Source organism: Rhinoderma darwinii, chromosome 12 (assembly GCF_050947455.1).
Source record: "Rhinoderma darwinii isolate aRhiDar2 chromosome 12, aRhiDar2.hap1, whole genome shotgun sequence".
NCBI classification, from domain to species: domain Eukaryota; kingdom Metazoa; phylum Chordata; class Amphibia; order Anura; family Rhinodermatidae; genus Rhinoderma; species Rhinoderma darwinii.
Window position 1 is genome coordinate 16,564,229 of NC_134698.1, and position 144,179 is coordinate 16,708,407.

Below are 144,179 nucleotides of genomic sequence, written 5' to 3' on the forward strand. Positions count from 1 at the left end.
GCATAAGATGAGTAGCAAGAAGCTTCGGAGTCATGTTTTGAAGGTGACCTGGGGTGACCGCTTTTAACCTTAATCTGCTCCAACATTTCGCTCCACCAACCACAAAAACAAGAATATACTGGTGCGACGATTTCCTCGTATTACCCACCTCATGAGATACACTGGGGGCACTGGGAAGATCAGACACAGTTGTAGAGTGGGATACCTGCACTTTGTGTCTCTCCTTCTAGAAAATCCACGGCAAATCCACGCAAAGTGGATGACATTTTAACAAATCAAATGCAGAAAAGTTCAAAAAGTTTCGAAATCGGCAATATGTCAATGTATGATGTGGAGCAGTTGCCCATTTGTTGCAGAGTTGTCTTATTGAGTTCAATGGTGTAGTAAAAATATAAAACAAACTCCAAATGTTGCGTTTTTTTGAGGCGAAATAGCGGCATTTCCACAGCAAAAAATCGCAACCAGAAAAAAAACAACTTTTTTCACTTTAAAATATTCAACAAATACCATACTCACCGTACCTGGCACTCCCATAGCCTCAAATCAATGCTGCCCCGCTGGTCTTGTGAAGCCGGCCTCCTAGAATTACAATTTGACCCATGTGAAAGCTGCAACGAATCACAGGCTGCAGCGTCATATAGGACGAGACCAGATAAACAGAGGCCACTTGAGGGTGCGGAACGCGTCACTACAGGAGCACCAGAAGAGCTGAGTATGGGATTTTTTTTATCCCTTCTTCTATCGCCTGAAACGGTAAATCCAGACGATTTGGTAACGACAATCGGCTGGAATTCTCTGCGGAATCTAGGTCTGATTTGCTGCGGAGTTTTTTTGCAGCAGACCCGACCGGTGTAAACTTTCCTCTAGGCTATGTTCACACATAGCAGAATTGCTGCAGATTTTCGGGCGCAAAATCCGCAGCGGAATACAATAGTAGCAAATTGAATGAGATTTTAACAAATCTCATCCACACGTTGTTGAAAATTTCTGCGCGGAAATGGACCTGCGGTGCAGATTTTTAAAACCACAGGATGTCCGTTTCTGATGCGGATTGGCTGCAGATTTTCCCCATTGAGTTCAATATCCCAATTGTTGCGAATTTTGCTGCGGATTACCTGCAGATCTGCAGCAAAATCCGCAGGTGCTACAAGGTCATCCCATACAAAACCCTGTATCTTCTTGTGTCACCCTTTACTATTAGCTGGTCATTTATAGGAGTGTAATATATATACATTATATGCAGAGTTTTATTCCGCAGCATGTCAATTGTATTCGCGTAAGCGCTGCTTATTTGTTGCGGCTTTTTCCCATTGAATACAATGGGAAGGTAAATCCTGCAACAAATAGCAGTTGTTGCGTTTATTGCGGCGGAATCGCAGCGATTCCGCCACAAAAAACGCAACTCGGAAAAAAAATAATCTTATACTTACCCAAAAGTCTGTGTTCCTCCCTCCAGCATGGCCTCCTGGGATGACTTTTCATCAGGCTGAAGCGGTCTCCTGGGATAAAACGTCATCCCGGGAGGCCAGCCTGATAGCAGGCCAGCTGAGCGCTCAGCAGTTTTCCGCAGCGGACATTCCGGGTGAAAAACTGCACCACAATTTGGTACGGTTTTTCATCTGAAATTCCCTGCGGCCACTTGGCGGATACCAGATACCGCAGCCCGGTACCAAATGGTATTGGTCCGTGGCCCGGTGGTTGGGGATCACTGCTGTAGACCATCTAAAGAACCACGTATACATGCCTTATAGGACCTCGGGTCTTCATTGGATATCACTCATAGCTGTGCAGATGGAGGGGCAGAGCGCCAGGTTGTAGTAGTAGCAACAGCCTCTTCCAACCGGACTTCAGCGCCAACACCACATCCTTGTCCTCATCCTGGTCTTCCTCTCCGCAGCAACATCAAAAGTGGGCCGACTGGAGGCCAGCAGCAGCTAGTAGGGGGAACTAAGCACAAGTACATCGTGTTCCCCAAGCACTGGCTCAAAATAGATAGCGGTGCCTGGGAAAATACCGGGGGCACTGGCTTGGCTGGCATGTCCTAGAGCCTGGCAGCCACTGGAGGTAGGAGAAAACAGAGTAAGTTTTTAAATGGTACTGACTTCTGGCCCAGGCCTCACATCCGGAGGGCCTATCCAAATCCACAGTCCCAAAACCGCACGAAGATACGCCTGATTTCTGCAGCAAATCCACTACATGTGAATGTACTCCTAGGCCTCATTCACACGAGCGTGACCCATTTGTGTGGGCAAAAAACAGGCCGTATTTCACACGTGTCTATGCGGATGGAGTCCGTGTCACACGTGTTTTTCTCGTCCGTGTTTCTCCTCTGCAAAGACGTCCTGTTTATTTTTCTCAACATTTCTTTCGCAACTGATGCGTGAAATACGGACAGCAGACAGAGGTCGTCCGTGTATGGTCTGTTGTTTTCACGCACCCCTTGACTTCAGTGGGCGATGAGGTCTGAGAAAACGGACCAGAATAGGACATGCAGTGAGTTTTACGCAACGGTCACAGGCTCCGTGACAAAACACGGATTTGTGAATAGCCCCTTTGCATTGCATTGGTCGGTGTGCGGTCTGTTATTTAAAGGGACAGCACACGGACGTTAAGTTGAGACAGACCACGTGTTGTCCTCTTGTGTAAAGTATTGTCATATTGTATTGTGCATACAAATATATTGTCACCTGCTCCCTCTTCCCTACTGCGCTGCCTGTGTGTCACAGCAGTTCTTCTAGTTCTGGCATTCTATTCATGAAGATCAGGAGAGGTCCATCCCAGATTGAGGAGCGCTGCCGTGCTGGGAACTGTGGGAGGATATAGATAAAGTGAATAAAAATGTGAGGACGTTATAAAATGCTGCATCTGTAACTGTATACAACATCTTGAATGATCAAAAAAAAAATAGTTAGTTACTTTCATCCTGACTGTGGTAAAACGCAACCGACAATGACGCAGAAAATGGCGCATCTAGTGAATTGCGCTAGGTTGTACCCAGCAGAATTTAGTGCAAATCAGTCACACATAGTGCATCTCCAAAGCCACGCTTACCTTTCTATGACAAATGGAAACAACCTTTTTGTAATAGGTTCTCATCCATACAGAATAAGTCATTAAAAAAAATATATATATATATTTGTATTGTATGTGTCATTATCTTATATGCCTCTGCTGCCCTCTTGTGGACAAACATAATAAACTCCTGTAAAACCACTGACGGGTGAAGTGAATAACACCGATTATGATGTGACCATGGCGTCTGACAAGTGGGGGATATATTGTGGAGCAAGTGAACAGTCAGTTCTTGAAGTTCATGTCTTAAGCCCCTTTTAAACTGGCCAATTTTTGGGCAAGTGATCGTTTATTGAACGCTCGTTGCCTATGATTGCCCTTTGTAAACGGGGCAGCGATCAGCAGATGAACGAGCAAACGCTCGATCATCTGATGGTCGTATCGTTTTAAAAAACTGAAATAATATCGTTGTCGGCAGCACATCCTGTGTAAACAGGTAGACGCGGTGCCCACGCGATGATAATGTATGGGGACGAGCGATTGAAGTAACGACCACTCGTCCCCATCCATAGCTCCGTGTGACTGGAGAAAACGAGAACCGATCATCGAGCTGTCTCGTTGATCGGTGCTCGTTGCACCGGCCAAAATGGTCTTGTGGGGTGTTCCCGCTATGCAGTAGTTAGTGCCGACCAAAAGCGATCCAAGGAAGAACAACCGGCGATCCAGCGACAGGACCGATCCCTCAGAAGTGTTACGGTAGCACAAATTTCCTTCCCAGTTCTGAAACCTCTGACGATCAGCGGTTATGGCTGGGGGTAGTTGTGGCCAACCATACACTTCCCCTGATATAGCTGGGCCGTGTCACATCGGAGAGTGATGGATTCTCATTGGCTCTCTGCTCAGAATCATAGACGGGGGGCCCAGAGCAGGATCAACACCAACCTATTATCCTACAACCCCTGAGGTAGTTACCGATTGCCCCATATTAGGGGGGAAAAAAATCCTTCCCAATGCCAAATATCACAATCAGAATAAATCCCCAGATCAATGACCGATCTCCATCAATCTGATCCCCATTACTTGTAATATTATTACATCCAGACCTGTTTTGAACTATTTCAATGTATGAACCATCACAACATCCTGCGGAAGAGAGTTTCTTAGTGTCACTGCTCTTACAGTAAAGAATCCCGATGGTGAATCCTTCTTGCCTCTAGACCTAGTTCATGCCTCGTTGTCATGGTTACAGGCCTAGGTATGACTAGAACAAGTCCTGACTTTCAGAGGAAGTTGTGGTTGATGGACTGATGTTCCCAGCTTCATCTTCCCGCTGATCATAGAGATCAGAGTAGGACAGAGGATCGACATTACAGCGCGGCAGAAAATAAGGTAAACCGCCACTTGTTGACCGCTCACATCATTTCCAGGCAGTAGAAGAGAGGAACGAGAGAATGCTAGCATTAGGTTAGGATACTCAATTATTATGGGGACACTGTGGCAATCTCTGGACTATCTGCACCCATAGTTTTATATCAGGATTTTGAGTCTGATTTTGCAGCACGTCATCCATACAGTAAAGCGAGATCTGCAGGTTTCCACAGAACAATCAGTATGGCGGAGAACGAAATCTGAGCTGATTTTTCCTGCAACGCGTGAATGGATTTTGGAAAAACTGTTCACGATGCATTTTCTGTGCATCGAAAATTGGAAAATCTGCAGCATGTGAACTTGGCCTTATGGGGGCACTGAGGTTATTGTTGTTACAGGGGTACTGTGGTTATCATGGTTATGGGAGCACTGTGGCGGTCACTGCTTTACAGACACTTTAGCTGGTTTGGTTCTGGAGGTACCACGGTGTGTGTTATTTGGACACTGTATGGCTTCTATTTGTGCGGAGCGGATGGCTCTGTTATGGGGGCACTGTAGTGTGTATTACGGAGTACTGTGGCTGGCTGACATTTGGGGCACTATGGTGTGGGTTATGGGGGCACTGTGGTGTAGGTTATGGAGCACTGTGGGTTATGGGCACTATGGACTGGCTGCTTATGGGGGCACTGTGGTGTAGGTTATGGAGCACTGTGGGTTTTGGGTGCTATGGACTGGCCGGTTATGGGGGCACTGTGTGTGGGCTAGCTGCTTATGGGGGCTCCATGGTGTAAATCATGGGGTGCACTGTGGTGTAGCTTGTGGGGGCACTGTGGCTGCTGTTATGAACGCACAAGGCAAGTATTGAAGAGGGTGGTGTGATTGTATTTCTGGCAGGTGATTATGTAAAAAAAAAAAAAACATTCATCCCTGGAAAATTTCTTAAAACGTACACACCTCAATATTAAACCGGTAAATCCTGAAATACTAATGTCATAATGTCCATCTCCTCTCCCACCAGCATAAACGTGCCCGAGATAAAGATGTCTGCCACCAACGCCGCGCATCGAGTCACGTGATTCTTCCGTTCACTTCCGGCGTCCTTCCGTATTGTAAGGCGTTGCATGGCAACCCTTGACAGTGGCGGTACTTCAATTCCGTGTTCTTCGAAGAAACGCTATGAAGCGGGTAAACAATCTCAAGGAGGCTCTGTACGCCCTGTGCCGGGTTTTATCTGCCTCCGGTTCATGTTGGGACCCTGAAACGTTCCGGAAGTCTAAGTTTAATCGGCCAGAGGCGGTAAGAGAGCTGCTTCTGTTAGCCAATCAGCTGACTTCTTTCATTTTGCAACGTGTAGTGGAAAAATGAGACGTGTAACCTGATTGGCTGCTGTATGTGTCTGCTGCAATAGTGTGTGTGTGTGTGTGTGTGTGTACACACTTTTGGCTGGTATATACCAGTTTTTTGGTTTTTTTTTTAATACAGGGATACGATCTATGTTTTGTTCTGGGCTGTCCTCTTTCTTCACTTGTTAGAGAGCTTTATATACTTTCCTATGATCGCCAAAAATTCAGAGAATTTGATAATTCAACACTTATCAGGTCCCGTTCACGCCGGATTAAAATAATTTGACGGTATATACTATTAATAGGGCATGCTTTTTTTTCCGTAAGGCTATGTTCACACTGAGTTTTTTTTTATGCGGAAACCGCGCCACAAAACTCGTCAAAAATGGCCCTAAAATGCCTCCCATTGATTTCAATGGGAGGCGGGGGCGGTTTCCTCCCGCGAGCGGTAAAACCGCCTCGCGGGAGAAAGAAGGGACATGCCCTATCTTCAGACGTTTACGCCTCTGACCTCCCATTGACTTCAATGGGAGGCAGAAAAAGCGTATTTTGCGGCGGTCAATGGCCGCGGGTGAAAAGCGCAGCGAAAATCGACGTACAGCGAGCGGAAAATCTGCCTCAAAATTTTGAGGCAGAATTTCCGCCTGCAAAAAAACTCAGTGTGAACATAGCCTTTCTCCCATAGACTTCATTGGAGAGGCCTGAAGAAGATCCCAGCCTGGAATTGAAACGTAATATTAATAATGTTACTTATATTGATCGTCTTAATGTCCTGGAAGTTTGTTGTCCGCAGCGCCCACATCCGGGTTCTTGTTCCAGCGGTCGTCCGTCCGGATTAGGAGATACATTGTCCACAATCTAGTTTTTCCAAGGAACGTGTTAAGATTTGGTGTTGTCAGAGAAGACGTGGAACGTTGTGATTTTGTCATTAGATTTGTGAATTCTAATCCACGTTTCTGCCTCCAATTTAATATGATTGATGTCCCTGTGTTTTCTCCTCAGACATCAGAGTTCTGGGATCTGCTGTACGGCTTACTGAGACAAATCTTTCCTGTCGGCCATGATTCATCACCTTCAACACCTGAAAAGAGAAACATGGGTACGACGCCACCCTAAACCTTCCTGATTTATGGATCCTTAAAGTGTAACTAGAAGTTTGGATTGGTGGGGGTCCGAGCACTGAGACCCCCACTACCAACAGGCTATTCTAGATTAGGCTAACCTGATTCTGACGTGTATTATGTCTTTCCCCGGAGTGCCTCCTTTGAAGAGCAAAAGCTGTAGTGCCGATCAGAATAGAGCATAAAGATTCCTCTGCGCATGCGCCAATTAGGATAAGGTGCATGTGCAGTACAACCTGCGAGTGTGCCGATTAGGATGTAGGGATGTGCTCTGTCATGTGACCGGCCCCGCTAGACTCTATGTAGTCAATGTACTACCGCTTGTACATAGCGGGGCCGGTCACATGACAAAGAGTCGTATCTTCATCAAAGAACGCTGTGCAACTAGACTTCCGGTCCCCCGGCAGCGCTATGAAAATCTGAGAATCCGTGCGACGGGGGACTGGAATGTATATTTGCGAGTGTATCACATACTTCAGGGACTACACTGCTAATAATTTTTGGTACATACAGTGACGTACGTCATCCATAGATTTCTGTGCAGTATATTTTTTTTTTTGCGGGATCCCTCAGGATAGAAAGTATAGTCTACTACGTTTTGCCATCCTCCAAGAAAAAGATAAACCGATGTATACCTGCCCGACCGATGGAAAAATGACGCTTTTTTTTTGCCTATGCCAGGCTAATTGGGCCCTTTGGACACATTTAGCGTGTATCCTGGGGGTTTTCCAGATATACACGCTAAATGTAGGGTGAAAACGTAGTGTACACACATCCTTACCTAAACACAATTAATGCTAGAAGTCCAATGGCTTTTACCTTCATCCTTACGGTCAGTGATATGGTTTTAATCCTATGACTTGCTCCATAAGTTGTAGCTACGGTCTTTTCAGGTCTACATTTCATGCGGTTGTTAGGGTATGTTCACACTCGGAGCGGTTTTTGTAGCTGAAAATGTTTTTTGGAGCCGTTTGTGGAGCTGTTTTCCTATTGACATGAAAAACATCTCCAAAAACGGCTCAAGAAGTGACACGCTCCTTCTTTTTACGGCCCGTTTTTTAAATCGACGACGTAAAAAAAAAACATGCCCCGTTTTAATGGCTGCAGTTTGCTGCTCCTTACGATATCTAAATGTGATGGGTTCTTACATAAGAAAAATCCTGTAACTCCTTTTTATTTTACAGCTGATCGTGTTCGATATGTGAAAAGTGTTCTTCAGATTCAAGGTTACGGCAGGTTGGAGTTTTACCGTCTCCCCGATGTCGGAGAAGAGGGGAGCAGAGAAGTACTTTTAGCCTTTTCTTGGCTCTTGCACAAAGTGAAGATTCTTGAAATTCTGTTGGCAAAGAAAAGAGTTAAAGTGGGAGACCACATTACAATTTGCTCGGTGTGTATTTAATATTAAGGGGGTTCACGGCAGAAGTTTGTTATGGGCAGTATTATGCCATTTGATTGGTTTTCTGACACCATTAAATTGGTGTGTGTGCGCGTATGTATGTTATTTAAAATTTCCGACCAGATTTTCCATACGTAAAATCTGCAGCATTTGGCAACATACATATTTATTTTTTTTCGTATTTGTTGGGCTATTTAAAGTGAGGGCCATTAACCCCATCCCGACTTCTCCTGTACTTAGAGCAGCCCCTTCAAGTACTCCGAGATCGGAGGAAACTCCTATCCTGGACGTTTAACCTTTTTTGGATAGCCGCGATCCTGTTTCCCGGTGACCCATTTGGAGACTAGGGGAACCCTCTGAAGTCAGCCCTAGAAAGGACCCCAGGGCTGTCTATTCAGTATGCCTGCTGTCATCGTTTAATATAAGATCTATTTTATTGCCCATTACACATATTATGTATTCATACAACCGAAGTAACCTGAAGAATTGATTTCACAGATTTAAGCGTAAAATGTGAACAGTATAAAAAAAAAAAAAATATCGTCCTGCATAGGAATTTTTTATTTATTTCTCCCGCATAAAACATGGCACGTCAATGAAAAAGCTAATGACTGCAGTGGTGCACGAAGGGATGGTATCCAGTTGCCCGGAAACCCTTCCCTCGTGATCAGGGCTCGAATTCCCTTACATACTTTTGGACGAGGATACAACTGACGGCACTGGCGTCGCAAGGGAACCATCCTTTCCCTTCTCCGCCATTCGGCACTTTTTTGTAATGCAGGTAGCGTGATGACATAATTGCACTACCTGCATCGTTCCGCTGGGGCAGGCCCGGTCGGAAGAGACCATGCATGCATTGCTGGAGGAGAGAACTGCGTGAGAACGGGGGCACTGTGTGTGGAAATATCTGCCGGGGGAGCACTGTGTGTGGCACTGTCTGCTGGGGGGCACTGTGTGTGGCACTGTCTGCCAGGGGGCACGGTGTGTGGCACGATCTACGCTGGTTTTTATGCTACCAGACCAGTAGTGGTCAGCACATATCCACTAGCCCAGCCTTTTTATTTATTAGAGCTTGTAATATAAAGGGCTAGGCTAGTGATTACTCGTAGTCTTTTAAAAACAAGAGGCTAGCGGGATTGTGGCGAAAATAACTTGGTTTGAAAAATTATGCTTTTGAAATCTGCTCTCTAAAAATCCTGCCCTTCTCCCTGGGCTGCCGAGAGGCAAAACATACAGATTTAGCTGGTCATTAAGGCCCTACCAGATGTTCAGCTTTAAGGGGTTAAACCGGCATGTGCACAAAACACTAATCTGTATATTACAGACCAAAGCATTCTGATCACTACGGAGTTAAAAATATCTTCTGCCATTTCACATGACATATCAGAAAATGCAGTCGTCCCCCCCCCCCCCCGAATTCCCAAATTCAATAGATTATATTTCCACTGTCTCTCTTACTGCTTGTCATTATACGATTACTCGTTTTTTTTTACATACAAGCGCATGACATGCAAATTTTTGGGAAAAGTGTAGCGCTCCTCTTAAGGTCTCATGCACACATCTGTTGCCCGTCGTACGGCCGCTAATGGCGGATCCGTAAACAACGCACCACACACACGGATCTCTTCTGCATACAGTGCGTTGTTTCAACGGACCAAATGAATGGAATGGCCAAGACTTTTCCGTCAAAATCGTACAGGGGTAGGACCTATTCTATTTTGGTTGGAACGGCCACACGGTTCTGTTAAAATAACGGATGTGGGCACGGCCCCATAGAAATGAATGTGTCGGTGTGCTGTCCGTTAAAAGAAACGGATAGCGCCCTGAAGAAAATGACTGAAGTGGGCATGGGAACTTATTGCCCATATTCTCTCTTTGGGAATAGATTTGACATCAGGACATATCCAGCATATTTCTGGGGGTCAGACCTGCAGATGGGCTTTACAGGTTCCCCCTCATCCAGTGCATTATCTCATAGCCTCAAATCAAAAAAACCTGCATGTGTGAATCCAGCCGACCACGGACAGGCCGTTGATTTTAATGGTCATCCTGTAGGGGTTTATTGAAGACGAGCCGGCCTCTTTTTCCGAGGATAACTGCTGGGACATTTTGGATAGATGGGGATTGTCCAATCGCTTTAAGCTGTAAAAAAAATAAAAAACGTACTGCAAGAGACAGTCTAGCGAAATCAAGAACGGAATTTCAAAAATTCTTCGACCTCCTCTAGATCTGAGAGGTGTAATTCATTAGAGGATAGTACGCGGTGGGGTGAGAATAAAATTTGTCTTTACCGTCTGCCAAAATGTTTGGTCTTCCACTGGACCTAAGCCACGAGGAACTGAACTTGTTGGACAGGTATGGTTTGTGTGTTTTTTTTGTTTTTTTTTTTATATTTTATTTTTATTTTATTGTTTGTTTGTTTTTGCCTTTTTTGTTTTGCATTCTGTAGCTGTCAGAAGTTTTTTTAGTAATACCTGTTAAATATTCACATGTAATTCAGAGAATTGGTCTGTGAGTTTATCAGAAATTCTGTTTGGCAGATGCCGTCGCCGCCGCAGTATTTGAAAAAAACAAAAAACCCCTTTCTTTTTGTGACAACTGACTCCCTATTGATCTTCATTATGAACCATTTCTATAGAAACCACTAAAGGTTCATGCCTGCTCACGCTGTGCGGAGAACGTGGGTGCATGAAAGGTTGTTTTCTCCAGATTTTCACGGGTACAGGGGCAGCTTCACCAAACGTACATGCTGTACATAAAGGATCTGACATAATTATACCGCTCCAATTCTATTTTTACGTCTAGCTGTTCTACGCCGCCGGCTCACATTATTCATGTACGAAGTCCCGCTTTATATAAATGACTCCATGCGGCTTTAAGTGCATATGTATGCCAGCGAGTACAGCTGGAAAATGTTAATCGGAGAGAAACTTCCAGACTGGAAGAAAAAGTCCTCTGCGTGGTGTTCACACATCTCCAAGAATTTCGCTCTTAGGCTTTATTCAGACGAACGGGAAAAACGTCCGTGCAACGCGCGTGATTTGCACGCGCGTTGAACCGACCTATATTAGTCTATGGGGCCGTGCAGACATGTCCGTGAATTTTACTCGGCGTGAGTCCGCTGAAAAAATGTCACGACATGTCCGTTCTTTGGGCGTTTTGCGCGAATCACGCACCCATTGAAGTCAATGGGTGCGTGAAAACAACGTATGTCACACGGAAGCACTTCCGTGCGAACTGCGTGATTCGCGCAACAGCTGTGAAAAGGATGAATGAAAACAGAAAAGCACCACGTGCTTTTCTGTTTACAAACATTCAAACGGAGTGTCATTATGATGGCGGCTGCGCGAAAATCACGCAGCCGCGCATCATATACTGCAGCCACACGGAGCTGTTAAGTGGCTTTTGCCACGCTCGTGTGAACCCAGCCTTACCGGTTGGGGGGGAGGAACAGATTTGTCATCGCTCTACTGGTTTAAGGGATTGTTCACATGGACGTGTTTTCATGCCCATTCCATAACCACTAGAGTCTATAGGAGATCTGTAATAATGCGTCCCGCACGGGTGCACCTTGGACGTGAAAAACTGTTTTTCACGTCCTAGGTCGGCTACGTTCGTCTGAATGCTGACTGGGATTTCTACGTTTTTTTTCATTTTTTTTTCTTTGTGTTCCCGGATTAATCTCCCATAGCAACCACTAACTGGTTGTAGATGGTATTCCGACACGAGATCCAAAATCGTAAGACGGAAGCTTGGTCTTACAAATCTAAGATTAGGGCAGGAAGAGTTCAATCAGCACAGGAATACTGATACGGGTCAGGCCAAGCAGCGATCAGAAAGCAAAAATTGGGAAAACGGTACAGGTCAATCCAGATGAAGCAAATACAAAAATACGTGAAATTTCACAAAAATACTTGAATACTGGCTGTCAAAGATGGACTATGTTGTATTGGGACATGCTGTAGTCTTTATTGGTACCATTTTGGGATACATTCGATTTTGATCACTTTTATTCCATGTTTTGGGAGGCAAAGTGATAAAAAAACAAAAAAAAAACAATTCCTGCATAGTGTTAGGCTATACCAAATCTATATAGTTTTATATGTTTTACTACTTTTACATCAAAAAAATAATTAAATCATGTTTCTGGGTCACCATATTCTGAGAGGCATCATTTTTTTTTGCTTTTCCGGAGATATGAGAAGGCTAGGTTTTTGCAGAACGATATGTTTTTATTGGTACTATTTTGGGGTACTTGTGACTTTTTGATCACTTTTTATTCTATTTTTTGGGAGGCAAGGTGACCAATAAACATCAATTCTGGCATAGTGTTTTTTTTTTTTAATACTGCGATCACCATGTGTTTTTATAAACGACATGTTAACTTTATTCTGCGGGTCAGTACGATTCCAGCGATACCAAATTTATATAATGTTTTTGTTTTTACAACTTTTTGCACAATAAAATGACTTCTTTTTTAAATGTTTTTGTCTCGCCATGTTCTGGGAACCATAACTTTTAGTGTATGTTCACACGAGGTCGTCCGTTACGGCTGAAATTACGGGGATGTTTCAGCCTGAAAACATCCCCGTAATTTCAGCCGTAACGGCGTGTGCAGGCGCTTGAACGCTGCGTCCATTATGGACGTAATTGGCGCTGCTATTCATTGGAGTCACTTCTTTGACGCGGGCGTCTATTTACGCGCCGTCTTTTGACAGCGGCGCGTAAATTACGCCTCGTGTGAACAGACAAACGTCTGCCCATTGCTTTCAATGGGCAGATGTTTGTCAGCGCTATTGAGGCGCTATTTTCGGACGTAATTCGGGGCAAAAACGCCCGAATTCCGTCCGTAAATAGGCCGTGTGAACATACCCTTAAGTTTTTTTTTAGTTGACGGAGCTGTATGAGAGCTTGTTTTTTGTGAGACGAGCTGTAGTTTTTATTAATACCATTTTTTGATACAAACGACTTTTTGATCACTTTTATGCAAATTTTTGGACGGCAAGGTGACAAAAAAAACAGCAATTCTGAAATTGGTGGTTTATTTATTTTTAGTTTTTTTTATATGGCGTTCACAGTACAGCATAAAAAACAACATAATATTTTTTATAGTTCGGGCTGTTACGGACGCAGCGATACCAATGCTTGAAACGTTTTTATTTTTTTTAATTGCATTATTCGCATTAGTGCAATGCATTAGAACGATCAGTCTTACACTGACAGCAAGCCTATTAGGTCCCGTCCCCAGAATGGCCTAATAGGCTTTTGTACTAAGCAGACCAGGAGGCCATTGTTAGGCCTCTGGTTGCTCTAGCAGCCATCGGCACCCTCCGCGACCACATTGCTACAAACCACTTAGATACCACGATCGCCTTTGACCGCAATATCAAAGGGGATAATGGCAGGGATTGAAGCTAGCTCTGTTCCCTGCCATTACAGCAGGGTGTCAGCTGTAATATACAGCACACACCCCCGGCTGATGGCACAGGCTCGGCTTCTGAACCTGCTCAATCATCGTGTCGTAACTGTACAACATGTTGCAGGAACGCCTCACTGCTCATGACGTACAGTTACGAAAAATATCGGGAAGGGGTTAAAAGACTTGTATTGCTTTGGTCTGCAGCTATAGCGGGATAGTTAAAATAAATCTTAACTATAAGAAGTTAGTGTAGCCCAGGACTGACTGCTAAAGGGTAACTAAACGTTCACCAAACTTCTGTCGTGTCATAGTGACGTGTCAGAAGTTTGGATTGGTGGGGGTCCGAGCACCCAGACCCCCACCAATCGCTAAAACGAAGCGGCAGACGAGATTGTGTGAGCGCTCAGCCGCTTCGTTTCTGTTCAACTTTTTCCGAAAACCCGATGTGGTGCGGAGTAGCGGAGTATTTTCTATTGAGCTTGTACACCGTTAAATCGATTTTCCGGAAAAAGCTGAACAAAAACGAAGCGCCTGGGCACTCGCACGATCGCTTCTGCCGCTTTGTTTTAGCAATTGGTGGGGGTCTCCATGCTCAGACCCCCACCATTCAAAACTTGTGACATGTCACTATGACATGTCAGGAGTTTGAACATTCAGTTACCCTTTTTACATTATCCTCATTACTGCAAGCTTTCCGTTAATTACTATGTTGAAAACCTTTCGTTCCATGTATACTAAAATGTCAAGTATTCTCTAAGGATGAAGTCACCTAATTAAATGCCAAGGTGATGATTACGTTGGTGGCATAACGTTCATTACATGAAACCAGCGCTTCCCATATGAATTTGTACCTGAAATTATGAAACCAAAGCCGTTTCTTCGGGCTTTCCGCGGGTACTTGCCGTATATGAAGGGCATGTACTATACGAGTTGTTCTTCTTATGCCTGGCACATACAGTATATGCTTTAGCTAATGACTACTTTATTCAGTGGGTTTTACATATTTTCATGAACCGGGTCCAGGATTAATACCCTTTAAAACTCCTAATTTAACAAAAGGTTAACTTCAGAAAGTCAAATTCACGTTCTTGACTGTTAAAGCCCCAATTGGACCAAATTTCTGCCCCATGTTTACTACATTACTCCATCCTTAGAGTATGCGATTCCATACTGCGCGATCACAAGGAAAAAACGAATACCTTATGGTATACTTTTTTAACATGGGAGCCTATGGGTGACGGATGCCGCTGTTTAGCATCCGGCACAGATATACGTTGGGAAGCTCCAGTGATGTAACTGTCCATATTTGGACAGATGTCGCTAAAGCTTCCTGAACGTGGGCACAGGAAGCACTGCTGTCCTCAGCAAGCGCTCTGCTTGGGGATTCCGACCCTGGGGATGCTTCTAAAATCACTGCATATATGGACAGAGACGTCCGGAGCTTCCCCAGGGCCCGTGTCCCCGGGCTAAGGAAACATCAGGTAGCGCTCTGCCCGGGGACTGACCCTTGGGAGCTCCTGATGTCACTATCCCTATATGGGCAGTGGTGTCAGGAGTTTCCACAGGGCCGGAGTCCTCGGGGGCTTTGCGAGGGGGTCGGAGCCGTTCGGACAATGCATCCCACTGTATGCGTATACAGTGGGATACATTGCAGCCTTCCCTCAGAGGTATACATTGAGAAAAACGTGATTATTTTGGTGCAGAAACCCATTTTAATATGCTCGCACTGAGTTTTTTGCAGGCAGAAAATTCTGCCTCAAAGTTCCGTCTGGAATTTTGAGGCAGATTTTGATCTGCCTACACGCCGTTTTTCACGGCGGCCATTGAGCGCCGTGGGCAAAAATGCCGGGAAAAACTATTTCTCTGCCTCCCATTGATGTCAATGGGAGGTCAGAGATGTAAACGCCCGAAGATAGGGCATGTCGCTTCTTTTTCCCACGAGCCGGTTTTACAGCTCACGTGAAGAAAAACGCCTCCGCCTCCTATTGAAATCATTGGGAGGCATTTTCGGCAGTTGTTTGGCGGGTTTTCCGATACGGTTTCCGCGTCAAAAAATTGTCAAAAAAAACTCTGTGTGAACAGGGCCTAAACCTCATTCTGCCACTCTGTGTTGCGGCTGAAGCAGATCAATTCCAATCCTCTGCCTCCCGGCCACTTACACTGTTTCCATAGCTCCCGACCATGTAAATCAGTAACTCGCTGAGCTACGCTGTTTCCATAAGTCCCATAGAACTGAATGGTAGTTATGGAAACAGCGTAGCTCGCATGCTGCGCTGCTTCCGTAACGGCCATTCACTACTATGGGAGTTACGCTGTGTTCATAACTCCCGACCATGTAATCCGTAAGTGGCCGGGAGGCAGAGGGAGCAGAAAAAGCTAGAACGGGGTTTAGGGGGCCCCATTCTAGAGATAGTTGCGGGTCCCACCTATCTGACACTTATGACCTCCTGTGGATATGTCCTAAATGTGTCTGATGGGAAAACCCCTTTAAGTTCTGGTACATCCTATGAGAGTGATCGCATTTCCCCTGATATTTGCTTAATATTGTGGTTGGCCACTCTGATTATGCCGTACGCCCTAACATTAAAAGCGATATCACTTACTCATAAGGCTGGGTCCACGCAGCGTAAAAATGACTCCTTGGAACTTGTCTAAAATAAACCGGCATATGTTACGCGCCCATTTCATTGCAGATTTTAGTGCGAATATAACTGAAAATCGAAGGCACTTCCACAACAGACCGGACGTGCTTCAGATTCAAAAATGCCCAGAATCTGCCTGAGGTTTGTTATGCTGCGAGTTAATGCTTGTTAAACCTCATTCACTTCCATTGTATCGTACTTTGTTATGGAATTCCCCAGTCAATTGTGTGAACACGGCCTTAAGGTTTCTTCATAACGTGCGCCCTCCGCCCAATCCATAACTTTCGCTTCAGGATGGGGGGGGGGGGTATAAACAATCGCAGCACAGTAACCACTATTACATGTACAGCCTCATCTCTCACAATTCATGAAAACCTTTTATGAGTAAATTCTATAATATATTTAAAGGGAATTTTCCCTTTTCACCCCTCACTGGCCGCTGCTGTCAAAAGTTCATTGGCGTTATCCCCTCTCCTAAACTAATCCTCCGACTGAATAACGCTCTGCAAACATTTCACGCTTTTTATAGTACTAATCCGGCAGCCTCGTTCATTCCTCTTCTTATGCCCGCCCACCGCCGAAAACTGGCCCGCCCTGAATGCACAAATTTAGTCAGAGATGGCGTCTATCATGCGCCCATCATGTAGGGTCCCGTACCCTTCCCTGCTTTGTCCGGGCCTCAAATCTAGCTACTGTGCATGCACCACTATGGTTTCCTGTTGTGCGTGCACGCGCACCAGAACCGGACATCGATGCGCAGAATTTTGCGTGTGCTGGGGGGTGGAGCTGTCAATCAAAAGTAAGAAGGCGGGGTTAACTCGGAAAAGGCTTGAGGAACATAGATATGACTCTTTTATGCTCATTCGCATACGGCACAGGAACACTAAAAGTACAGAGCCGATTTTCAAGATCATTATAGGCTACATAAAAATTATTTTTCACCCACTGCCACCAGATCTTGCTGGTTTAATAGGTGACATGCCTATTTTTTTTTTTTTAGAACTGTGCAATGTTCCATTCCTCTCTTATTCCTACTGTAAAACTGGGGTGCCACCATTCCTCTTGTCAAAAGAGCATGTCCCTACACAGTCTGATGCAGTCGAATGAGTGCCTACAGTGTCACTCTGTAGGGACACACCCTGTTGACAAAGGGAATGGTAGCACCCAGTTTTCAATTAATTCATACATTTCCAGGAGGAATAACAGAGGAACGGCACAACTCAAGAGTTTATGCTCCAGTTTTTGTTTTTTACTTCTGGTGTGATATAGTTGTTTACAGAATTAAAAGAGCGTTTTAAAATGATAAAATGTACCCTTTTATGTATCCTAGTGTCCTCCTGATGTATCAATCCAAAAATGTAAAGCTGCGATTTCATCCACTAAACAAGATGTAGATATCCGATTCCTTCAGTGGATGAATGGCAAGCTAGAATTTTGCTGGAGAGCTTTACATGCCGCTCATCTGGAGAAATGCGCTGTTTTATATAAGGTACTGAAAGATTTGTTTGCTTGTTCTCGCATTTTTAAGGTTTTGTACACCACTGCAATTTCTTTATAGCGCCAATGCATCTAAAATAAATAAAAATTAAGCAACTTCGCCGATAGTTTTGATTAAAAATATCGGATCGTTTTATGTCTACATAGTCCCTTCCTTCTGTCCCACGTCTTGTAATCTAACAAATGTATATTAGACCGTTTGTAAAGTTACTTCATTTCTTATCCTAAAAAAAAAAATCATGCTTTCGAAGGTGTACATATCCCTTAAAGCAGTCAACCCCTAGCGATGGATATATCCGTCACAAGCTGGTGTGTGTTCCCGCATCGTGACGTATATCTCCATCACTCGGATCTTGTGGGTGCTTCCACAGCACCCACGAGATCCGCGGCAGGAGCACGGCTGTTGTACACAGCCAGGCTCCTGCCGGTTCTGGACAGTTCTCCAATTGTCAGTTTAACCCCTTAGATGACGCTGTCAATAGCGACCGCGGCATCTAAGGTGTCTGACAGAGGTGGGGCACGCAGAAGGACTCCCTATGTCATGCACCGCCTCCTCAAATTTTGCACCAGGCATAACACGGTATGTATTTTGCCCTTTGCGCTCCTTCAAACAGCAAACCGTACTCTCATTGGAATCCAAACTAGAGACTGACTGAGTTGCTGGTGAAATTCCCTGCAGTTCTTCAGATTGTTAGGTTGGCCATGCACATTCGGCTATTTCTCCTAACTCCACCATAAACATGCGGCTCAACTAGCGTCTACGTTTATTTCAATAAGCCACTGTGAAACCTCTCTAGCAGCAGGTTATCTCCTGCCCTCATATACATTATAAAGTCCGCCGATCCTACGAAATGGGCTTATATCTAATGTGTATGACTAGCTAGGAACTGCTACAGGGAGCTCTTCCAATAACTCTGGTAGAAAATCGCTAGTAGGCTCCGTTCGCATGGGGCGGATACGCTGTGTAAAAGCACGCAGTGTATCTGCCCCGTGCGCCGCAGAGAATTCCGGCCGAAAAACCACTGGTGCAGTTTTTCGCTCGGAATGTCCACTGTGGAAAACTGCAGCACTTACCTGTCCAGCTGGCAGGCCGGCCTCCTGGGATGACGTTTCATCTCAGAAGACTGCTGCAACCTGTGATTGGCTGCAGCGGTCACATGGGATGAAACGTCCTCCCAGGAGGAGGAAGGAGCACAGACTTATGGATATTTTTTTTTTCCAGAGTTGCGTTTTTGCGGCCGAATTGCTGCAAACCCGCCGCAAAAAAATGTTAACAACTGCTATTTGTTGCGGGTTTTACCTCCCCATTGAATTCAATGGGGGAAACCCGCAACAAATAAGCAGCGTTGACCTCAGGTCAATTTCTGAGCGGGTTTTCCGCTCCATATTTGCGCAGCGTGTGGATGAGCTTTGTTTTATCTCATCCACTTTGCTGCTACTGTATGTGCTGCGGAGTTTCTGCAACAAATTCCGTTGCGGAAAAACTGCAGTATTTACGCAACGTGTGAACTGACCTGTAATGCTGGTCCCTACTCTTTAAAGCCTCTCCAATGTGGGGTCTTTTACCCATTTTAGTTAGACTGAAAACAGCTGTTCATGCTTAGAAATGGAGAAGTGCTTTGAAGCGGCATATAATCCGCGGGCGCACCGGAGCAGCTGTAAATACCGGCTTGCGGCATCTGGGGAGAGTCAAAACTCTTGTGTAAAAGGCTTTCTGGTATGTAGGACTTCAAATTGTTCTAGCTTTGATGTCCTGGAGAGCCCATTAATCATTTTGACTCTCTATTGTTCAGATGAGTTCAAAGAATGGAAATTGTGTGCGGAAGTTACTTTACGTGCCGCATTAAATCAGATCAAAAGCTTGTAAAATTGTGCAATAACCTCTGAACCTCTTGGTCTAAGAATACGCTGAGTCTATGGAATAGTCTGCCAGGTATAGATTGCTCATTATAGCTCGCATTTTAATCCAACTTTACCATGAATACATAAGCGCCTGCCGGACTGAATTTAGGTGCGTGTCTATGTTTTGGATTTTATGACCAGAACTCCTTTTTGTACTGTTATACTCCTAGATACATTCATATACTCAAGGTCGCCACATTGATAAAACTGCCGGTCATTTGTCTGTCATGGAAATGGAGCTTGTTCGACAACCTGAAAGCTGTGATAAGGTAAAAAAAAAATCAAACCAATCAAAAAATAGTTGTACTAACCATGTGATAACGGCCTGTAGATAAAAATCCGGCAGGGATTATCGGAAACAAAAGCGCAGCTGCAGCACGCCTCTCTATTGTTTTCTGGGAAAACGGGCACCCCCAATGGAAGCCATTAAAGACATTGGGTTCCGTTGGCCGCCGGTGGTGTCAGTGGTGCAACAGAACCGTATCGTCCGGCATTCCCTTGTTCTGCTCCTCTGCTTTCTTACACATGCCCCAGGTCTCGGCCGATACAGTTTGATGCAGTGGGCAAACTAGCCTGACGGATCTTAAGAGCAGAACTAAAACTTTCTGAATGACCGTCCTCTGGCCAGGGGAGGTGGAGGTCTGACTGGTTTGACCCCACCCCCAGCAATCTCTAAAAGACGCCATGACCTCTCCTGTTGGCTCGGCTTTCCCCAGAGGCTGCATGTTCGTCCCATTACAGTCAATGCTGAGTCTGGAAAAAGCCGTAAGAAGATAATGTGGCGCTTTCTCAAGACCGTTGCCACTTTAATCTAGCCATCGGTGGCGGTCATGGCAATCGAGCTTGTGCCCTCCAGCTGCATGCCAGCAATGTCTCTCCTGAGATGACCCCTTTAATTAGAATTAAAACGTTAAATCGGTTTTATTTTTGCGTTCCTGAAAAAAAACAACGCTTTTAGGACCGTTAATTTTGGTGGCATGGACTATAGGGATGTAAAAAAAAAAAAGTGTGTATGGAGGTGGTAAACAAGTTAATAACTATAGCATTGAACACCATCTGACCGTTTTCATATAGAATTTTTCCAAATTAAAAGTTTGCTTTAATTATTTTATACAAATTCCAAGTTACAGATTGTTTATAGTCCAGAACTGCATTCGCAGTTGTTGGCCTCAGAGCTGAAATCACCCAGCATTCCTTGCTGGCTTAATTTCTGGTGATTTGGACTGCATTTCGGTATTGTGATGTAGAAAAAACGAACTGTTACACTGCATTATAGGAGGTCAGTCATGCTGTTAGGAGTGTCTGACAACAAGCTTGTCAACGGTAAATGTTACTCTGGACTGTGGTACAGACTGTAACTTCGAATTGTGTAAGATAAGTCTTACAATGTCCAAGACAAAGGGAACCTGTCACCAGTATTTCATCTATTGAACTCTACTCACCCCTCACTGGCCGCTGCAGTCAAAAGCTCATTGGCGTTATCCCCTCTCCTAAACTCCTCCTCCGACTGTAAATAACGATCTGCAAACATTTTGCACCTTTTATGCTAATAATCCGACAGTCTCGTTAGTTTTTCTTCTTGTGCCCGCCCACCGCCAAAAACTGGCCTGCCCTGAATGGCAAAATCTCATCTGAGATAGCACGCATGAGCCCGACTTGTATGTTCCGATACCCTTCCCTGCTTCGTCCGGGCCTCAAATTTAGTTACTGTACATGCGCCGCTATGGTGTCCCGTGGTGCGCCCGCACAGGAACAGGACATCGATGTGCAAGCGCGGGATTTCATGTGGGGGAAGGCGAGGAGCTGTCAAGCAAAAGTAAGGAGTTGGGGTTAACTAGGAAACACTTGGGGAATGAAGATATGACTTTTTTCTAACGAAGATATAACTTATGCTCATTAGCATACGGTGCGGGAACACTAAAAAACGGAATGCTAAAGTTACAGGGCCGACTTAGAAGATTATAGGAAACATATAAATAATAATTTCACCCACTACCACCAGGTATTGCTGGTTTAATAGGTGGCATGCTGGTGACAGGTACTCAAACACATTAGATGAAAGTCTCTTCGAAGCTGCTGTTTTCGGCAGGTTTGGACGACTATCTAATGGGTGTCCCAACCCTCCCCGGACAACAGATGTTGGGGGGGCAAGAAGGATCGGGCGTAGAAACACTTTCATGCTTGCAGGGCTGTCGAGTCGGAAAACCAAACTTCTGTCTCCTTTATTTTTCCAAACTCTGACTCCCTCATAAATGGCTATATCGTATGGTATAGTAAGTAATACATTTACTGTAGTAAAACGGTAACATCTTGTTATTCCTCACATCAAATATATTTATTGGAATACAATTTCTCAAAAAAAAACATTTTAGATAATTCCAGAGTAGCATTTAATACATGAATACAATATTTATAATATTTTTATTTTTAAGCCTGAATTGGTACACTTCTCCCGACTCCTACGCCGCAGCCCTACATGTTCGGCCAATTCTGCCTGTGTATGGGGGAGTTAGTAGGATTAGCTGCCGGCGGAACGAGCGTTCGCCTGACCGCTATCGTAAATGTACGGGCAGCTTACTTTATGTAGCTTATAACTATATATAAACTGTAAATTGCAGTTTAAAGGAAACCTGTCGGTGACTCTCCGAGGGCACCATAAAGTAGTGACGGACAGTTATTTCAGCCGTCTGTCACTTACAGTATGTCTGTAGAGAATTTACATTTAGAATGCTGAAGCGCTCGCATCGCGCTGGCAGGAAGGAGTTCGGCGTATTTATAAGCTACCGCTCCCCCTGCCCAGCCACCAATGAGTGGCAGCTTTCTCCTTGCTACTGTGCATCGGGAGAAAGCTGTCAATCATTGGCAGCTGGGCTGGGAGAGAACGGCAGATCGTGAATTTGCTGAACTCCTTTCTCGCGGCGCCGGGTGAGCGCTGCAGCGTTCTGGATGTAAGTTCTCTAAAATCAGAAAGGGCAGCAAAAAGTCACTGATTGGTTCCCTTTGACGGCAGACTGACCCTTTAAAAGTTACCATCATTTACAATACAGTAAGACTAAGTACCAAGGCCCAACTATCCACCATCCTACAGCGGTTGCCGCCCCCCTCTAATTTATGCTACACCTCCCACATTAATCACTGGAGGATTTGAGGGATACAATGGAGGTAAAGCTTATTTTTACACAAAATATTCACCCATCAGACGTTTGACGATTTTTAATATATATATTTTTTAATGGATATTGGATTGGTAGGACCTTGTGTGTGTGTTATGCTTATCGCCAATCTTATCGGAGCGCAGAACCCCAAGGTTATGGAGTACAAACAAGAGGGGAAATTGTGTTGAGTGAAGGAATCTTAATATTATCATTAATAAATCATGTTTTGAAGCAATAGATTGATCTTCGATATAAATGATCTTCTTTCTCCAGTTACTGCAAGCTATGGAGTCGGAGATGTCCTACTTAGACGCCTACATGGAGTGGAAACATGTGGAATCTGTGTACTGGCAATGGATGGTGAGGAATCAATATGGCGGTTCTATGGGGCGCTACTTTTCTATAGGAATTCACATCCATATACAAGAAACTTCCAGTCTGTTATTTCAGAAGAGTTATTGGTCGGATTGTGGTGCTATGGGCCGTTCGCAGCCTTTGCTAGGGCAGATGTTTTTTTCGGGTGTTCGTGGTGGTGTTGCGGCTATTAAAATAGACATGTAATCAAAATCCATTATAGGTCTTTCCCCTTCTTTTCCACATAGGTGTTTTATGGGGTCATCCTTATCAAATGTCCCCTTTGGCACCTTGAGAATTCCCAAAGGTGCCAGATGTGGGTCCCTATGGGCATCAATTTGTTTTGTATCTTTTTCTAATATTACAATGAAAAAACGATGTCGCAATGTTCTTCCACAATATTTTTCCGTCGATTTTGGTGTGAGGGCTTATTTTTTGCGGGACGGGCTGTAATTTGCTACTGGTTTAGGGTACATACAGACTTTTAGGAACGCGGTGGTACAAATAATGTTTATTATGAGGAGGTTTTTTTTTTTTTTATTATGATGAGTTTCCCCTAGAGCAGTGGTGGTCCCCAACCTTTTTTGCACCGAGGACCAGTTTGATGTAAGAATTTTTTTTCCAGGGGGCGTAGTGGGGGGGGGGGGTGTTTAGAGTCAGCTCACACATTGCGTAAATTCGGCGTATACCTGTAGTATGCTGCGGAAAATCCGCAGCATAATACAGTAGCAGCAAAGTGGATAAGATAAAACAAGTCTCATCCACACGCTGCGTAAATACTGAGCGGAAAAAATGCTCAGAAATGGACCTGCGGTGCGGAATTTTATTCCACAGCGTGTCCATTGTATTTGCGTAAACGCTGCTTATTTGTTGCAGGTCTTCCCCATTGAATTTAATGGGGAGGTAAAATCCACAACAAATCGCATCAGGGGCGTAGCTAAAGGCTTATGGGCCCTGGTGCAAGAATTCAGTTTGGGGGGCCCCCTTACCCCTCCCCAACACCACCAGACCCCTGCCTGCGCCCTTGCCCAGCTGCCTCCACGGTATAATGCCCACCATAGTTTCCCCCACACAGTATTATGCTCCCATAGCTGCCCCCTCACAGTATAATGCCCATAGTATAATGTTCCCCATAGCTGCCCCCTCACCGTATAATGCTCCCCATAGCTGCCCCTTAGTATAATGCTCCCCATAGCTGCCCCCACAGTATAATGCTCCCCATAGCTGCCCCCACAGTATAAGGCTTTCCATACAGTATAAGGCCCCCCTTAGCTACCCGATACAGTAAAATGCTCCCATAGCTGCCACCATATCAGCCCCCTTCCCATACCTAGTATAATGCCCCCCCCCCATATGTGCCTGGTAAAAAAATAACATTACTTACCTATCCCCGTTCAATGACGGGTGGAGGATCCTTCTCCTCCAGTCTGTGCTAAGAGTGACTCGGCGCAGACAGGCGCGATGACGTCACAACATCGCGCCTGCCTGCGCGGAGCCGCTCACGGTAGAGTGAATGCTGGGGCAAGGAGCCGTCACTCTTGCTCCAGCATTCAATTCAACTGTATCTGCATCCTAAGTCCTCATGCACACGACCGTATTTTTCATCAGTAATTACGGACCGTAATTACTGACCCATTAATTTCTATTGGCCACGGACACCTTTCAATTCTAGAACGTGTCTCATTCTTGTCATTAATTACTGCAAGGACTCTCCCATAGAAGTCTATGAGAGCTTCCGTAAATACGGACGGCTACGGATGTGCGTCCGTACACCGTCCGTATTTATGGAAGCGTTGCTATGCAACATGCTGATAACATCATTTGCATCCACCCTTTTTAAGGATCCGTATTTACGGACAGTATTTTGGGATAGATAAAAATACGGTCGTGTGCATGAGGCCTAAGGGTATGTTCACGCGGCCTATTTCCAGACATTTTTCGGGCTGTAAACACCCCGAAATATGGCTGAAAATAGGGGGGCTGAACTCCTCCAAACATCTGCTCATTGATTTCAATGGGGAAAATGGCGTTCCATTCCCACGGGGCGTTTTTTTACGCGGCCGTTTTTAAAAACGGGGCGTAAAAAGTGCCCCGTAAAAAATAAGTGCATGTCACTTCTTGAGCCGCTTTTGGAGCCGTTTTTCATTGGGTCAATGGAAAAACAGCTCCAAAAACGGCCCTAAAAAACGCATCAAAAAAATGCTTGATGCATAAAAAATGGCTGTAAATCAGAGTGTGTTTTCCCTTGAAAACAGCTCCGTATTTTACAGCCGTTTTTTGTTTTCCATGTGAACATAGCCTTAGGAGGCAGATACAGTTGAAACTGGGACCAGCGGCGGTCACACGGGATGAAACCTCATCCCAGAAGGCTGGCCTGGATGACTTTAGAGGGCCGGCCTCCTGGGATGAGGTTTCATCCCATTTGATCACCGCTGCAGCCAATCACAGGCTGCAGTGGTCTCATGGGATGAAACCTCATCCCAGGAGGCCTGCTCAACAGTTTTCCGCAGCAGACATTCCGGGTGAAAAACTGCACCACAGTTAGGTGCGGTTTTTCGCCCGAAGTTCCTTGAGTCCACCGGGGCAGATACCGCGGCCTGGTACCAAATGATCCGCGGCCCGGTATTGTTCTGCTGCCTGGTGGTTGGGGGTTTCACTGCCCTAGAGGAGTTGAATGTTCGGTCGTTGGATCGCTTGCACAATATAGTGCAATACTAATGTATTACAGTATATTGTGTATTTTACCAGCTCCTATTTTAGTCTTCAGTAGGCCCCCAGACTGCGATGACAACCATCGGCACCGCGCGGTTTCGTTGCGGGGAGCCGACCGGTTGTCAGAGGGTGGGTACCCTTCCCTCTTTCTAACGGATTAGATGCCGCTGTCACTAATGACCACAGAATATAAGTTGTTAAACGGGTGGTATCAGAGTTCTTCTCGATCTTGCCCATTGCAGTGAAGTGTCGGCTGTAAAATACAGCCGACACCTTGTGGGTGTCGAGCGGGCTCAGTCCATGAGCCTGCTCCATACTTCCCTATGCCGACTAGAACGTAACCCTACGTCACGTGTCGGAAAGGGGTTAAGGGTTATTCTCATCTTATATATGTATGACATCTATAGGATATGCCTTAAATGTCTAAAATATAAATAACATTTTAAGGCACTGTCCACACACGTGTCATTGATTCCATTCATAACAAAGCCATGATGGATCCATCTCCCATTGACTTCTAATGTGGTGCACTAGATTTCTGTTAATGTTCCAGTATTTTTGATGGCACACACAGAAATGTCTTATGCCAAAGTTTATATTTTTCATTAGTTAAGTTCTTTTGTTTAAAGCGAAGTACATGTTCTATCTGTATTAACATGACGTGGACCGTTTTACTTTTGATCACTTTTTAGGACACGGTCCTGGAGTCTGCATGTGAAGATGAACATGGCTTCTCGATTCCAAATCGGAACAAAATCTGCACGTTTGTCACAACTAGTTTTCAGCCACAAAACATTCCTACTAATATACAGGTGTTAAGAAAGTGTTTACATGATACGCAAGATCAGCTCCACAAACTGGCTGTACTCAGGAACTTCTCATCACAAGAACAGGTATGAGATTATTGCATATGGGGAGTTGAAAACTTAAAAAAAAAGTTGGCATGTTTAAAGAAGACCACCAGTGGAAATACAACTTTCCATGTCTGCATTCCCTACCTGACTCTATACCACACTTTTTATGTATACTGTATTTAATATTTCAACTGCTGCCTTGTCTGTGCTTTAAAAAAAACAAACCTCCATCTTGATTCTTGGATTTTTCCAGCTTTCTCTTCCTCTCTGCTTTGCTATCAATCCCATGATGCTTCAGCACAGCATCACATGACCAGCTAAAGACCATACCATGCTGGGGGACACTGATTATAAATCTCTATATTCCCCTAAATAAGCTGAGAAACCATAAGTATACAGACTGGGAGGCTGCAATATATTCTTCTACATTATACCTGCGTGACAGGAACCTGTCTAAGTATCAGTGGTAGCTGATGATAGAAGTTTCTGCCCCCCTGTGTAATACTAATGTGGTAGAGGAACTGCTGAAGCCTGTGATGGGTGACACATAGATCTCCATAGACTCAAGTAGAGAAAGTAGTCACCGAGCTGGATCCACTGCTGCTAAGCAACCATCCCAGTCTGATATATAGAGATAGAAGCAGCAAGAAGTATAACAGGTGAGAGACTGGCACATGGAAAACTATAAGGGCATGCCCCCACGTGGCGGATTTCCTCCGCAACTGTCCGCATCAATGCCGCACCTAATCCGGGTTGCGGATTACGGCTGCGGATCTGCCCAAAATGTGCAGTAAATTGATGCGGACTAGCTGCTGCGTACTGCGGTCAAAGTGCTTCCCTTCTCTCTATCAGTGCAGGATAGAGAGAAGGGACAGCACTTTCCCTAGTGAAAGTAAACGAATTTCATACTTACCGGCCGTTGTCTTGGTGACGCGTCCCTCTTTCGGCATCCAGCCCGACCTCCCTGGATGAAGCGGCAGTCCATGTGACCGCTGCAGCCTGTGATTGGCTGCAGCCGTCACTTAGACTGAAACGTCATCCTGGGAAGATGGACTGGAGACAGAAGTAGGGAGTTCTCGGTAAGTATGAACTTCTATTTTTTTGACAGGTTGCTGTATATTGGAATCGGTAGTCACTATCCAGGGGGCAGAAACAGTTACTGCCGATCGCTTAACTCTTTCAGCACCCTGGACAGTGACTATTTACTGACGTCTCCTAGCAACGCTCCTGTAATTCCCGGAGCCCCATTGACTTCCTCAGTCTGGCTGTAGACCTAGAAATACATAGGTCCAGCCAGAATGAAGAAATGTCATGGCAAAAAAGCAAGACGGATCCGCAGCACACATAACATGTGCATGACAGCTGCGGACTTCATTGCGGAATTTAGAATCTCCATTGAAGTCAATGGAGAAATTCCGCCATGAGTCCGCAACCAGTCCGCCACTGCTCCGCAACAGACAGAGCATGCTGCGGACACCAAATTCCGCTCCGCAGCCTATGCTCCGCAGCGGAATTTTACGCCTCGTCTAAACGAACACTTCTAAATAGAAGTGGAAGTCAATGGAGAAACGGCTCCGCTGTGGATTAACGCTGCGGAGTGTCCGCAGCGGAATTCAAGTGAAATTCCGCCACGTGTGAACTCAGCCTAAGGCTGGATTCACACGAGCACATTACGTCCGTAATGGACGGAACGTATTTCGGCTTCAAGTCCCGGACCGAACACAGTGCAGGGAGCCGGGCTCCTAGCATCATAGTTATGTACGACGCTAGGAGTCCCTGCCTCGCTGCGGGACAACTGTCCCGTACGGTAATCATGTTTTCAGTACGGGACAGTAGTTCCACGGAGAGGCAGGGACTCCTAGCATCGTACATACCTATGATGCTAGGAGCCCGGCTCCCTGCAGTGTGTTCGGTCCGGGACTTGCGGCCGAAATACATTCCGTCCATTACGGACGTAACCTGCTCGTGTGAACCCAGCCTAATGGTACACATGGGAAAGTTTAGTTTTGGCCAGAGTGTCCTTTTTTAATATCCATCCTTTCGGGAAACTATTTTTCTTTTTTTCTGGAACTAGCATTTTTGTTGGGAGAATGAGTTTACAATAAAACATGTAAAATAGTCAACAGGTGGAAACCGCGTAAAAAAAACGGCTGAAAATGCCTCCCATTGATTTTAATGGGAGGTGGAGGTGTTTTTTTTCCCGCGAGCGGAAAAACCGTCTTGCGGGAAAAAGACGCGATATGCCCTATCTTCAGGCGTCAACGTCTCTGACCTCCCGTTGACATCAATGAAAGGCAGAGAAAGCGTATCTTGCTGCATTTTTGCTCATCGGCGCTCAATGGCCGAGGGCAAAATTTACCCCACGCGAAAAACGGCGTGCAGGTAGAGCAAAATCTGCATCAAAATTCCAACACCTGTGGAAATAAGAAAAAGCTAATTATTTTGAAATCTGGGTAATCTCAATGCAATAACATTTTGGTATTTCCGAACAAGAAGCGTGTACTCTAGTTATTTGTATTGCGGTTCATACCCGTGGGACAATTCTAGTTAATATTCGGTTGCTGGAGGTCAAAGCAGATTTGCACCTGTAGTGTTCAGAAATAAACTGCTAAAAATCTCCTTTTATAATTCATTGCCGAAGTCCTTTTTACTCTCCAGAAAGCAATCTAATTTAAAGGAAATGAACCAACTTACTCCTGTATTCCACAGATACATTTCCGACATTGACCTTTTGAGTGTTGCGTAAAGAAATGGTAAAATAAATAAAAAATAGTAACCAGTAACCACACAAGGTTGCGCATAACGCTTGCGGAAATATAACCTGTATAATGTGTTCATAAGGTAGTCAGACCCTTGTACTTTTTCCACATTTCATTACGTTCCAGCCTTTTCATTCATCCACACAATACCCCAGAACATCAAAACTATATCAGATTTGTCTAAATTTGTGCAAATTAATTAAAAAAATAAAATGAAATCTTTACATTAGTATTAAGCCCCTTGGCTATGACATTCAGAGTTTTGATTGGGTGCATCCTCTTTCCGTTGATCATCCTTGAGAAGTTTCTACAAAAGTCCACTTGAGGTCAGTTAAATTGACTGGATATGCACACCCCTGTCTATTTTGTATACGTGGACCAGTAGTGTACCGCGTTATCAAAAAAAGCTCACGCGTTTTTATAAGAAATTGCAGCGGTTTTGTGATACGGCTTGTAGCTGTGCGGTTACTATAGACGGCAATGTCCACGTGTTTGACTTGTTCATCAAACCATATGAAGCCCTGTGTTAGCAGGCCGTGGGTGCCAAGCGGAAAACCAGACTCGCTCACTTAGGGTTGTCACGATACCAGACTTTGGACCTCGATACCGATACTTCGTGTGGTATTGCGATACTCGATACCAAAACGATACTTTGCCAACAATAATAATAATAAAAAAAAAAAAAGTTCTTCCATTTTCTGATGTGAGGCGTGTGTGTGCGCGCGCAGTCGGCATGAGCTGTAATGAGCGGCGGTACCGACACTGAAGACAGAACTTGGGGGTGTTTTACAGTGCGCCCGCCATGTTCTGTCTTCTGTGCCGGCCATCATTAATGCAGCGCCGGCCACATCACCTCAATGGCTGTATTACACAGCCGTAGCCCCGCTCTAACAACACTCATGTGTTTCTATACTTAGCTGCGCGGCTGCACAGTTTGGTATCGAAATACATGAATTAACGGTATTGAACCGTTTGAGGGTGCACGGTATCGAAACCGTACGAAGTTTCGATGCATCGTGCAACCCTACGCTCACATTGAGTTTAACACAATCTACCCAGTGATTATTATTGTTGGTTCTTATCGCAGACATGACATTTGCGTGAATTTGTCTCGGAAGTTGTGTAAAATACCGGCCCATGTAAATCTACTTTAAGGTCCCACAATTGACTGTGCATGTAACAGCAAAAACAAAGTCTTGAAGTCGAAGGAATTGTCTGTAGCCCTCTGAGACAAGATGGTGTCGAGTCCCAGGTCTGGGAAAAGGTAGAAAAAAAATTGCTAAGACATCTACCAGTATGAAACACAAAAAGTTGTAAATCACATCCTAGCAAAATGAAAAATGTGCGGGTGCACGTACGCTGTGACTGCAAACAATACATGTAAAAAGAAAAAAACAAAGACACTGCAAAAGCTAAGACTACCTAATGCACTGTATATAGATGAATTTGCATTACTGCTACATTTACTTACAAATGTGGGGTTCTTACCGTACATTCTGATAAAATTGTGTGAGCCCACCTGCCACAACAATGCAGATGTTGCTTCGGCCTGTATATGGACCTATAGACTGCAACGCAACAGTGATAACCACTAAGCCACCCAGCTGCCCTCTTCTCAGATTATTTGACCTATTACCCAGACATACTGATCAGTAGGGGCCCACTTGCTATAACAGTGGAGATGATAAAATAAAAAAAGTAATTTCAAATCCTGCGCTAGGATTTAAAAAAAAAAAAAATACACTCAAGCACACTTTTTTTTTTTTTTTTACAGTAAATATAAAGCGTTAAATATAACCCCCAATTTATTTATATCTTCACAACATTAACAAGCTGTGCAATAGATTTATAACCTCATTTATGATTTATTTAGGGCGTAAGAAAAAATTGCTGTTTTCCGCCAAATTTTTAAATTTGTAAATTAAAGGCTAATGTTTACGGACCAGAAAATTACAATGTATCCTACAAAACACAATGCCACGTACAGCTATGTTGACCAAAATGTTATGACCACCGATGAATGCAAAATCTAAAAAATTGTTCATGTCCTCCAGGCCTAAAATGGTCCTCAAGGGATTAAGCTGGCCATACGCATGAAAGGACTATCCACTGACAAATATTTTTCCTGACTCCACCATAAACTACACCTGCGGCACGTAGAAATTCAACATGCCTTTTCCTTCGGGGGAAAGTTTCGAGATCCCTATACACGTAAGCTGGTCGGGCCGGTCCTGCCTAAATCGTCAGGTATGGACGGTTTTTATCTTGTCCATACGGCCAGCTTTAGAATCACTGGCCCATCCTGCCAATATTAAATTTGGAATTTTAAAAAATACCATAGGTCAGTGCAGAAAAAGTTATTTATATACAAAGAGCTGACATTTCTTGATTTTTTTCAGTGGAAAATGTTCTCTGAACTAAAATGTAAAATTGTACAAACACGCGCCTGCAGCCTGCAGTGTAGTCGATTTGCATTCAGAAACTGTAATTGACATTTTGTTTATCAAGCAAATGATCTTTATTACTTTATCGTTTCCAGTTGTACTATTTATAATGCTGGCGTTGTATGCCGGTTTCTAAATGTTGGATTTTTCATGCCATAAAACCCGTAGTGAGACGATAAAAATCTAAGTTTTCCTCTTTTTTTTAAATTTTAGAATTACTTTTAATTTGCTATTCTATATTGTCTGGGTATTTTACTTGACAGATTAAAGAAATCGAAACAGAATTGAATGAAAAGGAGTTGAAGAAAATAAAGCAAGAGGTAAAAAAGGAAATGGAGCATGGTAAGCCTCGGGGTAGGGAAGCCAAAGATCTACACGGCTCATATCGACTCCGCTTTCAAGAACACAAGCCTCAAAAGAAGTCTGTAAATAAGGATTGTCCTGTGAATGACGTTCATGTCACTGAGGTGACTAAAAGTTTACAAACTGCCATACGTAAAATGGAAGCAGAATATGACAAACTACAAGACCGGTGCAGGAAAAGGTTGGATGACATTACTGAAGAACTTGATGGGATTATTTGTATTCATCCGGCAAAGAGTTAATTCTTTATTTTATAATAAATCATGGCATAGACGATAATTGCTATTCATTCACTGTACCCCTTTTATGTTTGAATGCTTGTGTTTTTATATATATATATATAGAAATTGAACCTTTTCTTCTCGGGAGGGAGTGCCCCTTTGTTTTTTGGAGGAGGTTTTACATGGAACAGGATTTCACCATATTTTTTGTATATGCCATTAATATATTTATATAAGTTAATCATGTCCCCCCTTAGTCGTCTTTTTCAAGGCTAAATAGGTTTAGTTCTTTTAATCTTTCCTCATAACTTAGATTCTCCATGCCCCGTATTAGCTTCGTTCCTCTTCTTTGTATTTTTTCCAACACCAGGGCATCCTTTCTATGAACTGGAGCCCAGAACTGAACTGCATATTCTAGATGAGGCTTCACTAATGCTTTGTAAAGTGGTAATATTACATCCCTGTCCCGCGATTCCATGCCTCTTTTAATACACGACAATATCCTGTTGGCCTTTGAAGCAGCTGATTGACATTGTGCCGTTATTTAGTTTATGATTTACAAGTACACCCAGATCCTTCTCAACAAGTGACTCCCCCAGTGTAGCTCCCCCTAGGACATATGATGCATGCAGGTTGTTGGTACCCAGATGCATAACTTTACATTTATCTACATTAAACTTCATCTGTCAAGTGGACGCCCAAACACTGTTTGTTTAAATCCGCTTGCAATTCATGAACATCTTCCATAGACTGAACATTACTACATAGCTTGGTGTCATCTGCAAAAATAGAAATAGTGCTATTAATCCCATCCTCTATATCATTAATAAATAAGTTGAATAATAGTGGTCCCAGCACTGAACCCTGGGGTACATTACTCATAACCGGCGACCATTCAGAGTAGGAATCATTGACCACAACTCTCTGGATACGGTTCTTGAGACAATCTTCAGTCCAATTGCCAACTTTATTTTCTAAACCTATAGTCCTTAATTTAACCATTAGACGTCTATGAGGGACAGTGTCAAATGCCTTTTCGAAGTCCAAAAACACTATATACATAGTATTGGTGCTCATCTTACATATCCTGTTGAAAATTGGTTAACTCAACCTACAGGGAAGATTAAAGGGGTTGTCTCATGAAGACAACATCTATCAATATATGTCCTATGAGAGCATAAAGACTTCATAGATGAGCTACTGCTCTGGCAGATTCAAGCTGTTCATGTATTTATATGGATGACCATTAATCTGAATGATTGCCTTGTAATACTACATTTTCCCTGTAGTAGCCACAGCTTCCCCCGACTGTTTCGTGGGAATGTCTGTAGTGCGTTGGCTCCCATTTGAAAGCGATTGCTGAGGAGAAAAATTGGTGGTATAATAATCGATGGCATCTTCTAGGAATATAAGTGGGGATACAATCACTGTGACCCCCACCGATCACTAGGATGAAGAGGAAGCAGCACTAGCAAAGTACCACTCCACTTTGCTTTTTATAGGCAGCCACATGGTCCACATGACCATTTTGGCTCCTTGAGAAAACCGAGTAGAACCGGCAGAAAAAAAAGTTTTCCGTCTTCCCTGGTTTCCATTTCAAGACAGACTCATTCCTACTTTTGGTTTCAAAACAAAAACAGAAGGGGGGACAGATTACTACAATGTTAGTGGGAACTTTGCTGCATTTGGCTATGAAAAAACAAACTTGCATTTTTGAGCCCTCGAAACTGCTGACCGTGCTATATGCAGGGAGGGGAGTTCAGCAGAACGATACCTATGCTGTCGGTCATGCAAGTTGCATGACCGAAAGATCTAAGTTTGATATCCCCTTAGGGTAGGCCATTATTATTAGATCGGTGGGGGTCGGCTCTTGCCCCCCCCCCCCCCACGATCAGCTGTGTGAAGGGGCCGCGGCGCTCGTACGAGCGCCACAGTCTCTTCATTGTTTACGTGGATTTCTTTTTAGTTCGTACCTGCACTTTCACAGCCGTTACGCATGTAACCGCGTGTACAAGTGCAGACGATTAAGAAATCCTGTATGAAGAGGTTGTGCCGATCCCTCAAGCGCTCCCACCGATCTAATAAGATGGCCTAACCTAATAAAAGGCCTTCAATTTTAAAACCCGGGTAACAACATAGAGGTAGCCGCTTCATGTTCAGTGCCTTCACTTCACTGAGCGCTAGCCCCTCTGGTCTAAATGACGGCTCTAGCGTCTAATCAGGACACCGCATTCAGAGCAGAGAGTGGCACTTGCAAACGCAGCATCAGGGATCATAAGAACTTAGATTTCGCGATCCTAACAGGCTTCGTTACGCTGCCTTCCTCATCCCGTATATAACACTGTCAGCACTTTAGAGGGCTGAAAGCTGCTGACCTTCAAATTTAGAACTGATGAATTAGTCCTGGTTGCTGTATAATTCTTAAAGTTACAGAACCAGTTTCTTTCTCTAGGTGGGACACTTTGTGTTTACTTGCCATATGACCTCTGTTGACCTGAATGAGTCCGTCTATCAAATTAATATGAAAAGCATTACCCCGAAGTGGGAGCGGCCGGCTAATTTCTTTTTCCCTTATTGAATTACAATGAGCATTGGTGCTACATACCGGAAATAGAGCACAATGAGCATTTTTCAGATTTATACATTTTGAGTATTCCAGATTTTTCCATACCATAGGGAAAAATTTTGCCGACAATAGGCCGATTTCCAAAAACGGTCTCCGGTGGGAATAGCATTTTATAGGTAGCTTTATGAATTGCTGCTGTTCATATATTATTTACAATGGAGGGTTTTGATCTTACAAAAGTAGTAAAGACCAAACTAAAAGAGACTGTACAGCACCCCCGCATTGCATAAATATTCAGCTTTGAAATTAGCATATATACATAATTAATGAGTATCTGCAACATATATGCTATGTGTTTGTTTTATGCAGAACGTGCTTTCGCCTATGGTACGTTTTAATTTATTTCTGCCTTCTAGTAACTTGTTTTACTGTTTGATTTTTTATTTTTTTATTTATAATTACATTGCTAAATTTTTTTAAATTCAGTACGCGCACACTTTCTTACTCTATATTATAGTAAAATTCAGTTTTCGATTAAACTGGCCAAACATATTAAGATTTCCTGCTAAGAAATGAGCAGACAGCAATCCTCTGGAGTAATGATCTAAGACAGTGACCTAAACAGATCCGTGTCCCCCCCGCGCCACCACTGAATAAAGGAACGATAACCTTATTTTATATCAAATACAATTTTATATTTCATCATATAATGTTTCAAGAACTTATTGTCATGCACACTAGTCTATCTAGAGCGTGATTATTCAAAGAGTTATGATTGTCAAGTTGTTTTCCTGCAGAAAAGCTTATAGGTGTGTTTTTTCAGACCGCCACCATTAGGGTAAGTTCACACAGGGCGGATAAGCTGCGTAAAAATATACAGCGTATCCATCCTGGAAGCCGCAGCGAATCTCTTTCCGAAAATCCACACCAAATTGCGAAAATACTTGTAGGATAAAAAAAAAGTTCATACTTGCCCTGCTCTCCGTTGTCATAGTGACGCGATCCTCTGTTGTGAGAACAGCCCGGCCTCCTGGAATGACGCTGCAGTCCAGGTTACCGTTGCAGTCAAGTATTGGCTACTGCAGTCACATGGAATGCAACCTCATCCCAGGAGGCTGGGCTGTTCTCAGAACAGAGGACCGCGTCGCTATGACCACAGCCAGGGGTAAGTATGGTTAAAAAAAAAAAAAATTCTTATTTCCTGATTTGCGATTTTTGCAGCAGAAGGAATTTCCGCTTTTCTGCCGCAAAAATCACAGCAATTGTCTATATATTGCAGGTTTTTCCACCCCATTGAATTCAATGGCGGAAAATCCGCAACAGAAGAGCAGCAATTCCACAGCATAAATTGCCATGATTCGGATTAAAAAAACCATACCGCAGGTCAATTTATGAACCGTTTCTCAGCAGTTTTTTTTTCCCCCTGTGTGTGGGTGAGATTTGTTCAAACCTCACCCGCTCTGCTGCTACTGTACTACGCTGTGGATTTTCTTCAAGGAAAATGGGTACGGAAAATCCAGTCTTTGTGTGTCCCTACCAATACACATAAATGGAGCCCCAAGTTGCTGTTCTCGGCCAAAGAGTTTGTATTCATGCACAAGCCACTCAATAGAAAAGAACAAGACCATTGGAAACAGATGAGCGTTCCCATCTAAGGCTGGGTTCACACGAGCATGTTCGGTCCGTAAAGGACGGAACGTATTTCGGCCGTAAGTCCCGGACCGAACACACTGCAGGGAGCCGGGCTCCTAGCATCATAATTATGTACGATGCTAGGAGTCCCTGCCTCTCCGTGGAACTACTGTCCCGTACTGAAAACATTACAGTACGGGACAGTTGTCCTGCAGCGAGGCAGGGACTCCTAGCGTCGTACATAACTATGATGCTAGGAGCCCGGCTCCCTGCACTGAGTTCGGTCCGGGACTTACGGCTGAAATACGTTCCGTCCTTTACGGACCGAACATGCTCGTGTGAATCCAGCCTTAAGGTAATCACGCCGGCACAGCTGTTAAATAGCCTGTTTATAGCCGTGAGTTTTTGCGGGTAAAATGTCCCTTTACCTACAAAAACGTGCAGCTTATAAGGGGGGTATTAATTAATGAACATACGATTTTGCAGGTAAAGGGTCATTTTACCCGCAACAACGCGTGCCCTTTAACAGGCTATTTGACAGCTGTACCGAAAATGTTGCCGATGCAGTTGTTGGACGCATCGCGACCGGGTCAGTGCCGCTCCATGTGGCCTTACCCGAAATGTTTCTATTCGTTGGATGACCTGAGGTTAATTATAATTTTATCTTCAATCACAACAATACCAAGGAAATCATGATGTTGAATTTTGACAACTTCTTTGTTATTTGGCAAAGTAGACTGGTTAAACCAGAAGTCTTTTGAAATTGTTTTGTATTCTTTTCCAGGCCGATGGGTGCTGACAACTATTAGGTACCCAGGAATTTTCTTCAATCAATGTATAAAATGTATCCTAGAAATTCACATACTTTTACCAAGCTGTTCCAGGCTCTCAGGAAGATGATGGTAACTCAACAAACCATACATTACAACAGTGGTGCGCAGAAGCGTATTCCTGAAGGTACTAACACGTCAAACCCGGAAGCAGCAAAAGACCATACGTGAGTCCATTCCTGCCAGCTAAGAACAGGGTTCAGAGGTTCATTGGACACCGTTTCAGAAAATTATACAGTAGATGGGAGTGATGTTATTCCTGGAACACATTAGGTTTTCACTTTATGGTCACGGTCTACCCACCTAATGGCTACTCCAAGCAGGATAACATGCCATATTACAAAATATAGTCATGTTAAAGAAAGGACACCCCATCTAAAGTATTTTTACTACATGTGGCCATATCTATATTTAATCTTCGTTCAGTATATAAAGGTGAAAATTCACCAATATATCATTTACTTCATCGGAAAAAATAAGGACATTATTGCCCCCTTTGGTTCGAGATCTAGTATCCAAAACTTCTTGCCATCTTTTCTCTTCTCCACATCCCTTTTCCCTTATTTAAGCCCTTTTGGCAGAGGCAACCTCCAGCAGGCATTTGTTTTAACTGTTTATCCATGTCGGATATCGACTTGGAGAGATTTTTTGGGAATTCTCTTAGCTGTGCGATGTTTGAGTGGTTTCTTGCTTTCAAAGCCATTTGAAATCCTTTACAGCATCTTGATGGGATTCAGATCCAGGGTTTGACTTGGCCAGAAACCCCTTCCCGACATTTGACAAACACTTGCGTCATAGCCGGGAAAGGTCAGTATGTAGCCGGCCCGTGGGCTAGAGGCAGGGCTTAATAGAAGCCAGTGAAAGATAGAATACACTGCAATACATAAGTATCGCAGCGTATGGTACCAGCCAGCGATTGCTTGTTCAAATCACCTAGGGGGGCTGAAAATAAAGTTAAAAAAAGTTCATGGTTTTTATTACATTTTTTTACCAATTTTATGTGTTTTTTTTAACAAATAGTTTTATCCCAAAGGGAGGTTTTCCCTAGGTAACATAGTATCATAGTTTGTAAGGCTGACAAAAGGACATAAATCCATGCAGTTCAGCCTTTTGATCTGCAATGTTGATCCAGAAGAAGGCAAAAGCCCTCATGTGGCAAAAGCCAATTTTCCTCATCTTGGGGAAAAATTATTTCTCGACTCCAAATCTGGCAATCAGAATAAATCCCTTGGTCAATAACCCTTCTACGATAACCTAGTACCCGTCAATTGTAATATCATTACACTCAAGAAAGACATCCAGGTCCCTTTTTAAACTCTTTCACTGAATTCATCATCACAACATCCTGTGTCAGAGAGTTCCATATTGTCACTGCTCTAACAGTAAAGAATCCCCTTCTATGTTGGTGTAAAAACCTTTTCTCTAGACGTAGTTGATGCCCCTTGGTATAGTTGCAGTCCTGGGTATAAATGGATGATGAGCGAGATCTCTGTATTGACCATTTGCATTGCAAAGGGTAAAATCCAAGTTGAAAGTCTGCGACATGTGAACTAAGCTTAAAAGCGGCTCTGCGCTTCTTCTAGGGTTAGACAGGTGAAATTTTTTCGGCGAGGTAACTTTATCCTTCTGCATTTCACCCAACTTTTTATTTTCCTCTGTAAACATATTTAGTAAGTTGGCTTTTTCCTCATAACTTTTTAAAAGGCCCACATTTCTTTTTTTTTTACTACTTTTTTTTATAGAATTTAAGAAACATTTTTAGGGTCGGTTTTACTCTCTTTGGCAATGAGTCTCCTTGGCACCAGCTTTGCTGATCTTATCTGTCTTTTACATCATTTTATTTTTTTCCTTTTAGAGCTATTTAGTGCTTTTTCATTGCCTTCGTCGGTTCATCAGTCAATAGTCTTGCGATGATATTCTTTCGGACAGTAAGGACAATAGTTGCGACATTACAACAAGAAAGAGCAAACCAAACAATGTCTGAGGTTTTAAAAATGACAGGTTCCTCCAACACCCTCTTTTACGATGTTCTAACCATTTGCCCTGGATTTAGATCTTTAAGGCTGTGATAAATTCCTAACTTTTTCCACAGAAGGAAATAGCATATCTGAATATTTAAAAAATTATTGCTGTCATTGTTCATTTTTTGTATTCAATTCCATAAGATAAAACTTTACGTGTCCACATTTGTAAAAAAAAAAAAAGACTTTACATAGGTAGTACTTTAGGCTGGTTTCACGAACATGGCAGTGAATTCATCATACTCAGATAGCCTGCGCAGTTTTCAGATCTTAATCCAAGAGAATTCTGCTCCACGGAGGTTTCTGTCCTCCCTGAGCTCGCCTTAGGACACCTGTGTTACGGTTTGACCGGTGTACCGCCCCAATCAAACTTCCCACCTACTACGGTCCTTGGAGCGAGAGGAGATTCACGGTATCAATGTAAGGTCAACATAGACAAGAATTTGTAAGGAATGGTTTCAGCACTTTATTAAATACATGCAACAATGAGGGCAAAACGGGATCCAGCCCAATAAGACAAAGGTGTACCTAATGAAGAGACCACTGTCGATAAAGATCTGACCACATTTTAGACCAAAAATATGCAGAAATTTATAACATTCTGTAGGGTTAATAAACTTTTCGTAAGTAGACTAACAGGTAGAATTTTGGCCAAAACTGTGAAAAAAAAAACAACAAAAACACCACTTAGACTTTGCCAAATCAAGCAAATTAGCATTTTCAGCGATTTATTTTGATTTGTTACCGGTGAATCGCATAAAGTGATGAGGACTATTTTAGTTTGCTCAACACAGGCTACACAGCTTTTTTTTTTTTTTGTTGCTTTCCTGACTCGCAGACAGTCATGAGGAGCTGCGCCAGATAACACAAGCTTTAAATAGAAATAGACACGTGCCATCTTCTCCAAAAGCTGCCATAGTGGGCGAGTGAGAGTACACATAGACTGTCTCTATTATACTATAGCAATCAACACAGCAAAGTCATTCAGTAGCACCAGCAATACTTGTATTTCACGCCTTAGTAGGAGCATAGTTTTTCTGTAAAACTAGTGGAACTTGGGTACCTGGCTCCATTAAAGAAAATAACCAAAAATCTGGTTAAATTTAGAGAAATTGGTGTAGCTTGGCATCAAACACTGGCACCAGATGTGGTTGAACTGGAAGAGTAGAGCAACAATATTCTAGTGCCATAATGTATCTGAATGCTAGGATGCCAAGCAGCAAGTGAATTGCAACAGTAGATATAGAGGGCTACCATGGCTAGCAAGTATTAGGCTAGGGCTACACTGCGACTTTGGCGACAACAGAGGTCGCGCTTCCAAAGATCGCTGTGTTGCGCAGCATATATTGCAGTAATGTGCGTTGCGACCCACACGTTGCCGTTACCATCACAATAGATATCCAGACTTTTTGTATTTCTTGCAACTGCCAAGCTGCAGTCGCGGCAACTTGCAGGTCGCAACGCTGGCACATTCACTTACATTACTGCAATGTGTGCAGCGTGTTACAGCCAACCTGTGGTTCACCCAAAGTCGCTGTGTAGCCATACCTTAGAATGGATAACTGTGTTACATCAAGATAACAAGGAGTCTAAAACTGTCACTTTCAGCCAGAGTGCCTCCTTCTCACTTCCCAGACCACTGTTCTTGGAGAATATCAATATCTATATGAACAGAAATCTCCGATCTTTCTGCCTATATTATTATTGGCAAACCAGAGGACTAACCTAAAGCTCCTGGGCCCCAATAAAAATCTATAGCATCCCCATGTTCAATTAATAATATTGTTGTCTTCTTATGTGACAGAGGGGCCTTTGAGGCCAGTTGCAATCTCTGCACGCCCTATATCTATGCCCGGACTCTGACTGGCCCATCGGGTAGCCGGTGAATTATGTGGTGGGTATCTGTGAGTCACTGGATGTAACTGTACTGTATTCACTTATATGATCTACAGAGTGACTGTGTAGGACTGTTATCTACCACTATATGGCCATTGTATGTTGGTAATATTGGTCTTTGTATACTAGTTTTTATTCAGTAACAGTATGGGGGTATTAGTCCGTCACTAGGTGGTTATGGTATGGCGGTATTATTCAGTAACAGTATGGGGGTATTAGTCCGTCACTAGGTGGTTATGGTATGGCGGTATTATTCAATAACAGCATGGTGGTATTATTCAGTCACTATGTGGTGTTTATTGTGGTCATAGTGTAGTGGTATTATTCAGTAACAGAATTGTGGTAATATTCAGTCACTATGTGGTGATAATATGTGGTTATGATGTGGAGATATTATTCAGTAACACTATGGTGGTATTATTCAGTCAGTATGTGGTGGTAATATGTGGTCATGGTGTGGAGGCAGGGCCGGCCTTAGGATGGATGGCACAATGTGCGGGACTCCCTATTGCTGCTCTACAGAAGGCAAAATGTAACCACATCTATAGACACACACACACACACACACACACACACACACACACACACACACACACATATATATATAAATACACAGACAGGAACATATACAAATACATCGAATCACATATATATATATACAATCACAAAGACACATTCACAAACAGACCCCATATATACCGACGCAGGCACACATATACACAGTACAGAGAATAGTAGATTTCACATGCAGTCCTATGTAACATCACAGATAACACACAGTAATAACTCTCTGAGTACAGATAATGTAGTAGATGTTACCTGCAGTCCTATGTAACACAGCTGATAACACAGTGATAACTCTGATTACAGATAATGTGGTAGTAACTATACCCACAGGCACATATAAACACTAACAGAGGCATATATATATATATATATATATATATATATATATATATTTATATCATGCAGTGCACTTCCAAACTGCAGATACACTTTAAATAGATTATTTCCATGAATTAATTGCCATGAATTGGTTAAACGTTTATACGGTATATTAGGGGCAGCAGGGTATATAAGGGGCATCAGGGTATATAAGTGGCAGCAGAGTATACAAGGGGCAATAGAGTATACAAGGGGCAGCAGGGTATATAGGAGGCAGCAGGGTATATAGGAGGCAGCAGGGTATATATGGGCCAGCAGGGTATATAGGGGGCAGCAGGGTATATAGGGGCAGCAGGGTATATAAGGAGCAGCACGGTATATAAGGGGTAGCACATATATCTTCATTTTATCTGTTGTACTTTAATACTGAACACACACATTTACAAAGAGCCATAAACACATGCAGACACATAAACACACACATACTGTAACATATACACAGAGACATATTGTATACACACACATATATACACAGAGACACACATAGACACTTATCATCTCTCCATGTTGACAGGATCACAGGCTTCTTGCAGGACGGGCTGTGGGTGGAGCTTGCTGTTCTTCTCTTGCTCCTCGACTCCTGTTTACTCCGTGTGTGTAACTAAGAGCAGAGCACAGAGTAGAGGCAAAGCCCAGTGGCGCCCCCTACATTCTGGGAGAGTGCAGCGCCCTGTGCACTCGCGCAGGTCACACAACCCTAAGGCCGGCCCTGTGTGGATTTATTATTCACTAACAGAATGGTGGTATTATTCAGTCACTATGTGGTGATAATATGTGGTCATGGTGTGGCGATATTATTCAGTAATAGTATTCAGTCACTATGTGGGTATTGTGGTATTATTCGGTAACCGTACGGGGGAATTATTCAGTCACTATGTGGTTATGGTGTGGTGGTATTATACAGTAACAGTATGGTGGTATAGTTCAGTCACTATGTGGTGGTAATATGTGGTCATGGTGTAGAGGTATTATTCAGTAACAGTATGGGGTATTATTCAGTCACTATGTGGTTATGGTGTGGAGATATTATCCAGTAACAGTATGGGGGTATTATTCAGTCACTATGTGGTCATGGTGTGGCGGTATTATTCAGTAACTGTATGGGGGTATTATTCAGTCACTATGTGGTTATGGTGTGGCGGTATTATTCAGTAACCGTATGGGGGAATTATTCAGTCACTATGTGGTTATGGTGTGGTGGTATTATTCAGTAACCGTATGGGGGAATTATTCAGTCACTATGTGGTTATGGTGTGGTAGTATTATTCAGTAACAGTATGGGGGTATTATTCAGTCACTATGTGGTCATAGTGTGGCGGTATTATTCAGTAACTGTATGGGGGTATTATTCAGTCACTATGTGGTTATGGTGTGGCGGTATTATTCAGTAACCGTATGGGGGAATTATTCAGTCACTATGTGGTTATGGTGTGGTGGTATTATTCAGTAACAGTATGGGGGTATTATTCAGTCACTATGTGGTCGTAATATGTGGTCATGGTGTGGAGATATTATTCAGTAACAGAATGGCTGTATTATTCAGTCATTATGTGTTTGTAATATGTGGTCATGATGTGGCGGTACTATTTGTCTTTTGTACAGTATTATCATTGGTAATATTGGCCTTGGTATACTGGATTTTGTTTAGTATGATGATATTTGGTCTTTGTATAGTTGTGTTAGGTGGTAAATTTATGACTGTATAATTTAGAGGTATATTATCAGACATAGAAAATGTCCTTGTAGCTATGTTATCTTTAAGAATAGGAACGTCTTTGCATCCAAGCAACAACCGGAAGTGGGTGGCGAGGGGTGTGTCAGTGATTGTGGCCTAGGTGCAAAGTTAGCCTTTGGGCCCAGAGGAAGTAGTAAAATATGAAATAAACTATACAGATTTGGTATCGCTGCAACTATAATAACATGTAGAATAAAGTTCTAATTTTGTTTATACCGCACCACATAAAACAGGTCCTCATATAGCCACTAGAGGACGCACTGTGGCCTATGTGTGCACATATGGAGGCCAACCTATTCCACTGTTTTTGGGCATGTCTATCTTTGCAGGTTTTCTGGCGACAGCTATAGGTCTTTGCTAGAGATCATTGGAGCACTTCGGGACAACTAACACCCTAATGGGCTATTTTTGGGTATCTGTCCAGATCCACACAAGGGTCAAACAGAGAATATAAGCTTTTATACTATGTCTCAGCTGCTGCCTGTGAATCTATCCTGCAGGACTCGATATCTCCAAATCTCCCCCCCCCCCCCATATTATGCCTCTTTCTCAACAAATTATCATATGTATTTCGTATAGAGGCAATCTTAAGTGGGAGCCTATTATTAACACCCTTCCGCTTCGAATTTGGACAAAACTTTATACGTGTTCTCAATATACCACCTGGTATTTGGATTGCCAATTACATCAGAACCCTCCTACTTGTTTGATTGACTGGACATCATCCTCTCTAAACTAAACGCCCCCTTAGTGCAATGGAGTCTTCCTTCCCTTACAGACGCCCCCCCCCCAATCCCTTTGCCTATAGATGTGTTTCAGCGATAACTTGCACATTAACTTCCTCTGTGTCCAGATATTTATGGATTTTCTATAGCTCGACACCTCCATCTTGGCGTATCTTTAACTGTATATACCTTCCCTCCCTTAACTTCCACTACCCTTACCCTGTGTTATGATATGTTTTAAAAAAGAGAAGTTGTGTTAAAAAAACACTTAATAAAAACATTAAACAATAGTAACAATTGCCATAACTTTAGTATAGTTTAGATGCCCAAATCTACTTTATAGGCCATGGTCAGCTGTGTTTTATGGGGGATGACTTATGTGTGTGTGTAAGCTCCCTAATAACTTAAATAACTAAAAACATAGGGAAAATGGGCCATTTTACCCACTTAAATGCTCTAACGAAACTTTGCTGTCTTAAAGTGAGCCTGAATAGAATTCATGTAAAAAAATGTTGATCCCTTTTCGGCGCTGTTCCTCTCTAGTAGTGTGTTCCTGGCGGGCCTTGCCAGTGGGTGACCACAAATTATGTATTTAGACAAAAACCGGGTCTGTGACCACGAGAAAGGGATAAAAACTATTTATTGCAGTGTTTTTAAATAGGTTAAAAGTATAAAAGCTACGCGTTTCGAGACCGGACCGGTCTCTTCCTCAGGCTAAAAACAAATTTAAAGTGAGTCTATCATTTCTGACTATTTAAGGAATATATTAGAGCATTGCATGCATAACTATTCCCCGATATGATATTAATGCAATCATTTCTTTCATCCGTGACAACCTGTAGGGGAATGTATGTTTGCCTGAGACCGGCAGTCCAATGATGGGCTACAAACTGCTCTAATTGGCAAACTGCATTCTGCTTACCAGTCAGCAGGGCAAGTGCAAGGAATTTTATTTCTCCCAGAGCCTTGAAGATAGTGATTTCAATACTCTCCTGGTAAAGCTAGAGCTTCTGATAATTACATATTAAGGATTTTTTTTATTTACGCAATGCCCTGATATATTATTTGAAGGGATTCTGGAGGTGATGTTTGCTTTTTAGAATTTTTTAATGTGTCCAGATCAAAATCATATACACCCATCTGAAGACCTCAATAAGAACCCAATCTCAATATCATCATTAGTGTGTATGGCAGCGGGTGCATGGTGATGTGCAGGTGCAGCAGAAGCAGCAGTGTGGAGCAGACATTGACATGTAATGGGTGGGAACACTCCTCTGTATTTCTCTTTCGTACAAGTCTGTAGGAGAAGAAGGAGCGAGGCTTCAGTGCTTATTGCCTTCATCCCTCTCCCCTCCCCCTACACAACAGTATCTCCACTGTTACTGGCATTCATCCTACAAATGACTGCTTGAATGCAGTGCTGTGCTGCTGGCTCCATCCACCGAGTGCAGCCTACTGGAGGGGGAATATAGGAGCAGGCATCAGCCTAGAAGACCGAAGGAAAACGGTGGGCGATTTATAGGGCATTGCCAGTGAACATCAGGACCATAAATGATGCAGGATAGTACAGGGATAATGGTCTTTCTAGAGATCACTACAGACCTGATTGGATTTAATCTTGATACCCAGCTGTTGCAAATGTCTTAGATGGAAGGAGTGATTTCTGGATTAAAGGTAAGAATAGAAGAGGACCATAATAATATTTTATATATATATATATATATATATATATATATATATATATATATATATATATATATATATATATATATATTTATTTATCTATATAGATACACACATATATATATATATATATATATATAGATATATATAGATAGATATATAAAATTTATATTTATATATACAGATTTCATTAGTTGAATACATCTGGTCAATATGTTTGTTCATTTGCGGATATATACAGTTGCTTATAATAAAGCCACAGGGTTGGACAGTGTTTTTCTTCAAAGAATCATGTAAGTTCACTGGAGCTAATATCTGGCCTCAGTTTTTATGAGCATTATAGTTTTTTATGTTGGGTTTTCTCCTATAATATAAATGGTGTGGAGGTGACCTGCATATGGAGGGATCCAAGTGTTACATAAGAATCTTGGAGAATATATATATATATATATATATATATATATATATATATATATATATAGAGATAGATAGATAGATAGATAGATAGAATATTTTTGTAATTCTTCGATCTGGATAGACACATTTGTTTAACACTATGACAGGTTGAAACAACAAATGTTCTAGATAGATGCTTTTTATGAGTGAGATAGCACTGTATATGTTAAAATAAGGATTGTGACACTGAATTTGTTGTTGAGTGTAATGAAAAAATATTCAGGCATAGGTTGGCAAGTGAATTGTGTCTCTGGGTTCACATGTACCATGTGTGGCAGTCAAAAATGCCCAGTGGGCCTCGGGTTAAGATATTAAATTATATGCCACATTACTAATACCAGTTCTAAGAATAAATTTTTTTTGTGACTCCTCTATTAGAAGGGGGCAGTGTCTGGGTGTTGGAACTTCTGCATCTAATGTGCAAAAAAGAAAAAAAACATTCTTCTATTATACTCAAAAATGGAATTCTGCATGGAAAATATTGACCTTTTAGGTCTGTGGAGATGTTACAAAGTACTTTTAAGGACCCTGCTGATGCCTGTAATGGAAGGCGCTCAATAATGCATCCAAACCCTTTTACTGCTTGTCGGAGATTTCCATAACTTGGGATCTTTATCGTATCACCAAATTCACTGTCTCTTCCAATCACCGACTTAATTACAGATTCCCATTTACAAATAAAACTTGATAAATGAAAGAGCGGTTCAAGCATATTTCCGAACAACATGGCCACTTATATTCTGAGTATCGATGGGAGACCCAACATACAGGTGCTCACTCATGTCAGAAGATTCTTTAAAAAATCACTTATGTCTTCTTCATCATGAAACCTGAGATGTTTTCATAATTTTTTATCAAGTCTGATAACTTTTTTCTCTTGTTCTGTAACCAACTTTTCCAAAATTGACATTTTTTGGACAAGCACTTGAACTTGTAAATGATCCTTTCACACAAGCTGATTACAATGGAGTCTCGCTGCTCAAGGCCCCATTACTTAGAGCAGCTATTTGCAAAGCTTGTGGGTTGAAACTGCAATAGAGATACAGAAAAAGGAAAGCAGACAGGGTTGCCAAGCAAGTCCGTAAACATCAATGTAGTCCATTACTTTATATGGGTTTCCGTGTGTTTCTCCTGACTTAAGAGCCATGATAGACTCTCGACTTTAGTCAATAAAAGAAGTCCAAATCAGGACTTAAAGGTGTTGTCTGTAAGAAGGGTCACCAATGATAAGATGATTGTGGGTGGTCTACTAGGACCTATCTGTGACCAACTATTATTGGGGTGTATATTACATGGATGAACCTGTTTCTCTAGAGCACTCTCTTTTAGGCTCTGTTCACATCTGCATCGGAGGCTCCGGTATTGTGTCCGGTGAAATCACGGACACCCGGACGGAAAGCTGACGGAATCCATTAAAGTCAATGGGTTATGTCGGCAACCAGTGTTGTGCAATGAACCGTTGGTTCCGTCATTCCCTTGTTCTGCTCCTCTGATGGAGCAAACCAATGGAACACACCAACGTAGGTGTGAACCCAGCCTTAGCACTTTACTGTTCTGACTGATTGTGATGACCTCAAATATGGGACCCCATCCATACACTCGGAATTTACGGATAGGCAGTCAAAAATGTTGTCTAAACCAGACAGCCCCTTCAAATGAGCTTGACATGGCCTACGATGGCATTGGAATATGGGATTCCTAAAATAGACAAACGCTGTAGAGTGAACCTCCATTTTAAGTAACTTTAGTCCACAACGTGCAGAAATAAATGGCAAACACGAGAAAAAGACTTTTTTTTGTTAGAAGAATTTCAGAGATTCAAAATGTGGTCTATGAATGGGGTTGTTTCTGCAGCATGAGGATGAATTTTAACACACCCCATTCAGATGTATGGGACAGTTGCAAAATTTTCTGCAACAAATCTGTCTCACGTGAACATACCCATAAGGCCCTTTTACACTGGCCAATTATCCGGCAAACGAGCATTCATATAACGCTCGTTCCCGATGATTGCCTTGTGTAAACAGGGCAGCGATCAGCAGATGAACGAGCAAATGCTTGTTCATCATCTGATTGTATTGTTTTAAATGTCCAAAATATTATCATTGTCGGCAGCACATCTCCCGGTGTAAACAGGGAGACGCGCTGCCGACATGATAATAATGTATGGGGACGAGCGATCGGAGTAACGAGCGCTCGTCCCCATACTAGCTCCTTGTGAAAAGAGAAAACGAGTGCCAATCAATGAGCTGTCTCGTTGATCGGTTCTCGTTTACACGGCCCACATCGGGCCATGTAATACCAGCTGAACTCTGGGAGGTCTACCGGAAATGGCTGTTGTCCAGTAAAGTACTAGTGCTATAGAACTTGCTGATAGGTCTACACTTTAGCAGATACTATTGTGTTCCTGCTGAGTGCAGTATCAGGGAGAATTGAAGTATTTGTAGGTTGATGGTTCTCCTCTCCATTCCCTTCAGCTGTACTTCAAAGGCACCACCTTCTTGGCGACCAGTTCTATCACCCTGTACAAATTGTTTGTCCCAAAATGTCAAGGAGGAATGATAGGAAATAGAAAACACAGCGCCACATAGTGTAGATTACCCGGGCAATAAAGGTACAATATCCAAAAATCCAAATAGGTGCTCACCTAGGATAAGAGGACAACGGACAGTTGAGAGAATAGTTGCTGCTGCTGCCAGGACTCAGTGCCGGTGTTCCAAAGAAAACTGCAGAGGATATGCTGATGTACAGAAAAAACAGAGTCTCCAAGGCGCTGCTGCACTAGGAAGGCAATAGGCATAAACGATATGTAATATTCAAGCGATTTATTGAAAACAAGGCTACGCGTTTCAATGCCGCACCGGCATCTTCATCAGGCCATAAAAGAAGCATATCGACTGCACAGTTTAAATACACACTGAACACTGAAAAAACCCGCCAATGTGACCGGGGTCAAAGTGCTCAGATGACGTCACAAATGGAAGGAATGCAACCATTCACACGAGGCAGTAGATCGTATAATCAGCGGTCAGGACCTTGGACAGCAGCATTGCACACCATACGCAACTGAATCAAAGGAAACACATAGCAAAAAGAACAGCAATGGTACATAGTGCAGAAAATTGCAAATGGATATTAATAATATGTAATATTTAATTCCTTCCATTTGTGACGTCATCTGAGCACTTTGACCCCGGTCACATTGGCGGGTTTTTTCAGTGTTCAGTGTGTATTTAAACTGTGCAGTCGATATGCTTCTTTTATGGCCTGATGAAGATGCCGGTGCTGCATTGAAACGCGTAGCCTTGTTTTCAATAAATCGCTTGAATATTACATATCGTTTATGCCTATTGCCTTCCTAGTGCAGCAGCGCCTTGGAGACTCTGTTTTTTCTGTACATCAGCATAAGGAGGAATGATAAAACACTCAGATCAGGGGTCTCAGAAAATCCCAAGAAAAAACTAGTCCAGGCTCACAGATGAGAATTTTTTTTGCGCATGTATAGACATTCTCAATTGATATTTATTGTAGTTACGGAAATTTTGGTTTTCTAATCGTTTTGGGCAGGAGTTCAGAAATGGAGGAACACTTTGAATCCTTGCAGTTTTGTCACATGACCTTTTATAACGTTCTATGTAATATATATTTCAATTTACCAATTTTATTGACTATAATAAACTTTTTCTACCAAGACTAACAGAATTAGTTGAGATTACAGCAACTTGAAAAGAGGCAAGAAACACAACTAAATCCACTTGCATTGCAAATCCCACTTGGCAACAATATATTTTTTTCATAAGAATATAGTGGTCCCTCAAGTTACAATAATAATTTGTTCTGGGTCGACCATTGTAACTTGAGATCAAAACTCTATGGAAAATTAGTAATTGGTCTGAATCCCAAACATGTCACCCTATAATAAGAAAAAATGAAGATTAAAGAAAAATATGCAGATAACTCAGACAGGTACAGGTAAGCAAGACCTTACATATAGAAGTCAGAAAGAGCTGTTGGAAGCTGAAAAGTAACTTTTTATGATGAGACCAGGAGCTTCTTCAGGGTCTTATGGGAATTCAGGGTCTACGTACGGTTTACAGCAAAAAGAAGTAACAAAATAAAGCTACCCATGCCTGGTCCAAAGGAACAGCCCGTCCTGGAACGTCAGCACTGTACTGTGCCACTGAAGGGCACCACTAAAGAGATAGTCAGTGTCTGCTGATTGGCTCTACTTGACCCCAATGGGATGCAATGATTCATGGGCATTTTACCAGTCAAATGTCTACAATGATTGGCTGGACAATGACCACGGCCGTTTTTAAAGAAAATTGGGCCCTGGGCAACAAGCAAAGTAGGGCGCCCCAATGACCATACTTAGACCTATTGGTCCACAGCCTCCTCAATGCCCGCGCCGTTCATTCTTTGCTTATTCTTCAATGCCAGACCTGTGTCGATACTCCGTGAGGTATCGACACAGGTCTGTCTGCATGTCGAAGCAAAAAAACACAAGGATGAAAAGCAGAACTATCGGCCGGCCAGAGATAGGGTGAATAGGAACAAATGCGTCCCGATTTTTGACAGAATGCATATTAGGAAGTTTATTTAATTTTGACATAGAGTACTAGTACAAAAATTTGGTATTCCTGGAAAACCCCTTTAAGCCCACATAATACACCCATACAGTACCAAATTACAATATACTGCTTACATAATACCACCATATAGTGCCCAAATAATATGCAGCGTCCAAATAATAATTTCTTAAAGAGACCACAAAATAGACTATACAGTTCTTAAATATTACAGCCATGTACCCCTAAATAATACCGAGTGGTTTTAATTGGCTCCTGGGGGTCCCATCCTCAGAGAATATGCTAGTAAAGGGAGGTCCTTTGCAGTTGCCCAGTTTGCCACCCCCTAATGCCAGTCCTGCCAATCACGTACACCACATATGGTCATTTTAAGTGGCATTGTATACTGAATGTGGTTTCAAGTTACAATGGCATGCTGCATATTTGAAAATCTTGAGACTACATTGGTGTTATTGACTTCTATACCGCCTTGTCCACCTGTGGTATTTGCCACTTTTAATATCTGACCGATTTAACGCCCAGTTTTTGTCTGCCTTCCCTTCTTTGCACTCCACATTTCATCTGCCTTTACATTCCCATTTCTGTTCCTCCTACCAACACGTCAACTAGTACATTGGTTTATTCTGTGCTACAGAGCGTAGAAGAGGTTGTTCAAGTTAATACGTAAGTAAAATAACGCAACCTCTGTCATTGATCCGACCCAGGTTAAGCAATTCACATTTATGGTTTTTATATTTTGTTCGATGAAGGTTCGTGAATACTACAAGCCGTATTTTAGGATTGCTATGTGTTTGAAAGGGTGTCAGTGTGTACGGACAGGGCATACTGACTGTCGGGGATCTTGTTGTTATGCATTTGCCTTGCTATAGAAGCAACTGAACAAAACTAATTTCCTTTTTGTGGCCTCATGTAGGAAACAATTAGAGTTCTCCATTCTTCATCTTGGGTAAATACGTAAATCATTACTGATAATTGGTGATCTTTAGTCATTGTTGAATATAGTTCTGGATACAGTCCTTCATTTTCGGTCACAGTCCCAGGTTTTGAAGGTTTTCCTACGAGGAACTTTTTGTCCTTGGAAGAGTCCCACTCCCTAGTTTCAGAATATCCTTCTGAATATATATTTGATTGATTTCTTGTCATCAAGGCTCTTGATATAACCTTTATTGAATGTTACTATATAAAATATATTTTTAGTGAAATTCAGTGACCATTTAATGATAGAGAACTTACTCTTCATTCATGATGTGGCCTCACGAGTGATTTAGGTCCTGTGGCCTCACGAGTGATTTAGGTCCTGTGGCCTCACGAGTGATTTAGGCCTTATTCACACAAACGGTGAAATAATTTTTTTAACGCCCATCCAATGGCTGCATAAAAATCTATGTATTCCTATGGGGCTATTCACAAGGCCATGTGAACAGCCCCGTGAAAAAAGAGAGCGTCCTATTTTTGGCCATTTTCAAGGATCCCCCAATAGACTCAAGTCTATGAGAGATCTTTGAAAACAGGTCCCGCACAGATGCAAATCAGCCATGAAAAATTGGAGTTTTTCATGGCCGATTTGACATACGATCGTCTGAATAAGGCCTTACAGAGGAGTAATATTATACTTTGTTTTACAGGTTTGTTGTTTTTTTTAAATGTTGCCTAAAATTGTATTAGTCTTTGCAGCTGCTGCTTGGCATTGAAACACAAAGGTCTGTTAAAATAAAATGTTGCAGTTAGCAGTGTAACAAGTAAATGTGCCATTGATCTGTCCTGTCTAAGGAACTTTTATAGTTTACTGGAATACTTAATCTCCTAAGAGATCATGCCCCATTGTACGGATAAGTAATGTGGCACGGATAGTCTGCCACATCTAGGGCCATACCATACTTCCATGTGCCTCCGATATTATATGAATGCACGCTGCTTTTTTTGCTGTGAGAATCCCCAAGGAAACAAATTGTGGCTTTCACAAAAGCATTACCTACTAGGGCACGGCCAGATGTGGCGGAATTGCTGTGATAGACTGCGCTATTCATTCCGTCAAAACTACGGAACCCCTGCACAACGGAGATAAACAGAAACCATTTGCACTGGATCCGTCACCATTGAAATCAATGGTGATGGAAACCTCTGGTTTCCGTTTGTGTCAGTCAGGGCTCCGTTCCAACGGAAAATTTTGACGGAACGTCGGAACGGAGCCCTGACGCAGATGTGAACGCAGCCTTAGTTGAGTCTTTTCTTTTTCTGCTACAAGGTAAGAAGATAAGCAGTTAAACATCTTGTCATTGTAGCGAAAGTGTTAAAGGGATTTTACTCTGGACGATTATCGGTTAGGCATGGGTCCACAGAACGCTCGTTGCCAAAATTTGCCCTGTGTAAAATCGCTCGATCATCTGCTGGTCGTATAGTTTTAAAAAACTAAAATATTATCTTTGTCGGCCGCACATCTGTGTAAACAGGGAGACGCGCTGCCGACATGATAATAATGTATGGAGACGAGCGATCGGAGTAACGACCACTCGTCCCCATACATAGCTCCTTGTCACAGGAGCAAACGAGCGCCGATCAACTAAGTCTTGTGATGGCCAGTGTAATAGGGCCTTTAGATAGCCATAGAAATCTATTTATTAACAAATCTGTTTCAGTCATTTGGACTTTATCATCACAGATCAGGGATCTTGTTAGATAGGGACGTTGCCATAGAAATAGCCAAACTGGAATTCTGAGGGAATTTCTGCTATTTGCATATTTTTCCCAATAACTATATTTAAAGCCTCCCTATTCCAGTTGTTTCTCCCTAATGAGGGTCAATAATGAGACTGTATCTAATGTATATCCCATAGCTAAGCAGATCTTTACTGATGAGGATTAAAAAACAGAAACAGATCTGTCCACAGATGGGTATCTATTGTTTGCTAATACTAGAGTAATTTTTTTTTATCACTCCTTCTTGGATAAAGGGGTCGGCAACCTGTCAATCATGATCGCAGACAGGCGGCAAGTAGATCCCGGGCTTGGCTGCCTTTTTAGCTGTGGACAGCTAATGAACAGGGCATCACCATGCTCTAATGCTGCCACTGTGGCCCACCAAAGTTTGCCCCCCCCCTCAAGATATTCTATTTATTAGGGGTCCTGTTGCTTTTACTGTTATTGGGTGTCTGTGCTGTCACTTTCATCATGGCTGTCACTGATATTAAGATCTGTGGCCATCAATTTTATTACGAGTCCTGTGGCCATCACCGTTGTGGGGCACACAAATAACACTATTGAAGGGGGTACCCTGGTGGCACTATTAAAGAAGTTAAAAAAAGTACAGTTTGTGCCCTAGTGGAGCAAGTTTCTTGAAGATATTATTATTTTAATTGCCGTTAATCTTCACTGCCTTCCATATTATTTTAGTAGATGGTAGATGTCTTCAGGGTTGTCTACCCGTAACTTACAGACTATCCAAAAAATGTATGGCACTTAAAAGCGAGCGATTGTCTTAAAGCTGTTGCAAATCCTTGCGTTCTATGGTGTTTCACAGTAGAAACCTATGAGTTTAATAATACATTTTCATAAGCTGTACAACATTATTTCCCCAAGGCCAGGATGATGTCCTTTTCCAGTGGGTAAAACCCTTGTAGTCCTTATCCAAGTAGTCACAGGTTGCCATATCACGGAGGATGGGGGCGCACACCCTCAAGTAGTCTACTTTCTTTTTTTTGTCACCCGATTCCCTATGGCATTGCCTCATGGAGCACCTTCCATCTGTTTCTCTTTATTTTTGCATATTTCACATCTGGCTTAGCAGTATAGGATTGAAAACCTATTTATAACTTGGCACTTGCCAGCAATTGTGTAAAAGTGATTTAAAACGGCATGACAGGCAAAGACTCAGCACTAATGTGACAGGGAACTTAGGGCAGTGCAATTATAGCTCAACAAACACCCTCAGAAAGGGCTCGCTGACAGGGTTCTTCTTCTGAAAATTACAGTTTAAGACATCAAAGACTCCTCGAATGTTTTTTTCAATGGTTACAATCAATTATCAACACTCTACAGGGCATGTACAAGCATAATGGCCAGATCTATTGTGCCCGTGCCTAATGACTACAAATCTATTAAACACAAAGTACAAAGACTGGGTCTATGGGACTAAAGGTGTTACCCTGTGGACCCATTGTGCTACTCCACTGGTTTGGCTTAGGGACACCTCTAAGTAGCTTCCTTGGTCTTCACCCTTCAACCCCTTTTTAGGGATCTGATCTTCACTGCGGGAGGCTACCAGGTCGCTACCTGTTGAGGTGGTGAATAGCGGCTGGCCCAGCGGAATACAAACAGGCACTGGCAGATGGATGGAAGCTTCAGGCTTGACACCAATAGTAATAGGCAGACTGACAGCAGGCAGCTGGATGGAAGCTGATAGCGGATCACTGGACACTGGTGGACAGTGGATGACTGGACACAGGCAGATAATAGACAGCTGGACACAGGCAGGTAGCTGGACACTGGCAGACAGCGGATAACGACACTGGCTAACAACACACAGCAATAGCGGACTGGATACAGGCTGGGAGCGGATACAGGCTGACAACAGATAGCAATAGTGGACTGGAATCAGATGGAACCTTTCAGGATACACCAGGTGGATAGTGGAGATGCCTTAAATAGTCCTGGGGCAACAGGGATGGGATGAGTGAGTTTTGCATTTTGCCCGTGCTGGCCCTTTAAGAGGTGGCTGGAGTGCGCATGCACAAGGAACATTGTGGCCGCAAGCGGAGGACAAAATGTAAGTGTCCCGCAATCGTTTCAGTCCATAGAATACATTGTGTTGCATGTGCTCACAACTTTAATGAATATTTACATACGACTGTCGCAAAACACTTTTAATAAGAAAAATTGACAGGGAAAAAAAGTTGCATCTGAAGATGGCACACAGAAGTCACCTATAGGTTGGTTAAAGAGAACCTTTCACCTGCCCAAACATGTGCAGCTGAGTGCAGCATGTAATAGGCAGGGCTGCACAAGGCCTGTCTTACTATAAAAAAAAATCTGCCCTTTCTCCGTTATTATCTTTCTCAGATAAAGGTGCCTGATATTTAAATAACCCCCTGAGGAGAGAGGAGAGCGTGTGCGCGCCCCCACCTCCTCCGCCACCACAGAACAAGAAGAGGAGCACACGCACTCACTCTTCAGCTCTCAGCAGACAAGGACAAGACTGTGTGATCTCTCGCATGATTTGCCTGCTCTTCCTGGAAGATCTGCCCTTGTCCAGGATAGTTGGCAAATATGGGTTTAAGTGGGGGAGCCTCTGAGTAATTATCCATTCATTTCAGTGTATGCTGCTGGTTCTTCATAGCGGAGAGTGGTAGTTAAGGCAATTTTTACATGGGCGAATTATCGGACAAAAGAGCGATCACAGAACGCTTGCTCCCGATCATTCTGTAAACGATCAACCGATGAACAAGCAAACGCTCGTTCATCGGCTGATTGTATAGTTTATGCAGCCAATAATATTATCGTTGTCGCAAGCACATCTCCCGTAGACCAGATTCACACGAACATGGGGAAACTCAGATGTGAAAAATGTGGCGTTTTTCACGTCCGAGGTGCCCTCGTGCGGGTTCCATTCCTGTTATAAAGTATGTTGTGATCTGGGAAAGTGCTTAGCTACTTTCCCTTTCTCTTACAGTGTACCTTTTTTTTTTTTTTCACTTTTTTGCAGATAGGTCCAAATTGTTGTTCTGATTAAATTCATAATATATTTTTATAGGGGTTGCAAGTCTCTTTTTCTGTTTGTGGTGGCCATTTATTTAAAAAAAAGTGAAGGCGTACCTGTATTGGTTGCCATATTGGAATAGGACGATTAGCCATCATTTTGTCTGTATAGTCTATTAATAACGTAGTGACTGTTCCAACACCAGTTGTTAAAGGTGAATATGGCGCCATTTATTTTTTTGTTGCCGCTTCAGCAAAAATAGTTGCTGCAACTGAATTGAGGAATCTCTATATATAGCACTTGATGTGCGGTAGGATCTTCGACTTGTTGCTGCTGTTTTAACCATTCAGTTCACTGAGCCATAGCTTAACCTACAAGTTACTGCTCATGCATATGAATCAGAAGTCGAATGCATTTATACCAGACTCTGCTGATCACTTATTAATGCAGCAATGTACCTAATCTTCATGTAAAATGTTTCTGTGCATTAGCGGATGAGATAAAACGGAGAAAATAAGGGTTACTTCTGAGATTGTTAGCCAGTTGGCCCATATTATGTAGCAGGCAATCTGCAATACGTAATAATGACACCTGTTAAATATTGACACCTTGTGTCCTCCTTAAATATTTAATTCCGAAATCATGGGCATTTTAAAGGGCTTTCCACTGAAATAGTAAGGCCGAATTCAGATGAACGTAGAGTACATCCGTGGGAGGGCCGTTAAAACAACGGCCGTCACACAGACGCATGTATTTTAATGGGGCCGTTCCCACGGCCGTTGTTTCAATGGACCATGTGAAGCGTCCGTTGAACAATAGCACATGTCCTATTTTCTTCCGTTTTCACCGATCCCTCCATAGACTCAAGTCTAAGGGGATTCGTGAAAATGTCCAAATTTCCCCACGTTCATGTGAATCTGGCCTTAGACGTATCAATCGAACAGTTTGCTCAGTGGAGGTCCAACATCTGGGACCCCACATAGTAACATAGTATGTAAGGCTAAAAATAAAAAGACATAAATTCATCTAGTACAGCCCTATTATTCTGTAATGTTGATCCAGAGGAGTGAAAAAACCTCATGAGGCAGAAGCCAATTTTCCTCATCTTAGGGGAAAAAATTATTTCTCGATTCCAATCTGGCAATCAGAATAAATCCCTGGATCAAAGACCCATCTCCAGTAATCTAGTGCCCATAACTTATAATATTATTACACTCAAGGATTCAAGGCCCCTTTTAAACTCTTTCAGGGAATTCATCATAACTACGTCCTATTAGCAGGGAGTCCCATAGTCTCACTGCTCTTACAGTAAAGAATCCCCTTTTATGTCAGTGGAGAAACCTTTTTTCCTCTAGACGTAGAGGATACCCCCTTGTTCTAGTTAAAATCCTGGGTGTCAATAGTTACATAGTACGGTTGAAAAAAGACACATGTCCATCAAGTTCAACCAAGGAATGGGAAAGGGAAGGGAAAGATTTCTACACATAGGAGCTGATATTTTTTTGTTCTAGGAAATGATCTAAGCCTTTTTTAAAGCCATCTACTGTCCCTGCTGTGACGGCTCCTGCGGTGACTATTCCATAGATTCACAGTTCTCACAGTAAAGAAGGCTTGTCGCCTCTGCAGGTTGAACCTTTTTTCTCCAGACGGAGGGAGTGCCCCCTTGTTTTTTGAGGGGATTTTACATGGAACAGGATTTCACCATATTTCTTGTATGTGCCATTCATATATTTATATAAGTTAATCATGTCCCCCCTTAGTCATCTCTTTTCAAGGCTAAATAGATTTAATTATTTTAATCTTTCCTCATAACTTAAATTCTCCATGCCCTTAATTAGCTTCGTTGCTCTTCTTTGTATTTTTCCAACTCCAGGGCATCCTTTCTATGAACTGGAGCCCAGAACTGGACTGCATATTCTAGATGAGGCCTCACTAATGCTTTGTAAAGTGGCAATATTACATCCCTGTCCCGCGAGTCCATGCCTCTTTTAATACACAACAATATCCTGCTGGCCTTTGAAGCAGCTGATTGACACTGCATGCTGTTATTGAGTTTATGATTTACAAGTACACCCAGATCCTTCTCAACAAGTGACTCCCCCAGTGTAGCTCCCCCTAGGACATATGATGCATGCAGGTTGTTGCTACCCAGATGCATAACTTTACATTTAAGCCATCTTTTTTCTTAACCAAATAACCCTAACTCTGACAATATTTCTGGGTGCTGTAATCCACCCATTTCATTTATTACTTTAGTTGCTCGCCTTTGAACCTACTCAATCTCTATAATGTATTTTTTGCACACTGGTGCCCAAAACTGAACCCAATATTCCATGTGCTGTCTGACTAGGGATTTATATAGTGTTACAACTATGATCTCATCATGTACATTTTGATGCATCCCATTTTTTCTTTTTAACGTAAATAAATTAATGGGATGCACAGATATTAAAAGTTCACCTTACCCATTGTTAATGGTGACCAAGATTAGTGGGAGTCTCAGCTGCCAGACCCCACTGACTCCACACTTTTATTAGTCTCACAGACACGCCATGAAAGCGTTTCAGTTGAAAATCCACTTAAAATAGGATTAGTTCTCCTCCTTTTATGCTATATGAGCATTCACAGTTCGAGAACGTCCACTAGCATTCGGAACATGTCTTTGGGGCTTTGCATCTTCATTCATAACATTATAATTGAGTTTGATCACACATGTTGGGCAATAAGTTCTCGTTTTCTATAACTTCTAATCCATCTTAAGTTGATAGAATATTAGGGCTCTGTGAGGCCAATCAAGTTCTTCACCAAACCATTTTTAATGGACCTTTCTTTGGGCATAGGGAAATTACCATGCTCAAACAAAAAGAGACGTTCTACAAACTATTACAACAAAGTTAAAAACACAGACGTCTCGAACGTCATTAAAAGATAGCATTAAGATTTCCCTTTACTAAAAAACTAAAGTGCCCAGCCCAAGCCAAGAACAGCCCCAGACCACTATTCGGGTAAGTTCACACAGGGCGGATACACTGTATAAAGGTACACAGCATATCCGCCATGTTGCCCGCAGGGAATTCCGGACGAGAAACTGCACCAAATAATCCTGCAACGAAAAAAAAATGGACATACACACTATGGCGACGTGTCCCTCTGACATCCTCTCGTTCAGCAGCCCTGGGATGACGTTTCATCCCATGTGACCGCTGCAGCGGTCACATGGGATGAAACGTCGTCCCAGGAGGCCAGCCTGGATGAAAAAGCTCAGAATTTTGGGTAAGTATAAGACTTTTTTTCCCCGAGTCGTGATTTTTGGTGGTGGAATCGCAGCTTTGCAGCAGAATCGCAACATCTTCTATTTGTTGTTGGTTTTACCTTCCTATTGAATTCAATGGGGAAAATCTGCGACAAAAAAGCAGTGATTACGCAAATACAATTGACATGATGTTGATAAAAAAACGCACCGCAGGTCAATTTCTGAGCGTTTTTCCGCTTATCATTTGCTGCGGATTTTACGCAACTAAAAGGAAAATCCGCTGTATTTACGCTCTGTGTGAGCCCGGCCTTCCCCCACCACCTAAGTTTATAGTCGGCACTCTGCATTCACACCAAAGACCATTTTTTTTTATACAAATTCTGTCCAGCTCTTTTCTTCTCCAGCTTTTACATCCATAAATTGATACAATAAATACCATAGTCTGGGCTATTCTCTTATTGAAACATCATTACTTTTGAATGGTTTTCTAGGTCGTCCATCCTCATTCTGCCATGTGCTAGTCTTTTTTTTTCTTTTCATCCAGTGTAGGTTTTGTTGCCCGATTTGCAGATGATTGAGGGAAAACCACGTTCCATAATCTCCAGGCCAGTTTAATAGACCATGACATGGACGGCTTGAGTGACTTAGATGTAGAATTATGCATTAACATGTCCTTGAGGGCATCGGATAGACCAAAATGGAATTGACGTTTTAGAGCAGGACCGCTCCATTGGGAGTCAATAGCCCAGCGTCTAAATTCAGTACAATATTCCTCAACTGAGCGCTTCCTCTGATGCAGAGAATGGATCTTGTTCTCGGCTGTGGCCACTCAACTCATCATACAAGAGACCAAAATCGGAAAAGAAAACATTTAATGAAGACAGTTCTTGAGAATTGGGAGGCAGAGAAAAAAAAAACACATCAGTGGATCAAGGAAATCACTGGACCGGAGGGAGGAGGAAGTTTTAAATACAGACGGCAAATTTCCCGAAAATCAGCAAAGTCTTTGCGATTATCCGAAAACCGGTCTTAGGTTCAGGAGTAATAATTGGGTCGGCAGCACGTTGAGCTTGTAGCCCCTCTTGTTAAACCTGGCATACAGTCAGTTCATGCATCATTTGCGCAAGGGTCTGCACTTGATCCGTTAACAACTGAATTTGCTCCTTTTTTCGGCCAGGTATACTGTTACGGTCTGGTTCCTTCCACACCCAGAGAAAAACTCAACTGGGCGGCACAATTTACTAATAGCACCCTACTTTTTCCACGACTTCGGTCAGGGTTGAAGGTGTCGGATTCATACGGAATCTGACTGAGAAGAACCTCCATAGGTCTCTGTATAAAATCCGAGACATAAAGAAGAACAGTAGAGGCTTAAAGGGGTTATCCAGAGAACAAAAATGTTATCTTAAACACTTATTCATTACATAATAAAACACTTTGTAATATACTTTTTATTTCAAACATACAGTATGTCGGCACTGCGGTCACGTGATCCGTTCTTTCTGTAGTTTTCCTGTTAGTGATGACGCGCCGACAGCGCTACATGTGACATTGAGGTTCTTCCTCATTCACTTGGTGTCGGCGCATCATTCACCATGTGACCTAAAGGGGCTGTAGCTCATTAGATAACCCAGCCCCCTGCATCAATATCTAATTTTGCCTGTGCAGGGTCTAAGTGACGTCGGGAATCCCCCATATTCAATCTGCGCCTGCCCCATACATGCACCAATCACAACAGTATTTTATTATCTACAGAACAACTTTCTATTGAGATGTACATTTTTAAAATGAACTATAAACAAATTATCCTGAGCGTTAGTGCATTGTCTTTATTCAGACAATCTGCATTTACACTATGACCTACGACCCCCCCCTTTATAAAGTGCCACCGATGCAACCCCTGTATGTAATGCCACCCACGCCCCTAACTGTACATAGTGCCACCCAGGCCCCACCTGTATATAGTGCCACCTACGCCCCCCTGTAGATAGTAACACACACGTCACCCCTGTATATGGTGTTACCCATGCAACCCCCTCGGTAGAGAGTCTGACCAACTTTCCCCCATAGAAGTGGAATCCCCAGACAGAGCATTGCTGACACTCTGCCCCGGGGATTCCGCTCCTGTTGTAACCCATGACGTCATTGTCCATATATGGATAGTGACGTCAGGGGCATCTCCAGAAGCAGAATCTCCAGCCAGAGTGTCGGGTATGCTCCGGCTGGGGATTCCGGTACCGGAGAAGCCGCTGACAACACTGTCCATATATAGATAGTGATGTCAGTGGCTTCTCCCGCAGCGAAATCCTCGGGCAGAGCATCGTCAACGCTCTGCCCCGGGATTCCGCTGCTTGAGGAGACATGACCTCAGCGTAAAGTACCCGGCAGTTAAGTCGACCGCCCCAAGGGCGGTGGGCATCGGCACTGACAAGGATTCGCTGAGGGTGCTGACGAGAATTGTTACCTTAGACATCTTCCCTTTATTCAGTAGATGTAAAGCGCTGAAAGCAATGTGGCACATTGAGGATAGAAAGGGCAGAGGGATTTCTTGGGCGTACAGATAACTTTGCTGAGAGTAATGAAAAGCATTGTGGGACATGTAGGATAAGAACTGAAGAATAACTTGATGTCCCGCCTAGAACCAGGAAGTATTACAGCGAGTAAGGTGAGATATCGATCTAATGGTAATAATTTGTACAAATTATGTAAAAAAAAAAACTACCATAGAAAAACCTTTCAAAAAATTTTCAAAAAAAAATATTATATGGATGTGTAAAATGAGTAATGGAGACAATATTTTCAGTAAAATTGACTAAAGCAGAAAACAGAAATTAGGACAATCAAGAGGTTACGCTCTCCAAGCAGTGAGCATAAATGAAGTCAAATGGCGCCGCTTTATGACATTTGTCCTAAGTGGATCTAATAATGGACAATAAAATTAAACTGCAAGGAACAGCATGACTATTAGTTTGCCAGCCCTGCTACTGTGTATGGATAAATCCATCAATCCCAACAACTCTGTTTTATGAGCATGTCATGCATTTATTAAATAAAAAAATAACTGTGAATTCACAATGCCTCACATTTAAGTGTATGATCGCACTTGCACAAAGCAATTACGTGCCCACATCTGCTTGTCAGAAGAGAAAGGCTAAAAGGAACTGGGTGGAAAGAATGAGAATGCCACAGTATAACTACCTGCAAGAACATACTCTCTATGAAGCGAGATGCCAACCTTCCATCACTGCATTTCATTGGGGGCGCTGCAATTTGGCTGCTGCCTCTGCAGTGGCGTCAAAAAACACCTGGCACCACTCATCTCAATTATATCGGTGTCCCCGAGAGATGCAGTTCGCTGCCCTAGTCCTGTATCTAAATATCGTGGCCTAGCCAGAGTGACTTATTGCCCCCCTTCCACTCTTGGGACCAAGGGCACATATCCAGCAACCCCCACCACCTGTAGCAGGCTTTTTATTGGGAAGGTGGTGGTAAGCACTGTTCGTACACCAATTTATTGTAGGTTACGTCCATCAATCCTAATATATTTTTTGAAGTGACATGATAAAACAATCGGGGAAATTCAGACCCGTAGGGTTTCTGTGTGCCACTGTAAAGGTATGCTTGAATACCACCCGCTGTATGAGTCCTTATGACAGAGTGATGCCTGGATATATGCTTTTGGGGCAAATGCGGTCAATAATGCTGCCTGAAATTACTGCCATCTCTGAGCCCACACATGCCATCTCTGGGCAGTAAACATCATGGGCAGACATATATTACAAAATCACAAGTGGTAAACAAAATAGCAACGTATTGCCAGGATGCTTTGATTTACACTCATTACTAATGGGCCACCATGATTTCACCTTTTGTAGGTTCCCCTTTCATGATATCTTGAGGTGATACAGCGAGAACAGCAGAACGCATGATACTTGATGTTAACCTATTCTATATTGCTGTCTATGTTCTCTGCTTTTGACATGTCTTGTGTGCTATAATTATTGGGGTTAGATCTCATCTCAAGAACAGGGGAGCGAGTTTGAGGCTACCTAAAATTAGGGGCCACAAACATTTGCTGCACTTAACAGTATTACACCCCAACAAAATGTACCCCCATATTATACTTAACCTCCCACCTTCTTCTCAACCTTTCCCCTTCTCCATCTTACCCTCTACAAATTTTTATCCATTTGCCTAATTTTCTCCCCATAACTTTCTCTAGAAAATTTCAATAAAACTTCCCGTAAAATTTTCCATAGAACTTTATAATTTTTCCTTATTTCTTCTAACACATATTGGTCAGGAGAATCAGATCACTCCGCCTGGAAAAAAAACTTGGCTTTACGGTCCCATTTGTAGGAACATGGCACATGGGATTCCTTCAGGCAGGACTGACCGCTTTTAAAGACCTCCGGTGTTAATTTTTTTCGTTAAAAAAGGGGCACCACTCATTACCATTAAAAGTAATATGATCAGTTGTACCACCAGTTTTCCAAAAGATTTTTTTTTATAAAAGCCAGAGGGAACTGAGTTTGACCTTTGGATATGAGAAATCATTGGTGAGAAATTATTTATATATTCCCTGGTCTTTAGGTTACAGTCCTATGACATATGTGTATAGCCTCCCCAGTATCCACCCTTTAACCCCCATACAGGGATCTGGACTTCCTTGAGGGGAGACCACTAGGTCACTACCTCCTGAGGTGGCCCCGGTAGAAGTAGCAGCTGGCCCAATAGACCAGGAGACACCAATGAAGTACACCAGAGAGTCAGATGAGAGGACGGACACGTTCCGGCCGAAGTCAGAGCAAGCTGAGTCCGTGCATGGATGTAACCAGGCAGAGGATCGAGACAGGCAGTACCAGTATGAGAGATGGAGACAGGCCAGAATAGATGCTGAGATGAACTATAACACAGTAATGGAACCTTCGCAGGAACAAACTAACCAAAAGTTGCCCAGCGAGGGAAAGGAGTAGCGTGACAACAGGGAGTAGAGGCCCATTGGCATCTGTGCCCATGGTGGGAGGCAGTATTCTGTTTTAAACTCTTAATAAATTGACAGATTGAAAACCGAATTTTAGAAACTTTTGCAAATTTATTAAAAAGTAAAAAATTTTTAATTTTGCATATGTGCAGAATGATGGGGAAAACCTTCTTTTTATTTTATTTTAGCACAAGGCCTCAACATAACCAAATGTGAAAAAATGTAAAAGGTCTGAAGACTTCCCGAAAGCACTATATATATATACAGTGAAGGAAATAAGTATTTGATCCCTTGCTGATTTTGTAAGTTTGCCCACTGTCAAAGACATGAACAGTGTAGAATTTTTAGGCTAGGTTAATTTTACCAGTGAGAGATAGATTATATAAAAAAAACAGAAAATCACATTGTCAAAATTATATATATTTATTTGCATTGTGCACAGAGAAATAAGTATTTGATCCCCTACCAACCATTAAGAGTTCAGCCTCCTCCAGACCAGTTACACGCTCCAAATCAACTTGGTGCCTGCAGTGGCGGATTAAGTAAACCATGGGCCCTGGGCTGTTCCTCAAGCTTGGGCCCCCTTGTCCACCACCGCCCTGCCACGTCATGTCTATATTAAACACCACCTTTCTGTGCAAGCATTGACAAATGAGTGCTACGATTCCCCTTGTCAAAGGGCTGTGTCCCTACACACTGACAGTCTCCAACCATCGCTGACAGTATCACACTGTGTAGGGACACATCCTCCTGACAAGGGGAATGGTAACACGCATTTGTCTATTAGTCCTGGGTACACAAAGACTTTATGTGGAATACAAGGATTTCCGATAACAGACATGTCAGGAGAGGTGACAGATAAATGCAATGACTCACAGGAGATGTCTTCACTGATGGGTCATTCTCTTTTCTTCTCCATCTGACACAGACCGTTATGGCGACTTCTCCTGATGACTGCAGAGTTTCCTGATGAGAAATCTTTTCCCCTTGATTCTGTAGCCATTTTCAGCATCTATAGCAACATAAAAATTCAGAAATAAACACCATAAATTGTCTTATACCCCAGACCCCTAAGCAAATTAAGACCCAGGCCCATACATTAACTCAAACCAATAAATTCAGTCCCCAAGCGGTAACTAAACTTTTAAAAAACATTTGGCGTGTCATAGTGAGAGTGATATGTCAGAAGTTTTGATTGATGGGGGTCCCAGCATTGAGACCACCACCGATCACTAAAACAAAGCAGCAGGAGTGCCCGGGTGAGCACTGTTCCACTTCATTTCTGACTGTCTTTTCTCGGCGCGGTGTACGGACTCATAGACTTTCGTTGTGCCCATACACCGCATGCTCGGCTATCAGAGGAAAGACGATCAGAAACAAAGTGGCAAAGCACTCACCTGAGCGCTTCTGCCACTTTGTTTCAGTGATTGGTGGGGTCTCAGTGCATCTGACTGACTGCTGAGTGCCCTATGGGAGGGTCTAAGTGTCTGACACTTAGGGCGGATTTACACGAGCGTGCGCGTTTTGCGTACGCATAAAATGCGGCGTTCTGCGCGCGCAAAAGGCACTTAACAGCTCCGTGTGTTATCACCATATGATGCGCGGCTGCGTGCCTTTCGCGCACCCGCCATCATTATGACACTCTGTTTGTAGCACCTGGTGCTTTTCTGTTTGCAATCATAGTTATACTGCTGTTGAGCAAATCACGCACGCCCCAGGGAGGTGCCTCCGATTTTCACGCACCCATTGACTTCAATGGGTGCGTGATGCGCAAAAAAACGCAGAAATATAGGACATGTCGTCAGTTTTACGCAGCGGACTCACGCTGCGCAAAAATCACTGACAGTCTGCACTGCCCCATATACTTGCATAGGTCCGTGCGACGCGCGTGAAAAGCACGCGCGTTGCACGGACGAATTACACGTTCGTATAAATCCGCCCTTATGGCTCTTGGGGGGGGAAGGAGTTATTCCCCTATAGAACCCTGAACAGTCAATCAAACGCTCTGACCCCCCCCCTGCAGTATAATAACTACTGAGGGCTCCATGGGGAGATTATACTGCAGGGGGGGGGGGTTCTGAGCATCTGACTTACTGCAGAGGGCTCTATGGGTGGGAAATTATTTTGCACACAAAAAATGTGAGATTAAACACCCTATATACAATTCACACTAACACCACACACTATATATTCAAACCACACACACTATATAGACTTACATTATAGACACTATAAACACAGCACACATTATATACACTATATACACAGCACACACTATATAGACTTACATTATAGACACTATAAACACAGCACACACTATATACACAGCACACACTATATACACTATATACACAGCACACACTATATACACAGCACACACTATATAGACTTACATTATAGACACTATATACACAGCACACACTATATAGACTTACATTAACTAACACACACACACACACACACACACACACACACACACACACACTTACTTACCAGTCTCTTCCTCTGCGGTGCTTGTCTCTGGCAGCCTCCAGGACCTTAATCATGTGACTGTGACGTCACCACAGGTCCTTCACCCTCTAGTTTCAGTTTTGCCGTTATCAGGCAGCTGCTGGAGGTTTAGACAGGAGGGACAGTGTACAGCTACACAGAGGAGCAGACTGTCAGGGAGACTCCAGCACCTGCCCATCACAATCTCTGACAGTCTGCTCTCTACAGCTGATGTGCTGTGCCCCTGTTTCCTGGCCGCAATTGACTCCCCCTGCACATTCCCCCTGCCTCTTCATCAGCACGTGGGACCGATGATCACTAGAATGCGGCCGGCAGCAGCAGCCCTGGAGAGTTTTGTTTCACTTGTGTGCGGTGTGGGAAGCTATGGGCCCCCTGCAAGCCTTGGGCCCCGGGCGACCGCCCGAAACGCCCATATGGGGATCCGCCACTGGGTGCCTGCATTAAAGACAGCGGTCTTACATGGTCACCTGTATAAAAGACTCCTGTCCACAGACTCAATTAATCAGTCTGACTCTAACCTCTACAACATGGGCAAGACCAAAGAGCTTTCTAAGGATGTCAGGGACAAGATCATAGACCTGCACAAGGCTGGAATGGGCTACAAAACCATAAGTAAGACGCTGGGTGAGAAGGAGACAACTGTTGGTGCAATAGTAAGAAAATGGAAGACATACAAAATGACTGTCAATCGACATCGATCTGGGGCTCCATGCCAAATCTCACCTCGTGGGGTATCCTTGATCCTGAGGAAGGTGAGAGCTCAGCCGAAAACTACACGGGGGGTACTTGTTAATGATCTCAAGGCAGCTGGGACCACAGTCACCAAGAAAACCATTGGTAACACATTACGCCGTAATGGATTAAAATCCTGCAGTGCCCACAAGGTCCCCCTGCTCAAGAAGGCACATGTACAGGCCCGTCTGAAGTTTGCAAATGAACATCTGGATGATTCTGAGAGTGATTGGGAGAAGGTGCTGTGGTCAGATGAGACTAAAATTGAGCTCTTTGGCATTAACTCAACTCGTCGTGTTTGGAGGAAGAGAAATGCTGCCTATGACCCAAAGAACACTGTCCCCACTGTCAAGCATGGAGGTGGAAACATTATGTTTTGGGGGTGTTTCTCTGCTAAGGGCACAGGACTACTTCTCCGCATCAATGGGAGAATGGATGGAGCCATGTACCGTCAAATCCTGAGTGACAACCTCCTTCCCTCCACCAGGACATTAAAAATGGCTCGTGGCTGGGTCTTCCAGCACGACAATGACACGAAACATACAGCCAAGGCAACAAAGGAGTGGTTCAAAAAGAAGCACATTAAGGTCATGGAGTGGCCTAGCCAGTCTCCAGACCTTAATCCCATCGAAAACTTATGGAGGGAGCTGAAGATCCGAGTTGCCAAGCGACAGCCTCGAAATCTTAATGAGTTACAGATGATCTGCAAAGAGGAGTGGGCCAAAATTCCATCTAACATGTGTGCAAAGAAGAGGAAGAGCGAATCGGCTCTCAAAAAAAACTTGGGTTTACTCAACCGTTGTAGTGGATGTTGGATGAGTAAACCAACCCAAGTTTTTTTTGAGTGCTGCTTCGCTCTTTCTCTTCTTTGATGTGCATTATACAAGGAGAGGTCACTCCTTGGTTTGAAGCATAGCACCGGCCTTACCAGGAGTGGAATCACAGTGCTGCTCCTATCCTTGATTTTTCTATATGTGTATATATATATATTTTATTATACAGAGGTATATTCAGGTATATAATAGTCACAGTGTGGCACTGTCGCAGTGGAGAAAAGAACAGCTCAGTGCCTATGGTCTACTTAATTCGCCACTGCCCCAGACCACGGAACACATGTTCCCGATAATTGCCCTGCGTAAATAGGGGAACGATCAGACGTTGAACGAACAAACGCTTATTCATCGGCTGATTGTATCGTCTTAAATGACGGAAACATTATTGTTGTCGGCAGCACATCTCTATGTGTAAACAGGGAGACGCGCTGCCAACATGATAATAATGTATGGGAACGAGCAATCGGAGTAACGAGATCTCGTCCCCATACATAGCTCCTTGTGAAAGGAGCAAACGAGCGCCGTCCAACGAGTTGTCTAGTTAATCGGCGCTTGTTTACACGCCTCACGTCGGGCCGTGTAAGAGAACCTTAAGGCCTCATTTCCTAAACCGGCCCTGCATTTAAAGTATTTACCAAGTTACCCTTCTCTATAAAGGCAATGTGGATTCCTAGTATAAGCCAATTCACTTTATCACTTTGTATTATGTGCAAATAGTGGGGTTTCCCTCCATTAGGAGAGTTATTGTACCGTCAGCTTGCAGCACGTTCAAATTCAGTGATCCCAGAAGTCATTAACATAGATGAATGGACAAATTCGCTTTAATGACATCGAAAGCATTGGCCAGACTCATTTGTCCTACACAGCAAGTTGAAAATCCAATATATATATATATATATATATATATATATATATGAGGTCCCACGATGTCTACAACAGCCAAACCCTTAGGCTGGATTCACACGAGCATGTTCGGTCCGTAAAGGACGGAACGTATTTCGGCCGCAAGTCCCGGACCGACCACGCTGCAGGGAGCCGGGCTCCTAGCATCATAGTTATGTACGACGCTAGGAGTCCCTGCCTCGCTGCGGGACAACTGTCCCGTACTGTAATCATGTTTTCACTACGGGAAAGTAGTTCCACGAAGAGGCAGGGACTCCTAGCGTCGTACATGACTATGATGCTAGGAGCCCGGCTCCCTGCAGTGTGGTCGGTCCGGGACTTGCGGCCGAAATACGTTCCGTCCTTTACGGACCGAACATGCTCGTGTGAATCCAGCCTAATACTATTGCTGAATGAAGCTCCGCCCAATAAGGCGTCACTGCGACTGTTTGACAAACAAAGAACAATTTTTTAGACTCTTTTCGTAATTACGTAATGCCGCAGACATTTATATATGTCCTAGTTTAAATACATTAAATGACTCCTAACCTGGGGGATCTCTTAAAGTAATTCAGATCAAGTCTGCCGAGTAAAAGCAGTGGTTACAGTTTTTCAGAACGAGCCTCCAAGGTCAATGTTAAAGACATAATTATTTTAATTTACGTTGCAACATAGCCGTTCTGTTCTGGATGGGAATATAACCCCCTTTTCCCAGCTAAAAAGCTTTTCTCAAAAAAACCTCCCCTAGCAACATCACTTAGCAACTAGCGAGACTCCCGCGACTCAGCATCTGTAAGTGGAAATGATTGTGTATTTTTAGCTATCGTTACATCCCGGTGTTGTACGTAGGATTATGAGGCAAAAGAGGAGGTAGTGGATTTGTCCCTCTCCGTAAAGTTTTCGTCTACATTTGCATCATTTCGATTTTGCTATCACCGCTCCATTCACTTATTAAGTACCAGTCTGAAGCAGAGTATACTTGGAAAAATTTCTCATATTTTATTAGTGAATATATCACATATTGTTAGAATTACGTTCGAATAATTGTGGATGGAAAAATACATCTCTTAACCCTTTAGTGACCATCCTATTTTGGCCTTAACCCTTTCACGTCGCAGATCTGCCTATTTACGTCATGAAAGGGGTCTTTAAATATGGTGTCCGCTCAGAAGCACAGCAGGGACCCAGCGGCAATGTTTGCGATCAGAAATGATCGCAAGCATTTAACCCCTCAGATGCCGGTGTCAGATGTGACAACCGGCATCTGAGGGGTTTTCACAGTCCCTTTCACTTCGGGGGCCGGTCACAGGCTCCCGCGCGGCAAGATGGCGGGAGCCAGTGTACTCCTCTAGCAGCTGTTAGCCTTGTGAACGCTCCCAGGCCTACTAATTTTGCCATAGGTTGCAATATTGTGATATTGCAGTCTATGGCATAAGCGATCTAATGATCGCAGGTTCAATCCCCCTAAGGGGGCTAAATAAAAGTTTAAAAAAAAAATGGAAAAAAGTTGTTTTTTTAAAAAAATCTAAAAATTCAAATCACCCCCCCCTTTCCCTAGACCACATATAAAAATAAATAAACATAAACACATTAGGTGTCCCCGCATCCAAAAACTATAAAAAACAACATCTTTCCACGTACAAAAAGACGCCATTTTTTTAAAGGTACTAAAACATAACAAAAACTGTATGGATTTGGTGCCACGTGATCGTACTCACCCACAGAATAAAGATAATGTGTCATTTTCATCGTATGGTGAGGAGTGTAAAAACGAAACCGATAAGAAAATGGAGGAGCTGCTGTTTTTTTCCAATTCCACCGCATTCAGAATTTTTTCCCAGCTTCCCAGTACATCGCACACAATATTAACCCCTTAGTGACCAGCCCATTTTAGGCCCTAATGACCAAGCTATTTTATTAGTTTTTCTATAGTCGCATTCAAAGAGCTCTAACTTTTTTATTTTTTCGTCTACATAGCTTTATGAGAACTTGCTTTTTGCGGGATTAGTTGTACTTTTTAATGGCACCATTTTTGGGTACATATAGTTTTTGATTAACTTTTATGAACTTTTTTTTGGGGGGATTAGAAAAAACCCCTGAAATTCCACCGTTGTTATATGCATTTTAAATTGGCGCCGTTCACTGTGCGATGTAAATAACACATCAGCTTTATTCTATGGGTCAGTACTATTATGGCGATACCACATATGTAGAAGTTTTTTATGTTTTACGACTTTTGCACAATAAAAACACTTTTGAACTAAAATGATTTGTTTTTGCATCGTCGCTTTCCAAGAGCCGTCATTTTTTTATTTTTCCATCAATGTAGTGATTTTTATGGCTTGTTTTTTGTGGGACGAGAGGTACTTTTGATTGGTACTGTTTTGGGGGTACATGAGACATTGATTAATTTTTATTCTGACTTTTTTGGGGGCAATGGAAAAAAATAGCAATTTTGCCATGGTTTTTTGCGTTTTTTTTTACAGTGTTCAGCTTGCGATTTAAATTACATATTAACTTTATTAATTGAGTCGTTACGGTCGCGGCGATACCATATATGTGTACTTTTATTTCTGTTTTACACTTTTACTAAATAAAACCACGTTTTATGGGAAAAAATGGTTTTATTTATTTTTTTACTGTCATTTGTATTAATAATTTTTACTTCACATTTATTACATTTATGTTTTACTACTTTTGCACAATAAAACCCCCATTTTTTCTAAAGTATTTGTTTTTGTGTCGCCATATTCTAAGAGCCATAACTTTTTTATTTTTTCCGGTAACATTGCTGTGTGACACCTACACTGCACATACACCCAGAACTGGGACTAAGCCTACATATACTTGGGGATAGTAGGAACCAGCATTAAACTAATTAAAATCACCCAGGGCAGAATGGGAGGAGTGCAAGAACAAAAATGGAGGCAGTCACTAACCCCACATATACAGTGAAGGAAATAAGTATTTGATCCCTGGTTGATTTTTTAAGTTTGCCCACTGTCAAAGACATGAACAGTCTAGAATTTTTAGGCTAGGTTAATTTTACCAGTGAGAGATAGATTATATTTAAAAAAAATAAATAAATCACATAGTCAAAATTATATATATTTATTTGTATTGTGCACAGAGAAATAAGTATTTGATCCCCTCCCAACCATTAAGAGTTCAGCCTCCTCCAGACCAGTTACACGCTCCAAATCAACTTGGTGCCTGCATTAAAGACAGCTGTCTTACATGGTCACCTGTATAAAAGACTCCTGTCCACAGACTCAATTAATCAGTCTGACTCTAACCTCTACAACATGGGCAAGACCAAAGAGCTTTCTAAGGATGTCAGGGACAAGATCATAGACCTGCACAAGGCTGGAATGGGCTACAAAACCATAAGTAAGACGCTGGGTGAGAAGGAGACAACTGTTGGTGCAATAGTAAGAAAATGGAAGACATACAAAATGACTGTCAATCGACATCGATCTGGGGCTCCATGCAAAATCTCACCTCGTGGGGTATCCTTGATCCTGAGGAAGGTGAGAGCTCAGCCGAAAACTACACGGGGGGAACTTGTTAATGATCTCAAGGCAGCTGGGACCACAGTCACCAAGAAAACCATTGGTAACACATTACGCCGTAATGGATTAAAATCCTGCAGTGACCGCAAGGTCCCCCTGCTCAAGAAGGCACATGTACAGGCCCGTCTGAAATTTGCAAATGAACATCTGGATGATTCTGAGAGTGATTTGGAGAAGGTGCTGTGGTCAGATGAGACTAAAATTGAGCTCTTTGGCATTAACTCAACTCGCCGTGTTTGGAGAAAGAGAAATGCTGCCTATGACCCAAAGAACACCGTCCCCACTGTCAAGCATGGAGGTGGAAACATTGTTTTTTTGGGGTGTTTCTCTGCTAAGGGCACAGGACTACTTCACCGCATCAATGGGAGAATGGATGGAGCCATGTACCGTCAAATCCTGAGTGAAATACCTCTTTCCCTCCATCAGGACATTAAAAATGGCTCGTGGCTGGGTCTGCCAGCACGACAATGACCCGAAACATACAGCCAAGGCAACAAAGGAGTGGCTCAAAAAGAAGCACATTAAGGTCATGGAGTGGCCTAGCCAGTCTCCAGACCTTAATCCCATCGAAAACTTATGGAGGGAGTTGAAGATCCGAGTTGCCAAGCGACAGCCTCGAAATCTTAATGATTTACAGATGATCTGCAAAGAGGAGTGGGCCAAAATTCCATCTAACATGTGTGCAAACCTCATTATCAACTACAAAAAACGTCTGTCTGCTGTGCTTGCCAACAAGGGTTTTGCCACCAAGTATTAAGTCTTGTTTGCCAAAGGGATCAAATACTTATTTCTCTGTGCACAATGCAAATAAATATATATAATTTTGACTATGTGATTTTCAGTTTTTTTTAAAATATATAATCTATCTCTCACTGGTAAAATTAACCTAGCCTAAAAATTCTAGACTGTTCATGTCTTTGACAGTGGGCAAACTTACAAAATCAGCAAGGGATCAAATACTTATTTCCTTCACTGTATGAATCACATAAACAACACAAAAGTTTGAACAGCACACTCCATAAAAATGAAAGAAAACGTGTATACAGGTCCAAGAACACCTGTGACTGCAAATTTATACAGCAAACAAGAATATATATATATATATATATATATATATATACATATAAATTACATCTCAGTACAGAGAATGTGCTCACTTTAATAAATTACTTGCCCCTATAGTTGAATGTCTTTTAGAATAATGCAACTTTTCAGCTTATATACTTTTATGATATGTCAATTAGACCACACTCGATTATTGGTGGAGGATGGCCGAGGAGCGATCACTTTGCTTTCTATCATTTACCTCGGTAGAGTTCCCCACTGATCACACTTTCATGATATTGTCTTATTGATGTACAATAAAAGAAAACCACTGAAACGAAAGTACAAAAACACATATGTAATAATAAAACCTTATTTCCAAAAGAGATTTTTTTTAAACCGGATTATAGAACCGACTAATATAAGAGTATTCCCTATGTCATCTATGTATAAATGTATTCATTTTTCCTGCTGCTAATATAACCTAGTGTCGTCTTGACCTATTTACTAGAAAAGGCAATTTATATGATGTACCTAACACTATGCAACATGAATGCACTGCTGGGAATTCCACGTAAACATTGGGATTATTGATTTCAATGCCTGGATGCCTCTGCTGGTCCACTGGACAATGCTGGATATTATGTTAGCTTGTATTTCCATTCCGTCAGGAATTCTGCATGAATGACTTAAAATTTGCTAGCAGCAGACCCGCTTCTCTTAATAGGTCGCAGATTGAGAATGTGTTATCATAATGATGAATATGCAGCTGCTTCGGGTGCAGGAAGAATAAGTGGAACAGCTCAGAACACAATGCAGAGGAAATAAGAGGGGTTGGATGGACACCTGCGTAGTCGGCGCACTTCCATATGTTACTTGTGAGGGTGCAATTTATCATTCTACAATACAAGACCATGATATGATGTAATAGAAGGACAGAGCGGCATGTTAACATCCATGTCCTACATTCACGACTGCAGCATAGGCAGCTGCGGGGAACTCCATCTATAATCGGAGGTTGTCCTGCCGACACCATTGCACCATGTTAGAAATATTCTGCAATGTTAAACCCCACGATTTTCAGTTTTACTTAAAATAAAATGCATAAAGCTTTGCAATATACTCACCTTACTGATTCATAGTAATTTCTGTTTGACATGATGACACGTGATAGCGGCAGCCAATCAGAGCCAGCCAAAATGACTAGGTAGGAATGACATCATATCATAATGGCACCTTGGAAGCAGAGAGGACTGGGACCTGGCAGTGAACTGAGGTAGGCTCCGTTCACACCGCCATCATGGTTTCCATTATAACGGAAACCATGATGGCGGTGCCGGATCCATTGCAAGACCAATACCAATGACACCTGATGTATCCCATTGACTATAATAGGGGCGGTCGCGGTGTCCATTGTGGTATCTGTCATGGTGTCTGCCCTTTTGAAGGTAAGAATAACTCTGCATGCTGCGCAATTCTTCCTGCCAAAAATATCAGGGAGCTGCTGATGGAGGGGCCAAAAATGTTCACATTTTATACCTCTGCAGCCCCTCTCTTATATATCGGAGACCCTTTTAATCGATTGTTATGTCGTTTTTTAGGTCCAATATTCCGTGCTAATTTAATAATATATCTTTATAGTGGTCGGTGCTCTATCTTTCACATAAACAATATAGCTCCAAACCCCCCGGATAGACAGTGTTAAATGATAATATTCTGGCTGCCTGTAGCACCACTAGGGGGAGCTTATTGCATACTGATTTATTATAGAGTTCAGTTTATAAACAATATGCAGTGAGCTGCGAGGCTCCCTCTAGTGGTAGCTACAGGCAGTCCAAATTTTATTGGGGGTTTTCCAGGCGCGGGCCTTTTTTTCATACTGTTCAGCTATTCACAGGATAGGTCATCAGTATATGACATCCGAACTCCACACCGATCAGCTGTTCCGGCTGCCTTTGGGCACCGGATGTTATGCAGTGGCCAGTGTGAGAAGCAGATGGCTCCGTACACCTCATAGTGGCCGTGCTGTAGTACTGCAGCTCTGCTCCTAATAACTTGAATAGGAGCAGAGCTGCAGTACTGCAGCGCGGCCGCTATATTGTGACCGGAGACATCTACTTCCGGTGCCCAGAGGCAGACAGAACAGCTGATCGGTGCGGAGTCAGGGTGTCGGACCCCCAGCTATCATGTATTACATAGTTACATAGTTTGTACGGTTGAAAAAAGACACATGTCCATCAAGTTCAACCAAGGGATGGGAAAGGGGAAGTAAAAAATTTCTACACATAGCAGTTAATATTTTTTTGTTCTAGGAAATTATCTAAGCCTTTTTTAAAGCCATCTACTGTCCCTGCTGTGACCAGCTCCTGCGGTGACTATTCTATAGATTCACAGTTCTCACAGTAAAGAAGCCTTGTCGCCTCTGCAGGTTGAACCTTTTTTTCTCCAGACGGAGGGAGTGCCCCCTTGTTTTTTGAGGGGGTTTTACATGGAACAGGATTCACCATATTTTTTGTATGCGCCATTCATATATTTATATAAGTTAATCATGTCCCCCCTTAGTCGTCTTTTCTCAAGGCTAAATAGGTTTAGTTCTTTTAATCTTTCCTCATAACTTAGATTCTCCATGCCCCTTATTAGCTTCGTTGCTCTTCTTTGTATTTTTTCCAACTCCAGGGCATCCTTTCTATGAACTGGAGCCCAGAACTGGACTGCATATTCTAGATTAGGCCTCACTAATGCTTTGTAAAGTGGTAATATTACATCCCTGTCCCGCGAGTCCATGCCTCTTTTTATACACGACAATATTTTGCTGGCCTTTGAAGCAGCTGATTGACACTGCATGCTGAAATTTAGTTTATGATTTACAAGTACACCCAGATCCTTCTCAACAATTGACTCCCCCAGTGTAGCTCCCCCTAGGACATATGATGCTTGCAGGTTTTTCGTACCCAGATGCATAACTTTACATTTATCTACATTAAACTTCATTTGCCAAGTGGACGCCCAAACACTTAGTTTGTTTAAATCTGCCTGCAATTCACAAACATCTTCCATAGTCTGAACTATATTGCATAGCTTGGTGTCATCTGCAAAAATAGAAATAGTGCTATTAATCCCATCCTCTATATCATTAATAAATAAGTTGAATAATAGTGGTCCCAGCACTGAACCCTGGGGTACACCACTTATAACTGGGGACCATTCAGAGTAGGAATCATTGACCACAACTCTCTGGATACGGTCCTTGAGCCAATTCTCAATCCAATTACAAACTATACTTTCTAAACCTATAGTCCTTCATTTACCCATTAGATGTCTATGAGGGACAGTGTCAAATGCCTTTGCAAAGTCCAAAAACACTATATCCACAGCGGCCCCTCTGTCTAGGCTTCTGCTTACCTCTTCATAAAAACAAATCAGGTTGGTTTGACAGCTTCTGTCCTTTGTAAAACCGTGCTGGCTGTCACTTATAATGCTATTTATTGTCACATAATCCTGTATATAGTCCCTCAATAGCCCCTCAAACATTTTCCCCACAATTGATGTTAAGCTTACTGGTCTATAATTACCCGGCGAAGACCTAGAGCCCTTTTTGAAAATAGGCACCACATTTGCCCTGCGCCAGTCCCTTGGCACTATACCACTCATGAGAGACTCTAAATATTATGAAGGGGGGGACAGAAATAACTGAACTAAGCTCTTTAAGAACTCTAGGGTGTAACCCATCTGGTCCCGGGGCCTTGTGTACATTTATTTTATTTAATTTAGCTTGGACCATATCTACATTCATCCAATTCAGTATATCAACTGATATATTAACAGCACCGGCAGCGGCTACATCAGCTGCTCCTTCTTCTGTTGTATATACAGAGCGGAAGAACCCATTTAGTAACTCTGCCTTCTCTTGATCCCCTGTGACCAACTCCCCATTACCACTATCTAAGGGTCCTACATGTTCAGACCTGGGCTTTTTTGCATTTATATGCTTGAAGAATTTTTTGGGATTTGTTTTACTATCCTTGGCCACCTGCCTTTCATTTTGTATTTTTGCTGATTTTATTACATTTTTACAGATTTTATTAAGCTCTTTATATTTTACAAAGGCTGCAGATGTACCCTCAGATTTGTATTTTTTAAATGCCCTTTTTTTGTCATGTATTGCCCCTTTCACAGAAGGTGTAAGCCATGTGGGGTTTAATTTTAGTCGTTTATACTTGTTACCTGTAGGAATACATTTTGCACTATAATTACCCAAAGTAGATTTGAAAATCTCCCATTTATCATTTGTCCCATTATTTGACATTAGTTCTTCCCAGTCTATATCCTGAATTGCCGCCCTCATCCTGGGGAAATTGGCTTTCTTAAAATTAAATGTTTTTGCCCTCCCAGCCTGCGTTTGTTTTTTACAGTATAGGTAAAATGTAACTATATTATGGTCACAGTTACCAAGGTTTTCACGAACATTGACATTCCCAACAAGCTCTGCATTATTAGAAATGACAAGATCCAACAGAGCTTCACCTCTAGTCGGGTCTTCCACAAACTGGCACATAAAATTTTCCTGCAACAGGTTGAGGAAATGTCTCCCCTTTGCAGTTGAAGCCGAACCATGACACCAATTAATATCCCGATAATTAAAATCTCCCATTATCACAACAGTACCCGCCTGTGCAGCCCGCTCCATTTGTTTATATATTTGACCTTCTCTCTCTTCAGTTATATTGGGGGGTTTATAGATTACACCAAAAGTAATTTTTTCAGTGTTTACTTCCCTTTGTAATTCCACCCACAAGGTTTCAACCTCCTCACAGTCTTCACCCTCTAATGTCTCATTTACACTCACCTTCATATCGCTTCTCACATACAGACATACACCACCACCTTTCCTATTTGCCCTGTCTTTCCGAAACAGTGTAAAACCCTGTAGATTTACAGCCCAGTCATGTGAAGAGTCCAGCCATGTTTCAGCAACACCAACTATATCTATATCTTCTTCCAGTATTAAGGCCTCCAGCTCCCCCATTTTGCTTGCTAGACTTCTGGCATTTGTGAACATACACTTTAACTTGCCTTTAAATGTTTCACTTTCACTATCAGAAATGTGAATATTTGACATTTGGGCCATGTTTATTTTCACTGCTGTTTTGTAACAAAAGGATCTCCTTATCTTGTTGCCTAGTCCTCTCCCCACCGTCTGTTTCTCCCCCCACCAATATAGTCTGACCCCTCTCTAACCTAACTACCCCTTTATTTCCTACATTGGCCTCCCTCCTCAGCCCTAGTTTAAACACTCCGCCACCCCAGCTAGAATTCTCTCCCCCAGCACAGCGGACCCCCTTCCATTTAGGTGCAAATCATCTGCAGAATACAGTTTGTACCCCAATGAAAAGTCAGCCCAGTGCTCTAGGAACCCAAATCCTTCTCCTCTACACCAAGACTTAAGCCATGCATTTAACTCCCTGAGCTCCCGCTGTCTTTCCTGTGATGCGCATGGCACAGGCAGTATTCCTGAGAATACAACCTTGGAGGTCCTTCCCTTCAGCTTGTAGCCTAGTTCTTTAAAATTATTCTTAAGGCTCCTCCACCTACCATTTATTCTGTCGTTGGTACCGACATGGACCATAACAGCTGGATCATCACCAGCCCCTCCCAGCAATTTGTCCACCCGTTCCACCACATGCCGAACCCTGGCACCAGGGAGACAGCAAACCATTCGGTTGAGGCGGTCTTGGCGACAAATTATTCTATCCGTCTTCCTGATTATAGAATCCCCTACAACTATCAATTGTCTTGGCTTACCTGCATTACCATCCCGCCGACTACTAGCTGGGCTGTTCTCCCGGCTGTTAGGGAGATCAGTATCCACTAGGGCTGCCTTTTCTGAGACTGACACCCTCGCATCATCACCCAACCTGGCAATTTTGCTTGGAATGCCAGAAACCGGATCGGCCTTCCTTGTCTTTGACCCCTTTCTACTGCCCCTAACTACATTAACCCAGCTACTTACCTGATCCTGCTCACCCATGTCTTCACCTTCCAGTTCTAACCCACTAACTGCATGCTCCGTGAGCAGCAAGCTCAGCTCAAGATTGTCTATCCTCCTCAGTGTTGCATTCTGCTCCTCCAGATCTCTAATACGAGCTTCCAGGTGACCAACATGCTCACATCTGCCACAGAGATATTCACCCTGGAACTCTGGCTCCAGTCGTGTATACATATGGCAAACTGTGCACTGAAGAAAACCTCCAATCTTGCTATCCATTATCCAAGTTACACCAAAACAGCGAACAATTGTCAAAGTAAAAGAAAAGGAGAGTACTTACTGGGGCTTCAACTCATCTTTTCAACTCCGGTTTTAGAACTCCACTTAGTTCACAAGCCACTTAAACCACCAAGCTCAGAAAGAGCAAGCTCAAAATGAGGTCTGCTGACTAATTTATACCACCTGTGTCCAGTTAACCCCTTCCTCCTAGACAGCTGCTCAGCTGGAACGAATCTGTGTCCAGTTAACCCCTTCCTCCTAGACAGCTGCTCAGCTGGAACGAATAGAAGTACAGCAACACAATCCGGTTTTAGAACTCCACTTAGTTCACAAGCCACTTAAACCACCAAGCTCAGAAAGAGCAAGCTCAAAATGAGGTCTGCTGACTAATTTATACCACCTGTGTCCAGTTAACCCCTTCCTCCTAGACAGCTGCTCAGCTGGAACGAATCTGTGTCCAGTTAACCCCTTCCTCCTAGACAGCTGCTCAGCTGGAACGAATAGAAGTACAGCAACACAATCCGGTTTTAGAACTCCACTTAGTTCACAAGCCACTTAAACCACCAAGCTCAGAAAGAGCAAGCTCAAAATGAGGTCTGCTGACTAATTTATACCACCTGTGTCCAGTTAACCCCTTCCTCCTAGACAGCTGCTCAGCTGGAACGAATCTGTGTCCAGTTAACCCCTTCCTCCTAGACAGCTGCTCAGCTGGAACGAATAGAAGTACAGCAACACAATCCGGTTTTAGAACTCCACTTAGTTCACAAGCCACTTAAACCACCAAGCTCAGAAAGAGCAAGCTCAAAATGAGGTCTGCTGACTAATTTATACCACCTGTGTCCAGTTAACCCCTTCCTCCTAGACAGCTGCTCAGCTGGAACGAATCTGTGTCCAGTTAACCCCTTCCTCCTAGACAGCTGCTCAGCTGGAACGAATAGAAGTACAGCAACACAATCCGGTTTTAGAACTCCACTTAGTTCACAAGCCACTTAAACCACCAAGCTCCTGTGGATAAGGTATCAGTATAAAAATAAAAAAAACATGCCTGGACAAACCATTTAAATTCTATTTCCATGCAGAGGATTTGGAGTTATCTATGTATTAGAAAATGCAAAGATATATTAAGAAATTAACCAGCATTTGGTGACTATAATATGGAATGGTATAAAAAAATATGTTATGGATTTTCTTTATGCAGCAAAAAAAAACAATATACGTACAAAAAAAAAATCTAAAACATTAGGATGTTACTAGGGCTGACCAGAATAAAAAAAGTTCTGCAGAGTTTCCAACTAAACACTGGAAATCCATATATGAGGAACATCAACAATTTATCATGCCGGCATTGATTACCATTTTCAACAAGTTTGTGATGCTCTCAGTCGTACTTATGAGTTAATGTAGCCTGGTATACAGTGCCCACCCTAAGGACCATTATTATAAATGTGAGACTATAATGGTCCCTGAGCATTTTTAGTTCGTGAAGAGCCACTTTAAGTGATTGTAGAAATGTTTTTCCTAGACAAGGACTTTACTGTCTTGCCCTGGATTGGTCATTGATTTTCATGGAGTAAATCAAAGCTCAAAACAACACGGCCCCTGTGTAAATAGAATTGACCAAAAGGAGCCGGTTGCTGAGATCTTCTCTTTTTTAAGGTAGGTGATCTGGGTCTAGTATGACCCCCTGGTGGTTGAGCTTGTGTAATGTGAATAAAGTGTTCACTAAGAGGGGTAAAATAAAACATATACCCCGATCAACATTAAAACCACTGATGTTCCAGTGCTCCAAGGAAGGACAACCGGTGATCCAGTGACAAGGTCATTGGCACACAAGGCTCATTGATGCGTTGGGAGTGAAGGCTAGACCGTATGGTCCAATCACACAGAAGTGCTACTGTAGCACAAATTTCTAAAAAAAAAGTTACTGCTTGTTACTATAGAATGATAGAACACACAGTGCATCACAGCTTGCTGCATTTGGGGCTGGGTAGCCGCAGACCGGTCTGAGTGCCCATGTTGACCCCTGTCCACTGTCAAAAGCGCCTACAATGGGCAGGTGAGCATCAGAACTCAACCAAAGAGCAATGGATGAAGGTGGCCTGGTCTGATGAATCTTGTTTTCTTTTACATAATGTGAAAGGCCGAGTCGCTTACCTGGGTAAGAGATGGCACCAGGACACAGTATAGGAAGAAGGGAAGACGGTTTGATGCTCCGGGCAAAGTTCTACTGGGAAAACTTGGATCCCGTTATATATGTGGATGTTACTTTGACATATCCCAACTACATAAACATGGTTGCAGACCAAGAACACCCATCCATGGTCACAGTATTCCCTAATGGCGGAGGCCTCTTTCAGCAGGATAATGCGCCCTGCCACACGGCAAAAATTGTCCAGGAATGGTTTGAGGAACATGACAAAAAATTCAAAGTGTTGACTTGCCCTCTAGATTCCCAAGATATCAATCAGATCGATCAGATATGTGTTTGATACTGTGCCGCATAAAAGGTTAATATAGGAAATGAAAATGCTGGGACTGGGGGGAATATATGTGTAATTGGGTTAATAACTGTCTCAATGATAGAAAACAGAGGGTGGTTATTAATGGTACATCCTCACAGTGGGTCGCAGTTACCAGTGGAGGTCCACAGGGGACCGTATTGGGCCCTCTTCTTTTTCATATGTTTATAAATGACCTTGTAGAGGGTTTACAGAGTATAATTTCAGTATTTGCAGATCATAATAAGCTCTGTAAAGTGATCAGCACAGAGGAGGAGAATGTAATACTACAGAGGAGGAGAATGTGATACTACAGAGGAGTAGAATGTAATACTACAGAGGACGAGAATGTAACACTACAGAGGAGGAGAATGTAATACTACGGAGGAGAATAATGTAATATTACAGAGGAGGAGAATATAATACTACAGAGGAGGAGAATGTAATACTACAGAGAAGGAGAATGTAATACTACAGAGGAGGAGAATGTAATACTACAGAGGAGTAGAATGTAATACTACAGAGGAGTAGAATGTAATACTACAGAGGAGGAGAATGTAACACTACAGAGGAGGAGAATGTAACACTACAAAGGAGGAGAATGTAATACTACAGAGGAGGAGAATGTAATACTACAGAGGAGGAGAATGTAATACTACAGAGGAGGAGAATGTAATACCACAGAGGAGGAGAATGTAACACTACAGAGGAGGAGAATGTAACACTACAGAGGAGGAGAATGTAATACTACAGAGGAGGAGAATGTAATACTACAGAGGAGGAGAATGTAATACCACAGAGGAGGAGAATGTAATACTACAGAGGAGGAGAATTTAACACTACAGAGGGGGAGAATGTAATACTACAGAGGAGGAGAATGTAATACTACAGAGGAGGAGAATGTAATACCACAGAGGAGGAGAATGTAATACTACAGAGGAGGAGAATTTAACACTACAGAGGGGGAGAATGTAATACTACAGAGGAGGAGAATGTAATACTACAGAGGAGGAGAATGTGATACTACAGAGGAGGAGAATGTAATACTACAGAGGAGGAGAATGTAATACTACAGAGGAGGAGAATGTAATACTACAGAGGAGGAGAATGTAATACTACAGAGGAGGAGAACGTAATACTACAGAGGAGGAGAATGTAACACTACAGAGGAGGAGAATATAATACTACAGAGGAGGAGAATGTAACACTACAGAGGAGGAGAATGTAACACTACAGAGAAAGAGAATGTAATACTACAGAGGAGGAGAATGTAACACTACAGAGGAGGAGAATGTAATACTACAGAGGAGGAGAATGTAACACTACAGAGGAGGAGAATGTAATACTACAGAGGAGGAGAATGTAATACTACAGAGGAGGAGAATGTAACACTACAGAGGAGGAGAATGTAACACTACAGAGGAGGAGAATGTAATACTACAGAGGAGGAGAATGTAATACTACAGAGGAGGAGAATGTAACACTACAGAGGAGGAGAATGTAATACTACAGAGGAGGAGAATGTAATACTACAGAGGAGGAGAATGTGATACTACAGAGGAGGAGAATGTAACACTACAGAGGAGGAGAATGTAATACTACAGAGGAGGAGAATGTAATACTACAGAGGAGGAGAATGTAACGCTACAGAGGAGGAGAATGTAACACTACAGAGGAGGAGAATGTAACACTACAGAGGAGGAAAATGTGATACTACAGAGGAGGAGAATGTAATACTACAGAGGAGGAGAATGTGATACTACAGAGGAGGAGAATGTGACACTACAGAGGAGGAGAATGTAATACTACAGAGAAGGAGAATGTAACACTACAGAGGAGGAGAATGTGATACTACAGAGGAGGAGAATGTGACACTACAGAGGAGGAGAATGTAATACTACAGAGAAGGAGAATGTAACACTACAGAGGAGAATGTAATACTACAGAGGAGGAGAATGTAATACTACAGAGGAGGAGAATGTAACACTACAGAGGAGAATAATGTAACACTACAGAGGAGGAGAATGTAATACTACAAAGGAGGAGAATGTAATACTACAGAGGAGAATGTGATCCTACAGAGGAGGAGAATGTAATACTACAGAGGAGGAGAATGTAATACTACAGAGGAGGAGAATGTAATACTACAGAGGAGGAGAATGTGATACTACAGAGGAGGAGAATGTAACACTACAGAGGAGGAGAATGTAACACTACAGAGGAGAAGAATGTAATACTACAGAGGAGGAGAACGTAATACCACAAAGGAGGAGAATGTAACACTACAGAGGAGGAGAATGTATTACTACAGAGGAGGAGAATGTAACACTACAGAGGAGGAGAATGTAACAGTACAGAGTAGGAGAATGTAATACTACAGAGGAGGAGAATGTAACACTACAGAGGAGGAAAATGTAATACTACAGAGGAGGAGAATGTAACACTACAGAGGAGGAGAATGTAATACTACAGAGGAGGAGAATGTAATACTACAGAGGAGGAGAATGTGATACTACAGAGGAGGAGAATGTAATACTACAGAGGAGGAGAATGTAATACTACAGAGGAGGAGAATGCAATACTACAGAGGAGGAGAATGTAACGCTACAGAGGAGGAGAATGTAACACTACAGAGGAGGAGAATGTAACACTACAGAGGAGGAAAATGTGATACTACAGAGGAGGAGAATGTAATACTACAGAGGAGGAGAATGTGATACTACAGAGGAGGAGAATGTGACACTACAGAGGAGGAGAATGTAATACTACAGAGGAGGAGAATGTGATACTACAGAGGAGGAGAATGTAACACTACAGAGGAGGAGAATGTGATACTACAGAGGAGGAGAATGTGACACTACAGAGGAGGAGAATGTAATACTACAGAGAAGGAGAATGTAATACTACAGAGTTGGAGAATGTAACACTACAGAGGAGGAGAATGTGATACTACAGAGGAGGAGAGTGTAATACTACAGAGGAGGAGAATGTAATACTACAGAGGAGGAGAATGTAATACTACAGAGGAGGAGAATGTAACACTACAGAGGAGAATAATGTAACACTACAGAGGAGGAGAATGTAACACTACAGAGGAGGAGAATGTAATACTACAAAGGAGGAGAATGTAATACTACAGAGGAGGAGAATGTGATCCTACAGAGGAGGAGAATGTAATACTACAGAGGAGGAGAATGTAATACTACAGAGGAGGAGAATGTAATACTACAGAGGAGGAGAATGTGATACTACAGAGGAGGAGAATGTAACACTACAGAGGAGGAGAATGTAACACTACAGAGGAGAAGAATGTAATACTACAGAGGAGGAGAACGTAATACCACAAAGGAGGAGAATGTAACACTACAGAGGAGGAGAATGTATTACTACAGAGGAGGAGAATGTAATACTACAGAGGAGGAGAATGTAACACTACAGAGGAGGAGAATGTAACAGTACAGAGTAGGAGAATGTAATACTACAGAGGAGGAGAATGTAACACTACAGAGGAGGAGAATGTAATACCACAGAGGAGGAGAATGTGATACTACAGAGGAGGAGAATGTAATACTACAGAGGAGGAGAATGTAATACTACAGAGGAGGAGAATGTAATACCACAGAGGAGGAGAATGTAATACTACAGAGGAGGAGAATGTAATACTACAGAGGAGGAGAATGTAATACTACAGAGGAGGAGAATGTAATACTACGGAGGAGGAGAACGTAATGCTACGGAGGAGGAAAACTTAATGCTACGGAGGAGGAAAACTTAATGCTACGGTGGAGGAGAATGTAATACTACAGAGGAGGAGGAGAATGTGATACTACAGAGGAGGAGAGCGTATTACTACAGAGAAGGATAATGTGATACTACAGAGGAGGAGAATGTATCACTACAGAGGAGGAGAACGTAATACTACAAAGGAGGAGAACGTAATACTACAGAGGAGGAGAAGGTTATACTACAGAGGAGGAGAATTTAACACTACAGAGGAGGAGAATGTAATACTACAGAGGTGGATAATGTAACACTACAGAGGAGGAGAACGTAATACTACAGAGGAGAGAATTATAGCTGGGGTGGTGGAGTACTTAAACTACGGCTGAGGAGGGAGGTCAATGTAGAAAAAAAAGGGCTGGTCAGGTTAGAGAGGGGTCAGACTTTATTGGTGGGGGGAGAAATAGACTGTGGGGAGAGGACTAGACAACAGGATAAGGAGTTCCTTTTGTTACAAAACAGCAGTGTAAATAAAAATGCCCAAATAATGTCATATCACATTTCTGATAATAAAAGTGAAAAACTGAAAGGCAAGTTGAAGTGTATGTTCACAAATGCCAGAAGTCTAGCAAGCAAAATGGGGGAGCTGGAGGCCTTGGTACTGGAAGAAAATATAGATATAGTTGGTGTTGGTGAAACATGGCTAGACTCTTCACATGACTGGGCTGTAAATCTTCAGGGTTTCGGAAAGACAGGACAAATAGGAAAGGCAGTGGTGTATGTCTGTATGTGAGAAATGATATGAAGGCGAGTGTGAAAGAGACATTAGAGGGTGAAGACTGTGAGGAGGTTGAAACCTTGTGGGTGGAACTAGAAAGGGAGGTAATCACTGAAAAAATTACTTTTGGTGTAATCTATAGACCCCCCAATATAACTGAGGAGCTGGAAGGTCAGCTTTATAAACAGATGGAGCGGGCTGCACAGGCGGGTACTGTAGTAATAATGGGAGATTTTAATTTCCGGGATATTAATTGGTGTCATGGTTCAGCTTCAACTGCAAAGGGGAGACATTTCCTCAACCTGTTGCAGGAAAATTTTATGGGCCAGTTTGTGGAAGACCCGACTAGAGGTGAAGTTCTGTTGGATCTGGTCATTTCTAATAATCTTGTTGGGAATGTCAATGTTCGTGAAAACCTCGGTAACAGTGATCACAATATAGTTACATTTTACCTATACTGTAAAAAACAAACACAGGCTGGGAGGGCAAAAACACTTAATTTTAAGAAGGCCAATTTCCCGAGGATGAGGGCTGCATTTCAGGATATAGACTGGGAAGAACTAATGTTAAATAATGGGACAAATGATAAATGGGAGATTTTCAAATCTACTTTGGGTAATTATAGTGCAAAATTTATTCCTATAGGTAACAAGTATAAACAACTAAAATTAAAACCCACATGGCTTAAACTTTCTGTGAAAGGGGCAATACATGACAAAAAAAGGGCATTTAAAAAAAATACAAATCTGAGGGTACATCTGCAGGCTTTGTAAAATATAAAAAGCTTAATAAAATCTGTAAAAATTTAATAAAATTAGCAAAAATACAAAATGAAAGGCAGGTGGCCAAGGATAGTAAAACAAATCCCAAAAAATTCTTCAAGCATATAAATGCAAAAAAGCCAAGGTCTGAACATGTAGGACCCCTAGATAGTGGCAATGGGGAGTTGGTCACAGGGGATCAAGAGAAGGCAGAGTTACTAAATGGGTTCTTTAGCTCTGTATATACAACAGAAGAAAGAGCAGCTGATGTAGCCGCTGCCAGTGCTGTTAATATATCAGTTGATATACTGAATTGGATGAATGTAGAAATGGTCCAAGCTAAATAAAATAAAATAAATGTGCACAAGGCCCCGGGACCAGATGGGATACACCCTAGAATTCTTAAAGAGCTTAGTTCAGTTATTTCTGTCCCCCTTTTCATAATATTCAGAGATTCTCTAGTGACTGGTATAGTGCCAAGGGACTGGCGCAGGGCAAATGTGGTGCCTATTTTCAAAAAGGGCTTTAGGTCTTCCCCGGGTAATTATAGACCAGTAAGCTTAACATCCATCGTGGGGAAAATGTTTGAGGGGCTATTGAGGGACTATATACAGAATTATGTGACAATAAATAGTATTATAAGTGACAGCCAGCACGGTGTTACTAAGGACAGAAGTTGTCAAACTAACCTAATCTGTTTTTATGAAGAGGTGAGCAGAAGCCTAGACAGAGGGGCCGCTGTGGATTTAGTGTTTTTGGACTTTGCAAAGGCATATGACACTGTCCCTCATAGACGTCTAATGGGTAAATTAAGGACTATAGGTTTAGAAAATATAGTTTGTAATTGGATTGAGAATTGGCTCAAGGACCATATCCAGAGAGTTGTGGTAAATGATTCCTACTCTGAATGGTCCCCGGTTATAAATGGTGTACCCCAGGGTTCAGTCCTGGGACCCCTATTATTCAACTTATTTATTAATGATATAGAGGATGGGATTAATAGCACTATTTCTATTTTTGCAGATGACACCAAGCTATGTAATATAGTTTAGTCTATGGAAGATGTTTGTGAATTGCAAGCGGATTTAAACAAACTAAGTGTTTGGGCATCCACTTGGCAAATGAAGTTTAATGTAGATAAATGTAAAGTTATGCATCTGGGTACCAACAACCTGCATGCATCATATGTCCTAGGGGGAGCTACACTGGCGGATTCACTTGTTGAGAAGGATCTGGGTGTACTTGTAAATCATAAACTAAATAACAGCATGCAGTGTCAATCAGCTGCTTCAAAGGCCAGCAGGATATTGTCGTGTATTAAAAGAGGCATGGACTCGCGGGATAGGGATGTAATATTACCACTTTACAAAGCATTAGTGAGGCCTCATCTAGAATATGCAGTTCAGTTCTGGGCTCCAGTTCATAGAAAGGATGCCCTGGAGTTGGAAAAAATACAAAGAAGAGCAACGAAGCTAATAAGGGGTATGGAGAATCTAAGTTATGAGAAAAGATTAAAATAATTAAACCTATTTAGCCTTGAAAAAAGACGACTAAGGGGGGACATGATTAATTTATATAAATACAAAAAATATGGTGAAATCCTGTTCCATGTAAAACCCCCTCAAAAAACAAGGGGGCACTCCCTCCGACTAGAGAAAAAAAGGTTCAACCTGCAGAGGCGACAAGCCTTCTTTACTGTGAGAACTGTGAATCTATGGAATAGCCTACCGCAGGAGCCGTCACAGCAGGGACAGTAGATGGCTTTAAAAAAGGGTTAGATAATTTCCTAGAACAAAAAAGTATTAGCTCCTATGTAAAGAAATTTTTCCCATACCCTTTTCCCATCCCTTGGTTGAACTTGATGGACATGTGTCTTTTTTCAACCGTACTAACTATGTAACTATGTAACTATAATACCACAGAGGGGGAGAACGTAATACCACAGAGGAGGAGAATGTAACACTACAGAGAAGGAGAATGTAATAGTGCAGAGGGATTTGGGAAAGGTGGAGGTTTGGGCAGAGAAATGGCAAATTAAGTTTAATGTGGATAAATGTGGATAAATGTAAGGTTGGGCAGAGGAGAGACATTTTATAATTATGCATTAAATAGTAAAACACTGGGTAAAACTGATACTGATAAAAACTTGGGGATATTGGTGGACAGTACATTTACCTTTAGAAACCAGTGCCAGGCAGCTGCTGCCAAGGCAAAGAAAATCATGGGATGCATCAAAAGAGGCATAGATGCTCATGACACGAACATAGTTTTACCTCTATACAAATCACTAGTCAGACCACACATGGAATATTGTGTACAATTTTGGGCATCTGTGTATAAGAAGGACATGGTTCTTCATGGAACATCAAAGGATTGGGACATGGCTGAACTAGAACGGGTGCAAAGAAGGGCGACAAAGGTAATTATGGGAATGGGTGGATTGCAGTACAAAGAAAGGTTATCAAACTTGGGGCTATTCAGTTTAGAAAAAAAGACGGCTTAGGGGTGATCTAATTACAATGTACAGTATATAATTGGACAGTATAGAGATCTTTCTAATGGTCTTTTTACACCTATAACCTATAGGCCAGTAACGAGGACAAGGGGGCATCCTTTACGTCTAGAGGAAAAAAGGTTTCACTACCATCACAGATGGGAATTATTTTCTGTAAGAGCAGTGACACTATGGAAGTTTCTGCCACAGGATGTCATGATGGTTGATTCTTTGAACAAGTTCAAGAAGGGTCTGAAAAATATAATATTACAGATTATGAGTACGAGATTCTGAAGATGGGACGTTGATCCAGGCATTTATTTTGCCATATTTGGAGTCAGGGAGGAATTTTTCCCCTAGTGAGGAAATTGGCATCCACCTCTGGATCAACACGGTAGGATTATGGGTTAGACTTGATGGGCCTGTGTCTTTTTTACACCTCATCAACTATGTAACTATGATACGGCATAGGAGAAGCATGTAAGCGAATGTTGGTGCAGTTGCTCCGCACCCGCCTTCCATCCTCCTACACTCCGCTTTCAGTCCTGACTGCGAAGTTCCCCTGCACTAATTTCCTTCACCAAGCCACTGCTTGAACCCTGTCCGAGGAGGACGCGGATACTATGGGAAATCGGTCAGCGCATAATGTGGCTTTTTGCTAGTCCCTCCGTGGATGTGTGTGCTTGACGTGTAAGAGCCTTTTGCTAACCCCAGGTAAAAAGAGGGTAGCTCATTGGGTAGCAGCTTGTTGAAGTGCCATGTGCTAATGAACTACTTGCATGTCTTGGCTACTACTGGACAGGGAAACTGGCTATATGGTCATTGGGACCTGTAAAATCCATGGTGATTAGTGTGTCAGCCTAAATTGACTACCTCCCCACTGGCACTAAAAGTGTAAGATAAAGCAAATAAATTGTTTGTACGCCATCAGGAGATAGCTGAAGTCTGAGAAGCCGATTTAATTTATTTCTAACTATTGCATTACTAAATTATTACATTGTGTTTGCTTTCTTCTTCTCTGAAGTATCCCCGTGTAGTGGCTGATACTTAATAAATCTATGATTTGCTAAATCCAGTGCCGGATGTTATCTTAAAATGGTCCTGGAATATCGATTGGTGTTAGACCAGGGGATTAAATCCTGGACACAGCCTAATAGAGTTTACTGCTGTACTACATGGGCTGAATATGCCACCCAGAATAAAACGGAGGATACGATAGTGAGAAGGGTAAGCGGGGGTGCCCCCACACAGTCAGTAAAGATGGACAAATTTCTATGTTCACCTTCACAGTCTTCTGCCAGTACTAAGACCATACCTGCTAAAAGAGGTGAAAGGTGGAGACCCTGTAAGACCTACATTGCTAGGTGGCTTAGTGCTAGAAATGGGGGGTATTAGAACAGACGTTACCCTTATAACCTTATAAGAGGTGATCTCTCTAAAATAAAGGAGAGAATGGTTTTAGCTGAAGACAGGATTTCAGACATTGAGGGTACCGTGTCTACTCTACCGAAAGAATTGCAAAGTTTGAAACAATCCAATAAAGATATGTTTAGCAAACTGACAGATCTAGAGGATAGCTCCAGTAGAGCCAACCTATGTTTGATTGGTCTTCTGGAAAATGCAGAGGGTCCAGATTGTGTTCTTATTGTTAAGAACTGGTCACTGGATAAATTTGGGGAGACCTCTGTGTCAAATTTCTTTTCTGTGGAGAGAGCACATCAGGCCCTATGAATACCGATGCTGATTAAGTTGCTAACTGCAGGGGATCGGGACACCATACTTCGGAAGACAGGAATTATCTATGATCTCACCCAACATAAATCAAAAATTTAATTCACAAGCCACTACTAAGAAGAGGATTCAGTTTTCCGATATTAAGAATATTCTCAGAAAGGCAGGAATACAATATTCCCTACTTTTTCTAGCTAGGCTGCGAGTCATCCATGAAGATCGCACTGTCTTCTTTGACTCCACAGAGAAGGCGGTGACATGGATGGATAATAAGAAGATCTAGCCAGCTCTGAAATGTGAATGATTGTCTCTTTTTCTCTCTTCTTGCTATAGGGCCTATTCAACTTTACAGTGTATACTTTCTTTTGATAGGATAAGGGGTAGTTTAGTGTTTGAATTAAAGGAGGAGTGGGATGGTTGGGGAGCAGCATTGCTTTGTATAGGAGCTTGCTAGGTCGAAGCCTTGGGAGCTAACTAGAAGGAGAGGGTTGGGTTGGGGGCGGGCGCACAGAGGAGGATTGTGTTGTTTTTTTTCTTTTAGTTTTTTTTTCCTATTTTAGTTTAAATTATGAAAGTTCTTTCTTGGAACGTCAAAGGATTGGGGCATAGGCTGAATAAATGTGCAGTGTTTAACTTAATTTAAAACTATCTTCCTGCACAGAGACCCTGGATGAGTAAAATGTATCACTCAATATTCTCATCACTTTCAATGGGGTATAACAAACTTTATTCATTACAGGATTAATGCCCAGATAATGGATGTGTTTATTGATGAGGAGGGTAGGTTTGTGGCGATATATGGTAGATTTGAGGGGATCTTGTTGCAGTTTATAATCCCTCTTCGTTAAATACTTTTTAGAATATTTTTGTCTCACCTGAATGATAAAGGGGGATTGCCCCCTACTTATTGTAGGGGACTGTAACCTTGCACCTAATGAGGATATAGCTAGAGTCCGCAAAATAATTGTTGGTGCGGGTAGCAATCTAACCAATTTTACATTTTTTGAGTGGAGTGGGCTGGATTGAAGTTCGGCTTTTAAGACATCCTGATGCACGTCAATTCTTCTGCTACTCAAAATCTTCAGATTCCCTTTCGCGGATTTACCTAGCACTTGTTAATGAACCAATGTTAAGAGTGATTAAAAGGGTGAATTATGAGACACGATTAGTGTCTGATTACTTCCCGTTGTTGGTAGAAATGTGTCTGGGAGGTCAAAGACCTGGCAATGTTAGAATCAGCCCCTCGTTGCTACAAGACACATTGGTGGACAAGAAATTGGTCTACCAGATTTACTACTTTTTTCAGATAAATGAAGGCTCTGCCTCCATTTTGGTTATATGGGATACATTCCAAACGTGCATCAATTAAGAATATAGTAACCAACTATCTCATAATAGCCCAAAGTGTTTTTCAATGGCTTGAAAGGATTAAGCTACTGTATTCCAATCCTAGGGCTAGGATTGGAATGGGTGTTTTTTCTTCTCCTCTGTTCGGCTTGTCGTGGGGCACCCGCCAGGGATGCCCCCTTTCTCCATCACTATTTATTCTTCTTTTCGAGGCCTTGGCTGTAAAAATTAGAACTGATCCCTTGATAAGAGGTTTTCCTGTGGGAGGAGTGGAGTAGAAGATCTCCTTGTACGCCGCCGTCAGACTACTGTTTCTGAGAGATGTTTTGTGGATGTGAAGAATGTGAATCATATTGGTGAACTTCAAGTGGTCAAAGTCAAAGTTCCTGGCCTTTGATCCTTGTTATGCAGCAAAGGACTTGTCTGAACTCCTGGTGGTAGACTCATTCCAAAACCTGGGCATAATGTTTAGACTGCTGACAGATTATGTGTTGCTGAACATTCTACCTTTATTTGGAACACTGAGACAAAAAGTTAAAATTTGGAACAGACTACTTCGGCAGTGTTCATGCTATAGTATGAGGGAGACCAAAACTAGGATGGATTATCGCGGTTGTTTGGAAATTACTCCAATATGGAATAATATCTATCTGCCTGAGTTCTTTTTAGTACAAAAGGTACAATTCTGGGGGAAACACAGGATTACTAAAATTTCACACTTATTTGAAAACGAGGAACTATAATCCTTTCAAGCCCTTCAAAAAGACTTTGGGGTATCAAGAGCTAGTTGGTTACTATATGCTTAATTGATGTATGCTTGGAATTCTACTGGAGATAAAACTAGGTTTAGAATTAAACCATTTGCTATAGGTGACACATTGTGAAATACGTCACAGACTAAACGGATTATTTCACTTTGTTATAAACTTGTGTTCAATGTATAAAAATCAACTTGAATTTATTAATACAAATAAACGGGTAAGGGATCTGGGACAAATTACCCAGCAACAATGGGATTCAGTTTCTAAAAATGTGGAGGGGGTATCACTTAATTTAGCTCACCACTTTTCACAATTTATGGTGATTTATAGGTTACATTTTACCCCTTAGAAAATAGTTAAAATTGGCTACAGAACCATGGACGATTGACCTAAGCGTGGCACTTTCGACACTGATTTTGTACGCCTACTTTAGAGATGTCCCAAATTACACCAATATTGGACTTAGGTCCTAAAATGTATTAAAATGATCGTACCACTTTGGGTCAATCAAGAAGATGCACTAATACTTTTGGGGGATTCTACTAATTTTGATAAATTGTACAATAGGGCCCGGGCTCAGTTGACACTCCAATTGCAATTTTTAGCCCATTTGGGGTTCCCAAAAAAATGGATGTCATCTCTTGTGGCTGGAAAAGTCAGGTGTACATGACTCTGTTGCACGAAAGGTCATACTTTCTAGAAAAAGCTACGATAGATCAATTCCTGACTAAATGGAACCCCATGGTTCAATCAGCTAGAGAAGCAAGAAAGGATCTAGGCCCTGAGGAATATTAGGTATACCCATATATTTTTTATTTTATTTCTCTCCCTCGTTCATATGGGGGTTATATATGAGTGATTTGATGTTGTTTTCTTTCTATATGATGTATTTTTGTTAAGCAAATAAAAAAAAAACTCAATGTAACTATCTGTGAGAAGTGCTGGAAAAACAAGTACGATCCATGGAGACCGACCTTGCAACCTACAGAATTTAAAGGATCTGCTGCTAGCGTCTTGGTGCCATATACCACATGATGAAGAGATGAATGAAAAACAGCAGTATCATATGCGGTAATGGCACCAGGCACGGAGGAAGAAGAAATAATTCTCTGAGGTATTTTTCAATGGTACTCTTTAATAGAACGACAACGCGTTTCTAGACACAGTGTGTTACAGACCTGACGAAGGGACCAGGTCGGTCCGGAAACGCATTGTCGTTCTATTAAAGAGTACCATTGAAAAATACCTCAGAGAATTTCTTCTTCTTCCTCTGTGCCTGGCACCGTTACCGCATATGATACTGCTGTTTTTCATTCATCTCTTCATTATATGTTTGTCCCCGGTAAGAAGGATTCCTCCACCGACGGACTGCAGTGAGTGGCAGCCGGCAAAAACATCGAGTGTCTACACTTGATCTGAACTCTGTCCGATCTCTCCATTGTGTACTTCTCATGTTTTTGTGTTGCTGTTTCCCCCACCTCCATGAGCAAATAGCTGTGAATAGATTTTTATTAGTTTTCCTTTTTCATTTTTCTACCGGTAGACCTCTGTAGTCAAATTGTGAAGGCATTCAGAGCTATGAATACTTTACGCACATTATTCTTTATAACCCAGCAGTGCAGTGAGGTGAAAGCAAGTACATTCATAACTTCTGGTACTGGTACTGCAGACACTCCAGTAAATATTACCCACAAGTCTAAATATAATCCACAAGAACAAGTTGTCCATTGTGATTGTACAGTCCTCCGAAAAGTTGAAGGTGTCAAATACATTACCCCGGTAAAATCTGCTCCAGTATTTCAGGGTTATAAAGTATTTGTATCAAAATCAGTGATATGCCGAGGCTGTGATATTAATTTCAGGTACTTGGTTCATTTACTTTATGTGCACAACTTCCCAGTTGACAATCACAATCTACTGTACGCGACCAGGCGACAATGGTCAGGTTAGAAGTATTCCTTCATGTTTTAAATTGAAGCATTGACGGATATGCTTTGACAATCTACATCTTCTGCAAATCCCGTGTCCATTATCATAGTAGTATCCTACATATTTTCCATTGACTCCTTTTCATACAGTCTCACATGATCGCATAAGGCCAAACAGTCCGTTTTTGCAATTTACAAATAAACATCCACTAATCTAGCATTATTAGACGCTATTGGGGTCACTCCTGATGAAATACACTGGATGGCCACTTTATTAAAGACACCCATCTAGTCGCGCATTGGACCTGCATCGGCCTTCAGAACCGCAGCAATTTGCCGTGGCATCGATTCCACTAATAGTTCTGCAGAAATATTGTCCAATGCAGACAGAATATCTTCTCATAGTTTTCACTAAAGGGTCCTTCTGTCAGAGGGTAAACAGCTGCTATAAAGGGATGAACTTGATCGGACACAATGTTTAGGTAAGCCCTACTGTTTAAATGTCCATCCACAGGTATCAGAAGACCCAGTGTTTGACAGGAAAACATTCCCCACACCATTACTCCACCTCCACTAGCCATGAACTGTTCACACCTGTTAGAAAGGGTTCATCGATTTATGCTGCTTTCGTCAGAGTCTGACCTTTCCATTAGCATGGTGTCACAGAAATCTGACCAGGTAATATTTTTCCAGTGATCCAATTTCTGCACCATTTTGCCCACTTGAGTCTTCTCTTTCCATTCCCTTAGACAGCAATGGCCCTCAGACTGGTCGTCTTCTGTTATAGCTCATCCATCCTAAGGAACGACGAGTTGTGTGTTCGGACACGTTAGTTGTAGCACCAGTGATGTATATGGCTGCAATTTGCTTGACTGTGCACCGGCTGTTTCTGGACATCCTCCGCTGACCCCTTTCATCGACAAGTTGTTTACGTCCATAGGATCCCCTTTTGTTGGATATTTTTAATCGATCACACTGTACTTGGTTTACTCTGGACACCATTGCATGACAAAACCTTATAAGGTTGGTAGTTTTTTTTAAATACGGGCCCCCGGCTAGTCTAGCACCGATGGCCATGCCTCGTTCAAGATTGCTCGATTTTTCCCAATCTAATGTGGATTGACACTGAAACTGATCCACAGAAAATCAAATCATGAAAGGGCAGGTGTTTCTAACAAAGTGTCCATTTAGTGTATATCCTTAAAGGGATCCTGTCAGCAGTTTTGAGGCCTCAAAACTGCTGACAGGGTGATAGAAGGGAGGTAATTTTAAACGCATCTCTGATTCTCGATGTTTGAACACCCCAGCGCAGCAGTCACAAGTGCCACTCTCTTCTCTGAGTGATGGCTCTAGTGGCCAATTAGGGAACCGCTAGAGTCGTCGATAAGACTAAGTCGTCGCTAAGAGCAGAGAGGCGGGGCTTGCAGCGTGCAGTGCAGGAGTACTTGCACATCAAGTCCCGCCTCGGTGGTTCTTGCAATAAGTGCGCCGGAAGAATTAAACATTATTTTCTCGGTAAGCTTAAAATGCCCTCCCCTATATCACCCTGTCAGAAGTTTTGAGGCCTTTACAACTGATGAGAAGTTCCCTCAAAAGTGAACCTCTACTTTTTAACACTCTAAGGCCCCATGCACACGACAGTATTTGTCATCAGTAATTACGAACAGCAAATACTGACAGTAATTACTGACCCATTAATTTCTCTTGGCCACGGACACCTTTCAGTATTTTTACGGCAAGGACTCTCGCATAGAAGTCTATGGAAGTTTCCGTATAGTGTCCGTATTTATGGAAGCATTGCAATGCAATATTCTTAATGACATCATTTGCATCTTCCCTCTTTTTTTCACAGACCCGTATATACGGTTGCAATACAAACCGTATTTACGGACACCCTGCCGTATATACTGTTATAAGTACTGATCCATATTTGCGGTCAGTATTTCGGGATAGAGGAATATACTGTCGTGTGCATGAGGCCTTAGTTTTAGTTTCAAATTTCTGTATAGATTAATTTCATATTATTTATTTATAGGGGTCAGTTTCTCTGATACGGAGCGCCAAATCCCCTACCTATAAGGAACTTAGGTGCATTCGGCATACTGTTTGATTATGAGTTTAAGATATAAACATTATACAATACGCTCCTAAACTCCCAATAGTGGTGGCTGCAGACAGCCAAAATGTTATAATTTAAAGGAGTTTTCCCATCAGAGACATTTATGACATATCCACAGGATATGTCATAAATATCTGATAGATGCGGGTCCCACTTCTGGTACTCGCATCTATCTCTGGAATAAACCCTGTTCTACCATTGTCTGATGTTGCTGCCTCCCGGCCACTTCCTTTTTTATATGGTCGGGAGTTACGAAAACAGGGTAGCTGGCTGAGCTACGCTGTTTCCGTAACGCCCATAGTGGGGAATGGCAGTTACGTAAGTAGCGTAGAATGCGAGCTACGCTTTTTCCGTAACTACCATTCAGTTCTATGGGACTTACGGAAACAGCGTAGCTCAGCGAGCTATTCTGTTTTCGTAACTCCCGACCCTGTAACCTTTTTCATGGTTGGAATTCAGCCACAACACAGCAGCAGAACCGGGTTTAGGGGGCCCCTTTCTAGAGATAGGTGCGGGTCCCAGAGCTGGGACTTGCATCTATCTGACATTTATGACATATCCTGTGGATATGTCATAAATGTCTCTCAGGAGAAAACCAGTGACATGTCAGAAGTTTCAGGTGAGTTTCTATTGGGTCCATACACAATTACATCGGCTTTCCGAGAAAAGCTGATCAGAAACCAATCGGCTTAGCACTTCTGCGTCTTTGTTTTAGCGATCGGTGGGGGTCACCACAGTGTACAGACTATGTCACTATGACATGTCAGAAGTTTGTTGAACGTTTAGTTACCCGTTAAAGCTCTTTATAAAGAAAATTGATGCAAACTTTACATTATGGCACCCTTTTTTCCAGCTCTCGTATGTCTTTGCGCACAAGACCTGGCACTGTGTTGAATCTATTTATATTATAAATGTGTAGTCAACATTTGTATGTGATATAGCTCTGTCTACAGGTATTACATTATTTGCATTTCTCATGATATACATCTCCTGCCATGGTCCTATATAACACTACTGCTGAAATACTGTGTACTATAAATTTATCAAAACTGTCTAACAGTAAAATAGGCTTTGTTGCCCATAGCAACCAATCACAGTGCAGCTTTCATTTTGGCACAGCAGTTTAAGACATGAAAGCTGTGCCCTGATTGGTTGCTATGTTCAACAAAGCCTCTTTTACTGTCAGACAGTTTTGATAAATAAGGCCCACTTTTAACTACTAATACATTTGTTTAAACTGGTGGTCCGCCCTGGGCGATTCTTTTTTGTTAGAGAGCAAGCTGGGGAGGCTGGGGACAGTATTTTCCACTACTACACTTAGGTCCATAATTATTTGGACAGTGACACAATCTTCATGATTTGGGCTCTGCTGCCACCACATTGTATTTTAAATGAAACAACTGAAATGGAATTGAAGTTTAGACTTGCAGGTTTAATTTAAGGGGTTGGACAAAAATATCGTGTGAAACGTTTAGGAATTGCCACCATTTTTCTACACGGCCTCCTCATTTCAGGGACTCAAAAGTAATTGGACAAATTAACATTACCAGAAATAAAATGTTTTTTTAATACTTTGTAGAGAATCCTTTGCAGGCAATGACGGCCTGAAGTCTGGAGCCCATGGACATCACCAAACACTGGGTTTCCTCCTTTGTGATGCTTTGCCCGGCCTTTACTGCAGCATCTTCAGTTGTTTCTTGTTTGTGGGTCTTTCTGCCTTAAGTTTTGTGTTAAGCAAGTGAAATGCAGCTTGATCGGGGTGAGATCTGGTGATGACTCGGCCATTGCAGAATATTCCACTTCTTTGCCTTATAAACTCCTGGGTTGCTTTCGCAGTATGTTTTGGGTCATTGTCCGTCTGTACTGTGAAGCGACGTCCAATCAACCTTGCTGCATTTGGTTGAATCTGAGCAGAAAGTAAATCCCTGAACACTTCAGAATTCATCCGGCTGCTTCTGTCTTCAGTCACATCATCAATAAACAGTAGTGACACAGTGCATTTGGCAGCCATGCATGCCCATCCCATCACACTGCCCCCACCACGCCATCACACTGCCCCCACCATGCCATCACACTGTCCCCACCATGTTTTACAGAGGATGTGGTGGCTTTGGATCATGAGCCGTTCCATACCTTCTCCATACTTTCTTCCTCCTATCATTCTGGTGCAGGTTGATCTTAGTTTCATGCTGTTCCAGAACTGGGCGGCTTCTTTACATGTTGTTTGTCAAAGTCTAATCTGGCCTTTCTATTTTTGAGGCTGATTAATGGTTTGCACCTTGTGGTGATCCCTCTGTATTTGCTCTCATTAAGTCTTCTCTTTATGGTAGACTTAGATACTGATCCACCTACTTCCAGGAGAGTGTTCTTCACTTGGGTAGATGTTGTGAAGGTGTTTTTCTTCACCATGGAAAGGATTCTGCGATCATCCACCACTGTTGTCTTCCATGGACGTCCAGGCCTTTTGGAGTTCACGAGATCACCAGAGCGCTCTTTTTTCCCCAGAATGTACCAAACTGTTGATTTGGCCACTCCTAACATTTGTGCTCTCTCTGATGGATTTCTTCATTTTTTCCGGCCTAACGATGGTCTGTTTCATTTGCATTGAGAGCTCCTTTGACCTCATGTTGTGGGTTCACAGCAATAGCTTCCAAATGCAAATTCCACACCTGTAATCAAGTCCAGACCCTGTACCTGCTTAATTGATGAGGGATTAACGAGGGAATAGCCCATGCAGCCCATTACATAGCTTTTGAGTTAAGTGTCCAATTACCTTTGGTCCCTTGAAAAAGAGGCAGCTACATATTAAAGAGCTGTAATTCCTAAACCCTCCCTCAAATTAGGATGTGATACCCTCAAATTAAAACTGGGACTCTGCACTTTAAGCCCATATTGATTATATAACTTTATATTCAATATGTTTTGGTAAACAGCTAAAATACCAAAACTTGTGTAACTGTCCAAATAATTCTGAACCTAAATGTATGTTCACCAAAAAAAAAAGGAAAAATGAGACAGCGCTTCATAGGGCAACACAATTTTAACAGCAAGATCTGGGTGATGGGTGAATATATACACACCCGTCTATCAGTGCTGTGCTGACGGACACAACTCCCATGAATGTCTTATAATGAGTTCAATGGTGGAGCTGTAGCAAGGCTTCCCCTGCCCGGGATCTTGTATATAAGGTCGTATCTGGAAAAATCGTCCATGGGAGAGAAAGAGATGGTGATTATTGCCGCTGCTCACAGAAGTCCAAGGATTGTCATGGGTATTTGAAAATATTATTTTTATTAGGAACAGAGATTACGCGTTTCATGGTTGGACCAACCCTATCGTCAAGCAAGTACACCCGTATACTTACCTGACCAGGTGGTTGATCCAACCCCGAAACGCGTAATGTTTGCACCTAGGATAAAGTGAATTTTTAAATAACTGAGACGCTCCTTGGACATTTGTGATCAGCGTCGGCGACAAAATCCTATTTCTTTCCCATAGACGATTTTTCCTCTACTGTGACCTTTCACGATCAACTGTATTCGGTGGAGAGAACCCAGCAGCAAGGGTTCAATTACACTGCAGTGACACCACAGGAAATATGAAGCATTACACAACAATAAGGGGCTTTTCATGTAATACAAAAAGTGCTGATTCCTCCAGACAGAGAGATGTTCATTGTAGCTTATCGATGCTGCACCAGAAATATAGCAATAAAAAAAACAAGTAAAAAAAAAAGAAGCAATATCATATATTATAAAGTTATAATTCTCATGGTGAAAAGTATAAACCATTTACAGATAACAGAAAGAACATTAAATGGAACAAAGGGTGAATTAATAAAAATAATGAGAAAAAAAGGGGCGTGAGGATGTAGCGGGGAAGGAAGTTAAAAAGTAAAGGTAAATTGAGGATAGTGACCTCGGAGGTAATAACAGTTCTGTAAGTTGGAAATGGGTTTTCTAAACCAAACAAACCCTTTAAAGGGGTTCTCGGTTTGGACGATCCCTACCTACAATAAGCTGATCACAAAGTGTCCTCCTGCTTTGACCCCCAGAAATCAACTGTTATCTGTGGGGGGGGGGGGATTTTCAGTAAGTGTTCAATTTCCCTGCAACGCCACCACAGTGCTCCTTCAGGTTAATGGGTTGTCTGTGTAATACAGGACCGGACAGGTCTTCCAGAGCTAGAGACACTCTTTGTAACCGCTCTCCACTATGGCCAAGAGCTGAGGATCCTGAACAGTGGATAGCCTATATTAGTTCATAATTCCTAAAAAGTGTGTTTGGAAATGGAGTTTTTAAACTGGACAAATCTTTTACGGAAAAACTTTATTTAGCACATGTGGAAAAATAACTATTCTCTATTGAATTTTTCTGATGGCTTTGTAACTCTTTCCACACTGAAATATTTTAACAACTTTATTTTTATCTGATCTGGAATTTCTTATCATCCTGGTACAATGTTTTTAGGGAAACCTTGAGGGGGCAAACCTTGAGGTGGCAAACTTACCCTCATGTTAAATTTCATTATATATATTAAGGTTCAGAGTTAGACCCACTACACATCACATTTTTGCCTCCTATCGGAGGCCACCCGACGTATATCTCCGATAGCAGGCTGCAACATATCCCACTGTATAGGTATAAAGTGGGACACGTCTCCCGAACCCCTAGGGAGAGCGCTACCTGAAGTGATGTGCCCAGGTAGCTCTTGACGCCAGGAGCTACAATGCCGGAGTCCCAGATCACAGCATCGTAAGTGCTCTGGCCAGGGACTCCGGACCAGGGGCAGCCCGTTATGTCGGAGAATAGGGTAGCATGCTTCAGTATTATATCAAGTAGGAAGAAATTAATTTCTGATATATCCATTATAGGTCGATAGGTGTAAAACAAAACAGATCCTAATGGATTATAATGGATCATGGGCGACTCGTCAAATATGATGGATCATGGTGGATCATAAGCGATCAGTCTTGTATTCTGTATAAACAGAAACCATGACCCCAGTGTGAACAGTGTCTCTACCTCATATGTTGTATTTCAAAGTAGTAACTTGAATAATTTTCTTTTCTTTTTCAGAACTGGAATATAACAGAGAATCGGAATGCTTGAGGATATGAGTAATAGTATTTTATCAAGATTTGCATTAATAGCAACCAAAAAAGAACTTTGATCTACCGATGATTTGCTGTCCCCTCACTCGTAATTTTCATTGACAGTTTTCTCGAAGAAATCCTAACAATTCCTTTTCCATCAATTTCGGATTCTAAAAGCAATGTTTTTGTGATGAATACAGGAGATAATTTTATATAACCCTGGACACCACCTCAGGAAAAAAAAAACGAAATAAACATTAAGATTTTATGTGGATTTGTTACTATATAGTCTACTTTTTATACTGGGATCTTACATAGACCAAGAGACCAAAGCCTCACGAGAAGAAGGGAGCATTTGAGATTACAACATGAAGGATCTGTAAATGGAACCTAAACAATGAATGCCACCAAAATGTTTGCATCGACCGTAGTTTTACTAAAAAAGTAAGTACGACATTGATCACCTTCTTGATGATGCATTACTAATGCATAAGAGCTGTACTTTCTTCATGAAAACCCGGAATACAGTGGCAAAAAATGGTTCTTCCACCTCCAGACAAGCGTCATGTGTGTCTTACAACAATCGTTATTATGACCAGCATGGCCTTCATGGATGCATATCTTGTGGAGCAAAACCAAGGCCCAAGGAAGATTGGGGTATGCATTATTGTGCTGGTTGGAGACATCTGCTTCTTAATTGTTCTGCGCTACGTGGCCGTCTGGGTTGGAGCTGAAGTAAAAACAGCCAAGCGAGGCTATGCAATGATTTTGTGGTTTCTGTACATATTTGTTTTGGAAATTAAATTATATTTTATATTTCAGAATTACAAAGCTGATAAGAAAAATTTAGATACTGTCGCTAGAAAGGCATTGACGTTGCTCTTATCCATCTCTGTCCCAGGACTATATCTGGTTCTGGTGTCACTAGACAGCATGGAGTATGTTAGGACATTTAGGAAAAAGGAAGATTTGAGGGGTCGTCTTTTTTGGGTTGCTCTTGATTTACTTGACATTTTGGATATTCAAGCTAATTTGTGGGAGCCGCATAAAACGGGACTTCCCATATGGGCCGAAGGACTCATGTTTTTTTACTGCTACATCTTACTATTGATTTTACCTTGTGTCTCTTTGAGTGAAATAAGCATGCAAGGGGAGCATATTGCTCCTCAGAAGATGATGCTTTATCCTGTCCTAAGTCTTGTGACCATTAACATTGTTACGATTTTTATTAGAGTGGTAAACATGATTTTATTTCAGGACAGTAGAGTTTCAACCATCTTCATCGGCAAGAATATTATTGCAATATCCACTAAGATCTGCACTTTCTTGGAATATAAAAAGCAAGTTAAGGAATTCCCACAAAATACTATTGCGTTAGAACTACAGCAGAATTCAATATCGCATAATCAGACAATTCACAATACACAAGGAGTCAACCATGAGCAATCTCCATCCAGGGAACCTATGGATACATGACCGCTATGCCGTACAACATTTTTTATGGACATGGTTTGCAAAGGGAATAAAGTTCAATATTGGTGGCTAATAAATGTGATGGGCAAATTACTACTTCACAATGTCATTTGTCAAAAGTCACTATATAAGAACATTTCGGAAGAAATTGCTATGTCTTTTTAGGTCTGAAATCATGTGTCTTGTGTGCATAGAAAATACACAAGTATGTGATATCTTCAGATTGCACTAGTGTGACATGAATAAACACAACTCACATATATTCATTGTACCGTATGATAATAATTTGCCCATCTCTGTTTAACAGATTGTTTTGAAATAAAAATGGTATCCAAGGCACAAAATTATTTTAATAAAACTTATGTCCCTTGATCTCTTTAACTCAGGTATGGTCCATCTTATATACTGATAACAACCAAATATTTAAGGGGTTTTCCATGAGAAAGGATAGGCCATCAATATCAGAGCAGTGGGGGGTCCAACTCCCAGCAGTTATCAGCGCAATGAATGAGCCTTCAATGTTTACCCTGGCACACTGTCATCATTTGGTTGTGGTTATGCCTGGTACTGCAGCTCAGTCTCATTCACTGTGAGTTGCAGTACCAGGCACAGCCAGTTTAGTACTGAATGAAGCCAATAGTGTTAGCCAAAAGTGCTCGTCCATATGGAAAATAAAAGATAACTGGCATCATTGTTATAGTCTGTATTCCCTATTTAGTTAACAGAGATATCCTACTGTTCTTTATGGACGCACAATCTTACTTATGTAATGACCATATTTATTGCCTTTCATTTTTAAAGGTGTTTTTCCGAGATTTGAGTGCATCACGGAATTAGTTCATTAGTTCAGCTAACATATCCCAAATACAATTGCCATTTCTTAAAAATGCCGCCCCTCAATCCTACAGCCCGATGTACAGTACCTGCCTCTGTTTACAATACTGGGATGGGACATGTTGTCCATTGTGACTTCATATGACGGTAGCGTAAAATCACAGCACTGTGAAAGAATTTTTCGATATTCATCTCAGAAAACAACTTAAACAAGACGCCGCTTTACTAGTTGCTTTCTTCTATCATCAACCACAGCGATCATACAAGCTGACAAACAATGAATGTGCACAACAGTTGTATAGCCGGCAAGGACCCGGCTTGTCCTACATTAAAGGGGTAATGCGGGGGCCGAAAAGTATTAGCAGTGTACTCCCTGCAGTATGTGAGTACACTCGCTAATATACATTCCGGTCCCCCGTAGCGCTGATTATACGATTTCAATAGATTTTTATTGCACTGGCGTGGACCATACGTCTAGTGGCACAGTCTTCCTTCATAACGACACAACTCATCGTCATGTGACCGGCCCCGCTGTACTCTATGTAATCACTGAACTACTTCTACTGCTTGTACATAGAGTACAGCGGGGCCGGTCACATGACAACGAGTCTTGTCATCATGACGGAAGATTTTACCTACTAGACTTCCGGTCACCCGCCAGCGCTGTAAAATTCCATTAAAATCCTATAATCAGCGTGACGGGGGACCGTAATGTATATTAGCGAGTGTACTCACATACTGCAGGGAGCACACTGCTAATACTTTTCAGTCCCAACATAACCCCTTTAAATGTAATGTGTTGCTGAAGGTACTCACCGGCCGCTTTCGCTGGAGATACCAGCTATAATAAAATCTACAGATGTCAGAATTCAGTGCAAAGCAGCTGCTACAAGAGCAAATAAATAAAAAGGGGCATAGATAATTGAAACATATTGGTTAGGCCATGCATGGAACATGAGAGTCTTACGTACTGGTAAATATAAGGATATATTAAACCAAAAACAGAACAGAAATTACTTGCAAGCACTATCAATATTGAAAAGTACAAAATGTATTAAATATAAATGCAATAGTCCATACATCTAAAAGCACATATAAAATGAGACAAAAACCCTCATGTGGAGGATGAACAAAAGCCTAAAGATACAAAGAACAGACAGAAAACTCCAACTTCAAGATAATAGGCATAACAGAGAAAAGATCAATAAGACAATACCAGTTATAACATGTCTATATTGATATATAAAATGAAATACTAATCTCGAAATATAACACTCAAGATCATATGTCCAAAGAGTAGTGCAAAGCCAAAATATCATAAAGGCATAACTAGAATAGTCATAATATAACCTATTGCATGTTAGAACACACATTCAAACATGACTGGATATAGGGGATATATTATAATTTCCTTATATAAATAAGGATCCTCAATAAATAGACGTGAAATAGGTCACATCTGCTCCAATGTATCAAATAGCTGTAAAGGCAAATGGGGCAGCAATAAAAAGGAAAAAGGGTATATATGTAAAAGGTCTAAAATATGTGCAAAAAATAGGGCTATTACCCTGATAGTAGCTGCTAACCTAACTAGAAAAAGGAGAAAGCACAATATTACCTTTGGACATGATGATGGAGACTGTCAAAAACAAACATCTTGACACGCGTTTCACTGTCCTGCAGATGGAACTTACTCAAAATGGGCTGAAGTCAGCAGCGGGAACCATAAGGATCGGTGTTATGCCCTATTTTTTTAAATATATTTAATAATGACCTTGTGGATGAGATTGATAGCAAGGTGTTCGTTTTTGCTGATGATACAATACTTTGTAGGATACTTAAAACTCAGCTTGACTATAAAATATTACAGAAAGACCTGAATAAGCTGGTAGCATGGGCGAAAACATGGCAGATGAAATTGAATGTTGATAAATCTAAAGTAATTGACCTAGGACGCAATAACAGTGTTAATGCATATAGATTAAATATAATAAAACAGGGGTTAGAAGAGCAGGAGAAGGACCTGGGTATTCTGGTTACAAATAAAGCTAAGCAGCAGCGCTCAATGTCAAGCAGCAGCTGCAAAAGCAAATACAATGCTAGAATGTATAAAAGGAGAGATAAAAATCAGTGATTGAAATGTAATATTACTCTTCCCTAAATCCCTCGTAAGGCCACATCTTAAATATAGGATTCAGTTTTGGGCTTCACCTTGTAAAAATATATAGGAGAACTGGAGAGGGTTCAGAGGTGGGAGAATAGATTATTAAATGGGATGGAAAGTGTCCCTTACAATGAAAGGCTGAGGAATTGGGCTTGTTCAGCTTGGAAAAAAAGACGACTTAGAGGTGATCTTATTAACATGTATAAATATATGTGTGGTTAATACAGAGAACTGGGACATGATTTATTCTTTCAAAGGACTTTACAAAGGACCAGGGGACATTCATTGTGTGTGAAAGAAAGGGATTCTTTACAATGGAAGGACAGGGTTCTTTACAGTTAGCGTAATCAAACTATGGAGTGCCCTACCTCAAGAGGTAGTACTGGCAGATACAATTTCAGTATTTCAAAAAAGGCTAGATGTTTATTTATTGACACATGGCATTGAGGGTTATGATTAATGTAGAAATGAATGACGGGTAATGGATTGAGAAAGGTTGGACTTGATGGACCGGTGTCTTTTTCTAACATATGTAACCATGTACTCGTTTGGAGATTTGTTCTCATTGATAGACAGATCTACCAAAAACCTGTGTACAGTGAAGTCCCTGATTATGCACGTTCTTGTCCATTAAAGTGTATCTAAAATTTCAACAAATTTCTGACATGTCATAGTGACATGTCAGAAGTTTTGATTGGTGGGGGTCCGAGCACTGGCCGTACAGCAACTAAGCGGCTCAGCGCTCACACAAACGCTTCATTTTAGCGATTGGTGGGTTCCTTAGTGCTTGGACCCCCACCAATCAAAACTTCTGACGTCATTATGACATGTCAGAAGTTTGTTGAACGTTTAGTTACCCTTTAAATATCATTTTGTAGGTGACAGATAATAGGCGACACTACAGAGTATTAAACTTTGCCGAATTAAAACAACATATGTATATCCATGTACAGACTTCAGAATTCAAATATCAGCTTGTATCTTAACCAGGCTGTCAGACGAACCTACTGTATAGTAAATGTGTAATCGGAGCGAGAGAATTTCTATTATCTCCAATAGAGAAGAAAATGTACTTATCTGTTCATGGATGTAACCATTGTTACTGAAAAAAAAGAGTATAGTACCTAGGGGTATATCCAAAAGGGGGGTAGAGGTAGCAGTCATCCCTTGGGCCTGGTGCATGATGGGGCCCAATGGCGTCTCTACCACATAGGAGGATATCAGTACTAAAAATGGCATATAATAGTTGGGGGGAACTTCATGTTATGCTACTGACATGCCTCTGATGTTATGCCCCTTACAAGCCCTACAGCCGGCTCTATTCCTCCGTAGAGACCAGCGTAGTCATACTGTAGAAGTAATGGTAAAGTATAGTAATAGCCGCCAGTCCCCAGTACAGGTGAGAGAAATATAAGATGAGTCACAACTGCAGGGTACTGAAAAACATGGCTGCCCAACAACCGCACCGCCAGCACTACCGCCATACATAACTCTGCTAAAGCTCTGGTGGCAACAGTAGCGGGCAGTGATTGTGAATATGCCACTCACTCCTGTATGTCACCCGATCCTGCATATCAATTGTATTCCCCCCTCTGCTCCTCCATTAAATGATAGATTTTTTTATACATTATTCTCTATGTGGCATATTTACTAAGTCTGGCTCCACCCCGTCCACTTAGCCCTGCCCACTTTTTGTTAAAGTGCTGTGAGTGGCATAAATGCATTTTTTGTGCAAATTGCAACTTTTAATGCATTTGCAACATTTCTATGCCACAAAACTGGTCTAGAACATTTAATAAATTACCCCCTATATTTTTTGGGTTTTAATTTTTCCTACAATTGTAGTCAATTACAGACAGATTGATTCAATGGCCACTTGTCTGTATCTGTTTGCGTCCATTGGCATCAATTTTTTTTAACTTTTTTTGTTCTTTTCCTTATGAACTGTATAAATAAAGATTTAATAAAGAATCTCCTGGATAAGTTGTCAGTGAGATGTTGTCAGATTGCGGCGTCACTATGTGACTGGATGACGTCATAAAGAGACTTGTGCTCTAGAACGCTGCTCCCTGCCTGCTCTGCACCGCTGATCCACAGACTTTACTCAGGTCACAGGACGGTGGGAATTGTCGTCTATTCGACTGCGTTTTCAGAATTTTCTGAAAGTTTTTATTGTTTTTATATTTATTCTCTGCCATTACCATCATGGCAAGAGAGCTGGGCTGGTACCTCTCTGGTTCAGCTTCCAGCCCGTCTTCCTCCAGCCTGGGGAGCAGCTGGTCCAGTCTAGACCAGCACCTTGACGGAGAGGGGATAATGGACACCAAGCCCATGAGTCCCCAGAATGGCCTCCTGTTTTGCCGGGAGACCCAAATGGCAAAAATCCTTGCCAGACTTACCGGACCACCTGCACCATCAGGGGGAAAACAAGGCGGGAAATACCATGCACCGGAGCAGGTAAGAAGGGACCTATAGTCCAGGTTATCAGTCCTTCATCCACAGGTCAACAGGACTGGGATTCTGAGAACAGGTCCCGTATGTCCAAAGCAAAATAACATTGTACGAACCAAAGGAGAACCAAAATTATGCAGAAGCGGGTGTAGTATCTGTGCACGTACATGAGCGAGAAGAATAGGGCGAGCAGCGGTGACACACATTACACCACGTAACTTCACCTCCTATAGAAAATGTGTGCAGTAAGAAAGAAGAGCTGAGATTATCACATGTAGCAGACTTGAGTTTGTCATTTGGCACAATTTATAACATAATAATTTTTTTTATTTCTGCTTTATCCGGGACTGCAGGCAAACCTCCTGTATTATCTTATCTCAGAGCGGTATCATGTCATTAAAGAAATGCTGTGATTACAAGTTCAGCTCTGCTACATCACTATATGGTACATGGTACATATTCAGAAACATGTAAGGGTATGTTCACACGGCCTATTTACGGACGTAAATCGGGCGTTTTTGCCCCGAATTACGTCTGAAAATAGCGCCTCAATAGCGCTGACAAACATCTGCCCATTGAAAGCAATGGGCAGACGTTTGTCTGTTCACACGAGGCGTATATTTACGCGCCGCTGTCAAATGACGGCGCGCAAATAGACGCCCGCGTCAAAGAAGTGACCTGTCACTTCTTTGGCCGTAATTGGAGCCGCTATTCATTGACTCCAATGAATAGCAGCGCTATCTACGGCCGTAATTGACGCGGCGTTCAAGCGCCTGCACATGCCGATACGGCTGAAATTACAGGGATGTTTTCAGGCTGAAACATCCCCGTAATTTCAGCCGTTACGGACCCCCGCCGTGTGAACATACCCTTACTATGTGTGAGCACTTATTCTCAGAATGAAAGTCCTGTTCACATTACAGATATTATCTATCCGGTATTTCTGGCGTCCTCCATAGGGCACAATGTAAAACATACGGTAACCACTAGGATGTCATTCTTTACCCGGGAGAATAGCGCAGCATTTCTTTCTGTTATGTGGTCACCGGCATAGTCTACATTGTGATATAATGGACTGTAATGTATAGAGCTGCAGTAATGTCACGTGTCTATCATCTGCTGTGTCCGTCCTTAACCCCTTAAGGACACCGCCATTTTTTGTTTTTCCGTTTTTCACTCCTCGCGTTCCAAGAGCCATAACGTCTTTATTTTTCCGTCAGTAGAGCGCTGTGAGGGCTTATATTTTGCGGGAGGAGTTGTAGTTTCTATTGGTCGAATTTACATTACCATATAATGTACTGGGAAGCTGAAAAAAAATTATTTGCGGGCTGAAATTGGGAAAAACTGCGATTCCTCCATTATTTTTTGGGTTTCGTTTTTACGTCTTTCACCGTGTGGTAACAACAACAACTTAACTTTATTCTGTGGCTCAATACGATTACGCTGATATCAAATTTATGTTGGTTTTTTTAAAATGTTACTACTTTAAAAAAACAAAAACTTTTTGTTAAAAAAAAAATTGTTTTCTATCACCAGATTCTGACATTTTTTTGGGAGCTAATTTGAATTAAAAAAACAGCAATTTTGGCGGTTTACAGTTTTATTTTTTACGGCATTCACCGTGTGCGTTTAATAACGCTATATTGTAATAGTTCAGACTTTTACGGACGCAGCGATACCAATTTTGTTTACTTTTTTATTTTTTACATTACTTTAGAGGAAAAATGGGAAAAGGGGGGTTTTTGAACTATTAATTTTTTTATATATTTTTTTCACTACTAAAAACTTTATTTCACTTCTTTTTACACATTTTATTAGTGCCCCTAGGGGACTTGAACCAGCGATCGTTAGATCGCTGGTACAATATACTAATGTATTGCAGTATATTGTAATTTTAGGCATCTGTTAAGACCTGCCACAGGCACAGCTTAACAGAGGCAGAGTGAAGACAGTCCTGGGGGCCCTCATTAGGCCCCTGGGCTGCCATGACAACCATCGTCACCCCCTGATCTCATTGCGGGGGGGGTGAGCTGTGGGAGGGGGCCGCCCCCCTCTTTACAATGCCTCGTCAGCACCACAGCACTAGAAGGGTTAAACAGTCAGGAACAGCTGTCAGCCAACACTCGCAGCGCTCCATACTTCTTAAACTGCACCAGAACATACCGGTTCGTCCTGTTGCGTTAAGGGGTTAAAGGAGAACTCCACCTACATGGAGGAGAAGTATAATCACAATACTACAGTATAAACATTGTCATTTCTCATTCTGCTTTCAGCGTCCGATTAACCGCCTGAAATTTCCCCCGATTGCTCAATGTCAGGAGAAATGTCCGGACCTGACGTCTGCAGCGCCATGTAAGTAGTCAGTACTGGTGACCTATATCTATTACACTACAGGTCCATTACAGGGGAACTCTATCAGGAGGAGAAGTCTCTCCCCGTCTTCTCTACTAATATGTGACATTATATAGATCTATAGTTACTCCCCTTATATTCCTGCGTCCAGCGCGGGAGGACGGCGGCCATCACTACTGATGTATATTATTGTATCGCTACTCACAGCTCATGTAGGAAACACATGAACAATTCTCCTGAGTCTGGAATATGTTACACGGCTCATAGAATATCTGCAGTCATCCAGCGTGGAAGTGCAGAGAGAAATCAGGAATTGCAGGACTAATATAGAACTGTCTCCATTCTGTACAGATGGAGCATCTCCTGCTTACATGGCGGAGCAGCCACATATACAGGGGTGTAAGAAGTCCCGTATTCCCGTCCCCAAGGACAAGAAGAACAGCATGTCCGGAGAAGGGAAGACCAAGCTGCCGGCAGTACAGATGGGGAAGAGTTTAGTGGCGCAGACAAATGGTTCCATCAGTCATCCAGGTACTTCTACTTTACTCCATTATATAGATAATAAACGATAATCATAAAGGACATCAGACACCCGACATACCCGAGCGCTGAGCATCTATATCATGGACCTGGTGGCTGCTCCCACTAAACAGTCCCTATTGTGGTAGTCAATATTGTGCCATCCCTCACTGAGCCCCCTTGGCCAACTACAAGCCAATAGATAAATCACGTGCGGGCGCTACCCTGCCCCCATAGACATGTACAAAGCAGGAAGGGTTTTAAAAATGGTCAACATGGATCACATGACCCCTCCTGACCCTTCTGACTGGTCTAAAGGGCTCAGCGAGTGTCGGCAAACTTATTCTGAAGACGTCATCAGCGTTCATGTCATATCAGTCATTCTACATTTATTACTACGCAGTTGTACACGCTCAGCCCATGGAGAGACCAGAAGTGAAGCGCCTCTCCAAGCCCAAGATGGCCGTCTGTGAAGCCCTGGAGCTGCTGAGCAAGAACGACTGGTGAGGACAATGACACAGAGGATGGGTAGAAACAGATATAATGTGCAGTTTATATCACTAAGTCCTATGTATCATCTACAGGGAGAAGAAGATCGCCGGTCTACAGGTCGTCCGCTCCCTCTCTGTCCATCATCAGGATATTGCTGCACTGAGGATCCAAGAGCTGCATGCCGCCGTCACCCATGAGGTTATTATACACCTCTAATAATAGTCACTTCTATTATACACTGATCCTAAATTCAGTCTTACATCTGATGTGTATGGTGAGGGTGCTGGTGATGTGGGACCAGAAATGACTCAACTCCATATTATTTAGGATCTCTGGGTAGGAAGCATTGTACAGAAGCAAAATCTATGATTGAAGGAACAGGGGGAGTAGGAAAAGTAGTGTGTTTTATAGATGTAAAAAATAAAAAATACTTTATTGTTAAATTGTTATTAAAAACAATTTGGATGTAATTTACGTTGCGCCAAAATCCCCTAGATTGGCACAATATGACAAATTATGTCTAAATTAAATTGCTCCGATTCTATAGATTCTATAGGAGCCTTGTCCTTAACATGAAACATTACCATTGACAATTTTGATAACAGAGATCCTTTGTTTGTCAACTTTTCTTTCTCCTACTGATCTGACCCGTTCTTCTTTGATTTACCTACAGGTGAAGAATTTAAGATCAGCGGTGTCCAGAGCTGCCATGGTCTGCCTAGGTGACATGTTTCAGGGGCTACAGGACAAGATGCTATACGGACTTAACATCTCCGTCCGTCTCCTTCTGCAGAAGAGCGGAGAATGTAACACCTTTCTCCGTGACGCAGCAGAGGAGGCCTTGTCCTCCATGGCCCGTAACATCCACCCGGGCAGAGCGCTCGCCGCCCTCATTGACGGCGGGTTAAGGTATTTCTACATGTTGAATACAATCAGTGTCATATTGTAATACGATAAAGATATGAGAAATTGTCTAAAAGTTTTTTATTGAGTCCAAACAATAAATTCTATATTAACCCTTTCTACCCTTTTGTTTTTACAGTCATCTTAACTCGACAGTGAGATCCTGTGCAGCCAAACAACTATACACCATCGTGCGGAGGAGCGGAGCCGATTACATCCTGTCTGGTGGCAGAGGCATAACTGACAGGGCTATACCAGCCATCACCCGGTCTGCCCAAGATGGCTGCCCTGAAGCCAGGTGAGATACCTTCATATAGACTATATACACAATGTCCATGGACTGCTATTAGGAGCTCAGATGTAAAACCAATGGAAATAGAAGGGTGGCAAGTGAATGCTTCATAATGAATGGAAGCTGCTGATTTTGGCTCTTGAAGAACCTTCCTCAGACATGAGAAGACAGAAGCGCTGACATTTTATTCTTATTATTCAGCGTTGCCATTTACAAGTCATAAAACCTGTGTGACAAGTATTGGGGGATCTGCAGGGGCGGCTGTACTGGGGGTCACTCTGCTTTTCTAAAGACAGATTGGGGATAACTCATGTAGCCGTGTAAATATATCTTATATCAGTATCTTCATGTCTCATATAGATTTCTATAGTTCTTGTTGATGTTTATTTAACCATAAATTATATGTGACAGGATGTACGGCCGGAACACCCTGCAGCTTCTGGCTCATCACCCCAGATGTATGCCGATGGTGAGGAAGTATGTGACGCCGCAGAACCTTCCCGCCATTAAGAAAATTATACGTAACATCATGTAAATCCTGCAGGCGTCAATCATTGAACATTTAAAAAAAACAAAAAACTTCCCCCTTCACCCCTTTCCCGTACCAACAAGAGAACTGTTCCTGGAATGGGATTGGCGTCTAATAGATAAGACCTGGAAGCCGACGCTCCTCATAACATCGGTGTAACAAAGAAAAGCGGATTTCCCGCCTGTCCCCTCCCCCCTCCCCTCACCAACAAGAGAACTGGGAGACCGGACTGGAACGTCTGTAAGCCCAAAACAGACCGACCACAAGAACTTCTTCAATAAGAAATATAAAGACTCCCGGCCCATCCCCCTCCCCTTACCGACAAGAGAACTTACATGTGAGATTTCTTTATAAACGCCATCACTTTATTTATCGCACAATAAATAGAAAATGAAAGATTTTACTTGTGCCGCTGTTTTATTATTTCTCTTCTTCTTCATCATCTCTGTTACTAATAAAGGGGCTGAACTAGAAATGAATGAGGAATAAAGATAACAAGATGGAACTTCTTACCAATTTCTTCCACTCAGTAAATGCAGAACTCTGTGATCACTGTGGAATATGTATAGTGATGGGGGAACCGGGAATGTCATGTGGTAAAGTGAGACGTCCTTCTGTAGTCCCCATTGCTGATAACTGATAGGAATATGTATAGTGACGGGGGAACCGGGAATGTCATGTGGTAAAGTGAGACGTCCCTCTGTAGTCCCCATTGCTGATAACTGATAGGAATATGTATAGTGACGGGGGAACAGGGAATGTCATGTGGTAAAGTGAGACGTCCTTCTGTAGTCCCCATTGCTGATAACTGATAGGAATATGTATAGTGACGGGGGAACCGGGAATGTCATGTGGTAAAGTGAGACGTCCTTCTGTAGTCCCCATTGCTGATAACTGATAGGAATATGTATAGTGACGGGGGAACCGGGAATGTCATGTGGTAAAGTGAGACGTCCTTCTGTAGTCCCCATTGCTGATAACTGATAGGAATATGTATAGTGACGGGGGAACCGGGAATGTCATGTGGTAAAGTGAGACGTCCTTCTGTAGTCCCCATTGCTGATAACTGATAGGAATATGTATAGTGACTGGGGAACCGGGAATGACATGTGGGAAAGTGAGACGTCCTTCTGTAGTCCCCATTGCTAATAACTGATAGGGATATGTATAGTGACGGGGGAACCGGGAATGTCATTTGGTAAAGTGAGACGTCCTTCTGTAGTCCCCATTGCTGATAACTGATAGGAATATGCATAGTGACGGGGGAATCGGGAATGTCATGTGGTAAAGTGAGATGTCCCTCTGTAGTCCCCATTGCTGATAACTGATAGGAATATGTATAGTGACGGGGGAACCGGGAATGTCATGTGGTAAAGTGAGACGTCCTTCTGTAGTCCCCATTGCTGATAACTGATAGGAATATTTGGACTATTAGCAGCACAGACCCTGAGGATACCAAAACTAAATGTGGCACCAATGATTGACAGCTTTATCTCTTATGTGCGAACTGTTGCAGACTGGTTGTATATGGGGGCACTATTGCTCTGTTGTGTGTGCACTGTTGCAGGATTGGGCGTTATGCGGGCACTGTTGCAGGTTGTGTTTGCTATAAAAGCACTGTTACAGGTTAGTTCTGTCATGGGGCACTGTTACAGGTTAGTTCTGTCATGGGGCACTGTTACAGATTAGTTCTGTCATGGGGCACTGTTACAGGTTAGTTCTGTCATGGGGCACTGTTACAGATTTGTTCTGTCATGGGGCACTGTTACAGGTTAGTTCTGTCATGGGGCACTGTTACAGGTTAGTTCTGTCATGGGGCACTGTTACAGGTTAGTTCTGTCATGGGGCACTGTTACAGGTTAGTTCTGTCATGGGGCACTGTTACAGATTAGTTCTGACATGGGGTACTGTTACAGGTTAGTTCTGTCATGGGGCACTGTTACAGGTTAGTTCTGTCATGGGGCACTGTTACAGGTTAGTTCTGTCATGGGGCACTGTTACAGGTTAGTTCTGTCATGGGGCACTGTTACAGGTTAGTTCTGTCATGGGGCACTGTTACAGGTTAGTTCTCTCATGGGGCACTGTTACAGGTTAGTTCTGTCATGGGGCACTGTTACAGATTAGTTCTGTCATGGGGCACTGTTACAGGTTAGTTCTGTCATGGGGCACTGTTACAGATTAGTTCTGTCATGGGGCACTGTTATTGAGGCACTAAATCAAATAGAGAAAGTGCCTGGGACTGTATGTGATAGGGGGAAAGAAGGGGGGGAAAAGTGCGGGAAAAATCAGGAGCAGGGATTGGTGGGACAAGGGGATGGAGGAGGGGTTAGGAGCAGATAAATAGTTGAGGTCAAGGGCAGTTCACCATCTTACCTGCTGGAGCTGCAAACGTCAGACGTCTGGTCCTGTGAGAGATCTTCCTCTGTGGTCCAGGGCGTTTTCCGGAGTGCAGATGGCGGATGAGCTGATGAGGCAGGTGGCACAGCGGGTTGCCAAGGAGGGTACAAGCTGGCTGGAGGTGTTCCTTGCAGGGGATCGCAGGCAGGAGGTGTTACCTGCGGCGGTCGTCGGTGTCAGCAGCGGTGGAGTCCCGTAGGCGTCAGCAGTTAGAGGTAGGCCGCGCCGGGTTTCTCGGCCTCCTCCCCGTTTGAGCCCAGTCCACCTTCAGCCACCCAGAGGCGGGCCGGCACCGTTCGCTCTTCTCCCCTTCACCCGGTCCCGACGTCGTGCCACCCACTCCCCTGGCTGGGGGAGCTTCTGCAGTTCTCCCCATCTGGGCAGCAGGCAGTGCAAGGCCGCAAGCAGGCGCAGAAGCCGAGGCCGTTATTAGTGCACCGCTGGTTCTTCTTCCCGGCCCGACAGCTTTCTCCCTCTCACAGCAGGCCGTGGTTGAGAGGGGAGCTGGAGGGGGCGGTCTCAGGAGAGCAGAGACGCAGGCCTCAGGCACCAGCAGGTTAGGTGTGCAGTTGCTGCCACCTGCTGGTGGTTCTGGAAATGACACAGAGCGGGGGAGAGAGCTGGTGAGTGGCTACCAGGCACAGGCACTGTGAATGAGAGGAGTTCGCTGGGTGGATTGTCGTGCGGTAGCAGTGATCTGTTGCCGTGCGGGCAGTCTGCGGAGCAACGTGATTTGCCAGTTTCTCTTTCGGAGTTTTCTCCTCCAGGTGCGGTGTCGGCGAGACGCAGACGGCGAAGGAGACGGCATGGGAGAGGACATCGTCGTGGTGGTCACGGGCGTCCACGCCATCAGGTTGAGAGACGTCGCCGTTCCCGGAGTAGGAGTGTGTCTTCCAGTACAGCATCTTCTTCGCCGTCCCAGTCGGCGTCGGGAGCCAGTACACCCAGCCGCACGGGAAGGAGATACACGAGGAGTTGTCGTCGGGAGCACAGGGATCGTCATTCGTCTTCGCTGGTTCCAGTTCCAGAAGTCGCCTCAGCCTGTCCACCTGGTGGGGATCTGTCTGTGGTTCCGGTATCTGGGAAAGTTGATGCACCCTCGGAAGTGACGAGGACGCCCTTCTCCGGTGAGTCTACATGTGGGAACGCATGGCTACCTAAGGGTGATTTATCTGCTATTGATTTAGTTTCTGCATTAAAAAGGTTGTTGGATGGTTTGTGTACAAAAGGCGGAGCTTCGGTTCCGTTGGTTTCGCCAGGGGGGGCTCAGCCTCCGCCTGAGCGGGCGGCCAGTATGTCTGGCTTGACATTCCGTGATTCGCTGTTTTGTGGTGTTGCTCCTTTAGGTACTCACCTGTCGGCCGAGATCAAGGACAAGATATGGGCACATGACTTTGTGGATGTTTGGTCCTTGGTGTCGGTCGATCATGTGACGATAGATAAGGAGCGTGTTTTCGAAAGAGGTTCGGAGAAAAAGGTAAAAGTTGCGAAAACTTTTGGCAATTGGCTACAGGGTTTTTCTACCTTGGCTCATGTCATTTGTCAACGTTTTCCGGAAAAAGGGGCCGAACTGTTTGTGTATGTAGACACTATATTCAGTGCCCACAAATTGCACGGAAGTGCAGCTTGGTGGAGATATGACGAGGAATTTCGCCGTCGGTTGGCTTTGACGCCTGACATTGGTTGGGCGTCAAAGGCGACGGATGTGTGGTTACAGCTAATTTTGGCTCAAAAGCAGGCTCGGCCCTTTCAGGCAGGAGCCGCAGTTTCAGGTTCAGCACCCGGTATTGCGGCGCAGCGCCCAACAGGAGCATGTTGGCTCTACAATGAGGGACATTGCAGGTTCTATTCTTCCTGCAAGTTTCGTCATGAGTGCTCCATCTGCGGGGGTGCCCATTCCGCGCTTCGCTGTTTCCGACGGGCAAAACAACCTTCCAAGGTGGGTCCTGCCGGTGCAGCGGAGAACTCCGGTGAGCGCTCTCGCGATGGAGCCGTGACTCGCCAGGTATCCCAAGAGACAGGAAGCAGACCTGTTAGGTCGGGGCTTCAGTGAAGGTTTTTTCATTCCGCATGTTTTTTCTTCGTTTTTGATGTCAGATAATTTAAAATCGGTGAAAGAAAACATGTGTTTGGCACGGGAAAAAGTGCTGAATGAAGTGTCTTTAGGCAGGATGGCGGGCCCCTTTGGGGAGCCACCTTATACGAATTTACGGGTTTCTCCTCTTGGCTTGGTCCCCAAAAAGGAACCGGGGAAGTTTAGGTTGATTCATCACCTTTCCTTCCCTCGTGGGGATTCGGTCAACGATGGGATCTCCTGAGATGAGGCTGCAGTGTCTTACACGTCTTTTGATGTGGCTGTGCGGTTGGTACGGGAGGCAGGCGTAGGTGCCTTGCTTGCTAAATCGGACATAGAGTCAGCTTTTCGTTTGTTGCCTGTGGATCCTGCCTGTTTCAATTTGTTGGGATGTCGTTTAGATGAGCAGTTTTTTTGTAGACATGTGTTTGGCTATGGGTTGTGCCATCTCATGTTACTATTTTGAAGTTTTTGGTTCCTTTCTGGAATGGACAGTTCGTTTCAAGACAGGTATTTCTTCAGCCATTCATTATTTAGACGACTTTTTATTTGTAGGTCCAAGTGATTCAGGAATATGTGGTTATTTGCTGAAAAACTTTTAATGTCTGAATTTGGTGTCCCGATAGCGGAGGACAAAACGGTTGGTCCGGACACGATTTTGTCGTTTCTGGGTATTGAAATTGATACGCAAGAGATGGTTTTCAAATTACCTGACGACAAGCTTGCGCGTTTGCTTTCTACCATTGACAAATTTGTTTTATCAAAAAAGTTTACCCTGAAGCATCTTCAGTCACTGTTAGGGTTGCTGGTTTTTGCTTGCAGGATCGTTCCCATGGGTCGCGTTTTCTCTAGGCGCCTATCATTGGCGACTAGGGGTATTTCGCGGTCACATCATTTCATTCGTGTCACTAGGCGAATGAAAGATGATTTGCGTGTGTGGCAGACTTTTTTGCGATCTTTTAATGGTAGGGCGATTTGTCAGTCTGAGGAGGTTTCCAGTTTTGAGTTACAGCTGTTCACAGATGCTGCTAGCAGTGTCGGTTTCGGTGCGGTTTTTGGAGCGGAGTGGTGTTTTGCACGTTGGCCTGTGGGCTGGAGTAGTATGGGTCTGACATTGAATTTGACACTTTTAGAACTCTTTCCCATTGTGGTTGCAGTGGAATTGTGGGGTTCAAAGATGTTGAATAGTCGCATACGTTTTTGGACGGACAATATGGCAGTGGTGCAGGCTGTTAACAATTTGTCTTCTGGATCATTGCCGGTTTTGGCGTTACTTAGGCATCTAGTTCTACGTTGCATGCAATGGAACATTTGGTTTCGGGCCACACATGTGCCGGGTGTTGAGAATAAAATCGCAGATGCCTTATCTCGTTTGCAGATGGGGGTCTTTCGGGAGCTTCACCCGGGAGCACGGCTGGAAGGGGAGCGTTGCCCGGATCACTTATGGGCCCTGGTCGAGGGGAACTTGCCCGGCTAGTTCAAGGTTCTGTGGTACCAGGTACATGGCGGAGCCATAATAAGTCTTGGGCGGAGTGGTTGGAATTATCTGGCGGGGTTTTTCCTACAAATGATGAGCAGCATTGTGAGGTTACGTTGGAGTATTTGTCTCGGATGCGTACTAATGGTTCTTCGGTGTACACGGTTTCAAAAGGTTTGACTGGTATTGCGTTTATGTTGAAGTTGTGGGGTTGCACTGATGTGACTAAAATGTTTGTTATTAGACAGGCATTGAAGGGGTGGAAGAAGGAGCATATTGTGAAGGATGCTAGGAGGCCCATTACGTATGCTTTATTACTAAGGATTCTGACGGTTGTTCCGGCAGTTTGCTTTGATCCTTATGAGTCTGTTTTGCTGCGTACTGCTTTTTCTTTGGCCTTTTTCGCAGCATTGCGGGTGAGCAAATTGGTGTCACCGAGTGCAAAGCGGTTTGGGGGTCTTCTGTTTGCGGATGTTTTATTGGAGGAAAAAGTGGTTCGGGTATGTGTGAGACGGTCCAAGACTGATCAGATGGGCGTTGGTGTTTGGTTGTGTGTGAATTCATTGGGTGGTGAATTCTGTCCAGTTCGTTTGGTGTTTTTGTCTTTTCGAGCTGATGGGGTTCCTTTCTTGATACATTCTAATTCTTTGCCGCTTACTCGATTTCAATTTGGAGCCGTTCTTAAGTCTTGTTTGGAGCATTTGGGCGTTGATCCTTCTGAGTTTGGGACTCATTCGTTTAGAATAGGGGCAGCCACGGAGGCTAATGCTTTAGGTATGGGGGAGGAAGATATTAAACGTCTGGGTAGGTGGAGTTCAACTTGTTATAGGTCCTATGTGCGTCCGGATCTGGTGTTGTTTTGATTCTTTCCTTGTCATTTCAGAACATCGGCCGCAAGTATGGATAATTGGCCATTCTTTTATTTTCTGGGCAGCTCGTCGGGCTGAGTATCGGCCTTTAGGCCTCAGTCTTGGGGTGTCATCGGCCGAGGTGCACTGGAAAGGTATCAGAGGGCTGAGGTGGGTTCAGCTGTTGCCGTTAATAGTTGAAGTTAGTCGGGAATGCCGCGGTCCAATTGTGTTCGTTATACATGTTGGGGGAAATGATTTGGGAAATGTGAAATTGTCTGAGTTGTTGTCCCTTATCAAGGCTGATTTGGGTCATTTCAAACAGCTTTTTTCTGATTGTGTGATTGTTTGGTCCGAGGTGATTGCACAAACTCATTGGCGAGGAGCTAGAAGTGCTGTGGCCATCGAGCGGTCAAGACGGCTGTTGAATGTTCGTATTTCCAGGTTTGTTCGTTCCATTGGGGGGGTAGCAATTCGTCATTTGATGTTGGAAGGTGACAATGGGGACTTATTGTTATCTGACGGCGTTCATTTAAATGACATTGGGATCGACATCATGCTGTCGGGTCTGCAAGATGGAGTGGAGGCTGGTTTGGCATTGTGTGGTGGGGGTGGTCGGAGTACCGCGTAGGTGTTCGCGGTATCCTCTTTGGCGGAGATAGGCTCTGAAGAGTAAAATCCGGAGAAGAACCTACATGCGCGCCGCTTCACAGTGGGCGGCATCACAGGAGATGTGAATAAATTAAGTGGTTACTTCAGGGCCATGTGATACAAAAATGTTTGGTTGTGTTAAATAAAGCTGTGGCCATTCCCACATCCTCCAAGAAACAGGTTTCGTTGCTTTATTTGTTTATTAAATTGGGTAATGATGCATCAGCGACACTTAATATGGGGATAACATTAGTACATGCAGTCTTGAGGCACTAAATCAAATAGAGAAAGTGCCTGGGACTGTATGTGATAGCGGGAAAGAAGGGGGGGAAAAGTGCGGGAAAAATCAGGAGCAGGGATTGGTGGTACAAGGGGATGGAGGAGGGGTTAGGAGCAGATAAATAGTTGAGGTCAAGGGCAGTTCACCATCTTACCTGCTGGAGCTGCAAACGTCCCTCCCGCCCTCCCTCTTTAGGTAACATTTGGGTGTGTAGTTATGGTGTTTCTCTGTCTTTCAATTTCTTTGCTTTTCTATGCCATGTCTCTTATGGCTCGTCAGCTTCTTGCCCTTTTTTCTTTGCGTAGGCGTGTTTCTGTGGTTTTTCTTGTTTTTTCAGATGTCACAGCAGGCGGAGATAGGCTCTGAAGAGTAAAATCCGGAGAAGAACCTACATGCGCGCCGCTTCACAGTGGGCGGCATCACAGGAGATGTGAATAAATTAAGTGGTTACTTCAGGGCCATGTGATACAAAAATGTTTGGTTGTGTTAAATAAAGCTCTGGCCATTCCCACATTCTCCAAGAAACAGGTTTCGTTGCTTTATTTGTTTATTACATTGGGTAATGATGCATCAGCGACACTTAATATGGGGATAACATTAGTACATGCAGTCCAGGTTAGTTCTGTCATGGGGCACTGTTGCAGATTAGTTCTGTCATGGGGCACTGTTACAGGTTATTTCTGTCATGGGGCACTGTTACAGGTTAGTTCTGTCATGGGCCATTGTTACAGGTTAGTTCTGTCATGGGGCACTGTTACAGATTAGTTCTGTCATGGGGCACTGTTACAGGTTAGTTCTGTCATGGGGCAATGTTACAGGTTAGTACTGTCATGGGGCACTGTTACAGATTAGTTATGTCATGGGGCATTGTTACAGGTTAGTTCTGTCATGGGGCACTGTTACAGGTTAGTTCTGTCATGGGGCACTGTTACAGGTTAGTTCTGTCATGGGGCACTGTTACAGGTTAGTTCTGTCATGGGGCACTGTTACAGGTTAGTTCTGTCATGGGGCACTGTTACAAATTAGTTCTGTCATGGAGCACTGTTACAGGTTAGTTCTGTCATGGGGCACCGTTACAGGTTAGTTCTGTCATGGGGCATTGTTACAGGTTAGTACTGTCATGGGGCATTGTTACAGGTTAGTTCTTTCATAGGGCACTGTTGCATGTTAGTTCTGTCATGGGGCACTGTTATATGTTTGTTCTGTTATGGGGCACTGCTGCATGTTGACTCTGTTATGTGGCACAGTTTTAAGTCGGTTCTCTTATAGGGCGCTGTTGCAAGTAGGAATTAGTAGGTTTGATCCAGGGTTCTAGGACTGAACCCCTTTTTTCTGGGATCAAGAAAGAGTTTTCATCCTGTTGCCAGAAAAGGCTGAATCTTTTTATGGTTTTTCATCTACTTTTGGATCAAAAGCTTTATTTATAGGAATCTCATAGTACTATAGTAATGATAGTAATAATAAGAATAAAATAAGTTTAGTGATATTTTAATAGTAGTGATTGTAAAAAATAAGAAAAGTTTAATTCCGGTAATAGAAATGATTAATGATAGTAATAATAACAATATAATAATTATAGTAATAATATAATAGCATTGATAGAGTAATGATAGTAATAATTTTTATGTTTTTCTAACAATAAGAATAGTATAATTCTGGTAATAGTATAACAGTATTGATAGGGTAATGGTAGTAGTAATAAGAATAATATAATTATAGTAATAATATAATAGTAACGATAGTGTAATTAATAAGAATACTATAAGTATAGTAATAATATAATAGTAATGATAGTGTAATGATAGCAATAAGAATACTATACGTATAATAATTGTAATAATATAATAGTAATGATAGTGTAATGGTAGTAATAATAATAATACTATAAGTATAATAATAATAATAATAATGATATAATAGTAATGATAGTGTAATGATCGTAATAATAAGAATGCTATAGTATAGTAATAATATAATAGTAATGATAAGAAAATTATAAGTATAATAATATAATAGTAATAATAGTGTAATGATAGTAAAAATAAGAATACCATAAGCATAATAATAATAATAATAATAATAATAATAATAATAATAATAATAATAATAATATAATAGTAATGATAGTAATAAGAATACTATAAGTAGAGATGAGCGAACCGGGACAACCGAACCCGGTTTCGGTCCGAACTTCAGGAAAAGTTCGGTTCGCAGCGAATCCGAACTTTACCGGTTTCGGCCGAACCCGTTTTGACCGAACCCGGCTACATTTTGGCGCCTGCCACATGTTACATCTAAAATGGAGGATTACAGAAGATCACCTGACATCAGGCTACCCCATAATGCCTTGCAAACGGCTCTCCCAGCCAATCGGGAGGCAGCATAGGGGCGGGCTCAAGCCTGCAATAAAAGTCTATGCACGGAGCTCAACGGCCATTTTACAGACAGGAGCTGTAGGGATAGCATCTCTGTGCAGTAAGGGAAAGCTTTAGGAATGTAAAAGGCAGGAATTCAGAAATCGAAGGGGCTCATCCACTACTCACTACTCAGCCAGTGTGTGAATACGCTTTTATAAGGGGCTCATCCCCATTGCATCCAACTTGCAATACAGGCAGCCTTTGTAGTAGTGGTAGTAGTAGTACTATAAGGCCCAGCATTCCCTGAGTGCACTGCAGCGAGGCTGATTGAAATTCTCATTCATTGCCATTTGCCAAGCCAGTGTCCGTGTGTGAATACGCTTTTAAAAGGGGCTCATCCCTGGAATAACAATCCAACTTGCCATACAGGCAGCCTAGAAGTACTACAACGCCCAGCATTCCCTGAGTGCACTGCAGCGAGGCTGATTGAAATTCTCATTCATTGCCATTTGCCAAGCCAGTGTCAGTGTGTGAATACGCTTTTAGAAGGGGCTCATCCCCATTGCATCCAACTTGCAATACAGGCAGCCTTTGTAGTAGTAGTAGTAGTAGTACTACAAGGCCCAGCATTCCCTGAGTGCACTGCAGCGAGGCTGATTGAAATTCTCATTCATTGCCATTTGCCAAGCCAGTGTCCGTGTGTGAATACGCTTTTAAAAGGGGATCATCCCTGGCCGTTATTAACAGGAATAACAATCCAACTTGCCATACAGGCAGCCTAGAAGTACTACAAGGCCCAGCATTCCCTGAGTGCACTGCAGCGAGGCTGATTGAAATTCTCATTCATTGCCATTTGCCAAGCCAGTGTCAGTGTGTGAATACGCTTTTAGAAGGGGCTCATCCCTGGAATAACAATCCAACTTGCCATACAGGCAGCCTAGAAGTACTACAACGCCCAGCATTCCCTGAGTGCACTGCAGCGAGGCTGATTGAAATTCTCATTCATTGCCATTTGCCAAGCCAGTGTCAGTGTGTGAATACGCTTTTAGAAGGGGCTCATCCCCATTGCATCCATCTTGCAATACAGGCAGCCTTTGTAGTAGTGGTAGTAGTAGTACTACAAGGCCCAGCATTCCCTGAGTGCACTGCAGCGAGGCTGATTGAAATTCTCATTCATTGCCATTTGCCAAGCCAGTGTCCGTGTGTGAATACGCTTTTAAAAGGGGCTCATCCCTGGCCGTTATTAACAGGAATAACAATCCAACTTGCCATACAGGCAGCCTAGTAGTACTACAACGCCCAGCATTCCCTGAGTGCACTGCAGCGAGGCTGATTGAAATTCTCATTCATTGCCATTTGCCAAGCCAGTGTCCGTGTGTGAATACGCTTTTATAAGGGGCTCATCCCTGGCCGTTATAACAGGAATAACAATCCAACTTGACATACAGGCAGCCTAGTAGTACTACAACGCCCAGCATTCCCTGAGTGCACTGCAGCGAGGCTGATTGAAATTCTCATTCATTGCCATTTGCCAAGCCAGTGTCAGTGTGTGAATACGCTTTTAGAAGGGGCTCTGAAATGTCTGGGAAAAAAAAGGTTGTGAAAGGACGGGGTAGAGGAAGAAACACCCATGCCGTCTCCTCTTCCAGTCCAAATGTTGGATCTGTTGGTGCCAGACCCAGTAGCAGCATTTGTGGCACAAGACATGTGCCCAGTTCCACTAGTAGCAGCTGCCATGTGCCTGCTCGTAGTAGTATCAGCAAGCCAGACTTGTCCATCTCCTCCGGTGGGCGGGTTACTTTAGACAATACGGCCATTGTGGACTGGTTGGCTGGCTCGCGGTCATCTCAGCAGGAAGACTCTGACGATCTGGCTTCAAGCCAGGTTTCGTTGGATTCCAGATCCTCTACAGTTCCCTGGCACGGTGACAGTAGTAATATAGGTATTTCTAGCGTTTCCATTCCATCATCTATGTCTTCGCTCCCCCTTCCTAGCGGGAAGCCATATTTCCTGAGAGTCCTAAGAGACATCTCCTCGGGTGCGAAGGAAGATACCGAACAACATAGTGATGTGTTGCGGCGGTGGTGGAGGTGGAAGCGGTGACCGAGACGCATAGCTGCGGTAGTGGGGGTGTTGGTGGTGGTAGCCGTGGTGGCAGACGCAGTAATGAGGGGGGGCATGGAGCCCGCCATGATGTCACATCACATTCACAACACAGTGACAGAAGTGGCGGGGATGCTGAGGAAGGCTATGATGATGATGTTGTTTTAGACAGGACGTGGGAACCAGGTGACGAGGTGATGACGGCGTCAGAGGAGGAGGGTAGTAGTGGCGGCACTGGATGTGATAAACAGCCAAGCCGAGGTAGGGGCAGAAGTCAATCTGCAAAACGTTGCAGCGGTAGGGTCAGCTCAGGAGCCGGTGACGGCGACACAGATGCTGGTGTAGGCTCCCGAAAAAAGCCTGCCAGACAAGGGGCAAGCTCGGGTGGTTGTGGTGGTGGTGGTGGACGTGGTACTACCTCTTTACGGTACTCTGCCGTGTGGCAATTTTTCTGTACCTTCCCGGAGGAGGAAAACATGGCACAGTGCCGTATCTGCAAGCAGAAAGTAAGGCGTGGGCAGGGCAGCAATGTAGGAACTACTGCTCTACGTAAACACATGGAACGGCATCACAAGGCCATGTGGGTCAATCAACATGCCCCACCATCATGTACATCTAATGAAGACCCCTCTTCCGCTGCTGCTGCTCCGAGTCCCTGTCATCTAAGTATTAGCCAGGCCTTATCCACCATGTCGTTGTCATCATCATCATCACTGTCATCTAGTGCTCCTCCTATGTCCCGTCAGTTATCCATTACGGAATCGTTGTCCAATAAGCAACAATATATACCCAGTCATCCACTTGCCGTGCGGCTTAATTCACACCTGGCTAAGTTGTTGGTGGTGCAGTCGCTGCCGTACCACCTGGTCGACTCCGCCGGCTTCAAGCAATTGATGGCGTGCGCTCAGCCTAGGTGGCGAATACCTAGCCGACATTACTTCTCCAAAACAGCTATCCCTGCCTTGCACAAGCATGTGGAGGAAAAGATGTCCAAGTCCTTGCAATTATCCGTGTGCAGCAGGGTACATGCCACCGTCGACACGTGGAGCAGCAACTATGGGCAGGGACAGTACATGTCTTTCACGGCCCACTGGGTCAATATTTTGCAGTCCGATGCACCACCGCAGCAATGCCAGGCATTACCACCTCCACGCTTGTATGTTTCTAGTTCAACTCCGGACACCAGGCGCCTACCATCCTTCTCCTCCTACTCCTCCTCCTCCTCCTTGCCTTCCTTTTTGGAGGTCTTCCCGTCCCCGACAGGACACAGCGTATCTTCCACTCCTCCTCCCTCCTCTTTTCATAGGTGCAAGGTGAAGCGCCACAACGCTGTCTTACACCTGCTTAGCCTGGGCGAGAAAAGCCACACAGGGCAGGAGCTGCTGCTGTGCATCAAGGAGGAAATCGCACGCTGGCTGTCTCCTCTGAAACTCACACTGGGCAATGTTGTCTCTGATAACGGCAAGAACGTTGTGGCTGCACTGCGTCTAGGTCACCTGACACACGCTCCTTGCATGGCACATGTGATCAATCTGGTCATAACACGCTTCTTAAAGTCATATGTTGGTTTGAAGGGTGTGCTGGCCATGTCCACGAGGGTTTGCGTTCGCTTTAGACGTTCGTATGCATTTAAGCACGCCCTCCTGGACTTGCAGCGTCAAAACAATCTCCCAGAACACAGCCTGATTTGTGACGTTCCAACACGATGGAATTCCACCCTGCACATGTTGGACCGTCTGTACGAACAGTGGAAAGCCGTGAATGATTTCCTGATGCAGCAAACGGGCAGCGTTTGGAGCCAGTGTAATTTCGAGCTCAGGCACTGGCAGCTGGTTAGAGACGCATGTCGCGTTTTGAGGCCCTTTGAAGAGGCCACACGATTTGTGAGCCGTGACGCTAGCGGAATGAACGATGTTATGCCGCTGATATTCATTATGGAGCAAACGCTCACAGCGATGATTCAGCAAAGGATGGAGGAAGGATCACATCTGGCTATGGATGTTGAGGAGGAGGAGGATGAGGATAAGGATGAGGAAACAGGACCTGAAGAGGAGCTGGATTTGGAGATGGAATCACAGGAAGGGATAGGCGACGAGGCAGCCCCACAACATGACAGTGATGGTGGTGATGACGAGTCTGACGACGACCTTGATGATGGACAACCATGGCAGTATGGGGCGGAGATGGAACCAACCGGGCCTTCTGAAACGCTGGCCAGGATGGCGAGCTGTATGCTTCGTTACTTGCGTGCTGACTGTCGTATTGTTAGCATGAAGCAAAGAGATGACTACTGGATAGCCACACTTTTAGACCCTCGGTATAAAGCCAGAATGGGGGAGTTTTTTGCGCCTTCCGAGAGGGAGGCAAAATTGGCTTATTATAGAGAGAAGCTATGCAGCCAGCTTGTCACGGCTTTCAAACGGCAAACACCCGCTGCAAGCATGTCTGACCGGGGGGCTACTCTCCGCTCCCCACTGTCTCATCGTTCCACCGCCTCTGGCAGAGCTACCTCTGCAATAGGCGGTAGCCGCGGCAGCAGCGGCAGCAGCAGCAGCCAATTCAGTTTGGAAAATATGATGACAACATTTTTACATCCAATACCCCGACCTGACACACATCGTAGTACTAGTCACCAAAGGGATGTTCACCATCTCCAGGTGCAGCACCTAAACAACCAGGTTCACTCGTACCTGGACTGTGCCCTTTCTCCGTCAGAAATGCTGATCCCAGACCCCATGGACTTCTGGATCAGCAGATTGGATCATTGGCAAGAACTGGCCCAGTTTGCCATGGGTGTACTGTCTTGTCCACCCTCCAGTGTAGCGTCAGAGAGGGTATTCAGCGCAGCAGGGGGCTTCGTCACCCCTAAGCGAACAAGATTGTCCGCCAACAGCTTGGAAAATCTCACGTTTCTGAAAATGAATCAAGCGTGGATCGGTGAGGATTTTAAAACCCCTGTGCCTGATGCCACTGATTAGATCTGACATTGCTGCTGCTGCCGCCTGCTACTACGGGATTCTGTCCTGTCCACTCTTTTTTTAATGTGCCGCTGTTGGTGCTGCAGCTGCTACTACTTCTACCACCAATCCACCCCAGTGCCGTCTGCTACAAGCAGGCCTGCCCCACCAGAGGGCTTTGTCCTGTGACTCTCCAGTCTCTTTTTTTAATGTGCTGCTACTACTGCTACTACTGCTTGCACCCTTGCTGTCTGTGTTGGCTAGTACCTCTACTACCACCAATACACCTACACTGCCATCTGCTACAAGCAGGCCTGAGGCCTGCCCCACTACAGGGCTTTGTCCTCCTGTGACTGTCCAGTCTCTTTTTTTTAATGTGCTGCTACTACTGCTACTACTGCTTGCACCCTTGCTGTCTGTGTTGGCTACCTCAACCTCTACTACCACCAATACACCTCCACTGCCGTCTGCTACAAGCAGGCCTGAGGCCTGCCCCACTACAGGGCTTTGTCCTCCTGTGACTGTCCAGTCTCTTTTTTTTAATGTGCTGCTACTACTGCTACTACTGCTTGCACCCTTGCTGTCTGTGTTGGCTAGTACCTCTACTACCACCAATACACCTACACTGCCATCTGCTACAAGCAGGCCTGAGGCCTGCCCCACTACAGGGCTTTGTCCTTCTGTGACTGTCCAGTCTCTTTTTTTTAATGTGCTGCTACTACTGCTACTACTGCTTGCACCCTTGCTGTCTGTGTTGGCTACCTCGACTACTACCACCAATACACCTCCACTGCCGCCCGTCTGCTACAAGCAGGCCTGCCCCACCACAGGGCTTTGTCCTGTGACTGTCGTCCAGTGTCTTTTAATGTGCTGCTACTACTGCCACTACTGCTTGCACCCTTGCTGTCTGTGTTGGCTACCTCTACTACCACCAATACACCTACACTGCCGTCTGCTACAAGCAGGCCTGAGGCCTGCCCCACCACAGGGCTTTGTCCTCCTGTGACTGTCCAGTCTCTTTTTTTAATGTGCTGCTACTACTGCTACTACTGCTTGCACCCTTGCTGTCTGTGTTGGCTACCTCGACTACTACCACCAATACACCTCCACTGCCGCCCGTCTGCTACAAGCAGGCCTGAGGCCTGCCCCACCACAGGGCTTTGTCCTCCTGTGACTGTCCAGTCTCTTTTTTTAATGTGCTACTACTACTACTACTACTACTACCACCCTTGCTGTCTGTGTTGGCTAGTCTACCTCTACTACCACCAATACACCTCCACTGCCGTCTGCTACAAGCAGGCCTGAGGCCTGCCCCACTACAGGGCTTTGTCCTCCTGTGACTGTCCAGTCTCTTTTTTTTAATGTGCTGCTACTACTGCTACTACTGCTTGCACCCTTGCTGTCTGTGTTGGCTAGTACCTCTACTACCACCAATACACCTACACTGCCATCTGCTACAAGCAGGCCTGAGGCCTGCCCCACTACGGGGTTTTGTCCTCCTGTGACTGTCCAGTCACTATTTTTAATGTGCTGCTACTACTACTACTACTACCACCCTTGCTGTCTGTGTTGGCTACCTCTACTACCACCAATACACCTCCACTGCCGCCCGTCTGCTACAAGCAGGCCTACCCCACCACAGGGCTATGTCCTGTGACTGTCGTCCAGTCTCTTTTTTTAATGTGCTGCTGCTACTACCAGTCTACCACCCTTGCTATCTGTGTTGGCTAGTCTACCTCTACTACCACCAATACACCTCCACTGCCGTCTGCTACAAGCAGGCCTGAGGCCTGCCCCACTACAGGGCTTTGTCCTCCTGTGACTGTCCAGTCTCTTTTTTTTAATGTGCTGCTACTACTGCTACTACTGCTTGCACCCTTGCTGTCTGTGTTGGCTAGTACCTCTACTACCACCAATACACCTACACTGCCATCTGCTACAAGCAGGCCTGAGGCCTGCCCCACTACGGGGTTTTGTCCTCCTGTGACTGTCCAGTCACTATTTTTAATGTGCTGCTACTACTACTACTACTACTACTACTACTACTACTACTACTACTACTACTACTACTACTACTACCACCCTTGCTGTCTGTGTTGGCTACCTCTACTACCACCAATACACCTCCACTGCCGCCCGTCTGCTACAAGCAGGCCTACCCCACCACAGGGCTATGTCCTGTGACTGTCGTCCAGTCTCTTTTTTTAATGTGCTGCTGCTACTACCAGTCTACCACCCTTGCTGTCTGTGTTGGCTAGTCTACCTCTACTACCACCAATACACCTCCACTGCCGTCTGCTACAAGCAGGCCTGAGGCCTGCCCCACCACAGGGCTATCCAGTCTCTTTTTTTAATGTGCTGCTACTACTGCTATTACTGCTTGCACCCTTGCTGTCTGTGTTGGCTACCTCGACTACTACCACCAATACACCTCCACTGCCGCCCGTCTGCTACAAGCAGGCCTGCCCCACCACAGGGCTTTGTCCTGTGACTGTCGTCCAGTGTCTTTTAATGTGCTGCTACTACTCACCCTTGCCAATAAAAAGGGTCAATTTTTGGAGGGCTTGTGAAAAGCCATTGCTTGTTGCTTTAATGCTTTTACATCCATGTATGGAAGAACCCCGGCAGGCATCTGCCAATAAAAAGGGTACATTTTTGGAGGGCTTGTGAAAAGCCATTGCTTGTTGCTTTCACATCCATGTATGGAAGAACCCCGGCAGGCATCTGCCAATAAAAAGGGTCAATTTTTGGAGGGCTTGTGAAAAGCCATTGCTTGTTGCTTTAATGCTTTTACATCCATGTATGGAAGAACCCCGGCAGGCATCTGCCAATAAAAAGGGTACATTTTTGGAGGGCTTGTGAAAAGCCATTGCTTGTTGCTTTTACATCCATGTATGGAAGAACCCCGGCAGGCATCTGCCAATAAAAAGGGTCAATTTTTGGAGGGCTTGTCAAAAGCCATTGCTTGTTGCTTTAATGCTTTTACATCCATGTATGGAAGAACCCCGGCAGGCATCTGCCAATAAAAAGGGTCAATTTTTGGAGTGCTTGTCAAAAGCCATTGCTTGTTGCTTTTACATCCATGTATGGAAGAACCCCGGCAGGCATCTGCCAATAAAAAGGGTCAATTTTTGGAGGGCTTGTGAAAAGCCATTGCTTGTTGCTTTTACATCCATGTATGGAAGAACCCCGGCAGGCATCTGCCAATAAAAAGGGTCAATTTTTGGAGGGCTTGTCAAAAGCCATTGCTTGTTGCTTTTACATCCATGTATGGAAGAACCCCGGCAGGCATCTGCCAATAAAAAGGGTCAATTTTTGGAGGGCTTGTCAAAAGCCATTGCTTGTTGCTTTAATGCTTTTACATCCATGTATGGAAGAACCCTGGCAGGCATCTGCCAATAAAAAGGGTCAATTTTTGGAGGGCTTGTGAAAAGCCATTGCTTGTTGCTTTTACATCCATGTATGGAAGAACCCCGGCAGGCATCTGCCAATAAAAAGGGTCAATTTTTGGAGGGCTTGTGAAAAGCCATTGCTTGTTGCTTTTACATCCATGTATGGAAGAACCCCGGCAGGCATCTGCCAATAAAAAGGGTCAATTTTTGGAGGGCTTGTCAAAAGCCATTGCTTGTTGCTTTTACATTCATGTATGGAAGAACCCCGGCAGGCATCTGCCAATAAAAAGGGTCAATTTTTGGAGGGCTTGTCAAAAGCCATTGCTTGTTGCTTTTACATCCATGTATGGAAGAACCCCGGCAGGCATCTGCCAATAAAAAGGGTAAATTTTTGGAGGGCTTGTGAAAAGCCATTGCTTGTTGCTTTTACATTCATGTATGGAAGAACCCCGGCAGGCATCTGCCAATAAAAAGGGTCAATTTTTGGAGGGCTTGTCAAAAGCCATTGCTTGTTGCTTTTACATCCATGTATGGAAGAACCCCGGCAGGCATCTGCCAATAAAAAGGGTCAATTTTTGGAGGGCTTGTCAAAAGCCATTGCTTGTTGCTTTTACATCCATGTATGGATGAACCCCGGCAGGCATCTGCCAATAAAAAGGGTCAATTTTTGGAGGGCTTGTGAAAAGCCATTGCTTGTTGCTTTTACATCCATGTATGGAAGAACCCCGGCAGGCATCGGCCAATAAAAAGGGTCAGTTTTTTGAGGGCTTGTGAAAAGCCATTGCTTGTTGCTTTCACATCCATGTATGGAAGAACCCCGGCAGGCATCTGCCAATAAAAAGGGTCAATTTTTGGAGGGCTTGTGAAAAGCCATTGCTTGTTGCTTTAATGCTTTTACATCCATGTATGGAAGAACCCCGGCAGGCATCTGCCAATAAAAAGGGTACATTTTTGGAGGGCTTGTCAAAAGCCATTGCTTCTTCTTTTACCACCTTATATGTATGAACCCTGGCAGGCATCAGCCGCCTAAAATGGTTAATTTTTGTACCTTTTTTAACAATGCATTAAGCATACAACATGCACAAGTGCAGTGGTTTCTGTTAGTTATCTCCGTGTCCCATCCGTTTTCCTAGAGCCATACATGTTGGCGTAACTTTGACACTAACTTTGCATTAAAGACAGCTCAAAAGTACTTGGATACACTCATGGGTGACCTAAGAGTGTTATACAGGGCTTCTAGGGCTTTAAAACAGTGTTATACACGATTTTTAGGGGCTTTCTTGTATTACAGGTTCGGTCAGAACTAGTTCGGTCCGAAACGAACTTTTGCACGAAATTCGGCGAACTTGCCGAACCGAACTTTTCATAAGTTCGCTCATCTCTAACTATAATTAGACAGGATGTCTCACAGGACAAATACGTAAAAAGGTGGGAGACAACACTCAACCACCCATATGAATAATTAGAGATAAGGACTCTAACAATATATGATAAACAAGAGAAAAAAAGAGTCCGTACATATCAACATATGAAAAAATTAAACATCTTTATTGATAACATAAAATACATTAAATGACAAAAATAGAGAATCTAAAATAAATCCTTGTAAGGATCACAAATGTATACATTGAGTATATATATATATATATATATATATATATATATATATATATATATATATATTTTTAATACACTGAAGGTATACACAATTAATGTAACTCAATGTAGCTCCAACATAGGGTGCATCAAAACAGGAGTAATTTTCAAGTGTAAACTATGTAAGGAAGAACAGTGTGCCTAACTCAGGAAGGTCTAGGAGGTATAGGAGGGCGCTCTCCTATACCGCTGGGTCACATTCAAATCTCCCACACATGGGTAAGTGCATATATCGGACTTAAATTTGGCTTTATGCCATTTCTTTCAAGGCACCAATTACTTTTCAGTCACTATAGACCTTCCTGAGTTAGGCACACTGTTCTTCCTTACATAGTTTACACTTGAAAATTACTCCTGTTTTGATGCACCCTATGTTGGAGCTACATTGAGTTACATTAATTGTGTATACCTTCAGTGGATTAAAAAAAAATATATATATATATACTCAATGTATACATTTGTGATCCTTACAAGGATTTATTTTAGATTCTCTATTTTTGTCATTTAATGTATTTTATGTTCTCAATAAAGATGTTTAATTTTTTCATATGTTGATATGTACGGACTCTTTTTTTCTCTTGTTTATCATCTCTAACTATAAGTATAGTCATAATATAATAGTAATTATAAGGTAGTGATAGTAATAATAAGTATAGTAATAGAATAAACAATAATGATAAAGTAATTCTAGTAATAGTAATAATAACAATAGTTTATTCTATTAATAATAATATAATAATATGGTAATGATGATAATAATAATAATAATAATAATAATAATAATAATAATAATAATAATAATGACTTTCGGATCAAAAGCTTTAATTATAGGAATCTCATAGTACTATAGTAATGATAGTAATAATAAGAATAATGTAATAGTAATTATTAAGTGATTGCAGTAATGTTCACTTAACTGATTTCCCTGCTGGGCTAAATAATATACAATAGTGTCAGGACGTGACCCTCAATCTAAAAGGTAACCTCTACTGGATTTATTTAAAATGATACAAAAAAATAAACACCCTGGTGTGAAAGTGTTTAGGATACAATTCTGAGCAGAGTTGGAGCCTCAGGACTGTATCCACTAGTGTCACTATCTTTTTGTGTGCACTAGGGACCGACTAACATCTACACAATTCCCACACTAGCCAGGACCCTGAATTGAAGTCCTTTCCTCTCTATATGTTGGAGGCAGGGCCGGCCTTAGGTTGGATGGTGCCCTGTGCGGGATTCTCTATTGCCGCCCTCCACAAACCAAAAATGAACCACACACACACACACACACACGAACATATATACTGCACATACATAAAGGCAGATATTTAGACAAGCAGGCAAATATATATACACACACACATTCTGGAATATATACATACATACATGTATGTGCACGTATATACACATATACACACATACTAGAACATATACACACACAAACACAGAGACACATACACACACATAGACACTTACCATCTCTCCTTGCTGACAGGTTTACAGGTTTCTTGCAGGACGGGCTGTGACGGAGCTTCCTCCTCTGCTCTTGCTCCTCGGCTCTTGTTTCGTCCGTGTGTGTAACGAGGAGCAGAGGATAGAGCAGAGGCAGAGCCCAGTGGCACCCCCTACATGCTGGGAGGGTGCAGCGCCCTGTGCACTCGCACACCCCTAAGGCTGGCCCTGGTTGGAGGCTGCTTGTTTGCTCTGACAAGAGCGGCCTCCAGACTCACAGATCTTCTCTACTATCCTGGCAGATTGTCCCTGTATTCATTTCACTGCTCCAAAATGTCTCACCAGCCTTTTTTTACTGGCTCTTCAGGGAGGAAACTGGCAGCAAAACGAGACAGTCTTAATAATGTCAGAATTGTATCCTAAACACTTTCACACCAGGGTGGTTATTTTTTTGTATAATTTAAAATAAATCCAATGGAGATTACTTTTAAGATTAACCCTTTCGGGGGGCGGAGCTAACCGCACTGTGAGATGGTCGCTTGATCCCGGCGCTCCTCACTGAGACGCAGATTTTCACGGCTGGAGGGCTGTTAAATACACGACAATGGTCCGTACAAGTCGGGACAAATCGTGTGACTCCCGGGGGACCCCGAAAACCGGTAAAGCGCAGTCGGAGATGGAGAAATTCCTCCATAAAAAGCATCTCTCCCCGGCCGGGAAAAGCAAGATGGCGCCGGAGAAATCACTCCCGCCGGAAACACGCCGCGACAATGATTCTGATGAAGAGAGCTCCTGTACGCACTCTGATGCTGGAGGTGGGTCAGATCCATTACCCATTACTAGAGCTTTCCTGAAAAAAGCATTGGCTAGCGCGATGTCCCCAGTACTAAAGGAATTGTCTTCCATTAAAGCGGACATACAGCACGTGGGGCAAAGAGTGGCGGTATTGGAGGATACTCAATCCGCCATTATTCAACAAGTGGAGGCCGTGCAAGGTGCAGTAGCTTCACATTTCTCCCATCTAAATCACACTTACCTACAGCTGGAGGATCAGGAGAACCGCAGCAGGCGGAAAAATTTCAGGTTGAGAGGCATCCCAGAGACGGTATCCACAGAGGAGATTTTGCCAACAGTAAGGATCATTTTCTCGACCATTCTGGGACAGGAAAAAGCGGCGCAAGTCATTATTGAGAGGGCCCACCGAGCACTACGACCTAAGCCATCTCGAGACGAACCTCCCAGAGATGTTATCTGCGGTCTGCTCAATTTTTTGGACACGGCTGCCATTCTCTCGGCTGCACGAGTGATTCCCGACTTGGCATTTGAGGATAGCAAGATACTGGTCTTCCAGGATCTAGCTGCCAGCACCTTGGCCAAAAGACGGCTGCTGAAGCCCTTGACCGAAGCCTTGAGGCTAAGGAAGATACCCATACGATGGCTGTTCCCGTTTGGCCTGGCGATTCTGAGGGAGGGTCGACAGATTACTATCAGGACGCCAGAAGATCTAGCTAAAGCCTGGCCGAAAATAGGCATGGAGAAAATCGACATACCGGACTGGATGCCGATACAGCGAGATGTCCCGGCATGCGAGGTCCCTGACCCGCACACTTGGCAGAAACCCCAGAAGTTTAAGGTCCCACGTAACAACACAAGGAGAGGGTTTGGACAGCATCTGGAAGACCCCTGAGCCCGTTCGGGGTCCCTGCTAGAGGGGATTTGACCACTGTATATCCTTTATTTGTTGGCAAAGATGTTGTAAGATTTATGCCCTACCATTGTGTTATTATGGTGTTCATCAGTATGTACACCCTCCTTCTATTGCACAAGATTTGTAGATTATATGGAAGTCTGTGTTCTCTCTTAACATTGAATGAGGTTGGTTTCCTTGTTTCACCCCCCTCGCAACTCTGTAGTCGGGCCGCGACATCTTAAGACAAGGGACATCCTCTGTGGGATAGGAGGTTCCCCCTTAATCCCTTTTTGCCTATGGAATGTCGCTGCCTCACTACATCTTTTTCTATTTTTTTATTTGTATATAGTTCTATGTGTGTTTTGCATCTCTCCGGTGTTCACGCCTACATTGTATTATGAAGCTAATTGTTTTCTGAATGGGTCATGGCCCCGATTACTTTCTTGACACTAAATGTAAATGGGTTTGGGACGCCGCAAAAGAGGTCTCAGGTTTTCAAAATGCTTAAACAGGATAAGCCGGACGTCTTGATGTTGCAGGAGACTCATTTCCGCCATGAGCGGCTACCCCGCTTGCCGTTGTCCTCATACAGCCAGTGGTTCCATAGTACCCATACATCGGCCTCTAGAGGTGTGACTGTAGGTATTCATAAAGATTTTCCATTTAAAGTAGAAAATTCAAAGGCTGACCCGGCAGGCCGATATATTTTTCTTAAGGGTTCTCTCTGCAACACCAAGATGACTATAGCATGTTTGTATGCCCCAAATGATAAACAGATTCCGTGGTTGCTGAAGACATTACGTATACTTAAGGGTTTTGGGGAGGGGATGTCAGTTGTGGGAGGGGATCTAAATGTGGCGCTGGAATCTGATCTCGACTCTACCTCGACCGCCCGTGTGTTCACTCATCGAGCTACGCACAAACTTAAATTGATGTTGTATAATTGCCAGCTAACGGATGTATGGCGTCTCTCCCATCCACAGGAAAGAGATTATACATTTTATTCACATCGACATAAAGTATATCGCAGACTAGACTACATCTTTATGTCTACGCCGCACCTTTCAAATTTGCAGTCAACATCCATAGGGCATATTACAGTTTCAGATCATGCCCCGGTGCTAGCTACAATACACGTTCGAGATCTGCCGGTCAGATCTTGGTCTTGGCGGCTTAATGACACGATACTCTCAGATGAGGTGCACGCGGGGGTTTTGGGTGCGAAATTGGAGGAATATTTTTGTCTAAATAGTACACCTGATGTAGCAGTGCCAGTAATATGGGAAGCCCATAAAGCATTTATCCGAGGTGAATTTATTGCATTATGCTCTCGCTTGAAGAGGGATAGGAATAAGAAACTGCAGTCTTTGCTGGTGCAGATCTCGGCTCTTGAACGACTGCACCAGCAGACTCTGACAGCTCCCTTACGCACGGAATTAGACTCCCTCCATCATAAACTTAAAGATATGCTAAATATACAGGCGGCAAAAGCCTTTCAGAGACTCAAATGTCGTATATATTTACATGGGGATAGGGGCTCAAAATTGATGTCCAAAATGCTCAAGACACAGACGGAGAAATCCTTTGTTTCCTCTGTTAGGACTGCCTCGGGTCAGCGGGTTTCTACCACTCCTCAAGTGGCCGAAGCCTTTAGACAGTTCTACGCTACAATTTAGATGCTCAAGGTCCAGCGAGTTCATTAGCCTCAGCACACGAAGACAGAGAGGTGGCGGTTCGGTCTTTTCTCAGCAAACTGACTTTTCCCCAATTATCAGATAGTGAAAATACATCCTTATTGGCCCCCTTCACGATAGAAGAGTTGCGGACCAGTTTAACTAGCATCCCCTCGGGGAAATGTCCAGGGCCAGACGGTCTACCCATCACGTATTACAAAAAATTTAGTAGCATAATTCTCCCACACTTTCTGGAGGTGTGTAATTCTCTCCTGAGTGGTTCTTCCCTCCCGCCGCAGGCTCTGGAAGCCTTCATTACTCTCATTCCAAAAGAAGGAAAGAGTCCTGATGACTGTGCAAGCTATAGGCCAATTTCACTGTTAACCGGTTAAGGACTAGGCTGTTTTACAGCTAAATGACCAGAGCAAATTTCACAATTTTGCTATGCGCTTCTTTAGATGACTATAACTCTGTAGGTGAATAAAGTTCATCTTTGAATTTTACACTCTTTTTAAAGGACAGATAGGGCTTTGTTTTAGTGGCATTTGTCAGTATATATCATTTTTATTTTTTTCTCTAAAGTGGGCAAAATTGGAAAAAAATGCAAGAATTTAGCAAATGCGTCAGTTTAGGCTAGTATTTTTCACACACGGTATAGTCCACGGACAAAATTCATCTCCTTTCACATTCTTCCACTTCTCCCGTGCATGGGGATACCAAATATGTGTGCCTTATTCGCTGTGCGGGCATGTGCCAGGGCTTGGCATAAAAGGAGGCTTTTTGGCCTTTTCGGTCCAGGAATTTTGCATTTGATTTTATAGCCGCATACTGTTTTCTGGGGGGCGTAATGCTGCGGAAACATTAGAAACACCCCATAAATGACTTCATTCACACAAGTAGACCCCACAAGGTTTTCTTCAAGGGGTTTTTCATATTTTTAGACAGTCCAGTTTTCTTCTGAAAGTTTCTTGAATAAGATGGAACAAAATAAAATCAGCACTTTTTTAGCAAATGCGTCAGTTTAGGCTAGTATTTTTCACACACGGTATAGACCACGGCCAAAATTCATCTCCTTTCACGTTCTTCCACTTCTCCCGTGCATGGGGATACCAAATATGTGTGCCTTATTCACTGTGCGGGCATGTGCCAGGGCTTGGCATAAAAGGAGGCTTTTTGGCCTTTTCGGTCCAGGAATTCTGCACTTGATTTTATAGCCGCATACTGTTTTCTGGGGGGCGTAATGCTGCTGAAACATTAGAAACACCCCATAAATGACTTCATTCACACAAGTAGACCCCACAAGGTTTCCTTCAAGGGGTTTATCATATTTTTAGACAGTCCAGTTTTCTTCTGAAAGTTTCTTGAATAAGATGAATCAAAATAAAATTAGCAATTTTTTATCAAATGCGTCAGTTTATACCAGCATTTTTCACACACGGTATAGACCACGGTCAAAATTCATCTCCGTTCACATTCTGCCACTTCTCCCGTGCACGGGGATACCAAATATGTGGCCTTATTTATCACATAGAGATGTAGGAGGGCGGAGGATAGAAGAAGATTATTTCACATATCGCTTTTTTTCAAAGCTGGTTTTACAAAACTCAACAGAGTTTCTATAACACGTCCAAAATATCTGCTCTTGAAGCAGAAATCCCAAAATATTCATCTAGGGGTATAATGGGAATTTATTTTTTGGGGTTTTCTAAAATAAGAAATTGCAGGTTAATGCAAATGGAGCTCTCCAGCAGATGAACTTTAGAGAATATGCAAACATGACATCCCCCCCCCCCCACCCACCCATTCCCTCCCTCACCCTTGGAGTAAAATCAGGGGAAAAATAAAAACGTAATGTAGGGCAAATATATTTTCAACAAATTAACTAAAATCTAATAATTCAGAACAGTGTGGTATTTTTTAAAACATGGCTCAATGCACAGGCCTGGTTGTGAGGGACATGAGGGACAGAAATATCGGGAATCTTTGCGGTGCCCGTCTTTTCTGCAGACGCGGCACTTTTTCTGGGGTTTGCTTCTGGTTGCTGTTGGGGGAATCCGACTGATGAAGTGTCTTTCAGTCAGTCGCGTGACATCCTCAGACTGGGGGCATTCTCGGGTGTCCTGAACATCAAAAATGAGGCCTTCAATAATTTTTTCCTGGAAATCCAGGTATGTGTCTCTGCCTCTGTTTTTTTTGTAGAGCACAAATGAGTTGTGGATGGCCACCTGTAACAAATAAATGGCCACCTTTTTGTACCAGGTTTTAGTTTTGCGTTTTACTAAATAAGGCTGTAAAACCTGGTCGCTTAAATCCACCCCCCCATGTACTTGTTATATTCGGACACGCTCTCTGGTTTGTGCTTGTCCGATGTTGCCCCTCTTTCCCTCACTGCCACTGTTCCTGCGGTATGAATCGTGCTTAGCACATACACGTCTTTGCGATCCCTGAACTTGACCGCCAGCAATTCTTCAGATGCATAAGCACAGGAGTCCCCCTTTACCATGCGCTTCCCCACTAATTGCTGTG

At 43.1% G+C, this 144,179-nt stretch overlaps 3 protein-coding genes across 3 annotated transcripts; all 3 read left to right on the forward strand.

Annotated features, from left to right (window-relative positions):
* Positions 1-5,464: 5,464 nt before the first annotated feature.
* Positions 5,465-32,620, forward strand: TEDC1 (tubulin epsilon and delta complex 1). Its single transcript, XM_075844997.1, has 8 exons — positions 5,465-5,676; positions 6,726-6,822; positions 8,029-8,231; positions 17,632-17,790; positions 19,871-19,969; positions 23,129-23,215; positions 26,614-26,814; positions 32,242-32,620. Exons 1-8 carry the CDS (start codon positions 5,557-5,559, stop codon positions 32,581-32,583), a joined length of 1,308 nt encoding a protein of 435 aa, XP_075701112.1. The 5' UTR covers positions 5,465-5,556; the 3' UTR covers positions 32,584-32,620.
* Positions 32,621-46,173: 13,553 nt separating this feature from the next.
* On the forward strand, positions 46,174-106,642 carry TMEM121 (transmembrane protein 121). The gene is made up of 2 exons (XM_075843283.1): positions 46,174-46,586; positions 104,624-106,642. Exon 2 carries the CDS (start codon positions 105,178-105,180, stop codon positions 106,114-106,116), a length of 939 nt encoding a protein of 312 aa, XP_075699398.1. The 5' UTR covers positions 46,174-46,586; positions 104,624-105,177; the 3' UTR covers positions 106,117-106,642.
* An 8,157-nt stretch (positions 106,643-114,799) lies between these two features.
* Positions 114,800-115,874, forward strand: LOC142664414 (TOG array regulator of axonemal microtubules protein 1-like). The gene is made up of 3 exons (XM_075843485.1): positions 114,800-114,936; positions 115,018-115,123; positions 115,599-115,874. The coding sequence occupies exons 1-3, from the start codon at positions 114,800-114,802 to the stop codon at positions 115,872-115,874; spliced, it is 519 nt and encodes a 172-aa protein (XP_075699600.1).
* Positions 115,875-144,179: the final 28,305 nt, after the last annotated feature.

What these genes read in the sequence shown, in the direction of transcription:
- TEDC1 (XM_075844997.1), top strand. Translation starts at nt 5,557, where the DNA reads ATGAAGCGGGTAAACAATCTCAAGGAGGCTCTGTACGCCCTGTGCCGG. An exon ending in ACCTGAAAAGAGAAACATGG is followed by an intron (nt 6,823 to 8,028) that starts GTACGACGCCAC and finishes TTTATTTTACAG; the next exon opens with CTGATCGTGTTCGATATGTG. An exon ending in ACCACATTACAATTTGCTCG is followed by an intron (nt 8,232 to 17,631) that starts GTGTGTATTTAA and finishes TATGTATCCTAG; the next exon opens with TGTCCTCCTGATGTATCAAT.
- TMEM121 (XM_075843283.1), top strand. Translation starts at nt 105,178, where the DNA reads ATGGTTCTTCCACCTCCAGACAAGCGTCATGTGTGTCTTACAACAATC.
- LOC142664414 (XM_075843485.1), top strand. Translation starts at nt 114,800, where the DNA reads ATGTCATATCAGTCATTCTACATTTATTACTACGCAGTTGTACACGCT. An exon ending in CTGCTGAGCAAGAACGACTG is followed by an intron (nt 114,937 to 115,017) that starts GTGAGGACAATG and finishes TATCATCTACAG; the next exon opens with GGAGAAGAAGATCGCCGGTC. An exon ending in ATGCCGCCGTCACCCATGAG is followed by an intron (nt 115,124 to 115,598) that starts GTTATTATACAC and finishes ATTTACCTACAG; the next exon opens with GTGAAGAATTTAAGATCAGC.